We start from the raw sequence: 144,179 nt of genomic DNA on the forward strand, positions 1-144,179 counted from the left end.
AGCCGTTGAAACCGGATCCCAGATCCTAATTGTATAGTCGTGCCGAGATTTTTGGTCTGGAAAGTCCTACAAACTTGCGGAAGTCGCATCGTGGGTGGCGAAAGTCTGAACACACAGATTGGCTGGGACTATTGCGACCATGGTGGAGACGGCGCGACCCAGAAAATGCTTTAAAAATTTTGCTTATAAAATATCTTGGAACCTGAGTAGTACTTGAGAATGTATTTGATCAGCAAATATGCTGGTATAGCTATCTACACATTAAAAACACTTTTTTAGTTTTTCTTACTTTTTGGTTCTTTTTTACAGTTTTTTAGTACAAGTTTTTCAGTTCAATACAAGTTATGTTATGAATTTTTTTCTGAAAAAAGTACCGCATCCAAATCTAAACTTTGATTGCATAGTCGCGCTGAGAGATCGTGTCCCAAAAATCCGGACTTGAAGTCCAAATCTGAAGCTCTGGATCTCCAACGTAGCGATGTGGTTCGCTAAGGTCGCGCCGCATCCCTCGCAATGAGGTTTCGTGGATAACTATCAGTTTCGATGAATTTTTATGAGTTGTTTTTGTATTTTTCAAAAATGATTGATTATATTGTATTAATAACTAATTATAAGTCAAACAAATTAGAAATCACTTGAATCGAATTAAGTATTTTTCTTAAGCAACAGCCTGGATTCTCAAAAAAAATTCATCGTGTATATTGAAAACGTGAACCTTGCTATTGTCAAACTTAGGTTTCTTTATATTGGTTTTAATTTTTAAAAAATGATTTTTTTTCTGGTTGGTTTCTTACCCGACACTCACTCTAACCCTTCTTACTTTATTCATTTATCACCCACCCAGGCTCACACCCAGCATAATAGTGCGGGAGGTAAGTAGGGGGAGGTGGGTGCGAATGCAGATAGCGTAAGTTTGAGGGAAGTGGATGGCAAGTGTCTGGGGAGTGCCAAAAGTTTTTGTTTTTGGGGGGTGGGGGGATGAAGACCCCCATATATTAACATAGGCTATAGAGTATCCGGTCTTCACCCTATGTATTAACATAGGCTATAGATTTCCCAATGTATTAAGATAGGGAATAGGTTTCCCAATGTATTAAGATACGAGGTTTCAGATGGTAAGTTTCAGATGGTAAGTTTTTTTTCGGCGCCCGAATTTCCCATGTATAGATTTCCCTATGTATAAGAAATTCATTGTAGGGAATGAAGAACTCATTATGGAATAGGATTCCTAATGTATTACGATGGTAGGTTTCCTATGTATTAAGATGGTAAGGTTTCAGATGGTAAGTTTCAAAAAATTTTTGGTACCCGAGATTTTTGGAGCTCCAATTTGCCAATTTTCCAGATTGTAAATGTTTTCTTAATCAAAAAACAACATACAGTTAACCCAAACGTAGCATTTAAGAAGAGTTTTTTCAAAAAAAAGGATTAAATACAGAGAAAATGTAATAATTCACAGCCTCGTATTCAATTTTACTACATAATCTCTTACAAATTCAGAGGTTTAGTATGTATTCCATCACATTCAACTTCCCGTTTAGGGTAAAAATAGCTCAGTCCTTTTTTAGTTTGTTCATAAGTTGCGACTGCATGGTTAATCGTTTTAAATCCTCTGTTCGTTGACTTCAAATTCACTACCTCATCCAGTACTTGTCGATACTTCGCCATCGGTCCATCTCCAGAGTCTTCTAATGCACGTTTATTCAGACCTTTACTGCTATACTTATACTTTTGACTTTTACTATCGTAACAGCAATAGGTTTTACTACACAGGCATAACATTTCGGTGCATCTGAACTCCTCCTTGAACAATCCTGGTTCTCTCTTGTCATGTTTCTTATGTTTAGATGTTTAGAACAGCAAGTACGGAGAGAAAAGTTGTTTTTTGCATCTGCTCTGAAGTCGTCTCGACAGTCCTTGCTTCGCCTTTCAGTCCATTCTGCTCGCTTGCTGGGAAGGATACAATAATGTAAATCTTCTTCTGCCAAAGCCAAATAGAGGGAATCTGTATCCATTTCGAGTTCTTCGAATTTGTTGACATCGCAAAATTTATCGAAAAAGTTTACTACTATAATTGGTTCACGATGCTCTATAGTAGATTTAACAAGTTCCACTTCATACAAATCTTTAGCTACGATATTAAGTCTCTTGAAGAATTGGTTTTTGATAGCTTTGTGGGTTTTTTTGTCTCCAAGATATTTTGTCATTGTATGTTTCGATCTGTCCATTATTTGATAGCCGTAGGAACTGTTTCCTAGGAGTTTCATCGTTTCGGCTACTACGCCAGATAATGAATTTTCATCGCCGGCTCGCCTAGCATCAACAACAGACGGAACAAAACTGTTGAATACTTTACGCGGTGTGTATTGTACAAATCGATGAATTTTTGTCCACTGTAGTCCAAGATCCAAGTAAAAATTGAAAAGTGGTGTGATAAGTGTTCCGTTGGTTAACTTGAAGCTCGATATCAACATTCTTTGCGGTTGTTTTAACAAATCGTTTTCTACCGCATATGTCTTCATATATTCACCAATATCGTTTCTGGAAACATCAATATTTTTGCAAATAGGTGGGAAACTGGAAAATTTTGCTTTAAGCTCATCTGGAACACTCAGATCGCATTGCACATAGCCGAACATTGTTTCATTTCTAATGTTTTGCACTAGTGAATTGGCAGAAAGAAGTCTTTTGAAGGGAAAGTGAGTTCTAACGTGATTTTTCACGTCTACCTTGTTTTTAAATTCATCCCACCAGCTACACTCCCACATTTCTTCTATAGAGTATCCTTTTTCTCGGTTGTAATCTTTTCAAAGCTCATCCATTTCTCTTTTCTTGGTTCCTCGTTTGATACCATCATCAGTTAGACTTGGTCTAGCTTCTTGCCAAGGACAAAAATGGAAATAACATCCCATTGCTTCAAAGACAGTCTTACAATGGTTGCAATAACCATCAACACTAAAGCAATCAAGTTTTTTCTGTTTTCCTGTAGTGTTGTAACTCTCAATTTTACATTCAGGTCTGGTTGCTTGAAAGTATGATATGACCATATTTTCAAATGTTCGAACTCGATTTTGCCTTGCCTTGAATTTTTGTGTTTCTTCATCGTAGTCCCATCTCGTATACAATCCTGTGGGCATACCCTGACATATAGAATAAGGATAGAGTTGACTAGCATCAATCCCAACGATTGATTTCCACAAATTGTTTGATTTTTGAATAAAGGTTTCATTTGTTACTGCTTTCCTTGTGAAAACAAATAAGGGACCACCGGTCATATCTTCCCGTATTTTTTCAAGCAAGTCACTATCACTCGAAAAGAATGGGTAAAACTTATAGTCGGTTGATTTGTGTAGACAGATATTGGCTAGATTCGGTAGTGTGCAGCCGAGCTTTAACATATCTATCCCTTTGTCATGATAAAATTCAATCATTTTCTGCATAGCATCAAGGGTAGGAACAACATCCTTGTTGTTATACCACCGTAGAAAATTGCGAAATGTTTTCATCTTTTCCTGTTCCCAGATAGATTTAAGGTAGTTGTAGTTTTCCAATCCCGTAGGTGGTTTGGTCTTGAGACCGAGTTTTTTCAAGGCTTGCTCTTCAGTTATCCCAATTTTGAGAAGCTTCTGAAAATCGTCATACTCTTTATCGAGAGGGTTACTATTCTTCAGTTTGCTGTAGAAGTCATCATACGAGGGTAATTGTTGTTCATCAAGCTTGTTTGGAGTATCAAACCACTCGTATGGAAAGTATCCTTTCATCTCACTGGCTTTGTAGGCTTTTAGAAAAGAGTCTAAAGTAGTAGCCCCACCCAAAAACTTCATAATGTCCAGTAGCTGAACATCTCCAAATTTGAAGGAAACAAAGTCGTTTGCTTTCTTGATAACTGAAGGTTCAATTTCTTTTTCGTTGATAAGACAAGGAAGGAGGTATGATTTAATGAGGTTTATATCATACCGACCACTGTTGAATCCGAATACTGGCAAAGTATTGTTGTATCTCTCGAGATGTTGCATCAAATCAATCAATTGATTTTTTTGAATCCTAAGAAAGTGAGTGGATGCGTCTGTTTCTTCCTCATTCTCGATACATTCGTCTTCGTACTCTATTTCTTCACTCTTATTGAAACTAGCTTGCTCAGTAAGTATGCTGAAAATTGTGAGGAGTCGCTTTTTGATGTTATTTTCAATTTCCAGAAAATTTTATCGCATTTCGGTTTTATTTTTTTCCGCTAACAACTCCAAGTTTGCCACTATTGAGGGATTGTGGATCTTTGTCACACAAAAATATGGGTTTGTCAAGCAAATTGGATGAAATTGACACTGATATGGGTTCATGCTTCCCGATCCAAGTTTTTGTTTTGGTTGGTTTTAGTTCTTCGGATGGCACGCAAATTGATTCAAAGTCAAAAATAGCGACATTTTTGAATAAGGTTTGTTCTTTTGTGTACTCAATATTGAACCCCTCCAATTTTTCAAATAACCTCTCTCGTAGAGTATAAACATTTTTTGGGTAAATGTTTTTGATTCGATCTTTGCATCGTAGGAGATGCTTGTTGAAGTGGTCTACTTTGTAGAAAAATGTATCGCAAGTTGGGCATCGGAAGCGTTTGAAGAAGTTGTCGATGTTATTGACGTAAATAATGTGGTTGTTGTATCGTAGAAGTTTCCCTGTGTTCTCGTATTTACCGATAATTCTCCGAACTAGTTCTCCCACAAAGTCTCCATCTTCAATGTCGATATCGTCGATAAAGATGTTTTTCTCTACTACATCTTCAACTACTGGTAGATTATCCATCGAAACTCCGCGAAACTGTTTTGGATCACAACCCGATTTTTCCAAAAAAACGTTAAAGATCTTGGAAGTGGATGTTTCAAGATTAGTTGTTCCATGTAAATGAACTGCAAGCGCTCAAAACAAACACAAATTTTCGTTGTATGGTTGTTTTTGTGTTTTCATCCGAAACCAAACAATTAACATGGTTATTCCTCAGAATTGGTTCGGGAATCACTGAATCTGGACATCCCATGGGTACGTTTTTCAGTAAGGCTGGAAAAATGGTCACATTAGTGATCAGCTTGAATCTCCATTTCGTATTTTGTCTCTCTTGTGTACAAATTTCAATGATATCCTGCTTATTGACCTTGTTCTGTATAGTTGTCAAGTCTGCTTTAGTACAAAGTAGTATAGATTTATCAAAGAGTGTGTTATTTTCATGAGCGCAGGAATAACGATATTCGCTTGTTTCTATATTACGTAACACAAATCCCTAGGCAATGTTGATTTTTGCTGCACAATCAAGTTTTTCAAAGACTTGATCCAGTTTTTCATTAACTAGATTAGAATCTAGTTTTGAAAGTTGAAAATTGAATACTTTGTGGCGTCCATTTTCCATCTCAGTATCTGTCAAGAAGTGTTGACAGGAATTCAACTCATTTCGTAGCTGATCACTATCCTCCTCGTTTTCCAAGATTTTATTCAAATCAGCAACAGAATCACTCGTTTTTCTCGCTTTCATTCCGTGATCCTTCTTGCGATGCTGTTGAAGTGAATAATAGCTTGGAAATTCTTTCTCACACGATACACACTTTGTTGACTTTGAGTTTGACTTTACGCGCTTCTTGCTCGTATGGAAATTCAATTCTTGCTGGTTGTATGTACAATAACTACATTCCGGACAAGAAATAACTCCTCGCACACAACTCTTGCGATGTCGCGCAGCATTTAAACGAACATACATCTTACTACACTCCTCGCAATTCACTTTTTCATTCCCGTTGAGTGCTGGCATCTGAAAAAAAAGTGGGAGATTTAGCTTGTATCAAAATTAATTAAAAGTACGTGGTACCTACAAAATTGGGAGATTTAAATTGTTCCAAAAAATTTTAAAAAAATTTTTTTACTTACTTTGAGCTATTAAAAGTATTTGAAATTCATTTCAAGTAGTTATACAAAGTATACAGCAGTTGCTTTTAACGTAGAAGAAAATCAGAGGGAAAAAAATTTTTTTTTTGCTTTTAATTAGAGAAAATCAACCAATCAGAATTGAGTATTTTTTTTAGTAACACTGTTTGTTGGAAATCAACCAATCAGAATCGAGCATTTCCTAAAAGTGAACTGTTTATTATTCAAAAAACAAAGTTTAATCATTATTTGAAAAATGTCTATCAAAAAACATTTGAGCTTCCTCGAGTTACTTTACAAGAAAAAGGAAAAATTCCAATTGATTTTCTTATTGATGAAATAGATGTTGACTCTTACTTTTTTCATAATTTTTTGGACGTCTTTATTGTACAAAATAGAGTTATCCGACTAAGTAAAGGTCTCTTTAGAGAAACTTACTCAATCAAAGAGTTTACTTTTGATCCACAAATTGCGTATCAATGTTTTAAACTTACGGCTGAATTACACCTCACAAGGAAAGAAATTTTGTTTATTCTCGAGAATTTGAAATTAATCAAAAAGTCGTACGATAATAAATCAAAAACTCTTTTTATCCCCTATCCAAAAACCAAATTTGTAAAAACACCTCAGCAAAGTTCTTTATTCCTTCATTTCTTTAAGGATTTTCAAAGTTCAAAATCCTGCTTGATTCGGTTTGGAATCAGGTTTCCAGAAGTTTGCTTTGAAAAATTCGTCAACTTTGAGTTATCCTCCCAAATTTACATAAAAATTAAAAAACTTTACTATCTACTCAAAAATCAGCAATTTTTAATTGATTACATACAAAAAATTCAATTAACTTGATGAAAAAAGTTGCAGAGATGTTACTTTTATTAATTTTCTTTCTTTTGTTACTTATATCAGCAATATTTCTTATTTTTACTGCAAGAAACTTTTGGTCATTTATTTTTGCAATTGCTTCTGTGTATATTTTTACTTATTTGGAAGATTTAAGTCCCTAAACATTTCTCTGATTGAATACGACAACTAGAACAAAAATGAACATTTTTGTGAGTGGAAACGACAATATCCGAAATGGAGCTTTGTTTCCGATTGGACACGACTTTTATCCAAGAACGCCATAAAAGGAAGCTGAAATCTGATTGGACACGACTACAATCCAAATAAGGAAAATCAATTCTGATTGGTCAAACCCACACATTCGAGTTGAAGGTACCCCTAACTCCTAACTAAAAATCATTTTATTTTCAACTTAACTACCGTCACCTACCTCCTCTCTCAATTCTAAATACCTGATTTTCAACTTATCTTCCGTCAGCCACCCTTCTATCAGCTCTTTCTTGTTCTCACTCTTTAACTCAGTTTATTGCTCAAAATGATCTTCTCAGTGCAAAACAGCAACCTCAAGTACTCTGTAGAATGTTCGCCTGATCTAGTACAAATTCATGTGCGAGAAACTTTCTCTGGAGTTTTTCTGGCACGAATGGACATCCCAATCCAAGTCTGGCACATGGTGGAAATGATGCGAAGGGATTTCACCGAACATCATATGATGCAAGTTCCCATCACAGAGAACCAACTTGGAACAACGCAAATGATGGGGGAAGTTTCTGATCGTGTGGGAATGAACTATCCCGAGATTCCGAATTCAAGATTTGTGGCTCAACCAGTCGACGACTTCCTCTTTCCTTGGGAGGAGGAAGGATCAGTCGAAAACCCCATCACAATAGATGAAGATGAGGGTTTCTCAGAAACAATGACGCCTCAAAACACTCCTCCACAACAACCACCAGCAATGGAACCTCGTCCAGCTCTGCGTTCTATAGAGAACCTCCAGAACTCTTCTGCTGCTCGACAGCTCTTTGATTAAATGTTTTTAAAAATAAAAGTTGTTTGGTATTGACTTCGTTTTCTGTAATTAATTATTTTCTTCAATTTCAGTTTAATTATGAGAATAGATGAGAGGTTCAAGGTAAACCACTGAAAAACAATTAGAACTTAATTTAGAGCTCCGAACTAATTTTTGCACACATATTCGGAAAAACACTAAGAAAATTGTACACAAGTAAAAAGTTACCTGATCGATATTGCATCTTGTACACACTTTTAGCACTTTGTAGAAAAAAAATGAAACACTTTTCGCATTTTATCGAAAAAAAGTAAAACACTTTTCGCATTTTGTCAAAAAAAGTGAAACACTTTTCGCATCTTGTCAAAAAAATTGAAACACTTTTCGCATTTTATCGAAAAAGGTGAAACACTTTTCACAGCTTGTCAAAAAAATTGAAACAGTTTTCGCATTTTGTCGAAAAAAGTGAAACACTTTTTGCATCTTGTTGAAAAAATTAAAAAACTTTTCGCGTCTTTCAAAAAAAATTGAAACAGTTTTCGCATTTTGTCAAAAAATTGATACAATTTTCGCATTTTGTCAAAAAAATTCAAGGCTTTTTACATTTTGTTAAAGAAATTGAAACGTTCTTGCAACTTCTTGAAAATCAAAAGAAATATTACATCTTTCTTACTTGTTTGAAAAACTTCTTGCAATTTTTTTGACAACGGTGAGCTTTTTTTTCGGTGATTTTTGGTAATTTCGTAAACATATGAGAGCAATAGATGGATTATCAAAAAATTTTTGTTAAAAAATTGACATGATCACTATTTACAAATCCATAATCATCCTAAGGTTAAATTTTTGCTTATCACAAGTGAGGTTTTAAGCGGAGATTTTATTAGAGGTTCCAGATTGTATTGATAATTTGTTTTTGGTGTTTTTAACATGTTGCTGTTTGCAAAACTTATAGTTTAAGACCTACGCAGCATGTGGGTCGATAAATTTCTGAAAAAAAAAATCTTTTTTTTTGAAAGATTTATGAAACTTTCAAAAGTATTCTCTTTTTAACAAAACCTAAAAAGCAGTCAGAACATTCAAGCCTTTGATTTGATTCGACCAGACTTGTTTTTTTTTTCATTTAAATTTAAAAATAAAGACTGATTGTTCACGATCTGTCTATTGAGGTCATCTTCCGACAAGCTGGCTGAGTTTTTGACCTCGAACGCTTCTGAAATTGCCATAACTGAAAATTTTTTAATTGGTATTCTTCCTAACTCTTTTTTGGATGTAAAATCTGCAAACGGCACTGGGTCATTATCTGTTATTTCGTTTTCAGTTTCTATTTTTATTTCTATTTCATCTTGTTGTTCGTTATTCCGATCCTCCAAGTAATTGACTTTCGTATATCTACTTACTTTCGCAAATTGGCCCCGTTTGGCGCATTTTGAGCAAAATTTGTATTTTGCTGGGCGCGATTGTAAATGGTTTGGACCGAATTGTCTGCCGCACTGAAAACATTGCTTCTGTGTAATATAGTTGATATGTGATTGTTGACCTCTTGCATTCTGTGTCCCACGCGTATATGGTCTACCGCGTAATCCGTCTCGACCTCTTTGTGAGCGCTGATTATTTGTGTAGTTACCTCGAACACGTGGGTTGATGTAGTGTATTGGTTCTTGCTTTGTTGTTGTTGTTGTTATTTGTCCTCCGAACGGGTTTGTTTTCATTGTTCGACTATGTTCGATACCTATTTGTCAGCGGATTGCATAGTCTTATGCATCTTGAGAGCTTCGCGTTTCGGCCAATAATAATTCAACAATTTTATTGTTGTGAATGTGAGCAGTAAACATGTCTCTCACCCACTCGTCCTCTCGATCTCCGCAGTCGCCTCTTGAAGTCAGTTCAACTAGATTTGTGTGGAATTGTACGACACTTTCTGATTTCAATTGTTTTCCACAGATAAAGTTGCATCGTTCGAATGCTAGAATCCTTGTGGTCACAAAAGGTCTTCTAAAATTGTCATAAGGTCTTTTGTGGACACGCTGTGCAAGTCGATGTTGGGCATCTGTTTTGATGAACCTGTCGCTGTCCCTCCGTGCCGAGGCTTAGTAAAAGATAAAAAGCAGTCAGAACATTCAGGTCTTTGATTTGATTCAATCAGACTTGTTTTTTAATTTAGATTTAAAACAAAATGACTGATCGTTCACGATTTGCCCGTTGAGGTCATCTTCCGACAAGCTGGCTGAGTTTTTGACCTCGAACGCTTCTGAAATTGTCATAACTGAAAATTTTTCAATTGGTATTCTTCCCAACCATTTTTGGGTGTAAGATCTGCAAACGCCACTGGGTCCTTATCTGTTATTTCGTTTTCAGTTTCAATTTCTATTTCCTCTTGTTGTTCATCATTCCGATCCTACAAATAATTGATTCTCGTAGGTCCAAATACTTTTGCAAATTGGTCACGTTTGGCGAATTTTGAGCAAATTTTGTGTTTTGCTGGGCGCGATTGTAAAGGGTTTAGACCGAATTTTCTGCCGCACTTGAAATATTGCTTCTGTGTAATGTAGTTGTTATGTGCTTGATGACCTTCTGCGTTCTGCGTCTCACGCGTATATGGTCTACCGCGTAATCCATCTCGACCTCTTTGTGAGTTCTGATTATTTGTGTAGTTACCTCGAACACGTGGGTTGATGTAGTGTATTGGTTCTTGCTTTGTTGTTGTTGTTGTTATTTGTCCTCCGAACGAGTTTCTTTTCATTGTTTGATAACTATTTGTCAGCGGATTGCATATTCTTATGCATCTTGAGAGCTTCGCGTTTCGGCTCATAATAATTCAGCAATTTTATCGTTGTTAATGTGAGCAGTAAACATGTCTCTCACCCACTCGTCCTCTCGATCTCCGCAGTCGCCTCTTGAAGTCAGTTTAACCAGATTTGCGTGGAATTGTACGAAACTTTCGGATTTCATTTGTTTTCTCTAGATAAAGTTGCATCGTTCGAACGCTATAATTCTTGTGGTCACAAAAACGTCTTCTAAAATCGTCATAAGGTGTTTTGTTGACACGCTGTGCAAGTCGAGGTTGGTCCTCTGTTTTGTTGAACTTGTCGCTGTCCCTCCGTGTCGAGGCACAGTAAAAGATAACTGCGAACTTTTGTGAGCTTCTCGTCCCAAGGAAACGAGTTATACAAAAATCCTTTTTCTCTGGCTTTTTGCACGCGGTTTTCCCAACCGACTCGCTTCTCTTGGTTTCTTACGTCACGAATTGTCTTTTGCGCCTCTGTCTCACCCGTTATTTTGATTTCGAAAATAGGTTCTGCGGGTTCGATTAGTGGTGGTTTATTACTTAACAAGTTTCGTACCTCGATGAGTAGTATGAGGGGCCGCCAGGGATCTTTAGGGGGTGGGGCGGCCAAAATCACCGAAAATAAGACGTGGGCGCCTAAGATCCGACACCTAAGGGGTACAAAATTATCTTGTAGTCAGCCGGCATTTTGCTGGTGGATTACAAGATCCTCACTTGAGGATTCAAATTTTTGGGTGGCCTCCCCCCTGAGGATTTTACTAAGAGTCATATACCCATGTAGCAAATTTCTAGATCCCTGGCGGATAATTAAAGTAGGATCCTTAATTTTTTACATTCATTTTCTCAGTCTTTTTACATTCATGTTTCTTTTCCTTCTTTCAATCCTTCAGAATGCATGATATTTTGACGCCGTCATTGACCGCTAACAGTTCCCTTTAGTTTTGCTGGAACATTTCTTTCCAGCTTCGAATTCTATTTTGGTGTTTGGAATTACTCTGCTTGGCTAAATCAAATTTCTCCCGTTGCGTTTGTTTATTGAATTTATAGCGGCGAGTAGAACTTAATTGGAAACAAAGACGAGTGGTATTTGCTCAAATGAGACCGGACAAATTTTAGAAACAAATTGTCTATTACTGAGTGTGGTAAGTATGCAAAATAAAATGAGCTTATTTTACAAATGAAATATAAAATTGGGTATGGTTTTTTTTTGCAAATTAAGCTTTACAAATATCACAAGCAAAATATTAATCAGAGTGGGGTAAATGAAATGTAGAAAGTTATTTTAGTTAATTAATCATTGTCTAATTGGGAGCGGTTTAAAACCCTTTTACTTTTCTTGGCAATTACTGGAGAGTTATTTGCACTCTCCGAACTCGTGTTATCTAATTCACTGCTATTTCCGTCAGCCGCCATAGTATTGTCACGTTCTTCTTGAGCCTCGAACGCAATGTAAGGATTGTTTGGGTAAGGTTTATCTACAGTTTTAGAACTGTCAGCCAAATCTTCACGCAATTCTTTCATAGTGTATTTCCTTCTGTTATACAGTCCTGGGTCTGGCGGTGACCAGTCCGAGTCATCAATATTTTTTTCCCTTTGAAATGGCTGTGTATTAAAGTTATCGAAAATGGTGTTCGAAGAAGAACAAGGGTTATTTTCTAAACTACCATCCCAGTCGTCGAGTAAAATTTGGTTATTAAATTCATCTTCGCGGGTCAAAAAGTGACCAAAAGAAAAACAGGTTACCAGGTCACCGAGGAGGAATCTCTTTGTGTCCAAAGCTGTTAACGCTAATTTATTTATGTTGACAGTTTGTAGCTCGTGTTTTTTTGATCTGATACTCGTGTTTTTAACTCGAAATTTTCTGTGGTTGAATAGGGCGTCCTTAAAGCGATCATGTGTCAGCTGTTTTTGTGCATACCAAGAGATTCCTTTCGCTGAGACTTTGTTGCTCCTATCTAAAACAAAAAAAAACAGAAATTGTGAAAGGTATGAAAGGTGCCAACCAAATTTATTTATTTTTTCTGTCATTGGGTTTTTGGAATTTGATTAACTTTTACCACTTACTTTTGAGTTTAAGAGAATATAATTTCGGTTTGAGTGCTACAAATTCTTCTATCAAGTCTCCACCCATCTCGTTTTTGAACATTAGCACCTGTTTCTTGTGGGTTTCATTATACAGTGGTGATTGTTTGGGATAGTTCGAGAAGTCAAACAAGTGTCCCATTTCTTTTAGTTCCTCTTATATATCGTCACATTTTATCATATAAATAAAGCTATCAGTATCGGAGTATAATAGCTCGAGATTGAAGTTTGGCTTCATTTGCACGTAGTGGGTTTCGAACATGTATTTTTTTGCAATGTCTAGTATTACTGCGCCAACGATCGTTGGCTTATCCCACCGGATTGAGCTCGGATTGAATGTTATTGTAGCAAGGTCTTCGTGTATGATTTGGAATGACTTCAATGAGCACTGGCACAATTTTTGCAGTAGCTCGGTTTCGTTACGCACTATACTCATTTTTGTTCTGATTAGTTTACTTTCCATCTTCTTGCCGAAAGATGAGTTTATTATGAGCTTATAAAAATTTTCCTCAAAAATGTTCCTAGCCTTCTTTCTTAGCTCAGTGTTCATCTGTACAAAAGGGGCCATCCATTTACACTATCGAAAGTGCAGCACTCTATGAAGGTGAGTCACCTTCACACCTAATTCTATGTAAAGCTGAAGGGTCAGATAATGCAAAATATTTCCTGACTTTTTTTGTAGGGACTGTATAAGCGTAGGCACTTTGGGTAGACTGGTGATACCTAATTTTCCATCAATTTCCACTTGATCGGTACTGAAGTCAGTTATCTGTACACTTTCTTTTGATGGCACGGGAGGATAGTCTTTGAAGTAGTCATGGAGCTCGTCGGGGAACTCGATATCTACCTCCGCTAGGTAACCCCACTCACTATCCTCTTCCGTCAGTAGTAGTTTAGGTATATCCACCGAGTCGTCCGCCCATTTGAAATCGTTTAAGGGCAACGAGTAATTTTGCATGATACATCCGTAGAGATTATTTGCGTCGATGTTTACGATGAACGAATTTTCCTCATTTTTATCGTGGTCGTCAAGATACTGGTTGTTGGCTTTCCAGTATTTTCGGGCATATACAGACGACATACCACCACGAATCATCCCCTCTACAAAAAGAAGGTGGTCGCGCTCGGTTAGCAATCGAAGATCTGCTCGGCAGATTTTAAGGAACACATCCCCCGCCAAGTTACTTGCGGTATAATAGTGCGCGCAATCGCCTCCATATTTTTCATAGCACACCGATCGAAAAGCTTCGAACACAGAAGCAAGTAACAGCACATCGGCAGAGAGGTACAGGCCGTGGTGGTCAGCAATTGAATTACAGCCGAATTTAGTGAATACCATGATTGCATGGTTGAACTCTGATTGATCTAAACTGACCTCACCGCCGGCTAGGCTATTCGTCCACAGTCTTCGGGCGGGTAATTGCGGTTCATTGAATTTCTTGAAGCTATCAATGTAGGTGTAGGGGTAGAACTCTTTTCGTTTCAAAAGATCGATTTTCTCCATTGAATGTCCTTTTGCTTTGAAGAAATTCTCCAATAGACTGAAATTATCAGGTGGCAAATTATTAACGAGTGTTGATAAGGAAGATTGCAAGAACTTGTAGCAGTCAATAAATCTCAGATTCTCATACACATTTCATTTCTAATTTTTCCACTTTTATCGTAGAACGTTTTGATCCATACCGATATGGTTATTGAGATGAATTTTTCTTCGGTGCTCGGTATGACAGAGAAGACATTGTGTGGGTTGCTTTTATTCAATGCTCGAATGATATAATGTAGGTCATAGTTTGCTAGACTGTGGGCAACTACAGGAATGAAATTAGTTGTCTTGCGGTTGATGTTGCATGTATTATGTGCCCACCCGAGAAACTTGTTGGTATAGTGACAGTGGTCTAATACCTTTTCCTCATCCCATGCAAAAGGCAATTCGCATATCCAGCACTCGGATGTATCTTCTTTTCTTGTTTCTCTTTGCCCCGTGAACGCGTAATGTCTTCTTTTTTCAATGTAAACTTCCTTTGCAAGCGTTTCCAAGCTCAGTAACAGATGTTCGATACTGTCAAGTCCCCTTTTCAACTCGAACTTGACCACCTCGGGGTTTCCAAATTCTACAGCTGCGAATGCATACCCACAGTTCTGGTGTTTTTCGATAAGGTGAGTGTTCGATTTTTCGTTGTCAGGCTCTGGGCTAGCTACGGGTACAATTAATGACTCCAAGTCGAAGTATACTATACGTGGTACAAACGATCGTGCACCAAAGTTTTCAAACACATGTCGATCGTTGTCGGGCCCGGGCATCGTGATTTCAATGCCATCTTGTCGATAACAAATTTCTTGATGTCGACGTTGAATGTCGTTGGAAGTGCAAGTGTGGAAGCAATTTCGGCAGATTTCATTTCTGTCGCGTGGTGCTCTTTTGCGAATAAAGTTGACCAGCTTTGTCAGGTCGTTGATTAGCACATAGTGATATGCAGAACCGTCGGAAAGACGCAGCAAGTCCATCACAAATGTACAATTTAGCTCTTTTGAAATCCGGATTGGTATCAGCTCTTCTGACTGGTACCTAAATAAGAGAAGAAAAAAAGTTTACTTTATTTGAAATGGAATAAACTTCTAGGTCATGGTTGATTTTTTTTAATAGAAAAAATTTCTGGAAGAAATTTGAAGTGTCAAATAAACTTACCGAAATACGTTGATTTGAACATTGTTCAATCTTTCAAATCTTCCTATTTCCAGAATGCTCATTGGCATCTCAAAATCTCCTTGAATCTTCACTATCTATTTCATCTCTCGCTGACTTGCATCTGGTTGCCTTTGTGGGGGTTCCTCCGCGTTCCCTTCATCTTGTTTGTCGTTGACGGCAACGACGACAATATCCTTATCAGGCTCTCCTTTTACTTCATCATCATCGCTGTCTTCGTCCTCGCTGTCTTCTTCTTTATACGTTGCACATTTGGTCTTCTTTCGGTGCGTATGGACCATGTTTGAGGTGATAGGCTGCAATGAAGCAATACAGAAAGCATTTATCGTTCGTCTTTTGTTTCTATATATACAAGGTTGAAGTTCTGTTTTTTGAGACCAAGGGGTAGCGGCAAGTAGCTTCCTGCGCGCATTGGAGACAGTTTAGCGAAATTGATAGTTACTTTCGAAACTCTTTCAGTTATCCACCCAATTCCATGAGAAGCGAAGCAGTTGATGGAGTTGAGCATATATTCAATCATCTCAATGTACTGCCCCTGTTCCAGACCACCATAATTGACACGTACCATCTCGGTGTTCAAGAAAAGTGTGATTTTCTCAACATTGGGTTCTTCGTCGTTTTCCACGGTAGGGTGTTTCATCAAGCTCACTTCAACTGAGAATTGCACCTTAATTGATCCGTTTTGCGAGTGCTCGAATATAAAGTCATCAATGAATTCTTTGTTTCGCATCATGGAATCGAGCAGGTCGATTTCATTCTCGTCGAAATTTAGTTGATATTTCTTCAAATTGCCATTGAAAGCGGTTTGACTCTCAGTCAAAATTGACCGAGTGCTTTGAGGTACTCGCCGCGTTGTTGATGAACCTTCGATGGCGATAGTCTCATTGCTACCACCACCACCACCACCACCACCACCGGTTGAAGTAGAGCCAGCATCCGAATCCCAGACTGGAAAACCATGGCGGTTGTTCATGTGACTCTGATATTTTTCCAAGCTCATAAACACTGTTCTGCAAATTGCACAGTGCTTGTTTGCTGATTTACCGTGATCTATTTCAATGTGCTGAATAGTTTCAGCCACGGAACTGAACTCCTCAAGGCAGTCATCGCATTTGACTCTGACGGCTGCAATCGGCGCATGAAGGTTGTGGACTGTCTTCTTATGACGTCGTAGGTTTTTAGCAGAGCCCAGAACCGCATCACACAGATGACATGCGAGATTGGTTTTAGCTTTAGAAGAATTAGGCATTGTTTTGTTGATTTTCTTTCGAAAGTTTATGATTTGAGAAAAATTCAAACTGGTCTGATTAATCAGAAGAAAGTTTTTGAATAAAGATTTTTTGTTTCAATCAAGAACTGCTGAAATTCAGTAAGCAAAAGACAAAAGTGAATTTTTAGTTTGGGGTTAAAATCTTAATTGTTTTCCAACCACAAGCGTAGGTGAATTATAGTTGTTGATTAGCGGTTTTATTTTCCTTTTCGTTTATATTAGTCAGTCCTGTTAAGGAAATAATCATTACTGAGACCTGGTGGTTTGACTAATTCCTTTCAAGTATATAGATTTAACTTCAAGTCTTGCTTAAACACCTATCCCCTAGTACACTTAGTTTGATGTGACTAATATTTCTGTAGGCAGGTATATAAAAGGAATTAGAGCTAACCACCACGGTAAAAGAAGGAATTGCAGGGGATTCTATCAGGGTTGCTTGGAATTGGCTGATTACAGTTCTGAACCCGATAACTTTTGATCTGAATAAGATAGACAGTTCACCATGGCGATCTTTTCTGTTGTCCTGTGACAGGTTAAACCAGTAGCCTAGCAATTTTTTAATTGTAGTCATTAAACGAGATAAAAAACTTATAATTGCCAAGTACAAAAAATGGAAAAATTTGAAAAAATCAAAAAAACTAAAAATGAAAAATTTTCTGTTTCTAGCTTGAAATTGCTCAATTTTGCAGGCAATCGACCAGGAAAGAGTGTACACACGCTGCATTATGTTCAGATAGCCGATCAGAACAATTTTGAGAAAAGTTTCTGTTCCTCTATGGTAGGGCAACAAGGTGGTATAGCAAATTTTTGCTAAAAGCTATAATTTATAATTGAGACGAAAAAACTCTGCTGAAAATTAATGTAAATATTTGAAAAAATTTGAAAAATCGAACAAAATTGAAATTAAAAAAAATTGTTTTTTTTTATTATTCTCTAATGTTTAATCATGGTTCCCACCGATCAGGAAAGGTTAACGACGCATTTAAACACTTTCTAAAGTTCACTAGAAGCGACATTCGAAAAAGAAAAATTTTCAACTGGGTGTCTAGAACGTGAACCGAGATGAAATTCGAATGTTTTTTGTATCTATCAGCATCCCTTTTTGTATCCATCAGAATATTTTTGCTTAAAAACAACTCCTTCACGGTGAATTTTCAATTTTTCGATTTTCGGAATTTTGAACTACATTAAAAATAAAATTTTTTAACTTAACAAAAGCGAACCAATTGATTTGCGTAGAACCATAGGTTCAGAGCGTCAAGTTTTCTAGTTCGGAAAAAAAAGATTTTGCTGATTTCTTTTTCAAAAAATTGTTATTTTTGAAATTTTCGTATTTTTCTAAAAATAGGATTTTGACTAATTCAAGGTTCTGAAACCGATAGTTTTTGATCTGATACAGATAGACGCTTGGTTAGGTGGACCGTTTCTGCTCTCCTATAATAGGGCAAGCCTTAGGGATTATTAATTGTTCAACTAGATTATTGGTAGAGTAAGAAATAACTTGTGAATATTTTTGGGATGAAAAAGAAAAACTAAACAAAATTTCAAAATTAACATTAACCTAAAATTTTGTTTCCAATGGTTTGCTATGATTTTTTTTGTCGTACTGGGAAACAAAGGGTGTCCTACAATTAGTCGATTGTAACAAAACTTTCCTTATCTATATCAAAAATAAAATATTTTAATGGAACATTCTACCTGATACTCTATCTTTCTCTTTCTTGATTTTTCTTATCGATTGAGTTTGATTGAAAACAATAAACTCAAAGTTAATTTACTCAATTGACACAGAAATCATAAAATATATACATATATATACAAACAGAAATCAAACTGATTTGATAAAAAGCAACACAACAAACCAAAACAAGCTCACTAATTTTAATAAATCAAAACATTTTTAAAAATAGCAAATAGTTTTTAAAAGTTTTCTTAAAACGGATTGAATACAATTTGACGTTTTTTGGGCGCATAGCAAGCATTGATAGGCGGCGTCTCAGCTACTAAGTTTGGTGCCGTGGGACTTTGACTGGCGGAAGAAGAAGCAGAAGAAGTGTGCTGCTGCTGTTGTTGAGTGATTGAAAAAATGTTCGGTTTTATTGGGGTTTTGGGCGTCTGCTGGTCCTCATCTTTTTTCTCTGTTGAATCTGGTGATTCAGTCGACTCAATGTTCCAGTAGGTTTCTCGCTCTGCTAAATCTCTAATGGATCCTTCCTGATTTTCGTAGAAGGGGATCGATTGGCAATCGTAGTTAAACAAAATTTTTCTCGGTGAACGATCAAGGCAAGTAGGGTCTTGAATATCTGAGCGCTTCAGCGCAGGATACGATTCAGTCACACAACAACTCTCGTAGACCTTTTTTCTGCTTTGTATGAGGATACCAATTTGATCTAGCAAATAATTGGGTAACATCATATGGTTTTTAGTGACCCATTCATCGAATTCTCTGCTTCCTGGATCAAGATCGTTGAAAGGAGTTGCTTTTCGATGACTTATTTTCCGTTCCTGTTGAACCACTACGATAGAATCTCTGGTATAAGTTTGGTATAATATAGCTCTTTCAAGAGAATTAATTGAAATGATGTGCAGTGGAGTTGCCATCGTTGAAAATTTTGTATTGACTGATTTTGAGAGATTGAATAAAAATAGTGAGTAGATTCAGTTTGACCTACCACTTTTAATTTTTTTATTGCTGGTGGTCTAAGATTTAGCCAATTACCATAAATCTTGTTTTGTGAAATTTTAATATGTTTTCAGCGCTTTTGCAATTAAAGTAGAAATGTGAACGCTTTGAAAATCTATACTTCAAAGAAACAGCATGGCGCCTTTTTATGATACCCTAAGCACAAAATGACAGTAATTTTACACTTCAAAGAGATAACATGCATGCCGCCAGGGTAAAAACGTTGAGATTTATGAGCTAAAACGGGAATCTGCCAGACAGATGCAAGCTATTGCTATCTCTACTTCAAATAGAGTGCATGACGCCTTTTTTATGTCCCCCAGACGAGGGGCTATAAAGGTCTCCACTTCAAAGTGAGTAGATGTATGCCGACATGTAACATTAACTGAGATTTATGACCCATTCAGGAGCTTTCCAGACAAAAATTACAGATGCAATAAACACGCTTTTATCTTATACAAATCCAATTGCAAAAACTAATTAAATTCTCCCGCTATAGGCTGAAGGGGCGCCATAAAAGTAAATCCACAGATATTTGTTTATCTTCTATCCAATTCATTATTCATTTCACTCTATCATAAAACAGTTGAACCAACAAGTCACTACCGTTACCACCACCACTATGTATATCTTGAAAATGATACAGACTTTTACGATGATTTTCAAGATATATCTTCGGGAGAAAAACGCTTTATACGGGTTGGAACGAAAACTTTTGACAAAACGGGTACATATATCACAGTTAAGTTATATAAAAAGAATGAAGATGGTGTATTTAAATGTTATCAAGCAGTGACCTTAACGACAAGAGAGTTTGATTGTTTGGCAGATAATTATTCAAAGATTAAAAAATTGGTTAAAAAACAAACTGGTGAAAAGACTTCATCTTCTTCCTCATCCTCCTCAGCTGTAAATGATAAACATCATAAAAGACGATACACGTCAAAACGATCAGTCCGTCCCCAAAAAGAATGTGCTGAAAGTGGTGATGAAAACGATGCGGATGATGAATACTCGAATAATAAAAAGTGTAGAGTTGCCTGAAACAGAAAAAAAAAACGTTTGAATAATTTGATTTAACCAGCAGAATGGTTGAAGCAAGGTATGAGCAGTCGTCTGAATTTTTTGAAAAATTTCGAAAGAATTTTAAATTTTTTATTCTGAACAACGAACCCGACGCCTCACAACTCCCTCTAAACACAAATTTAGCATTTGCAACCCACTCAATTCAGAACGAGTCTTGCGCCCAATTGCTCGACAATGACCCTCCCCACATCCATGTTCTCATCGAAGTAACCAAGGAGTGTGTCGACGTAGTGAACAAGATGACCTCAACCACTTTCGTTGTACCTTGTCTACTCTCATCTTTCAAGCATCTAATATTGGGTTGCAGTAAACTTCACCTATCGGGACTCCTGATGGAAAAATTAAAAATTACTGTCAACTAGAACAATTCTATTAACAACTCAACTGACATTGGTAGTGCTCTTCTACGAAGAAGATTGCCACAAGTTTGCTTTGCTTCACAAACTCGATCCATTCAAACTCAAACTGATTTAATCACAAATGTAACAATTGAACGTTTCATTAACATTTTGAATGGTGACAATGCCGCCGAGTTTTCTAAAATTATTGATATTATTCTGAGTGGGTATCGTCGTTTAGAAATTGATTCACAAACTTTGTTTGTTAAATTTATTTTGTTAAAGAAATTCAAATTTTAATAATCTGTTTTCCTTTTGTTTTTTTAATCAAACCCTAAAAAAACTGACTACACCAGCGAAAGGCGTTTCCGAGGAGCGTAGCGATCCATGCCTCAATATTTTTTTTGGGACTCGATAGAAAAAATTTCCAGGAGACTTTTGAATTTTGATTGTTTTTTTTTGTTAACAAGATTGCTCTAGAACCCCCTGACTTAGATATTGGAATAAAAAAAGTTTATAAAAGTTATATAAATTAAATCACTTCATAACATCAAATCAATTATATCAGCATATGTTTTGCAAATCCTATCATATCATGATCATTCACTTTAAGTCCTAGAGGAAATCTAGATGTTATTATCAAATGGGCAACGTAAACACAATAAAGTCCACATAAAACTGAGTTTGCTGATTGAATAGGTCTGTTCATCAGTATTTGATTAGTTTCACCGTCATGTAAACTCATGAAGCGTCTCGCATATTTGTATAAGTTCGGATACGTTGTTAGTTTTTATCCAAGGGGATCAGCGAAGAAAACTTGTCCATCAGCTCGAGCAAACAGTAACCAATGAGTACCCGGTTGATCAGAGTTTGATGCGTTCACAATTAAAAATGTTTTGTCTTTTTTCAACGCCAATGGACAATTAGCTGGTCCAATACCTTCAAATCGATACTTTAAATGTTTGCATCGATTGATGAGCTCAAATATCTGAACATTGTCCATTTTTTCCCGTTTTTTACTCTTTCTCTCTCCCTCTCTCTCTATCTCTCTCTCTCTCTTTCTCTCTCTCTCTCTCTCTCTGTCTCTCTCTCTCTCTCTCTCTCTCTCTCTTCTAGGTCATGAGAGTATTTTTGGCAATTTTTCTGTCAGAACGGACGTATACTGTTGATGCGCGCTCTCCCATGAAAAGTAACTCAATATTCCCAGCAAGTGGAGCGTCGAATTTAAGCTCCACGGATATTGTGCAATTGGTCAATTCAGGATTAATAAAGTCATGTGAAGCCTCCTGAGTAGATGTGAGATCAAATGCCAAAATATAATGATTGCTATAATTAGCCAGACTGATTCCATGACTATTGTTGAAAACACAATCCAGAGCTTCCAATGTGTTATATTAAATTCTTTTGTTATCAGTCGTAGATATTGGAGTACCTGCAATAGGTAGCCCGTTCCTGTACACAATGATTTCATTCAATCTGAATTTTTGGTAATGTAAAGGATTTGATCTATTTGTGCCCAAGTAAGCCTCATTTGTACTCATTGCCACAATCATTCTTCGTACTGGCTCTTTCGCGAAAACATCCTCTTGACGCCAGCTTTGTATTCCGGTAGTGGCCAAAAATGTTCGTGGTAGGACTTCAATATAAATATAAATTGCTGGGCTTTTCAGCAGCGTTTTTTCTATCGATGACAACACAAAGTCTGTCACTGTCATTTTTCGCACATATAAGTTAGCTTCAGTGATTTGAACTTGGTAATGTTTACCATTGTCCTCTGACATAACAACAAAGTCGTAAGGAGAACGTCACAGAGAAAGACGGGCAGTGACACCACTAATTAAATGCTTGTCACAAGACAAGAAGTCACATGCTATTTTACCAAACAACCTCAACTCGGCCGAAGCTGCTACAAGACGTTTACGTTCTGCAACATCAACAGCTCTCCCAGCCGTACCATCCACATTTGCGGGATTATCCTCATAGTAATAGCCTTGGCAAGCAAGCCAGGTTTTTTTTGCGTCAAAACCGTGAGAAAATTCAGTTTCAAAAAAACTTTTATGTGCAAAATCAGCATTGGTTGTTGAGATTTTTTCGCCATTTAAAGACAGCGTGCATTCGGAAAACAAAGATGAAAGTGGATTATTAACCAAATATGGTGTGTCTCTTAGTCCTGCATCGATAACATGAGTTCGTAAAACATTTCCGTTGTTTTGTAAAACTCTCAGCACTATTTCAAGACAAGTGCGCTGAAGATCAATGAAGTTGTTTCGATCTCCCAAAACTTCAAACTCAAGCATAGGACCATCAGGCGAGTAGGATGGTCCAATTTTTTGGGTAAAAGCATTTTCAAAGGTTACAAGTAGAGGAGGTTTTTCAAACAAATCTAGAGAACTGTGGGTCGCTTCAGTTGGTATCAAATTAGAAATCATTTCGCACTCTGGTGAAGAAATTAGAGCGATTTCTTGATAGAGTTCGTTTCTTTGAAATGGTACCGCTGGTTTTTCTTCCGAGTCTCTTCACTGAAGTCTTCCTCTTCTTGATCTTGCGAGCAGATTTTTTTCCGCTTCCAACTTGTTTTTTAATCGTATTCTTGACTGTACTTTTCAAAGCTTGCTTGGGCGTTTTTTTCTTAGTGGCTATATTAATAAGCTCCGGAGCAGCTTGGACAAGCAACTCTTTTCCGATTCGTTTTGCAGCAGGTATTATAAATTTTCGAGCTAAAGGAAGCGCAACTCTTCCAATTCCCATTGCCAAGGCACCAAAGCCACTGCCTCGTTGTCTGTAGTGCCCTGAGAAGTGCGGCATAGTAGCTATATTATGGTAATACGCATCCATATTTAATACCAGCTCTAAAATTTTTGAAATTTTAAAGTTAGAACAACTTTTCCTCCTCCACCCGCAAATGGGACAAGACGACCAGTTTCGGTTCGCAAGTTAACTCCAATGCTTTGAATATTATTTACTAGAAGTTTCTTGTAATCTAAATTGCTAAAAACTTTGCGATGATTAGGTTACCGTTTTTCACTCGCCGATTAGTATCAATGACTCTTAATAGCGGAGCTTTGGTATCCCCCACAATTTGGTAGTGAATGATATCCAAGTATATAAAAATTAATTGAGTACCGGCAGTCATGTCAACGGGATAGTCAGAGATCAAATTTTGAGTTGTTAATATGCTATGTACTTGGCTGGAACGTTTGTAACCTATGTGGTATCCTGTTCCATCCCTTATGCCTTTGAAACCCAAAATACTGAGAATCTGAGGACTCTCAAACGTAATTTCTTCCCCGTAATGCATCCATAGCGTGAGGTGTCTGGTAGTCGGATCGATATCATAACTGAAGTTTTCAAGCTCCGTCTTCAAGTTGATTTCGTTAATTATTTTCTTAACATCATCATATAAACCCCTTGTAATTTCAACTCGTTCACCATCATATGGCCTGGAAATTTTATCTTTATTAGTTTTTTGACTTGCTCTGACTTTGTCTTTTTTGTAGTATATGAGCTTTGTGTCTGTTACATTGTTTATATGAGTGGGGAATGTTATTTCTGTCAGTGCTACTTTCCATTCACCTTGGAGATTGATCTCTTCGCTTAAAAGATTTTTAAAGTTGGCCAATGAGTTTTCACTGAAAATGTTCATAGACGCTTATGGCACCAAAGTAACCGTAAAGGAATCATTGATAGCGTCATCAAAATTGTTAGTCATGGCTGGTTTTCTTGTTCTTGTTCTTGTGCCTCCTCCTTCTCCTTCTCTTCCTGCTCTACTTTTTCTACTACTCTGATTAGTTCAGGCTCATAGAATTTTCCCTCAATTGGTTCTCTATCAGCGTCGATAAGATTATAAGTCGGGGGGTTCCTTGTTGTTATGTCAAATATTTCAAAAACTTCATCAGTGAAGGATTGTTTACAACCTTTTCAAAAAGGGATGTCAATTTTTGCTATTCTAACAAAATCAGCAACGTAGAGCTTTGGTCGGCAAAATAGTGTCAACGATTGTTCCGCTCTTAATGAAATTAGACGTGGAACTTCCTTTTTTGTCATTTTATTGGGGGCTAATTTGATGACGCGGTTTGTTCTCGAATTTATTGTGTTGACAAAGTCTTGAAGGTTATCGATGTAAGAGTAGGTCCATTTGTCCTCCAAATACTTATAAATCAAAATTTTTAGTGAGTGAATGTTCCTCTCGGCGAAAGCGGACTTCTTTTCACTCTCTGTTGTGTATGTTTTGATGCCCTTTTTCTCACATAAAGTTTTGAATGACCCCTTGAACTCTGTGCCTTTATCTACCCAGACTTTTTTCGGTTTCTTTGTCTTTACCATTTGATTGAACGCTTCTGCAGTTGTTGTGGCATACTTTGATTTCAGTGGCTGCACGCGAAGATAACGGGACATGCAATCTACTGCAACTAAAAGATATTTGATATCTTTGTTGTATTTTGCTAGTTTATCAACATATGCCAAATCGATTGACCATATTTCGTTTATGTCATAAACTATCACTTTAAGCCGAGGTATTTTGCGGCGAACTGTTCGGTATTTTGTATAGGCTGGTTCTGTATGTAAAAAATGTTTAACTTTTCGTCTTGGTATGCCCGTTGTAGCCTTCAAAGTTTTAACACTGCCGAACAAGGCTGGTCCTTTATCTGTGTAACTCTTTTTCAAAATTTTTTCCTCAGTTGGTGTAGGTTTCCCATCTTTTACTTTTCGTCTCCGTCTTTTCTGACGTTGAAGAATCTGAATCGTTACAGGGCGTACCGTACGATTCAGTGTCGTCTTCGTCTTTCTCTCTTTCTTTGACTCTTTCCGTGGTGGCTTTCTTTCTTGTTTTGAGTCATTTGGTTTGTTTTGAATTTGATGATGGCCTACTACTGTCGGGGGTTTTTATTTTGCCCGAGGTTGACGAAGATTTGGTTGGACTTTTGGTTCTTCGTTGAGCCTGTTCTTTAATCTTTGACTGAACCGCGTGTTTGGCATACTTGTTAATAACAGACTCTTCGCTAAGTTCGAGAGCGGATAAAATCATTATGTAAGCAGGATTGTGTAGTATTTTAGTTTGCTGTTGTATATCGTACAAAAACGATGCTGCTTTGAGACCGGTTGGTACATTGTCAACATAAATTGTTTCATCCATGGCGTTTATTGAGACTCGATTAGAGCTTTTGATAACCTCCAGGATATTTTTAGCTCTCGTGAATTTTTTATCCTCCATTATTTGCAATTGTAATAGAATGCGTTCATAGTTTAATTTATTATCCTTTCGCTCCTTCTCATCCACAATCCACTTCTCCTCTTCCTCCCCACCTTCCCGATCTTGATTAGTCTCATCTTCTGTAAGAAGCCCTGTTGATTGTTCCTCAGGGTCAACAAGAGGCGTTGAGGGAGGTGTTGGTGGAAGGGGCAGTGGAAGAGTTTCAGTCGATACTGAGTTTTGCTTCGGGGGTATTAGAGGTCTCATGCGGTTCAAGTAAGATAACTGGGGTTTTTTGTGTTTAATTGAGCTGTTAAGTAGCACTTGTGATGCATGCGTCTGCTCACGGATATATTTATGTTTTGGAATTAAAACAAACTCTTCTGCTGCCATATTTTATGCTGATGATAAGTATCTGTAGCAGAAGTAAAGTTTCAGTCTGATCAAGTTGAAACCTTGTTTCGTTAGAATAATTGCTCGTTTTCGTTCAATTTTTGTTTTTGGGCTGATTAAAAGTTTGTATACCAGTTCGAAATTTTCAATGTTTGGAATATTAACAGATACATTGCCATTGACTACATTGAGCAAACATTCACATATAACTTATCTCCAAATTCAGTTCTTTGTGCTTGGATGACACCAGAGAGTAACATAAAGATTTCATTGACCAGGATTGAACGCATTGGTTGTAGAGGCCAAGTAGTTCAACGAAAAGAACAAGTTACACTTTTTGAAGAAGAGTTGTGCACCTTGAGGAGGTTCTTCCCCGTGATTGTCCAATTCATCTACTTTCAACGAGTCAAATACATCAGTAATGTTACCCAGCAAGCGCGGTCTTTGTCTTCCCAAGCTAGTCTTAGTGCCCAAACGTCAACCAGGAATTCATATGGATCTAACCAGCAGTGTACTACCCAATGAGATTCAAAAAATAATCAGAGAAGATTCTGTGAAGAAAATTGTGTATCATGCCAAAACTGATCATGTCCCAGCCAATTATGTTTTGGAAATGCGCTATGATTTTGATGATGATAAAAAACCGAGTGTCTATACAGGTTATACACGATATGAAATATGTTTTTGTTCAGATGCTTAATTAATTTTTTTTTTAAATATATATATATATATATTTTTATTCTGCAAGCTCGAGAGTGAGAGAAAGCGGTAGGGAAATTGAAATGAATGACACAGTAGTTGACGAGACTGATGGAACTATAGTTACCGATTTTGTGTATGAAGAAAATAATACGGAGAAAAAATCATGGAAATTTTGCAATAATGTGACTGTACCACGGTCTGAAGTAGTTTTCATGTCACAAATGGTGTTAATTCTGATTTTATTGGCTTTTTGTATCTTTAAACTTTCATTAACGCAGTTAACTTGTGGAGAAACCTCAGTTTGGTTCTCAATATTATCGGGTTTAGTTGGTTATGTATTACCAAATCCAAGAATATGAATAAAGTTATTGATACATCTACGAGACTTTTTTGGCCATCGTGGGTCCCTCGGGATCTGGAAAAACGGAGCCGATATTCAAGTTGTTGAAAGGAAAAACATTTTATCCCAAATTTCAAAGAGCCATATACGTTTACAAAGAGATTCAGCCTATTTACAGTGAAAAATCCAATACCCACAGCATTGATCTTACTTTCATAAAATTCAATAGCTTTGACAGTTTGCGAAACCTTGAAAACATTCTTCTAGTTTTTGATGATTCATGCGAAGAAATCTATAACGATAAAGACTTTGTCAAACTCGCAACAGCAGGAAGACACCGAAGACTAGATGTAATATATGTTAAACACAATTTGTTCCAACAAAGCAGATGGTCTCGAACAATTTATTTAAACACATCACAAATCATTCTGTTCAAATCACCTCGTGATATTCAGCAACTTGATCATCTTGGAAGACAATTGAACAACACTAAGTTTTTGAGAAACTGTTATCAGCTCGCTACAAAAGACACATACGGTCATCTTTTAATCGAGGTGGATCCGCGTACATCCGATTGTTTGAGATATTGTTCAAACATTACACCACCTGGTCCCTCAAATTTCTACTTGCCAATAAATCAGGCAGAGGTTACACCTCTCACAAATGAACGCGAAAAAATTATCTATTCTGCAGCACATAGTACAATTGAATCCCAGCCAGCTCCGAAGCTTCATTAGAAAAACAACAAATCCTCGAGTTATTTCAGTTACAACTTTGCGGTCTAAGTATTTGGATAAAAAATCAGCTTTTTCTTTTCCTTTGGCGTAGAATATAGCATTGGGGTTTCTTAAGACAAAACTTTGAATGATTTGGTTCAAATTCAGGTATAAATAATCACCGCTATCCCAATGAAGTCCGTGCAAATAATTAGTCAGCAGGTGTTGTAGGCTTTTTGTTCAGATTTTGGAAGGGAATTGAAGTTAACTGGAGGTAGAAAAATTAGGGAATCACTGTAGTCGGAAGTGGTTATAGCTAATTTTTTTTACTATAAATGTGTTTTTCTGGTGTCGAAATCCCTCAAAATCCAACACAACTGAACTTTCCTTCAGCATTCTAATAAATGGTAGAGTTTCGGTTTCCTCAGTTTGATATACAAACAAAACGTAATTCCACTCAAATGACCAATCAGACTACTGTTGCAGTTCCATGGTAAACATAGCAGTATGTGGGACCAGTGTTATAAACTTCGCGGACAAAACCGGCGGCATCGTGTAAAATAGCATGCATTCGTAAAATTTTTGAATCACTTAAATATTTGTCTAACGAAGAATTTTCTATCCCGATTAGTCCACCATAAGGTCTCAGCTTGATAGCAACTACGTAGTTTATATCGTTAGTAGTCGAGAAGAAGAATAAGGAACATGCAGCTAAAAAATAATTCCGACGGTTGGTGTTTTCTGGATACGTTTTTTTCAAAGTAATAAATATCTCATGGATAGTTTCCAAGTCCGTTGAAGTTACAGTTCGTTTTTCCAATTTCATTTTTAATTTTTGCTAACACTTCTCCGACCTGCTTAATTTCAAGCCAATGGAAATGAAAGTAACCTTCCAGATACCACTTACTTAGACCTATATCTCGATGGTATCTATTTAGATAAACTACCGGAAGTTTTTGATACTTTGAAAGTTTATTAAAACAAAGTCGTATTTTTCGCTCCAGCTCTTTCTCAATCATCATTGAGTTGAAATCAAATGAATAATCAAAGATATTTTCATAGGTAGCAAAGGTCAAATCAGTTGCTTTTCCATATTTCTGTTTTGCATAAATACACCACGTTATTTGTAAAAGCTCATCCAGATAAAACTGTTCTTTACAACTTTCTGCATATTCTCTATTTGCAATTTCTTTGGCTCTCGACACGAAAACTATATGACGATTGTGAATGTATTCGTTTTTTATTTGACACCCAGTTGAAAAAACAGTGAAAGATAAATGCTCCGAATCAATGTCACTTGTATGCCAACTTCCCATTAAGTTCATTTTTCGCAATTCATTATTCCACAATTTTACCATTAATTATTATTACGTTATCGTCTAGACGTAACAGCGACGACTGCAACGGGATTGCAACCTTGGTGAGTAATTATGTTTTACATACGTTTCAGTGTTAATACATTTAAATCATGGAAACACTCTACAGCATTCAATAGACCGTTAAAACTATGCTGGCCAAAGCTATACTTGCTTTGTTTTATTACCCACTCCAAAAGTATGGCAGCATTCCAAGTCGAACGTACCAAAGGACGAAAGAATGCTGATTTATGCTTTTTTCTAAACATAAATCGGGTGAAAAATTTTTTAAGGATCCTACTTTGATTATCCGCCAGGGATCTAGAAATTTGCTACATGGGTATATGACTCTTAGTAAAATCCTCAGGGGGCAGGCCACCCAAAAATTTGAATCCTCAAGTGAGGATCTTGTAATCCACCAGCAAAATGCCGGCTGACTACAAGATAATTTTGTACCCCTTAGGTGTCGGATCTTAGGCGCCCACGTCTTATTTTAGGTGATTTTGGCCGCCCCCACCGCCTAAGGATCCCTGGCGGCCCCTCATACTACTTCGATGCCATCTTTTGCAAACACTGCCATCTCAAGTATTTCTGCTCATTTTTTGACGTCTGAGCTACTGCTCATAGAGATGACTGGCTTGACGCCTTTACAAGTTCAATCGTGAGTTAACGCCTTTACATGTTGAGTTAAGTACACATAAATGCATCCGTGCCAGATGACAATGGGGTTCTCAGCCTTCTCTTTTTTGATCAACTCCAGCACATGCAAAAAAAACTATTGCATTGCTGCCTTTCAACATAGCCAACAGACAGTTGGAAAAAGTCACGAGCAAAAAAAAACAAAATAAACCCGATTTTTAACTATCGAACTTCAAAGTAGAAATTTCTTGGCCTGAAACCTCTTTTAGGTAACTAGAAAACTTAGAATGGACTAATTTTGCATAAAACTAGCCGAATTTGATAACACTGATCAATAGGTAAATTTTTAGTTCCACAGGGAAATCTGAAAATTAAACGTGTTTTCAAGGTAATCGCTGTTCGATGGTGGAGTCTGCCTTCCTTTCAACAAAAGAAATGAAATGAATTTAAAAAGAAATCAAAAAACAACCGTTGAAAAATCAAGTTTTAGCGTGAACGAAATATAAAACAAAATCACCAACACCGACAAAAAGCTGTCACTATGTTCATTATTCTTAATAGGTTCTAGTGTCGGACAACTGTTCATGGACAAAATTAGAACTTCTGAACATTAGCTTGCTTGGAAGTGTTCATACATTGAAAGAAGCTACTCTGAGCTGCTATGTTCTTGTTGTTATTCTAGCCTCGTTGACTCTTGACGACAATGGGTTCTTATATCTCTTATAACCTATATGAACGCAAAATTGAACAAAAAAATTCAAATTTTGCTTTTTTAATGAAATGCCTCGTCTCGTAATTTATCAAGATCCGACAGTAATTCATTCACTGAAACACCGAAAAAGGATGATCTTTCATCGCTCGGAATTCAGAGAAAAAACATATCAAGTTAGCTTTTTAAAAAAATGGTCTAGTAATTCAACAAGATCTGACAGTAATTCAAGAACACTCACAGTTGAAAAAAGCCAATTAACTCACAGAGCTGATTAGTTCCGAAAATCGGCGGAAAACAATTGATGTTATTTCAAATATGTTTTTAAAAACTGGTCTTGTAATTTAACAAGATCCGACAGTAATTCAAGAACACTTTCACTCAACAAAGCCAATAAACTCAAAAGATCATCCTTTTTCGTTTTTTTAAATTACTTGACTTTTTTCAAGTGTAATAAGTGTTCTTGAATTATTGTCGGATCATGTTCAATTATGAGACCATTTTTGTATTAGAAAAAGCTAACATGATATGTTTCTCGCCGAAAATTGGAAGTGAAAGGATCATCCTTTTTCGGTTTTTTGATTTAGATGGCCATTTTTTAAATCTTAGTATTTTTGGATTACTTTCAGATTTTTTTAAACTAAGAGACCAATTGTTAAGAAAAAGGCCAGCGTGATCTGTTTTTCTCCGAATTTCGAAAGTTCAATTATCATCATTTTTCCGGTTTTTCAATTTTCGAAATTCGCTTCAAACATAAATCAAAAAATAAATTTGTTGAATCGTCTATGATTGACACTTTTTAAATAAACATAGCCAACAGACAGTTGTTTGGAAACGAGTCAATGCACGCAATTAAACAGAAAAAAAACTAACTTATGTGAAAAAATTTTTAGCTTTTAAATTAAAATAAAAATTATTTATTTTGAGCTCTTTGAACTTCGCAAGCAAATTACGATTGGCACTTTTTTGATAGCAATTTAACCCAATTTGAGAAACACTGGATCAATAGGTAAATTTTTTATACCGCTGGAAAATCTGAAAATTAAAATCTATTTTCCAAAGTAGAAGTCACGTGCTGTGAAAATTCCAATGCTACAGATCGTGATTATACTAAAAGTGCCACCAATAAGTGAACATTTAATGAAACACTTTTGTTTGCGAGTTAGGTTAGCAAAAAAGAAGATTCGTACTAATACACTAACACGTTAGAGTGAATATAACCGATAATGGATATATAAAAAGCTTATTTTCGTTCTATCAATATTTACGCCCTGTATCTTATATTAGTTATAGAAAACACGCGCAGCGAAAAAAATCTTCGTTCGTTCAATTGGTAGCATCTCCTGTGCCTATATATCCGAAGATACGCGACCTACACTGGCTGTATCATTTTAAGCGATTACGGCAATCACCTGCCACATAATTATAAGATTTTGCAGCTGTTTCTTCATCATTGGCCAAGAAAATTCGCCGAGAAGTCGAACACTGAAAGGTTTAGGAAGCATCGAAACAAAACTTACCAAGCGGTAGCAAAGCCGAAAAACATTTTTAAAATTATTTTATATAATGCGACTTTAAGGCGAAACTAATTAAGCAGAATAAAGAGAAAATGAAAAGAAAAAAATGATACACTGAAATCGGAGTTGGTGAATTCCATTGAAATTTGTATAAGTTCACACTGAAGCCACTTCGAATGTTAGTTCCACTTGAACTTTCGTGACTGGAGAGCTCAATTTGCCTTCTGTTAGGCAAATGCATATTAAGTAACAAGGAAGGTAAATCTGACGTTTTTCATGACCTTTACACTTTTGCTGTTCGATAGTAGAGTTTACCTTCTTTTCAATCAATGGAATGAATTGAACTAAAACAGAAACCAAAAGTCAAACTGCAAAAAAGTAAGTTTGAGCGTGAACAAATTTCAAGACTTTTCCTGAAAAAAGAAAATTGTGTTAATAGGGTTCATTTGTATCCGCTGGGAATTCTGAAAACTAAAGACCACTTTTGTCATTCGCATTTAAATTTGAATTGATCTTTCAAAAGAATTCCAAAATGAAATCGCGAAAAACAAAATTTGAGCATGAACAATTTTAAGACGATCTTGAAAAAACACCAGAGAAACCAGCCGACTTGAATAAAAAAGACGTCACTTCTCGTTAAATAACACTTGAACATAACAAAAATTCCACGATTGTGCATATCTGACGTTTTTGACCTCTTACTAAAAAATGAAGAGATTTATACTTATTCTAAATTGATATTACATCAAAAAATAATAATTGAACTGAATCAATAACTTGCAAAGTTATTTGGAAGTTACTTAACTGACATAAACTGCACAGTGATTTATCAATTTAACTAAAACGAAAAGAGAGAGTTGAAGACGTCTTCTATATCTCTTCAAAGCCCCCACACAGTTTGCACCACTTTCAGCTTTATTTATTTACTTTCTTATTCATAAACGCTTTAGAAGACAAGAAACTCTTTGTGAGGAAATTCCATTTTATATACATTTTACAAGTTACAAAAATAAATGGCAATGAAGATACAAATTAGCACCATGTGAAGAAACGAAAAAGTCAGTGAGCTTTAACGAGTTTGACTTTCTTTTTGAACACTGAGACCAAATAACCAGCCTCTTATGTAACAGAAAACTCCCAATTATCAAGATAAATCTCGAGTTTTTAATTGATTCTATTCACGGTAATATTTGACAAGTTGGTATTGTAATTGCATTGTCCGCAACTGCAACAAGTGGAAGGCAACAGTAAAACTTGTGAGACTAGATCAATTTTCATGGACATATATAATTCCATGACATGGCTTCGGCACTATCCCATGATTTCATGATACTTCGACAAGTTGTTTCAGTGTGAGCAAATTCCTTGGAGTCGTGAACTCATTTTCAGCCATGTCTATTAAGGTCTGTCCCATGAAGGAATACAACTGCGTTGCTAGCCTCTGAGCTGCTTGTCTCAAGTTGGTTCCAGAGCCCGCCACTGCACCTGACCCGGAGATGTTGCCGACTAGTTGCCAGAGAACAGGTATGACTTGTCTGATTACCATCTGTGGCTTGCGAGGGTACATGTGCGTGACAAGAGCTACAAAAGAAGTCAAATTTTTCATCTCCTATTGTTAACAACTATAATCAAAACCATATATGTTATCGAAAACATGAGCTGAAATGTGAAGCGCCAATGATATCAAATGAGACTTCTCGGAGCTATTAGCATACAAAATCCGCAACTACGCAAACGTTGATATACTTAAGCTTTAACAAAAAAACGTTGATACGAATTTTCTTCCCGATGGGAGCTTGTTTTAAACGCTGCTTCAAAAAGGTGAAATTAAAATATTTATACGAAAATCAGTTTCATTTTTTTTATCAACGCATGATCTCTTTGACGTCGTGGACAGATTTGTTTAAACAAAATTCGATTGTTTGAAATAGATTAATATATTTTGTGTGCAATGCTCACTGGCTAGTTTGAAGACGATGTCTGGACGGACTCTGCTGTTGCCATATCTGGCTAGGGTGGACAACGGCTGAAGCAGACTCGCCTGGTCTAAACAGGAGGGCAAATGAAAAACATCGAATATAGTCACATCGAATTCTAGTCGGTCAAATATAAACGCGTGAAAATAAACGAACAGGTTTGTTAATAATGCGCCAAATCCCGACCACAATTGACTATTCTTCAACAGACCTCATAGGACCTACTGATAGCTCCTCTATGTCGTGTTTCGAAGGAATCAAAATCAATTTAAATGTAAAAAAAATTAATGTCAGGTCTCAAAATTGTAGCGTTAAAAATAAAAACCCTTTAAATTGTGAGCCAAAGCGTGTTTAGGTGAGGTCCAAGCCTCTTCCTCAATTTGGGTTACCACATTTGTCCTTTGAGAGGTTGGGGAACGGGTAAAAAACACTAAACAATCTATAACTTCGACATTTTGCTCCAAATTTAATTCAAATACGTGCCATACAATTACTCAATTACTGACATGAGCAAACACAGCCAACTAACAGTTGGAAAGAGAAATGAACGCAAGGAAACTGAAAAAAAAAACACTTTGTTCAAAAAACTTCGAATTTCAACGAAAAAAATAGATGCCCTTTAAGCTTTTTGAATTTCTAGAACTCTTTATAATTGGCGCTTTTTTGATAACATGAACCCAACTATTGAAAACTGGATCTATAGGTAAAGTTTTTATTCCGCTGGGAAATCTTAAAAACAAATTCCACTTTCGAAACTAGAAATAGTTCATGTTTTTTGCGCCAATTCCGCGTTCGTATTGGAAATGAATTTCAATTGAATTTAAAAAGTGCATATATACCTAAGTGCATTCATAAAAGCATTAATATTCTAGCCTTTTTCTTGACAAAAAAAACAAAAAGTCACCAAGTATTCTTCACTACGTAAGAGTCTTCACTACGTTCATTACACTTAAAAACCGACAATTTGCCTCTTACAACGCAATGCGGTTCATCTTGAACATTTTTTTTTGAATTGCAACTTTATTTATTTTTTTCTGGTAACATATACAAATAGGGTCATTTTGACTCACCAATATGGTCAATCATGGCATCAATTATGTCCAAACTGAGATTCCTCATTTCCGTTCTATTAGATGCCATGTTCTGAGCCACAGCTGGTACGACCATATTGGCCACAATTGAGAAGTAGTCTCTTAGCAGGGGTACTAGTTTCAACATACTCTGCAGAGCGAGGAGGTTCACTTTGCTGTTGGAGTCATTAAGACGCTGCACGAACACGTCGAAGATCTGAAAAGTAAACAACAGTTATCAGTATCACAGACAAAACCTCTTTCACAGATAACGCACTCTTAGCATCTACCAATCAAAAAATCATCATCAAAATCACTGGGTTGTCGAAAAAATCGTCATCAAAAACTATAAGTTTGTTGAGGCTATAATATTCTTGATAATTAGGATCACGACCCAAAGGCACCTCCTTTGGTACAACTTCAAGGCATCCATTTCGATCGACAAACTTGAAAATTAAGTTATTATAAATTATCCAATATAAATTAACCAATATAAATTAATTTCGAAGGCGTGTGCCAACTAAACGAATTTTAAATCAAAACAAAAAAGGCCGAAAACTGCATATTGACACGTTCCCTTAAAAGCACGCGGACAGTTTGTGGCCAAGAATTTCATCTTGAAAACTAAACACAGTAACATACAGCTGGAAAAGAGTCAATGAATGCAAGAAAAAAGAAAAAAAAACTTTCGATTTTACGAGACAAAAAAAGAAGGCTTAAAGCTCTTTGAATTTCTAGAACAACTTATGATTGATACTTTTGCTGATAAAATTAACCCAACTTGAAAAAACTGCATCTATAGGTAGTTTTTATTCCCGAAAAAAAATAATCGACTGCGTTCATCGACTCTTCAAAAACCTGTATAATTTTCAGTGTTTTAAGAGTTTGTATATCTATTTCCAGAAAGAACTTTCACTTTGGCGTTTAATTGACGTGTAAAAAGATCCGTGCTTGTTGCTTGAGGGTGAGGCAGCATTACCCAGCTCAGGAAAAATTAATGTAATTCTAAAGCAGGGGCACAACAGCCGCTCACAATGAAGAGCTGTTGTGGATACATTGTCTTAACAATATGGGAAGGGAGTTACAAGAGGGGGGGGGGGGGGCGTTACAAGAGTAACACATTTGCCACTAAATAATGAAGGGGGGTTACAAGAGTAACACAATTGCCACAAAACAATGGAGGGGGATTACAAGAGTAACACAATTGCCACAAAAGTAGCCCAATAACTGACGGACCCCGTTTATATTTGAGCCCACCAAGTCCGGTCTATCTCCAGACAACTCCACTAGAGTATGTATCCCTCCCTCCCTCTCCCTGAAGTCATTGGCCTTCAGATTAGCACACAGGGACCTCACACACTCCTTGTCGTCATCGTTCAGTCTCGGACCCCTCGTCTGTTTGGGGGGATGTCTCGCCTCAGGAGCGTTGCTGTTGTTATTGTTGGTCTTTTGAGAGGGGGGAGGGTAGGTTCCATTTTGGATGGGTTCGTTTTCAGCAGCGACCGACTCCAGCCTGGAGTAAAGACAATTTTTGAAATTTACATTGAAACATGGTAAAATCACGGCACCAAGAAGTTGCAAAAAGAAAACATAGCCAACAGACAGTTGGAAAAGAGTCAAGGAACGCAAGTAAACAGAAAAAACACTGACTTGTTTTTTCGAAAAAGTCTAAGCTTTGGAATTTCAAAGAAAGAAAAAATGGATGCCGTTAAAGCTCTTTGAATTTCTAGAACAATTTATGATTGAGTTTTTTTTATAAAATTAACCCAATTTGAGAAAGCTGGATCAAAAAAAAAGAAAATTTCTATTTCGCTTGAGGGGGTAGATTATGGTACTGATAATATATGAATATTAAATTCATTTTCGTAACTAGAAGTCGATCACGTTTTTCGTGACCTTTATACTTTTGCTATTTGATAGTGGAGTTTGCCTTCCTTTAAACAAAAGAGAAGTCCTGAACTTGAAAATAAATCAAAATTCAAGCCGCGAAAAAAAATTTGAGCCTGAAAAAAAAACAATTAAAAATAATCGCGACCATTATAAGAGTCTGAACTACGTTCATCGACTCTCTTCAAAAACCTGTATAATTTTCTATGTTTGTAAAGCAATTTCCGAAAAAAAAATTACTTTGACATTTCATTGACGTTTCAAATGGATCCGCGCTTGTTGCTTGAGGGTGAGGCAGCATTAGCCAGCTCAGGAAAAATTAATGTAATTCTAAATCAAACTTGAGCCTGAACAAATTTTAAGACTTTTTCCTGGAAAAGAAACAAACAAAACATCAAACGTTCGTGACTCTTTAAGCAAAAAGAATATAATTTCTCCAACATAAATAAACACAATCAAAGCATCATACTTTGCAACTTGCACCATTGTTTTCAACGAATGAAATGAATGGATATTTTCGCCACGTTTTTGACATGGACTGAATAAAAGGCTTCAATTTTGACAGACGACTGATTACACCATCTCAATTCAAAAACTCTGTGCTCTTCAACAGAATTTTTTGAAAACAAAACACCTCAGCAATGAGTTATGATTGAAAGGCTACATGGATCCATCAAAACTATTTTTTTTTGTTTCAATCTGGACAGATTGCTTCAAATTGTTTCATCCCTATTGTATGAACGTTTCCGCTGTGTATCCTACAAAAGTAGCAAAAAAAAACATTCGTCCACTTCATGATTGCAACTTTTTTCTCCTATGACTGTATATCCGAACATACATGAACTACTCTAGTTGTACCATTTTAAAAGTATCTCAGCAACTACAGAGCTGATTCAAATTATCCGGACAAAACACAAAAAATTGAAATTTAAAATGCCTTTTTCTGAAATTGTGTTAAATTTCGGTGAAAACGATGAAGTCAAAACTTTCTTAAAAATCTAGCAGAATTGATAAAGAGCAAATTGTTTTGCAAAATTCGGGCCTTAAATTTCACCCCAAAATGGACCATTTGGCGTTTTTAGTCAATCAAGAACAATGCTTAAACTACAGAGTCGATTGCTAAAAACAATGTGTCAAAGTTAGCCTCTTACATAGCTTAACATTTAAGTAAGGTACAATCTTTAAAAAAAAAATTGCGCAAAAAGTTTTAAAATTGTTTTTAAACATAAAAGGGTGTGTTATATAGCAGGGGCGGATTTAGGGGGGGGGGCGGACGCCTCCCCTCAGGGATTCGACGCCCTGCCGACCCAAAGGGTCCCCCTTTGGTACTTTTTAAGAAATCCATTTTTTGCCGACCGACCCTAAAATTTTTCTAAAGGCGCCTTGGGCGCCAATATATACTAACTAAGGGGAGCAGTGGTAAAGTGGTTACGTCTCCGCCTCTCATCGAAAGGTCGGATGTTCGAGGCCCACCATGATCCGTGCTCGTTGCTTGAGGGTGAGGCAACATTACCCAGCCCAGAAAATTAACCAAAAAAATTGCATGTAGTTCTTAAGTAGGGGCACAACAGCTGTTCGCCGTGATGAGCTGTACAGCTCGTATGTTGGTCCCATCCCGCGTGGATAAATGATCTTAACTTTGAGGAGGAGCGATTTTTTGTCAAAATTTTTCAAAAAGTGCCTAAAAACGGATTTTTTTCAAATGTCGTTAAATTTTTCGAAAATTTTTTGAAAATCCGCCCCCCCGCGAAAAAAATCCTAGATCCGCCCCTGTTACATAGTAAAAACGACCTTTTTTGCCTATCAAACAAAAATAAAATGATTCATACAATGTTTTGAATATTATACCCTTCTTAAAGTTTGTTGAGCTATGTAAGAAGGTCACTTTGATATCATTATGTATGTCACTGATCGATTAGGTAGTTGTGATGTAATTTTTGATTGACTCAAAAGCCAAAAAAAAATCTATTTTTGGGAAAAAATTTTGGGACCGAATTTTGCTAAATATGAATTCTGTTAAAGTTCTGAGGAAAATTTGTCTTAATCAATTTGTCCGAGGTCGACCTAATTTATGAAAAAGCATTTTATATTTCAAGTTCTGTGCATTTTGTCAGAATAATCTAAACACAGGGGCGAAGCTACGCTTCGCAAACACTTGCGAGAACACGACTAAAAAGCAGCTATACCAAGTGAAATAAGCAAAAGTAGAAATAAGCATCGAATTAGCAAAAACTCAGTAGGGTTCGAATCTGCGACCTACTGCAATCAAGAGATTCTGAGTCTCACGCACTATCCACTCAGTCATGCAAGCTTAACATCCGACAAACAATAGCCACGAACAAAGCAGCTACATGCAATTCAGCAAAAGTGGCACCAAATACAAATAGACTCAATTTTGCAAGTCATAATTTGGAATATAACAAACTGAAGGCATCGGCACTAACTTTGCATGTAAAAAATCGCAAAACATAAAGCCACATTAGATATAAATTATGCATTTGAAAAAAATGCGAGAAATATTAAGCTAGAAAATTTCTGAAATCGAGTTTTCATTATTGTTATGTTGTTTGAAACAAATATCTTTCTTCGGGTCAATTGATGAATTAAAAATGCATCAACTGTGTTAACTTATTACTATTCTGATGTCAAAGCAAATGCTATGAAAAAGCTGTAAAGGGTGCCCAAAAGTTTGCGACTTAGGTTGAAAAAAAAAAGAATCGTACCAATACACTCGCTTCGTTAGTGTAATCAGCCCTGTATATACAAGTTAATAGTTGTTACAGAAAATAAATGCAGTTTAAATATTAACTTAACTAAACGACAACTCACTTAATTTGGTTTTGACAATGTAGTTTCGATGACGGTCAAAATCATCATATTGAAATTGTGCTTTAAAATTACAAGGCTAGGACATAGAGACGCTAAAATCAAATTCTAGGACACTGAATTTGCTCAAATTCTTTTAGGGCGAAAAAAAATTTTGTTTTCGCTGCATTTGTTTCCACTACGGTATATTTTGAATTAATTTCGTATGCGAAACACTATATACATAAAAATTCATATAATTTACTTGTTGATCAATATTTTTGTAAATGCAGTTCAATTAATATTTGACAGACAGCTAATCTCACCTCACTGAGCCACCACTGAAGGTCCTGTTATTATAACTGGGCTTCCTCGCCAACTTCGCACTCGGCGTCTCATTCGGGTGTTCCCCCGGACCCCCGTTGTTCCTGAGATTGTCCAGCAGTTTCTTCATCGGATGCACATTGGATGGTTGCACACATTTCTGCAGCAGAGTGTCCAGGTACTGGTGATCTTCCTGCATTAGCATCCACAGCATTTTCTTCCCGTAGAACCTAAATCAAATTCATCTAATTTCAGTGAACTTTGATCATGTAGACCTGCATAAATTAATCCATCCATTACATTAAGGCGAAGCACTTCGCAAACCAAGCAAAATGTCAACAGTTGGGCTTTAAACTGCAAAAAAAATAAGTAAATAAGCCTTGAAGAATGGAACTGGAAAAATGAATGCACAACATATATGCAATTAGGGTGTTCTCACATAAAGAGCAAAACGCAAATACTTAACTTAATTCAGAACGGATAAAAAATCGTATCTCTCCATCATCAACTACTTGTGTCTTCAAATTTAGTTTGGAAGCTCATTACTTTGAAGAGGGTTAGGCAACATTTCTCAACACAGAAACGGCAGAAATTGTTGAACTTTTGAATAAAAGAGACTACAAGTTTATTTTTATAACCCGGTTAATTGAGTCTCAAATAGACGGCTTTACAACCAACCTAGCCTCTGGTGCACTATCCAATGCGAAAGCTGCAATAGGAGCTATGGCTTGATTGATGCAGTCTCTTCCCTGTCTTCCAAGGCCTCTAGAGGGATCCAACACTCTCTCCACTATTATACACAGGATGTATGAAGACGTCTTCCTCACCTCTTTGCTCTTGTGTCTGAAATCAGGAAAACGTATTCAAAGTCTGTTGAGAGAAAACTTTTCTAAAAGCTGAAACCCATAATTTAAAAGTTATCACGTTAAAACCCACAATTTCGGCCATCCCGAGAAAAATAGTTTCTTGTTCTGTTTAGCCAGCATCATTTTTCTTCCTTCAGTCGATGCAGGAACATGATAGGGTGGGTGATAACCTACCACCTATAACCTTAGTGAACTATAACCTGCCACCTATTGTAATATATCACCCATCATTATAGTTGCCATGTGGATATTCAATCCAGACCAAAGCATCGATTTATTCGAAAAACAAGCTGCAAATCACAGTTCAATTTTGGTGATGTTTCTTCTCAATATAATATCACTTTACTTACATCAGATAAACCTTGATTTTTATTTAGATCACTTAACAGAGAGAACAGATTTTGTACTTACTGTTAAATAAAAAAAGTTATTTAGAATCAACCATCTAGACCGAACTCAGGTAAACAGCTCAATTTAGCTGCCAATAACCAACCACTCACCAGGTTACCACTCGATCACAAAACTTGGCAACGCTACATACATTTTTCTGATTCTCAGATGAAACCGAACTCATAGTATAAAAAGCATCAACCACAAATATCATCGCATGACATAGCTATCAGACAGCAGTAGTAAATAAATGAAAATTCTGAAAACGATTGAGTTTGAAAAAAAAACTTGCACACTTCGAATATCAGAAAAAACCTGTATCACATAACTGCTCCTAGAAGTTAGAAAAAATTTCAAGATGGTCGCTTTTTTTTTACAAAAAACCAAAGCGGATTCTCCGCCGAAATTGGGAAAATTCGCTTATACAAGGGACAACCCTGAGGCTCATTTTCTTTTGAAATCAACTCTTGGTCCCAGATTTGGCACCGCGGTTTCCTATAAATTCTATAAATAAAAAAAAATCATAGAGTGGACTTTTGCTCTATCCAATAATTTTTCTGCAGAACAAAACACAGCCAAAAGAATGAGAAAAAAGTCAATTAACTCAAAATAAGATTGATTTTTCATTAAAAAACAGCTTGCCTTTTGCCAAGTGAATTTGAACTGAACTTCGAAAGAAATCAGTCAAACCGCAAAAAAAATTAAATTTGAACTTGATCAAATTATAGCCTTTTCTTCTGTAACATCGTTCATTTTCCTGAAAAATAACAAAAGCCACACGACCTCCATAGTGTGCTTAATTTTAGCTCTATTAAGGTTTTAAACAATATTAGTGGCTCTAATTAATGCGCTTGATACCATACAATCTGTTTTTTGCCGCGGTATGCTCGGACAAAAAATTCAACAATATTTTACCAAAACGGCGATTTTTAGATAATGCTTTGGAAAAACAAAAAAAAATTATATATTGATCGACCATATCTGAGATTTATTCGTTGTACCCTAAGTTGCGTTAAAAATACCAGAAAACAAAATTCCACATGATCTTCCTGGTCGGACGAAAACACAATTCTTCTACACTTTTCAGTAGTTAATTTCTTAGTCTGATTGGACCACATAGCGAACAGACACTTGGCAAAGTAAAAAATGAACAAAAAAGCTAAAACAGACTGATTTACTTTCAAGAGTTAGAAAATTTGAACGTAAACGGCCACTTTTAAAACTCCAAGTCGAGCTAAATTTTACGCTTGATTTGCACTTGTTATCGGAGAGCGTGATTTGTCTTCAAATTCTCAAATGAACTAAAATTTCAATTAGACAAGACAAGCTACAAAAAATAGATTTGAGAGTTAAAAGATTTTCCTCGAAAGGACTTAAACTATACGACTTGGATAAATGAAAATCCAACTCGATTATTCTTTGATATTTTTATTAATAATTGGCCAATTGGTGCTGATAAAAAAAACCTAAAAACCAAAACCTTAGTATGATTGGAATCAGGACTAATACGGAGCTAATATTCTACCCCAGTCTATCCTAACGCACGCTGATGTCTTTCTTGACGTTGCGTGGGAAAAAGCCACAACATTCTTACCTGCCAAAATTGGTTGTTGGCTTATAAATTGTCGAATTTAATTATCTTTTCTTTTCCTGCTAATTTAAAGATTGATTCAAGTTTTCAACACATTCGATACAAACATGATACATAGAACTTCAAATACATACTGTGCGTTTGGTGCTAATGCGGCTATGGCCCTGTGTGGAGATGTTTTCTCTGCCATGGTTGTCAATGCCTTCTCCACATCATCTCGGATGAAGCCAGATGACTCACTGGTTTTGGTCAGCAGACAGCCAACTGTCAGTTCAAGGTCCTGAAAACAAAAGGTTAAATTAAAGGACAGAGTAAACTGGTGCCGAGCCGACTCAGCACACAACTTAAGTCGCCGTAAAAGACACCTTCACCACTTTCTTCCACAAATGGACGCTGACTTTGCGTACACTAACAAGAAAACGGCAAAAGCAAAAAAAAGGGAAAGAAAAAGCAAAAAGAAGTCTTAAAAATTAAATATTTATATGCGCCGGACTCGAACAACAGACCTAGAGATTGCGAGGCTTAAGTCCTTCCAACTACGCAATGTGGTCTTGCAGATACTTAAATACTAGTGTCCCAGCTCAAACTGGAGGAAACTGTTTGACTTTGTTTAGGATATGTTCTACTAATGTGGAAGGAAATAACCAAAACAATAGTAGCTTCTCTGGTAAGAAAAGTGATTTCCCACATATAAGGGGGATTCCCAAACACTCGTTCTCTGAATTGAATTCTCGCTGGGTAGTTTTTGAGAAAATCCAAAAACATGGGTCCAACCTTCAACCTTCGAAGGCTATGGAAAGTGGATAAAGTTAGGAATTTGAAAAGGTATTTTTTAGAGAAAAAAAAAGTTTCACAAAAACTGTCAGAATGTCAAAAAAACAAAACAACACCCTTTTTTAAGACCATTAATTATTTCAACAGAAATAAAGGTATAGCCGTTTATGCAGGGAAAATTCCGAAACATCTTCAGAACTTCAAAATTTGGACTCTTTATAACGCTATAAGTTTTTCGGCTAATATTTGGGCAAAACTGATTTTGCAGAGAGATCCCTATGAAATGCTCTATCGAAGTATAAGTCAGCCACCAAATAAACAGTCGAAAATACGCAAGTTATAGCATTTGCGTATAGACAAAAAGCTACAGCTTCGCAAATAAAGCGAGAAGGCAGCAAAAAAACTAGATAGCTTTCAAAACACAAACATAGCCAACAGAGAGTTGGAAAATAATCAATGAACTCAAGCAAACCAGAAAAAAAACATAGCCAACAGAGAGTTGCAAAAGAGCCAATGAACGGAAGTAAACAGAAAAAAAATAATGATAATATTGAATTAATTTTTTGGAAGTCTCAATTTTCAAACTTCAAAAAAATGCTCTTAAAGCGCTTCGAACTTCTAGCAAAAATTATGATTGATAATTTTTTGATTAAATTATCCCAAATTGAGAAACACTGGATCAATAGGTAAACTTTTTATACCGCTAGGAAATCTGAAAATTAAATTCCATTTTCGAAAGTAGAAGTCACGTTTTTCGTGACATTTACACTTATGCTGTTTGATGGCGGAGTTTGCCTTCCTTTTACACAGAAGCTAAGCTGCGCTTCGCAAACACAAGCGAGAAAAAGCTGCTCTATAAAGTGCAAGAAAAACTAGAATTAAGCCTAAAATTTGTGGAAAATCTATTATGAGTCGGATTCGATCCTGTGACCTAGAGACTATACGTCTCATGCACAAACCACTCAGCTACGGACGCTTAATAATTCACAACACTAGCTACAAATAAAGCAGAGAACAGATGCTATGAAATTTCCAATGCTACAGATCGTGATTATAGTAAAAAAAAAGCCACGAAATAAAGGAACACTTTTATTTTCGAGTTAGGTTAGAAAAAAGGTTGGTACTAAAACACTACGCTGCTCGCTAACTTAAGCAACGGAAATGACGGAACTTCAAAAGAAATCAAAATCAAACGGCCCAACAGTAAAATTGATCACAATCATCACAAGACCTAACTTTTCAGCTGGCTTATATACTCTGTGCATTTTGGTTGGTTTATACTTCGGCTGGTTTATTTGGAATCATCGCATACATCAACAGCATAAGTGAACACTTTTAATGAACTTTTATTTGCGACTTAGCTTGGAAAAAGTAGACATTGTGGAATGACACGACGCTTCGATGGTGTGTAATCAGTCGTGAGTTTCACTCAACATACAAAAAATACAATAATTCAAAACAAAACAGGTCATTACTCATGAATTTTCAATTCTAATACAAAACTTAATGCTGCTAGTCTTATCTGTAGTTTAATTCAATAAGTACAACATTTGCTCCTCGCATGCGAGTTGAGAGAGAAAGAGGTAACACGAGAGGGCGAATTGATAAACAACTTATCAAAACCATCTTTCCAGCTTTCGCACAATTACAGGGCCATAAACTGAAACATAACCTCAATTGATGAATCTAAAAAAAAACAAATAAACTCGCCAAATCCATCCTCCTGTCTAGATTTTTGAACAGAGTGCGCATCAACTTAATGGCCTCTTTAGCCACTTGACTCCTCAGATTCTTCACTTCTGCCACCACGGCTAGGTTCACATCGTGCATCTGGGCCCCCAACACTTCGGGGTACTTCTCGGATAGGACAGAGAGAAGGGCTATGCCTTCACACTTAGAACCCCTGCAACATTCAAAACCATGTAAGAGTCTTGTCACTTATTCCGCACAAAATAAACAAACATCGCATCATTTACTAAACTAGCGAGCTGTTCAAACTCTATTTTGAAGACGCATTTAGTTTCATCAATCACCCAATGAGAAAAAATTTCTATTTATTTGTAACTTATCCGGATAACTTGAGCAACATAACAGGTAATTTTCAATTGACCTATTTGAGAAAAATTCTTTTGTATTGATCATGACTTTGACATTTCGTCTAAATTTCGCGCGCGATTAAGGGATGAAGTATACACGTCTAATGATGCCCTTTTTTCCATGATTACCGCACATTCTAGATTGAACATTTTTGTGTATCAAAGTCACTGCTTTCCCAGCTAAATTTTGTTGTTAAAGCTCCGATATTGACAAAAATATCAAACAAATTCACAAAATGGGGTCGTTTTAGTCACGGAAAAATATGCGAGGACGACAAATAATTTATTATACCTGCTACTTAGTTGTATCATTTAGAAATGGTATCACGCGTTATAACTTTTAAACCACTATGCAAATTCACATCATTTCGAATTTTGTGACATTTTGATGCGGAAAACATATGTACTTGGAGACCAGCTTGTTTCTGTCCAGAATGTAATAACAAACACAAAATGAAAATTGAACAAAAACGGTTTCGGTAAGTTATTCGCATGGGTGCTCGCCTTGAGCTCTTTGTCATTTTTGTTCCGACTATTGAAAATGGGGAGGAACTTTTGTCTTCGAGTGGTTTAGTTTTCTCTCTTTTGCTTTGGTTTTTTTTCCAGCGAATTCAGACACGAAAAATAATCGTCGGAATGGGTGTAGTCTATCAGTCATGACTTGTACGACATTGAAAAAATTCTCAAAATACTCTAAGTTGAGAAAAACCAGTTTGAAATTTTCAAATTTTGGTCGATTTTGAACAAAAAAAGCGAAGGACAGGCCTATTATAAATGAAAAACTCGTGAAATTCTTACTCAATACTTAAACCAAGCCATCTTCTGAATAAAAAATTTCATAAAAATATCTGATGTCTTATTTTTTTAGAACTGTTGTTCAATATGCCTATTTTACTATGATTATCAAATATCCCCAAGTTCTATGCTTTCGTTCAGATCCTTTTATCACACATCGCACAAAAAACGACACTAATTTTTGGTTTTTTAAAAATCAGTAACTTTTTTGGTTCTTTGGTATTCTGCGCTAGATGCGGAATATTCTGTGCTACATGTTCTTGTTACTATTATAACTAAAATAAAATTTCTCTTACCAGTCCTGATTTTGGACGAGTGCCATCGCCCTTCTTAGCTCCACGTCAGGGGAACTTCTTAACTGAGGCGTCTGCTGTTGCGATGAAGAGGGGGTTGAGGAGGACGAGGCTGATGACGAGTGGGGTTGGGCAGAGGGGGATGATTTGTTGTTGTTGTTGCTCGGGGCACTAAACAATTTACATTTTTCAGATATGCCATGACTGTCTTTTTAAAGAAACAATCAGCCAAAAAATCAGAAAAAAAAGGATTTTGCTCATCGCCAACTTCCATTAAAATATTTACCAGCTTCGATCTCATTTGTGGGGATGTGAACTTTGTCTGTGCGTTTTAATGCGAAATCACACTATAAATTGCAAAAGCACGATAGAAAAGCCACAAATTCATAAAGGTGAAGCCAATAAACGCGCGATGAGTTAAATCGCGGATTATTTAACAGTACCTGTTAGGCCAATAGTCAGGCCTGAAATTTAAAAAGTAAAAATATATTTGAAAAACAAGAATTCAAAAGTTTTATACGATTTTGTGGGACCTTACAAAGATCTTTTTGCTCCTGAAAAAATAACATGTAAATATCAAAATATCAGAGTTTTTGCAAAAGCGTTTTAGAATTGGAATATTTTCAGCTGAAAAGCTCTATTGATTCGTCAAGGTTCGAAACCTTTTTTCAGCTACATAATTGCAAGATTCTTTCAAACACGTTTCGTTGCTCATTACACCATAGAAAAGATTACAGCAGATTCGCATGCCTCATAACAAATTTGGCACCAAGTCACCTGGGATTAATTTTTTATTTATCTACAGAGGTTATTTACTTGGTTATATAAGATTATAACTTGGTTAAATTTATAAGTTATCAACTAACAAGCTGGACTTGTGTTTTGGACCCTGTTGTGATTGCGTCTGCTGTGGTGGTTGACTGTTATAGCTGGACTGACTGTTGTTGTTGTGTTTGAGCCCTGGAGTGGGGGCGGAGTTGAGAGATGCACGGGTTTCAACTGTGGGATCCACCCATGCTGTAAGAAAAGAAAATACTAACTTAAAAACAGCATGTGTAGTTCTTGTTTTTAAGCACGGGTACAGTTGCCGTTCTCGGATAAGAAATAGTATCTCGAATGTTGGTATTTTCCCTTGTTGATAATTCATCTTACTTAGGATAGGAATTAAGAAATTCCCATGAGATGAACGAGCTATACATCATCGGAAAGCACATCAATAATAAAGAAAACTTGAACTCATTGATGTCTTTCAGTAAAACTTAAAACGTCATTTTTCTGACTTGGCTAAATAGGGTTTAAAATCGATATTATAACTCGAATTACCCAAAGAAATTGAGTGTTTGATCGCCGGAGTGTTTGGATTGTTTTTTGGACATTATTTGATTACCTCAAAGAAAGCGTGCACGGAATCAAAAGTGGTATCATTTTAAAGCATAAATATTGGTCAAGACTCGAATTCGAAAAAAAATCGAAAAACTTGTCCATGTCGTGAAAAACGGGTCTGAATATTTTCAGACTACATAAGACTAAAATTGATGGGTGGCTGAATTTTCCACTTGAGGTTACTTTTGTGATTATTAGCTCTCATTCTTGCAATATGTCAAGTAAACAGTCACACTTTTTAATTTTTTCGATCAACTTGAGATTGTATAAAAATAATTTTAAAAAATGAACGTTTCTTTTCTAAAATGAACCTCTCTTTTCGAAAGGTCGGATGTGTGAGGCCCACCATGATCCGTGCTCGTTGCTTGAAGATGGGGCAACATTACCCAGCCCAGTAAATTAACCAAAAAACATTGCATGTAGTTGTTAAGCAGGGGCACAACAGCGCTTCGCCGTGATGAGCTGTACAGCTCGAATGTTGGTCCTTCCCTCGTGGATAAATGGCGTTAATCTATTTCTTAGCAGTTCTCACCTTCCTCCCTGCTCTTCTGCAGCTTCTGCTGCTGCTCCCTCTTCTTCTTCTCCGCCTTCTCCCTCCTCTGCTTCTCCTTGATGTCCTCTATCTTTCTTCTAGTTGAGTCACTCACTCCGTCTGCCCCACTCTTGCTGTCACTTATCCCCCCACCTGAGGGGGTGCCATTTAGTGTTGCGGTCTGGTGGGTGGAGTCACCCGCACCCATCACTGCCACCGCCGCCAAATTCTCATCATCACCTGAAACGCCAAGTGAAATTAAAACGTAGCATGCTTTGGATGCCAAGTTCAATTAAAATAAAACAATGTCATGACCAGCAGCATGAGAATAAAATTAAGTTGTTCGATCCTCTCTTGCACAAAAACTGAGCATCATTTAAGTACTTACTTTTACATCAAAACTCAATACGTGACCTTGACCTAGGTAATAGAAAAGGACATTGAACCAGATAAAATTTCATTGAGCACTGATTTTAATTGAGCACTTACCGTTGTAAGCGTTGTTGTTTCCGTTGTGTGAAGGATATTTGTTTCCTTCAAAGTAGTTTCCAATCGGTGCCGACTTGTATTTTAGGTCATCATCCTCATCTAGGGGGTCTAGAAAAATCATATAACTAAATCTTCATTTTTCAACCGTCAGAAACTGGCGTGGATTTTCCGAATTTTGATTCAATTCATTAATTTAATAGAGATAAATTTGGAAAATTTTGCACACGAAAAACGTTTCAACGTTTTCACATGAAATTTGAAAATAATCTGAAATTCCTTCGAAACCAGTTAAAATTTCATTCCATTCGATCTAAATTACTTGTTAAATTAAACTGTGCTCACCTTTGTACAGTTGAGGGTTGTAGCTTTTCCTGACAGCAGTGTACCTAGAATATAAATCTCAAAATGTAAAATCTCGATAATCAAAAATATGTTTCAGGTGACTCAAAAATCACAATAAAAGATGCTATAATTAATTTTTTTAAAATGAAGGTATTTGTGTGTGTGTGTGTGTGTTCCAACAAAATACAGCAATATCTACTGTTTTCAACCAAGTATAAATTACAACGCTAAATTGGCTATATATTTGCAAAATATAAACTCAATTATTTTTCGAAGGCAAAGCGCACAAATAATATCGGTACAGCTACACAGCTAAAAAACGATTTCTTCTTTGTTTACTGCGTCATCAATTAAATAAAACGAGCAAAAACACAAGATCAATGAAAATTCTGAAAAAAGAAAACGAATTATATAAACAAAAGCTTGTTGAATTAAGCAAACAATAGCTAACTTCAAAACTTTGAGGCGAGACATCATTTTATTAGGTCAAAGGAGCTCGAAAAAAAATATAGCCAATCAAAGATTGGAAAAGAGATTGCGTAATGAACGCAAGTAAACATATAAAACACACTTTCTTGGAAAAATCTCAACTTTCGAATTTCAAAAAAAAATAGATGCCCTTTAAACTCTAGAACTATTTATAATTGGCGCTTTTTTGATAACATAAACCCAACTTGACAAAAATGGATCAATAGGTAAAGTTTTTATTCCGCTGGGAAATCTTGAAAATAAATTCCACTTTCGGAACTAGAAAAACCGTTCACGTTTTTTCGCGCCATTTCCAAGTATCCAACAGCTGGAAAATTGTTCATGAACTCGAGGTAACCCGGAAAAATGAATCAATAGGTGATTTATAAATTCCGTTGCGAATTTTAATCCACTATTAAAACTGAGAGTAAAACATGGCCATCAGAAAGTTTAAAGTTTTTTTAGACTTTTTCATAGTTTCAACCATGTTCAAAAAAAAAAAAATAATTCAAAGAATCACGTGAAAGCTTCAAGAATTTCAAGAAACTTTTAATATTGGCACTTTTTTCATCAAGACTAACCCAATTAGGGAAGCTGGGCCAGAGGGTTATTTTTTCATTCCGTTGGGTAAACTAACACAGACGTCGAAGCTGCACTTCACGAACACAAGCGAGAAAATGGCAAAAGGAAGGCCGAAAAAATTAAGTAAAATAAAAGTTAAAATTGAATCAGCTTTCAAAGAATTTGTTAATAGATTGTTAATGGTATGCAGCAAAAATGCCATCAAAATGAGCCCTAGTTTATGCAAATTGGGTTGGAAAATGAGGATCCCTAATATAACAATACGGTCGATGGCTCGCTTGGGTAAAATAATAATCGACTTTCGCAATTGAAGTCATTCACATTTTTTTTCCATAATTAGAGAGCGTAATTTGCCTTCAGATAAACCAAAGTCAAAAACAAAAGTCAAACCGCGAAAAAATCAAACTTGAGCGCAATCAAACCTTTTCTTGAAAAAAAGTTTAAAAATAAATACTTCGTACATATGTTTTTACACTTGCCATTTCATTTTTGGAGCTGAAATGAAACGACATTGATTTAAATCCATACTTTTTCTCCTAAAAATTCGTCGATGTCGCTTCAACACAGAAGATTCCCTTCAACTTTTTGAGCGCAATTTGAACGCAATTTTGAACGCAACTTCAACTTTTTGAACGTAAATTATTAAGGAACTAGGGGGTAGTTAAGAAACTCCGAGAATCACAGCTTATCAAGTAGAAAAAATATGCAGGGCTTTTTAAGCAGAAGAGATTCACACAACCTGTAATTCCAGTGAATCCAAAACTCAGATTTGTGAGTATAATTTTTCAGAAAAGTCCAATGGCTTCAAAAAACGATAAATAAAATTGACATTTATGAGATTGATAGATTGTTGTGCAACAAGCTTTTGGGAGTAGCCGCTTATGAAGAAGAGAATCGCGCAACATCTAGTTTTTGTGACCACGAAAAAAAAAAACTTAAAAAAGGGTCAAATCTTCTCCCGCATATTTGCGACGGATGTAGACAGAGGGTTTAAGTGAAAATAGACTAGGGGAGTATGCAGGCACACATTTGCATTGACACCCTTTCTAAAATTCGTAGAAAAAAATGAGAAACCTTAAATTTTTGCAAAAACATCCAGAGCGTCTCAAAAAAAATAAAAAAACAGTTCCATACATTTTCATAATACCTTTTCTTATCAAACAGGAACATTAGGCAAACAGGCCAAGCGAAACATTTGACTTCTATATTATCGACGGAAGAAAACTCACAAAGCGAAAACAAAGCCGACAAACTTTCAGCAGACACCAGTTGAGCCGAAATAAATGATTTTAAAAAACCTTTTAAAAGTTTCAAGTCTCCCTGCAACTGCAAAAAATAACACTTGCCAATCCATAATATTTACTTAAAGCAGAAGAAAAATCCGTCATGTTGCAACTAAGCCGACAAAACTTGAGCAGACAAACGAAAGTCCAGCAAAACCAAACTTTATCAGAAAGAATTTCAATTGCACACTGAAAATTGATAAGATTCAATGATAAATCTAAAAGAAAAGTTGAAAATGGGTAAGAAAAGTTGTTTACGGAAAACAAGTGTAGTAACCGATTACAAGAAACTTACTTTCATAAGAGTAAAAATCTGAGAAAATCAAAAACTTTTTAACATTCAAATTACGGAGAAAACAATATATCACGTTCAGCTCTTTTGAATTTCAAAACATGATTACTACTAATGCGTTTATTGTCCGTTTACCCTATGTGGCGGGGTTGGACATTCCGAAAGCGCTTAAGCTATGGTATATCTGGATAGCTTGACAAATTCCAGCATTCAGATGATGGTACTCTGAAAACATAGGCGCTACGCGCAATACACCGAAGGCATAGAAACTGAAGCAAAAACCAAACAACTTGAACAACTAATAATTGAAGAATAACAGTTCTAGAACAAAAAATCGTACTAATACATGTATACACCAAAATTTTGCTATATCGAGAAAGAGCCTGAAATAACAGTTCTAGAACTAAAAATCGTACTAACACATGTATAGGTTAAATTTTTGAAATATCAACGAAGATCATAAAATAACACTTCTAGAACTAAAAATCGTACTAACACATGTATACACCAAAATTTTACTATATTGACAAAGAGCCTGAAATAACAGTTCGTGAGCTAAAAATCGTACGAACACATGTATACACCAAAATTTTGCTATATTGGCAAAGATCATGAAATAACAGTTCGAGAGCTAAAAATCGTACTAACACATGTATACGTCAAATTTTTGCTATATTGACAAAGATCATGGAATAACAGTTCTAGAGCTAAAAATCGTACTAACACATGTATACACCAAAATTTTGCTATATTGACAAAGATCATGGAATAACAGTTCGAGAACTAAAAATGGTACTAACACATGTATACAATAAAATTTTGATATATTGACAAAGATCATGAAATAACAGTTCGAGAACTAAAAATCGTAATAACACATGTATACACTAAAGCGAAAACAAAGCCGACAAACTTTCAGCAGACACCAGTTGAGCCGAAATAAATGATTTTAAAAAACCTTTTAAAAGTTTCAAGTCTCCCTGCAACTGCAAAAAATAACACTTGCCAATCCATAATATTTACTTAAAGCAGAAGAAAAATCCGTCATGTTGCAACTAAGCCGACAAAACTTGAGCAGACAAACGAAAGTCCAGCAAAACCAAACTTTATCAGAAAGAATTTCAATTGCACACTGAAAATTGATAAGATTCAATGATAAATCTAAAAGAAAAGTTGAAAATGGGTAAGAAAAGTTGTTTACGGAAAACAAGTGTAGTAACCGATTACAAGAAACTTACTTTCATAAGAGTAAAAATCTGAGAAAATCAAAAACTTTTTAACATTCAAATTACGGAGAAAACAATATATCACGTTCAGCTCTTTTGAATTTCAAAACATGATTACTACTAATGCGTTTATTGTCCGTTTACCCTATGTGGCGGGGTTGGACATTCCGAAAGCGCTTAAGCTATGGTATATCTGGATAGCTTGACAAATTCCAGCATTCAGATGATGGTACTCTGAAAACATAGGCGCTACGCGCAATACACCGAAGGCATAGAAACTGAAGCAAAAACCAAACAACTTGAACAACTAATAATTGAAGAATAACAGTTCTAGAACAAAAAATCGTACTAATACATGTATACACCAAAATTTTGGTATATCGAGAAAGAGCCTGAAATAACAGTTCTAGAACTAAAAATCGTACTAACACATGTATAGGTTAAATTTTTGAAATATCAACGAAGATCATAAAATAACACTTCTAGAACTAAAAATCGTACTAACACATGTATACACCAAAATTTTACTATATTGACAAAGAGCCTGAAATAACAGTTCGTGAGCTAAAAATCGTACGAACACATGTATACACCAAAATTTTGCTATATTGGCAAAGATCATGAAATAACAGTTCGAGAGCTAAAAATCGTACTAACACATGTATACGTCAAATTTTTGCTATATTGACAAAGATCATGGAATAACAGTTCTAGAGCTAAAAATCGTACTAACACATGTATACACCAAAATTTTGCTATATTGACAAAGATCATGGAATAACAGTTCGAGAACTAAAAATGGTACTAACACATGTATACAATAAAATTTTGATATATTGACAAAGATCATGAAATAACAGTTCGAGAACTAAAAATCGTAATAACACATGTATACACTAAAATTTTGATATATTGACATAGATCATAAAATAACAGTTCGAGAACTAAAAATGGTACTAACACATGTATACGCTAAAATATTGCTATATTGACGAAGAGCCTGAAATAACAATTCTAGAGCTAAAATCGTATTAACACATGTATACACCAATATTTTGCTATATCGACAAAGAGCCTGAATAAACGTTGTAGAACTAAAAATCTTACTAACACATATATACACCAAAATTTTGCTATATTGACAAAGAGCCTGAAATATTGACAAAGAACCTGAAATAACAATCGTAGAACTAAATGTCGTACTTACGCATTGTAGATCAATTTCTATAGCTATAATAAAATACAAAAGATTGTGTTTGTATGTGTAGCAAAACGCCTCCTGTTTTACACCTAATACAAGTATACACAGACCAGTTAATTGAAACTACAGTGTACCTATTACAAGTATACACAGATCAGTTAAACTAAAGAAACTGTGTACCTAATACAAGTATACACGATCAGTTGATTAAACTACAGTGTACCTAATACAAGTATACACAGCAGTTGAAATAGAAAAACTGTGTACCTAATACAAGTATACACAGACCAGTTGATTGAAACTACAGTGTACCTAATACAAGTATACACAGCAGTTGAAAAAAAACTGTGTACCTAATACAAGTATACACAGACCAGTTGATTGAAACTACAGTGTACCTAATACAAGTATACACAGCTGTTGAAATAGAAAAACTGTGTACCTAATACAAGTATACATAGATCAGTTGATTGAAACTACAGTGTACCTAATACAAGTATACACAGCAGTTGAAAAAAAACTGTGTACCTAAAACAAGTATACACATACCAGTTGATTGAAACTACAGTGTACCTAATACAAGTATACACAAAAGTTGAAATAGAATAACTGTGTACCTAATACAAGTATACACAGATCAGTTGATTGAAACTACAGTGTACCTAATACAAGTATACACAGCAGTTGAAAAAAAACTGTGTACCTAATACAAGTATACACAGACCAGTTGAGCTGCTGGCAGAAAATCATACAGTGACTAGCTAAAACTTTGTAACCACCTGTTCAGAATGGCAAGGGAAGAATTGAAAATGTTTTTTTTAAGAATTAAGGTGTAAAATTTATTGGTCGTACATTAAAACAGATTGTAAATTCTTAAAACACGTAGTCCAAAATGCTCGTACTGTTCGACGTGACCTGCATTGTCAACTGTGACCCTCTAAGAGAATGAATAAAATGCAGTAATGGTAAATTTCAAAAAAGATTCAGAGAAAATTATCACAAAGAACTCATCTACTGCTAGTCAATCAAAAATATAACAAGGTACATTTGAACGATTTGAGAGACATAACAAAAACTTGTCTACAACTAGACATCCAGAAAGTGTAAAGCAGTCTTAAGCGTACTACTAATAGGCGGTGTGTAAACGTGATACAACGCCTTGGGTGAACTCGAGCGTAATGGACGGGTTCTCGAGAAAGAACTCAGACAGGCTTACTTCGTTTGTGCATGGAGCGGGAAAAAGATTTAAATCTATCAGAAACCGGCGTTTGTCACTAATAACAACGTGTGCAACATCTTTTGGCGTTGGTGCCCGACTGACAAGTCCACATGCCGGATTCTTGCACTTCAGAACTTTTCCCTGCAACCGAAAATGATTTCAGTTTTTATTCAACAACGATACAATAGTTTTCAATGCAATACAAAAGCATTGTCTGAATTACACACCTTGCTAAGTTCAATGACTTCAACATTTTTGATGTTGCACGAGGAGCAGGTGTCGTGGTTCGATTGTTGAATGCCCTACGACACAACTTGGACAACTTCGGTAACACAAGAGACCGCATCATCGGCAAGTGTTTCTTTCACCTTTTCGAATTCGCCATTGGAGTCCATTGTTGGGACAATCGAAAGAGCCTGAATTGAATATCAGAAAACATATGCAAAATATATAAAAAGTTGAAATAGAAATAATTAAATAGACATGAAAAAATATATATGAACAAATAACCAAACAAACAGACCCATAATATAAATAAATGAAAATAAATAAATTAAATAAATACACACGCAGAAATAATAAAAGCAAAACTAAAAGAAAGAAAGAATAATTAAATAAATAAACAAAACACGTGATAAAAATAAACAAAAATAAATATGTACATACATAAATTATAAATAAATATAAGCAAACTAAACATAATTAAATAAATAGAAGAACAGATAATTAAATAAATAAAGATGAACAAATAAAGAAACAAACATACGCAATCACGTGACATAGCGCGATATAGTCCAGCCCACATGATAATTGATAACTGTGGACGTTATTTGTCGACACTTGACAACAGACAACATTTAAAAAAAAAAACCGTTACACGATACCATAACACCTTGACTAAAGTCTTCGGTGTAAAAATTCAAGCTATTTAATGGAAAAAAAATACGTTTTTTCATGCCATTCGATCAAGGCAGTCTGTGGGTTTGAGGCTTCATTTTCTCAGGTTTCGTTTAACACAATCAATCTGGGATTTTCAGGTCTCCCGTCTCCCAGCAGGTCTTTTACCAGGGACTGAAACACAGTCTGCTGATTTTAGTGCATAATCATTTTCTCGCCGGTTAACATGGCCAAACCATCGTAGCCGTAATTGTAGCTTGTCCAGATCAACAAACCCTGTCATTTCAAAACTCCTTTGTTGGTTTCTGTCTTTATTTGTGACTCCTCTGATCCTATAGAGAGCTTTCATATCAGCACTCATAGGAGAGCTGGATATTGCCTTGGTATGCGCTCAGAGTTCAGGGCAACATCAGAACTGGCCGGAGACAAGCTCCGTAGATATGACTCCTTACAATCAAGTCACTATTTTTCAGCAGCAGAGGCGCAATTTGCCGCCATTTCAACGAGCATGGTGCTATTCTGATAAATGATGCTCGCATTGCGTCATTTGACAGGAAATCATGTCACTCAGAATAAAATAAATCAGGTTAAATTGAATCAGGTAAATTTCTTCTAGTTTTTGACAATGCTACTTTAGCAAACAAAAATTTCAGACTGCGCTTATTCGACATCAATCTTTCGTGCTTTGTTACAATTTAAGAGGCGAATGAGCATCAATCTTAGTATATGTGAAATCGAACTGATGCACAAAACAAAAACATTTTTTATTAACAAAAACATTGCTGAAAATTATTTGCCATACAAAACAAGAAAGCCGCTAGGTCGGAAAAAAATCGAAACAGTCGAAACGAGATCTATCAAAATGAATTAGGCCAGTATTGAAAAAAACCTCTGAGACAACAGAATGCGAAATTAGCATCAGAAAGAATTGCCAAGCGCTAACAAAGCCGAGAACACATTAGCAGAAACCCTTTTTTTAACCCATGACTGTTTTATGCACTTTCCCACACTAAGGAATAGCTTCGCTCTGGAATCTGGAGGCGCGGTCGACAAAAAGCTAGAAGTCATTCGCCAGTGTGTCCTCGCTTAACACAAATGCCTGGACAAAAAATCTTAGAGCGAAGTTTTACCATTAAACAGGACAAGAAGCCCTTCCTGTCCTGTTTAATGGTAAAACTTCGCTCTAAGATCTTTTGTCCAGGCATTTATGTTATGCGATGACACACTGGCGAATGACTGCTAGCTTTTGGTCGACCGCGCCTCCAGATTCCAGAGCGAAGCTATTTCTGATTGTGGGAAAGCGCATAAAAACTCTAAGCTAACAAAGTCAACTAAAAAAAAACATTTTCTTCAAAATGTCAAGAGAAATTAAGGTTCAAGATGACTTACTGAAAAAAACCTGACGTGATTGAAAGCTTGTTAAGACATCTACTAAAAAATCACCTATGCTGCACCTTGAAAAACTCTAACTCACATTTCAACTTTCTGCTGAAGAGTCTCCACTGGTAGATTCTCCAAATCCAATTTATCCGACACATGTGAGGACTGGTTCGGCCTCAAGTGTCCATTGTAATATCCATTATTGCCATTAGAGGTACCTCTTTGATCTCTCGTGTACCTATTGTCATGTTGTGGACCACCTGCAAACAATTTTTTTCGTTAGATGGCAAAATTAGCCCAGACAATTCTCACCTAATACAGCCTGAAAAAGAATAGTTACCAACACACTATGAAGCAAAAATAATAACAAAAATTAAATCATTCGAAAGTTCTGAACCATTTCAACCGTAGTTTACAATGTCAAAAAATCAGTAAGACAAAAAATGGTCATCTTTACTTCATGCATTTCAAGTTTTCTAAAACGAATGATTCAATAAACTAAACTTTAATTTGTACCATTGCTAACATTCACATAGTACAGACCTGCTATTGTGTAGTTTATATCTGGTATGTTGTTCCCACTGGAGTAGGGAGACTCGGTCGAGTCAGTTCGCTTCTCAGCCTTCTTCTTAGCCGCCGAATTACGCACAGAGCTGAGAGCTTTCTAAATCAGGTATTTATAATAGCTTCATTATAACTTTAATATAACTTAATTTGGGTAATGATTAGCAGTCAAATATTGCTATAAAACATTAACTATAGTATTAATGGCATGAGAATTGATCTGAATCTTTTAGTTAATCAACGGCCGATCTTATGTTTCAAACTCTCTCATTATAATTTATAACATAAAAACCCCTCTGTTGGTTTGTAATGCGTTCATTTGAGAAATTGTGCCTACGAATCTTACAGGTGGTAAATGGCCTTTGACAAACCAAAATGGCCCAGGTAATGAATCGTTTTGAAATATCGTGGTTCATCAAAGCGATACCTTCGTCAAACTTGATATTAGGTCGTAACGTACAACAAATAACAGTCTACAGAAGCTAGCTACACGAACTTTTTATTTCAGTTTCTGGTTAGCTCATTTGAAGACCGCTACTAAGCATGAATATAACACGATTTCTGTTACATTTTCGGGTGATACATTACATTAGGTGGTAAGATCAATTTGGATAGCTGGATCGCTTTTTGTGATACTTCGCACATTGTTTATAATTTGTTTCAAAAGCCAAATTTTTTGGCAAAAGAAGTGTATATTTTGAATTTTTAAATAGTATTTCATCTGGCATAGTAATGTATTTACAAAAACTATCTTAGTAGTAGTATAATTGATTGAAAATGAAATGCCTATATTATGCATTATAGTTCTCATATTCAATACATGCACTGCACTCAAAATTACCAACTATTGTAACATATCACCCATTTTCGTTATCATGAAATTTGATTTCACTTCAAAATTAAGAGATATCTCTACGGCTCACTGCAGACCAAATCGGTGATTTACGACGAAATACAGCCTACTCTGAACTGAAAGAATATCAAATGCTAAAAAATGTATAAGCACATGATTCATGGTACGGTTAGGTTATGTAAAATGACACATCTAGTCAACAAGCCAATCATGATTTATGACAATTACATCATCCTCGCATTACCTGCATTTCAATCTGTCATCAACGCACAATTGCTCAATTAATTGATACATTACATTTCAAACCCCACACGAAACCTTAACAAAACCTATTTTCTTTTCATATCAACACTCAATTATTAGTGCATCAGCTATTTATTACAATAAACCAAAGCATCGTATCGATCAAACCGAAAAAAAACGAGCTGAAACTAGAGTGTATAAATAGGACAGCCAAACGAATACTCGTTGGCTTATTTCGTTCCGATCACTTCATGGGTATAAAAGAAAAACATACCAGCCCTTAGGGAGATGGAAAACAATGGCGTGAAGTGGGCTTTTTCAGCTCGATTTTGGATAGCATAAAGAAAACTTGCAGCTAGTTAAGATTGATATCATAATAATAGGCCGTGATTCAGATTCCAAAATAAATTCAAAAAGTAATCTATGTCGCAAAAACTGGTCTGATTTTATTTCGTTTTCGACTTTTTGAACCGGAAAGCCTGAAATTACAATCGAGTTTTTCTTTTATTTTACATTATTTAGCTATCACAACCTAACTCTTGCAGCTTAATACATTAATTCAAAAAAATACTTCAATCCCTCTAAAAAACTGGAGCGGATGAAAAAAAAAACATGGTTTTTTCAGTATTTAAAATATTTTAGTTAGTATTTTTTTAAGCTTTTGTTTTTAATTTTTTTTTGTTTTTCAAGCAAGTAGCTACCACCAATAAGAATCGGACTGGATTGAGTGATATATCATAATAAGTCATTTGATAATGATTCGAACGACAAAATAAGTTTCGTAAAATTGATCCAGTATCGAGAAAAACAGATTTAAACGTGTTGACCTTTATCTATATTCGTGCAAATAAAGCGAGCGAGTAGGCTTATTTATGCAATATTAATTACAATAGCTTATTTATGCTTAATTCAGGCCTTGAAAATTCAAATTTATTCGAATATAATTTTTTAAAATAGATTTTTAGAATAGAAATTAAAAATTTGATGTTTTTAATGTTTGTTTTTTTGTTATTGTCAATTTTCTAAAAAAAAATAGTACATTTTGCCTATTATACTTTCACTGTCGAATATGCCTAAATTCTGGTGAAGTCGGAGCGGTGGTGAAGTGGTTAGGTCTCCGCCTCTCAATCGAAAGGTCGGATGTTCGAGGCCCACCATGATCCGTGCTCGTTGCTTGAGGGTGAAGCAACATTACCCAGCCCAGAAAAATAACCAAAAAAATTGCATGTAGTTCTTAAACAGGGGCGCAACAGCGGTTCGCCGTGATGAGTTGTACAGCTCTTGTGTTGGTCCTTTCTTCCGTGGATAAATGTTCTTAATCGTAATCGAATTCGTATAGATCCTTTTATGACACCAAGCAAAAAAATGCAACTCGAATTGAAAAACTTTTTTTTTGTATTTTTAGAGATTATGGTCGGAACACCATGTGCTACTTGTACAGCAACCGGCTAGTTGGGTTCAATTATATCTCTTTTGATTATAATTATTAAGCAGCCTCATTTAGATCGTTTTCTCTGTTCTATTGTTTTTTATTGGATGATTGTCTAGTTTGTACATCGGCTAATTTCATGCGACCATAAGCAGGCCAAGAAAAAAATTTGAAACCATAGAGCCACATTAATCCAAGAGACGGCTTAGAATTAGCCGGTACTTTTTATTTTTCCCTTCTCTGATTTCCAAATCACCTGTCGTTTTATTGACAAAATAGGAGTAAAATTGAAATTTTACTCCCATTTGGTACATTCCAAAATTAAATATTTGTTTTGAATGCGGCTCCAGGTGAATGTTTTTAAAGCAAATTACAGCGGTCAGTTCAATTCAAATTGAATGCATGAACATACTAAAGCTAGGGAAATTGAATTTTATAAGTACATATTTACATCTAGGATCCTAATGCTGTTTAACTTAACGCAGAACAGGAAAAAAAAGTTTTCATCAAGTAATTTTCTGACCAGAAAAAGGTTTATAGATTTCGCCAATCAAAGAGCGTGATTAAGAGTTAAAACGCTACCTGTGAATTGAAATTTTGCACCAAAATATCCAATTATCGAACCAAGTAGTTGTTTAGTAGTACCACAAATGGTCTCTCATTCGACTAAATTATCAAAATTCGCTAACTTTCAGTAACAAAAATAAACTAACATCATCAATTGGCAAGTCTTCCCCGCCCACTCCATCGCCTCCACTATTCACCCCCTGGCTGTTATTCTTCAGTGCCTTCTGGTCACGTGATGTTGCCGATCTGGCCAATTGAGGTTTAGTCGGGAACCCTTCCATACCTCCGAGCCCAGAGGAAACTCCTCCGGTTTCGAATCCAGAGTCCAACCCACTCGAACTGTGGTTGCTGTTTTGGTCTGCGAAGGCCTTGGCTTGCGAAATCTTGGCTGAAAATTGATACTCTCACTAAGATTTTCAGTATTAAATAACAATAGAATCAATGTCGAGATTAAATGTTTCTCATTTAAATCTACTAAAAAGCGCGCAATCAACTCGCAAAGACTAATTTGAACGAGCTAAGTAACTACGGATGTCTGGAGTAAACATAGATGAGTGAAACGCATCTATATTTCTCTTTCTTTCTAATTATAACTGAAAATAATCGTATCTACCTGATGACCTACCATTCTTTTCATCATCTAAAAACATCATGTTTCGAGAAAGAGACCGAAGAGTAAGATAGGCTTCGTTTTAAACAAGTGTTTCAAAAAACTATCCAAAAAATGGGATAAACTGTTTTGTATATTCTGTTCTGTCGCTTTTATTAGCATTTTTTTTTTAAACTAATGCACGTCGTTGTTCAGCCAGGGAATAAATATCAAACACATCTTATCGGAGCATACAAAATTACTGGGTCGAATTCCGATGAGGGCCTAAAACTTGACGTCCAAGAAATAATAACGGCGATTCGCGTTTAATATATTTTTGTATTACCACTGAAATATTTTCAGCAACGCATAAAAATGCAATTTAAGAAAAAAAGTAAAGAGCAAGGACAGAAATAAGACGAAAATAATCCGACGTTCATCATCGAGGATTGAATCTTCGATCCAATTTCTTACCCTTCCCTTGGACCAACGTAGGACTACTATTCACTCCTTGCCACATCTGATAATTCTGATCATGATGTTGACTAGTGCTATTGTTACTGTAATTATTGTTGTCATTAGTGTTAATATAATTGTTGTATGGGTGTCCCCCTTTGACTCCAGCTACTCCCATAGAAACCCCCCGCCCTACTGGGCCTCTTCTCTTTCGCATGGGGGCCAGATCGAAAGAGGAGCATGATGAGTAAGAACACAGAGATGTCGAGGTTGACGTGGTTGAGATTTTGCTACTGGGCACTAGATCTTTAAGCAGCAACAATTTTTACTCGGTTAGTTACGAGGCAACCATTGGTTTGCTCCTAATAAGAGGGCGAGGCAACAAAAACCAATCCAGTAAAATAACGGAGAAACTGAATTTAAGAGTTTTAAGAAAAGACAATATGGTCTTACGTTTTTTAAATACAATTGAGTTTACTGTTTTGTTTCGGGAATATTAAAAAACGGACCATAAAACTTCTTGATAATTTATTGGTGCCCAGGGAATAGCTTTTATATTTTCTATGTCAGCCCGGAACAATTTAATAATTATATGATAGGAAAACATAAGTATTGGCGCTGACCTGATGTGTCCGAGTGTGGCCTGGCTGTATGCCTCATCGATACGTAGCCTGAAGACAGATTGGAAGACTCCAGCTCCTCCGAGTCTAAACCAGACACAATTCTATTAGAATTACAAAATATCATTAAGTTCATCAGAATTGCCAATTGCCAACGTAGAATTGGAAAAACCTAAGTCAAGGAAAACTCGAAAGACTCAAATTAAATCCTTAACAATTTTCATCATTAACATCAATGTCATAACATCATCAATCAATTTAATCAGAAATAAAATACGATCTATACAAAAAAAATGAACTCGAAATGAACTCAGATACAAAAAATCTGTTAATACTATTTGCTTCGAACTAAATTACCACAGAAACTATTTTGGTCATATTATAGAAGAAAAAAAATCTTATCATTGGAAGTACTGTTCATAGTCATTTCAATGTTTAAGTCAAAATCGCGATGTAAATATGCTCTAAAACCAATTTTTGATCAGTAAAGTAGTTTTAAAAAGTCAAAAATTACCATAAACGCAAAGTGTACATGAAAAAGTTATTCTCGGACACATGATCATTATATTTCAAATCAGGAGCCAATTTGCATCAAAAGAGCGTCAATATTTTCTCGCTAAGTCAGACATTTTAGTCGAATTCATCTACTTGAAATTAATTAAATAATCAATTTAAGTGTACGTCGTAAATTATACCTGTTCTACTAGCTGAAAATGACCAAATTATTCAAACGTTTTCATGCAGTTAGTTGATTGTGTCACTTAGAACACAACAAAAACCCCTTTTGCTTTCTCCAAATTTACAAAACTAAGGCAAGGAAGATTAAAGCTCTACCACTTTAGGCTTTCTCATTTAATGAGCTCTTCAAAAACCAATTAGACGAAGAAAAAAAAACAGACAACAGACATTAGAAAATAAAATCAAGGGAACCGAAAAAAGTCTGCAATTGGTTTAAAAAATTTTCTAAATCTTCGCAGCAATATGAACATATCACCTAAAAGCTCTTGAATATCAAAAAACCCTGGAGCCAGACAACTTTCTTTTCACCCAAAGGCGAAGGAGAGCTTCACACCACTTGCGATACAAAAATGAACGACTATCGCTAATTGCATAAGACCCGCAAATCAAAAAATTAAAAACAACTTCAAATTAATCTACCAAGCCAATCTACGAGGCTTCTAAGCCAATTTTTTTACTTGCCATAATTCGGTTTTTCTTAAACGATGAAGGGACCCATCTTTCGCAGTAGTTTTACAGGGACCCAAGTATTATACTTGTACAATAATTGCTGTTTCTGAAGGAAAAGACCAAAATAAACAGTCGATCACATCCGATTTAAAACTTTCGGCTCCGCTTGTACTTGTTTTACAAATATACATGGTTACAGAGCTTCTCCGTCCAAAATTGTTTTCAACAACCATAACACATTCAAGAAAATTCTCCAAGTCGGACAATTGAAGGTTAAATAATCATCGAAACAAAACTTACCAAGCGGTAGCAAAGCCGATAAATCTTGAGCAGACACGCGCAGCGCCGAAAAACAATCATTCCCCTCAAACCATTTCAATTAAACGTTTCTGCTCCTCAAACGACTCAAAAGAGGCTTCTAAGCCAAAAAATAATTTATATATGTTGCGACAACTTATACGGCAAAGCCATTTAAGCAGAATAAAAAGAAAATGAAAACGAAAAAAAACGATACACTGAAATCGAAGCTGGTAAATTTACAACCAACGTAAAATTTTTTTGAATAGAACGGGAAATTAAAGAGCAGATATGCTTAAAAACTGTCCGTTCCGTTGACGAAAGAACAGATCGAGATGATCACCAATTTGATTTATTCAGTTAACATATCTATTTAATGGGGGAAAACAATCTAATACCCGATTGCAACACCCCTACTTATCGCAAGGGTTAAAAACAAAATTGTGAAAACTACATCGAAATGTGATTTTTCCTCATTCCATTGAAACTTCTTTAATTCACACTAAAGCCACTTTGAATGTTAGTTCCACTTGAACTTTTGTGACTTGAGAGCTCAATTTGTCTTCCGTTTGTCAAATGCATATAAAGTAACAATGAAGGGAAATCTGACGTTTTTCGTGACCTTTACACTTTTGCTGTTCGATAGTAGAGTTTGCCTTTCTTTCAAAAATAAATGAAGGGAACTTGAAAAAATCAGAAGTCAAGCCTCGAAAAAATAAATTTGAGCCTGGACAAATTTTAGGTTTTTTCTTGAAAAAAATCACCACGATCTATATATGAGTCTCTCTGATCTACGTTCATCGACTCTTAAAAAGGAAAATCTCTATTTGTTGATGCTTTTAAAAATAAAAAGATATGGCTTAATAGCATTTGTTCAATTTAAACCTAGAAATTTTGCTTTGCACTCACTGTAAGCTCTGGTTCTTCCGGCAAAATTGTTTCGATTCTTCGACGGAGGAATGAGAGGTTTCTGAAACACAAACATACACAAGATCACAACTAGATAACGCTGCTTCTACTCTATTGAAACCGAGAAGGTACAAGTATGATAGTTTTGACCCCGAATGCGTATTTTTTTACTTGCCATAATTCGGTTTTTCTTAAACGATGAAGGGACCCATCTTTCGCAGTAGTTTTACAGGGACCCAAGTATTATACTTGTACAATAATTGCTGTTTCTGAAGGAAAAGACCAAAATAAACAGTCGATCACATCCGATTTAAAACTTTCGGCTCCGCTTGTACTTGTTTTACAAATATACATGGTTACAGAGCTTCTCCGTCCAAAATTGTTTTCAACAACCATAACACATTATCAACCGTTTTTATTGAACCCCTTCTTATTTATAATTTAAAATCAAATTCTGGAAACTACATAATTACTCCTCGAAGTCTAAAACTGAAAAACAGGATTGTGCATGATCATATACGATCACGTCTTTGATAAGCGTATTTTTTTGCAAAGCATGTCTGCAAGCCAAAAATTTAAGCGTCAAATCAAACATTCTTTTCTTATCAAAGCTACCGTTTGAAAACATCCCAGCTTTTCCTACCATAAATCTCTTACGTTACTTATCCGGCAAATACCACTCAGATGCATATATATTTTCCTCAAACAGCAAAATAAAAAGCAGTTTTATAGCAGCAAAATCAAATTGAGCATCGTATGAATTTTGAATTTGATTATTTTTGTTCAAACAGCGAGGAAACGATAAAAACATAGCTGTGTAAATATGATTTCTAGTTTGCTGATTAAATATTATTTAAGAGAAAGGATAGAAAAATGTGGAAAAATTCTGTTCAAGTTCGATTCGAAACAAAAACTAACAGATGAAAATATTTTAAACGTGCTAAATGTTTCAGTTTATTGCCTTTGAATAATTGATTATCTACCAATATGAACAAAAACGACATTAAAAAATCAAATTGGTACAGAAAATGGAATTAACAGAAACCAAACAACTAAAGGCTTTAATTTAGTACTGAAAGCGTGAAAGGTACAGCCAAAAATAAAAAAATTAGACCAGACCAAAAAACAAAATCAATAGAAAAAGATTTAATTCAGATCAAGTTTATTTTGTCGAAGAAACAATACTTTTTCAGAAATTAGCAGGAAAAAAAACTGATTAGCAAAACCTTGAAGATTCATGAACTAACGATAATGCAAATACCATTAAAAAAATAATGCATTAACTATTAAAGGCTTGGGTCAATTAATCTGCATGTGCAATGACCTCTTATTTAAAACAATCGATTGAAAAACAACCAGAGATAATCCAGCTTCAAGTTACACTACCAAAGGTATAATATATTAAAATGCCTCTTGTTTATGTGGATACTATTCAACACACAAACATAAATATTACAAATAATATCTAAAAGAAGACATCTTTCTGACGCTTTTCTCTCCAATACTCACTTTACCAAAAATTTTCACAAAAAACTTGTACTCATGATTATAGATTTAAAAAATATTGCATATTGATCTAGTTGGTCACGTTCTGAAAACCTCTCAGATTTACCTACAAAAACTTAAACCAGACAGTCTTTGCAATTGAACAATAGACAAAAGTAAAAGCTACCGAGTCTTAATCTATAATCTCCGACTTAAAGCACAACTTCATTTGAAATTCGAGACAGTTACCACATTAGACCTAGACGCCCTTGTCAGTGACATGATTAAGTTGACCATTGACGTAAGATACGTAAGTCTGAATGATATCAATTTTTGTAACAAGGCACTAGATTATCCAGGGGTCCTATCTTACATTATCTTGACGATAGGTGAGGGAGAAAGGCAGTCGATCTTCGGCTTATAAAACACAATTAAAGAAGAGTCAATCAGTGCGCAATTAGCCCAGAATGTTCCGACAACAGTTATTTCTGTATTGAACGAAACCAAGGAAAAAATTGCTCGATTTGTTTTTCAAACTTCAGCCAATTCTTTATGCTTAAAAATATTAAAATATTTAAACAAAATAGGTTACTTGACGTAAAAAAAAACATAGCCAACATACAGCTCAGAAGAAGTCAACGAACTCAAAAACCGGGGTCCAAATTAATTTATGAAGTAACCAGGATATCAAATCTCAAGGGATACATGAGGGCTCACAAGGACATCGAAACGGCATTCGAATGAAATTATACTCAAAAAATGAACAAGGATAGCCTAGTAGCACAGAATGTTCCTACCACAGTAGTTTAAGTAGAAAAATGAAAAATACAGAGAAAAATCTTTACTTTGAATAAGTCCTAAAATAAATTTAAAAAATTTTTACAGCTCATTGTATTTTAGGGTGACTGATTTAATTTTAAAAAAAAGATGAAGTGATAATAGGTAAAATGTTGTTGAAATTGTAGTCGAAATAATTTAGAAGGTCAGGTAATCAATTTGAAAGTGTGAGAGTGATCGAAACATCAAAGAAAAACTTGAACATAAAACGAAAAAACATATTTTCAGTAGCTTCTCGAAAAAAAAAATGCGTCTAATTCAGGTAACCAGACAACGCATACACAAGATATTTTTCAGCCGAACACAAAAAGGAATAATTTGATACACAGAGGCGAAGCGGAGCTTCACACCACCACTACGACATAAAAATAGCATTACAAACTAGCAGACGGGAAAGAAAAAGATGACCACTATGTCCAAAACTAATAGAAACAAATTCGATTAAAAAAACTACTAAAAACTTCAAAATTGTCTGGACTGAAGTTCTGAAAGGGGAGAACAATTGATGGCGTTTAATAAAGATCCAAAAAAAATGCCATCCAAAAAAAATGCTTTTTTGAGCGATCCAGAGGGGAATGACTCTTGAAATGACCAAAAATAGGCAATTAAGCCATGAAACATAGGCCGATATCTTTTTGGCAGCACAAAACTTTAAAACGAAAAATAAAATAAAATATACGAAGTCAAGGCTAGTAAAATTACAAACAGCAGAAATAAAGCAAAACAATAAACGCAAGTACAATGTAAACTGCGTAAAACAAAAAAAATCTAAGATGTGGCAACTAAGCCGAAAAAACATAAGCAGACAAATAATACGCCGACAATTTGTTTGAAACGGAATATTTCCCGTTTAAAAAACATGTACTGTCAGATTGAAAAACGCTGAGAAAATTTAATTCACTGCCAGCTGAAAATAGAACCATTTCTAGTTTTGACTATTCTGTGAACCAATTTATTTAAGGGAAAAATAAAGTCTAGTACCCGATTGCAATACCCAAGCTGATCGCAAGGGTAACACAGAGGTGAAGCGGAACTTCGCAACACTTGCGATTCAATTAAAACATTGCTTTACAAGAAGTTGAAAAAGGAGGCCAAGTTTTTATGAATAATTAAGGTTAAAAAAGTTCATAAAAACATCTACAAAACTTCATACTTTTGTCTCACATAAATTCATAAGCAAGCCTTGAGCATCAATGACCGGTCGGCAAACATGCCAAAAAACTTCAGTCAAACCTCGTTAAGCCGAAAACAAAACTGTTATCATTAAAAAAAATTCAAGCTATAAGTTTTCAAAATCAATTTTTTTGCGTCCCATCCCTTCTGAAACTGGCAAAAGCAATTTAAACATTCGCCTGTGAACCTACGCAATATAAGTTGACTGAGCCAGTATAACAGCCCGAACTCACTTGAACGAAAACAAAATATTCAGAATCAGAGCTGGTGAATTTTTATTTACAATTTCAATGATAAAAAAAATTGCTTGTATCAAAAATAAAAGAAACCCAAGCTTAAAAGAAACCCAAAAATTAAATACTACTTCAGATGAGTATTTTTCTTCGAATTTTCAAGAAATTGAGTATGGCTGAGGGCTGAGGAGTGAAAATCGGTAGTTTGAGAGCAAAAAATTTTTGCAAAAAAAAAGTGAAAAAATTCCAAAGCGTCTAAAAACAATTAAATACATTTGAATAAATTCCATAAATTTTTATTATACCGGTTTTAATTTTATACAAAGTCTAGGAAAAAATGCTGAACAAAACTGTTTAACTTTAAATTAGCAACGGAACAAAACTTACGAAGCGGAAAGAAAGCCCTATCTTTGAGCAGAAACCAGTTGAGCCAAAAAAAATTGTATTTATAAAAAGCTTTTTAAAGTTTCAACTACCCCTGAAACTACAGTACACATCATTTTCAACCACCATGATACTAGCTTACAGCACAAGAAGAATCCGTGATAAGGAACCATGCAGGCAAAATTTGAGGCATCCCATTCAATTTCTGCCGGAAAATAAAATTTTAATTTGATACACACTGAAAAAAACGGCAAAAAAAACAGCTCTAATGGGGACAAAAAAAGCTCTAAAACAGCTCTAAAAGACAAGACTAATAAAAAATTCTGATGTGCTGGAATTGAAACTCGACCTCAATAATTACCAGTCACACAACCTAGCATCTTGCGCTATAGTCGCTTAACGATCTTCAATTATTACCCACATATTAACCAGATACAAAAGTATAATGCTAATGCAGCAAAAGTATACTAAGATATAATGATCCTTTATTTAAGATTTGAGTTTTAAAAAAATAGGTATTAAGACTTCTTAATAATACACTATGCTCCACTTGTATAAATAGTTTTCCAGTTTTGAATGTCGAATAAAAATATATCACGTTTCAGTTTTTGAAGTTCATAAAACTTACCCTACTGACAAAACTGATTGAGGAAGTATTTTTCCGCAGGGAAAACTTAAAAACCAACTTTGCAACAATCAATAATTAACAATCAATCAGTGCGTTCAGTATTTGCTTTCCAATCAGCAATTGATTTTCCAAAAAAAGTTTTACAAAAACCTCAAGTCTTACCGCAAACAAAAAATTGAGCGTGATTTAATTCCAAGACCTTTAGCCAAAAACATGAGTCAATTTTTGAAAACAGAAAGTTATTCAAATTTTTCGTTAAGTTTACTTTTTTGCTGTTTGACTTCCTTTTACTAAACAAAATGAACTGAAAATCACTTCGTTCTTGTACTTTTAAAAAACCAACAAACAATTTTCCAGCAAACATTTTAAAACAGCTAAGAAGCACCGGTGCTCATCACAGAAACCAAATGAACTTCATTTGAACAGGCAAAAGACGGCAAAAAAATGATTCTAAGCACTGATTCAAACGTTTCCTTTAACTACTCAAATTGAGAAAACTTGATCAATAGTTAATTGTTAGTTTTTTTTGCTGGGATATCTGAAAATTAATTTCCATTTTATATACGGAAAGTCGATAACGTTTTTTTGCTACCTTTACACTTTTGCTCTTCGATTGTGGAGTTTGCTTTTCTTTTAACAGAGGAAATGAAATGAATTTAAAAAATCATGAGTCAAACGTCGAAAAAGTACATTTGAGCCTGGACAAAATTTCAGACCATTACTGAAAAACATAACCAACTAAAGTTGGCAAAGAGTAATGAACGCAAGTAAACGAAAAAAAAGACTTTGTTGAAAAAATCTCAACTTTCGAATTTCAGAGAAAAAAATAGATGCCCTTTAAGATCTTCGAATTTCTATAACAATTTATGGCGCTTTTTTGATAACATGAACCCAACTAGAGAAAATTAGATCAATGGGTAAAGATTTTATTCCGCTGCAAATCTAAAAACTAAATTCCACTTTCGAAACTAGAAATTGTTCACGCTTTTTCGCGCCATTTCCAAGTTAGTTTTTGGAGAGTCCTATTTACGTCACTTTCAGCAGATGAATTTCAATTGAACTCAAAAAAAGGCATAAATACCTACGTGCATTCATAGATGCATTAGTATGTATGAATGCACATCGGTAGTAATTAAAGTATTTTAAGACTTTTTCTGAAGAAGAAAACAAAAAATCAGCAAGACCTATATAAGAGTCTTCACTAACTCTTAATAATGGTTGTATTTACCAAATATAAGATACATGGTACAAAGTTAAGCGACTTGGTTTAGAAGAAAAATTTGATTCGTAGGGTCTTTCCAATAACAGCAACCCCCCCCCCTCCCGTAATTAAATCAGATGAAACAAGAAAAAATTTTTGCCTATAAACCTTACATATATGCAGCATAACAAAATATGGATGCATGCACTTTTGTGTGAATGCTTTTTTGATTTAAAATAAAACGATTGTTCTAGAGTAAATTAAAAAAACAGAGGGCGTCTATAACGGGAAGAACCGATTTGCAGTTTTTGCTTGTGTGCATATGAGACTAATATTAGGTCAGGGTCGTATATTAGATCGCAAGCGTAAAAACTTCTAAGATCTGTTTTACCGACAAGTGTTCGTGTGCTTTACATAGAAACTCTTACATAGAATGTGCTTTACATAGAAAACGTCCTTTTAATGCGGATAAAAATCCCAGAACCAAAACTATGCAAAATAAGAAACGTTTTATGAAAAGGCCTTACTACTATAACACAAGCTCCACTGACTAACTAAACAGAAAATTCGAACCGCTATCGATGGTTTCTAGAGATCCTTTTCTGCTACTTTTAGTGACCTTAAAAATTATATTCCTGTGATGCATAAAAAAGAGACACCAAGAACATCCAATTTTAAGCTTTTTGAGATCCAATTTTAAGCTTTTTCAGGCCGGTTTTAAACTTTTTTCCAATTTATAGGACGGTTTTCAGAATAAATTTCATTGCTTTTGAAAACTCCACATACAAAATTGAGATAGATTTATTAACCTTGAACCCATTGGGTAGATGATCCATGTTTGCGTCGTTAATGTTACCATTCCCTCCTCCCTCTCCTGTATTATTCTGCGCCCCTCCTGAGCTCCCGTTATTATGATTACTACTGAAGGTGTTCACCTCTCCCCACGGTAGTTTTTTACTCGCACTGTTAAGCACCACTGCTCTTCTCTCTGTAGCACTACTTGGCGTACTGTCACTTGCTACACTTTCGCTGTTGTTCAGCAGTGACGAGTTTGGGTCGCCTGAACAGAATGGAGAGCATGTGAAGAAATTTTATATATAGTTAAAGCCAAATTTTAGGTTTAAGTAAAATTTAAATTACCTAAATTTGTCCAAATCTGTTTCTTTTGACGTCAGTGACTAATTTTTACTCGTTTCATGATGTAAAATGAGCAAGAGCGGATTTAGATGGGGGGGGGGGGCTCGCCTTCAGGGACTCGACCTTCTTACCAACCAAACAGGGTCTTTAAAATGTTCTGGCAGCGCTCGAAAAATCAATTTGCTCGACTTGAAAAAAAAGGTCAAAAAAATTTCTCAAACTTTTTGAAAACCCCTCCCCCTCCTGAAAAAGCGTGCCAAAAAATTTGATGAAACTTGAACTATTTTCGATTCGGCCACTCATGAATTGGCTGAAAACATTAATTAAAAATTGATGAGCTTAATTTATTAGAAACAAACTTATGGATTCCTGATTTTTTACAGAATATACGCAGTCTGTTTGAAAATTGCTATAATGAAAACTTACCTAAGTTTTGTTAAAATCATTCAAATATTCAATTATTTACAAGTGTAATCAAGGTAAAATATAATTGCTAGAGGTTGAAAATGTTTTCAAACAGGTTAATAAAATTGCCATCTTCAGTAAACGCCATTTCCCTCCTAAAATCATAAACTTTGAGCTCCACTGAAGTTTCAACTACGTCAGCTAAAAGCCACAAATGACCGGTTAAATCATTTATCATAATTCAAAATCAGACAGGTTATTTTAAAACTTTTATGAAGTAAAATTTTGCTGGTCAAATATCTTATTGAAGTAAAAGGACATATCTTATTAAATAAAGAGGCGAAGCTAAGCTTCGCACCACTTGCGATACAACACAAACATAGAAAAACATAGGTCGGAAAAAATGATAACGTTGAAAAATTCAGACGACCTAAAATTGCCACATCTCTCGATAAAAGAAAACTAGGGGCCCAACTGAGAGGTACCTGTTTGATATCTTGAATTTATATTGATGCGGGAGGAAATGATTAATTTCAAAAAAAAACTACCCAAAACCTTAGTTGTTTCTGTACTAAAATAAGTTCAGAATTTTCCCAAGGACATTTTTTAAATAAAAAACTAACGTATTGCCGCTTCTGCAGGGAAAATTGTCGCAATCGATTCTTTCGATAAAACGCGTCAGCTCAGATTTGATAGGTTAACTTTTAAGAAAAGTCATTTTTGAAGCCCATAACATTTTCCTAAAAGAAAATGGAAGTGGCCGCTTATGCAGATAGGATTTTAAAAACATGTTGTTTCGATTAAATCCTCCTTCATATCAGATTTGGCAGGATAGTTAGTTTTCGTGAAAACTGGAAGATTTTCTAAAAACTCATTAAATCAAAAAAGTTGCCTTCTTCCGAGAATCATAGATTTTTCAGCTGAAAAAAATGGGCATCTCGAATTTTGGAGGGTCAAATAGAAAGATCAAATAGTTTCAAAAAACGAAAAAAAAAGAAACGTTTCCGAGAGCCATAACTTTCATAACTATTTCTATTTAACCGAAATCTCAGATTTTGGAGAGCAGTTCTTGAGAAAAGCCAAAAAGTTTCAAAAAACGAAAACTGACTTTTCCGTGGGCCATTACTCTTTGTATAAAAAATTAGGGATATCCGCTCACACAGGAGAGCTTCGGTTCTATACATTAGACTCAAAATTTCAAACAAAGGAGAGAAGGCAGTCTTTCCAAGGATAACCGTTTTTTTTTCAAAATGGGCAAAGTAGTTTTCAAGCGAAACAATTTTTGCAAAAAGTGAAAAAAATTTTCAAAGCGTCTCAAAACAATAAAGAAACAAATAACCCAATTCCATTCAATTTTATTATACCTGTTTTTATCATACAGGAAGTGTAGAAAATTATGCCAAGCATGACTATTGCATCGGGACAAAACGTATTTTAAATTAGCAACGGGACAAAACGTACGAAGCGGAAACAAAGCCTTAACTATGAGCAAAACCCAGTTGAGCCGGAAAAAAAATGGTTTCATAAAAACTTTAAAAAGTTTCAATTCCTCAAAAACTACAATGCACAATACTTGCAACCACCAGAAAACTAACATCACAAGCAAAATCCATGATGGGAAACCTAAGCGGACAAAACTTGAGCAGACAAACGAGTTCTACAAAAAATTTCAATTTCATAGACTGAAAAAAATGTCCTGCCGGGACTCAATCCCCAGGCTTAAGGATTCAAAGCGACCGCGTTACTTCCAGGCGAAGTGGGAAACAATCTGGAAGTTGTTAAGGTTCAATAGTAAAGCAAGCTCAATTTCTTGTAAGAAAGGTTGTTTACAGGAAAAAGTCTAGTTCCCGATTATAAGACACTTGATTTGGCAAGTGTAATAATCAAAACTCCGAAATTATGGGTCAGCATTTCACCATTAACTTACGTAACACAAATTTTATTTATCCAAGTACTTACAGATATGTCATCATATATAAACCATTAAAACAAACCACAAGGAAAAAAAGATCTTTGGTTAGGACAAGTAACTGGGTCAAAAGAGCCAAAAAAATAAACAATCGTTAACTAAATTTCTCTAGCTTTTGACCAACATTTTACCTCATCCAAAATCTTGACCCGGACCCAAACCAACCTGGCAAATTTCCTCCTCTCGAAGACCCAGACGCTCTTAGGATCCAGTCTATATCCGCTCCGTACTGCGAGGAAGTAGATGCTGATGATCCCGCACTCTGAGGCACTGCATTTGCTGCCGATGATTGGGGAGATCCCCTGTTCGAGGACTGGCGACTCTTGCCCGCCGAGGATGCTGCGGATGATGTGACGATAGAAGTTGCGTAATCTACCATGCCGTTCTCTTTGATCATCGGTAGTTGGCGTCTAAGCAAACAAACGAAATCTAGAGACTACACAAGAGATCGAACCCCGGCAGAACCTATGAGTACTGCCACATTAGTTCAATAAATCACATTGATTTTGCGTTTTCCAAAACATCAATCAATATACCCCGAAAATAAAGTATCACATATATATGGCTAAATAGGAATATCTATTGATCCTAATAGTGAAAACTTTCGAAAAACACTCTAACACAGAGGCGAAGCTGAGCTCCGCACAACTCACGATACAAAAATGACTGACCGTAATTAAAATTAAACGAAAAGAAAAATATTTAAAAAGTTACAGGGAAAAACATTCAAAAAACCATTGGTCTTAAAAATCGCATGTACATGCACCATCAAAAACTAACATGGAGCTTTCGGAATGCTGATCAATTAGAAAGAAGCCGATCATTTAAAGAAAGTCCTTTCTGCGGTAGCTAAGCCGGCAAAAATAAGCAGACAGACAAAAAACTAAATTCGCCGAAGATTTTCCGTTTGCAAAAAAAAGTCCTGAGAGGAGTCGAATTGCCGGCTCCCGGGGTCTTTGGTCAATCACGGGTGTTACAACAACTTAGAAGAAAGCTGTTTTTTTTTCAGGCGATTCAGAAGCATGTCAAGCAGATATAAAATCATCGGATACTTAAACTTGATTGAGTTTCGCACCAATGCATTCCTCTTTTGCATTTGGACAAGAATATTCAGAAACAGTGAAAGCCATCTGAATTTTGAAGGAAAGGAAATTCGAATAGCTTCATAAATTATTTTGATGAGAGGCTTTCTGAAAAGATTATTTAGAATGAGTCAAAGGCAATCTTCTAAAAAAACCTGCCATCAGAATACTTTAAGAAGCTATTCGAATTTACTTTCCTTCAAAAATTAAAACAGATGACCGTGAAGAAAAATACGCTCATAAAATCCATGAATAAAATCTATTTAAATCCACCATTTGATAGTAGCAAACGCCCATAAAACTATATATTTTATACGCGAGGAAATTGTTGTCTATAATTGCAGAAATAAACATCTGATTTTCTGTTTTAGATTATTGTCTTGTCAGGCCAATTAATTCCAGTCAATACATTTTTAGATAATCATTTCGCAATTTAAGCAAAAAATGTTCATTGTTTAGATTTTTAAAGCCACGAAAAAAAACAATTTTAAAACCACCAAGTAATTCGAATCTGCATGAAAATCACCAAAATTGAGACCATAACAAACAAACAAAGTACGGTTCAGTAAATGTAGAATTTACCATTCAAAAACACTCCACCTACAGACAAGACGAATAAGTATTTAATAGAGCTCAGCTAATTGAACTGACAAGTTGTATGCCACCTCCTGATAAATAATACAAGGCCGCAGATCAAAGATGTGCCTTTAAGCGCAATTTATTTTTTAAAAGTTTCATTGATCAAAACCTTAAAAATAGACATGGTCTAACAATTTAAAAAATTGTAAAAATCAAGTAATTTGAACCAGCAACCTCAGATTTTCCAAGCCGAGAACTAGTCACTTTACCTAAAGTTAACTTACCTTGCTACTCTAGCTTTGATTGCATTCATAGGGCCCTCTCCGAACTCGGGTTCTAGCATCTCGATGGCTCGGATCAGAGGCTTCAGGTTATTCACACCCATCAGTTGAGCCAGAACCGCAAATACTTCTAGCGACGCCTGGAGATTAAAAAAATATGCGATACAACTTCTTTGTGTTAATTAGTAATTTCACTTAAATAGTAATCATTGATAGTTGAAAAGGAGATGATTGAGTAAAATCCCAAAAGTTACCTCAATTTTTTTTTTTGAAACTTAAAGCAAAAAAAAAACGCTAAGAAAAAAAAACAATTAATGATTCAAAGCTCAAGAAAGTCATCTTCGGAGAATTTCAAATGTTTTAAATTGGGTTTAGTGTAATATTTTTTTAAATTCTATTAACCTCTTTATAGCTACATTACAAAATTCTATAAATTCATCATTACCTGGCGAACTCTTCGCTTCGGGTCTGCCAAACACGGTGCTATCGTATCACAAAGCGTCGTGAAATCAAAATCAGTTGTCGGAAATGTCAACAACGCCGATATGATAACATTCACTGTTTCTTCTCTCACTCGCGAATTTCTATGCTTCAAACAGGGTAAAATCTGTTCCAAAACAGGCATCGGAGTCGCCGTGTACATTAGTTCACGGAACGCTCTTGAATTTAGCTGGCGAATTACAATTTTGGAGTCGCCCAATCGATGCGACAACGCTGCTGCTAAGGGCTCGACATATTCGTGTGAATTAGTTCCCAGTTTCTTAATTAGAACTACAAATATTTCTAGCGTCGACATTGTAATTTTGAAGTTAACTTCATCAGTTAGAAATCTAGAGAGAAATCCGACGAATTCGACCATGTCTGGCTTTAATTTGGAAATGTCGTTCAGTTGTGTGACGTCAGTTTTTAGGTCTTCAATTCCGTGTAACCGTAATTGCCAGTCATCTCTGTTTGTTAACTTGATCATGACATCTGGTTTCACGATTCCGAACTCGAGCCAGCGACCTAAATTTTGGTTTACATTTGATTGATTTCACTCCAATTCGACAACATTTTTCCATTCAGTAAAGATAAGTTTCAGAAAAAATTTGACCATTTTTCCATTCAGTAAAGATAAGTTTCAGAAAAAATGATCACTCCAGCAATCCAAAAAACAAACAATCCAGCCAATAATTATTTTGTAAGCTCAATAAATAATTCAACTTTATACACAAAATTAGACAACTAACACTTAAAAACGCATTAAAGAAGCCACAGCGCAAAAATCAACGGTTAAATTACAACAGCTAAAAAGACGAACTGCAATGAAATGAGTTCTTATGAAATACCTGAATTCTTCCCTGATCCAAACAACTGCCCTTCCATCGCGTCACTTTTACTCGCAGCCGTCAACTTGGCGGCCAACTCCCTTGCAGTCAGGGTGGAGTGGGGGGTCTGTACAGCAGGGGTATCAGTCGGGGTGTTCTGAGAGGCCGTGGATCCCGGAGTTGCGTATAGTTTCTGGTTGTAAATTGTTTGGATGTCTCGGTTCATGTGGGACACGTAACTGTCGAACCTGTCTTCGCCTTAATATAATTAATCAAATAAATAGACGCAATTCAAGCTGCCAACTGAAGTTTCGCATTTAAATAAACCCGTATTCAACTGTAATTGACTTGATCATACCAACTTGATGCAAAAATCTGACAACCAATTTAGTGTAAATAACAGCTGTAAATGCCTCCGTACTAAACGCTATTTTGTGAATAATTTTTCGTCAATAAGGTCTTTTATATTTAAACATGCGATTAACCTGCTTAGTGACTTACCGACAAGATTCTTCAGTCTGTCTATGCACCTCCAGATGGACCTGGGCTCCTCGTAGGAGGGGATCTTACCCAGCAGCGTCTGTGAAATCTCGAACAGGTCCTCGTTGCTGAACTCGGCCGACATCAGCACAGGCAGATTGATGATGGATTCCTATTGGAGGAAGTATATGGTAATATGAGAAAAACAACTATAAACACTGCGTTTTCGACTGCGTAAACGCAATCGGTTTTCAAGTGACCAGCAAACTTAAAACTTAATTAGTTTTTTTTGAATATTACCATTTGAGGGCGCCAAACCATCACGTGATACAAACCACTGTACAGCTGTTGCAATGGAAAAGTATTTTTATCAATTTTTTTAAGACCATTTATTCGCGAATCCAAACCACCCAAATGCGAACTGCTCAGCTATAAAACTGACCGGTAAAGCCACTTCACCACCCCCCCCCCCCCAAAAAAAAACATCTACTCCCAAAAATAGATCACAACAGAAAAAAGGTGTCCGTTTGATTACAAATAATTTAGATGGAGATGGAATTCAAATTCAAATATCATTCGATCACCTTCTGTACTTTGTCGTCTTCGCTTTGCAGTCCGAATTCGAGGTACAGTTGAAGTAGGAATCCAACATTGAGCGAATTCTTCATGTAGGTGTGCAGTGTCTGCACAACGTCTTTGCGGATTTCAACCTACAAAAAAAACACATTCGATAATACAGAGGCGAATGCAACAAGTACATAAAAATACAAGTCGAAATTAAGTTAACAAAAAAAATCGAAAAAATTTTTATATTTAAGATCATTTATCCACGAGGGATAGGACCAACATACGAGCTGTACAGCCCATCACGGCGAACCGCTGTTGTGCCCCTCCTTAAGAACTACATGCTATTTTTTTGGTTATTTTTCTGGGCTGGGTAATGTTGCCTCACCCTCAAGCAACGAGCACGGATCATGGTGGGCCTCGAACATCCGACCTTTCGATTGAGAGGCGGAGACGTAACCACTTCACCACTGCTCCCCTCTGTTTCGACAGTAATTCATTCCAGGCAGAAATCCCAAAAATTTGAACATTGAATTAGCAACGGAAAAAAGTTTCAAAGAGTCAACAAAGTCGACAGTCTTTGAGCAGACAAGTTGATACGAAAAAGTATGATAATATCAAAAATCTTTAAGTTTTAAGTACCACTTGAAACTACAATGAACAACACTTACACTTGCAATTTAAATGACAGTTGCTTACAGACAAGAAAAATCAATGATATAGCAACTAAGCCGACAGTCTTTGAGCAGACACCAGGTGAGGTGAAAAAAGTGATTTTACGAGAAAAAAAAATATTTCAATTTCTGATACTAGAACGAACCCCTGATACTAGAATGAACAACACTTGCACTTGCAATGAAAATAGCTTTACAGCACTAGCAAAATCCGTGAAAAAAAAACTTGAGCAGACAAATGAAAGTCCGACAATTCAATTTTTACCGAACATTTTTTTCAATTGCATGCAAACTGAAAAAACACAAGGTCCGGCCGAGACGCCAACCCCAAACCTTATAGTGCAAAGGCGATTGCATTACTCCTAGGCCAATTGGGAAGGAAACTAAAATATATTAAGGTTTAATAGTAAAGACACAGGCGAAGCGATACCACAAAATTAGCATTTCAAACTAGCAGACATGAAAGGAAAGCCATTAAGTTCAGAGAACACAGAAAATTTTACGGAGAAATCACAGCTACAAAACTTTAATCTATTTTCTGGAATGATGTCCTAACTGCGGAAAACATGTCCAGAAACATATTCGACGGCGTTAATTGAAAATTCACAAACATTCGAGCGACAAAATTTGTTGCCATGAAAAACTTTGAACTTCAAATTCTATTTAGATTTTGAGCTATCCGGAGGAAAGCATACAAACTATGGCTCCCTCGAACAACCCAAAATTAGGTAAGCAAGCCGATAAAAAGTTAGCCGAAAAAATTCCGGCCGAAAAGTTTTAGAAGTAAAAAAAAATTAAAAATGGAAAACATACGATGTCAAAGTTACTAGAATTACAAATTGCAAGGGCAAAAAAAAAACAAAAAAAAACAACTACAATGATAACTGCATAAAGCAAAATTCTAAGATGTGACACCTAAGTCAACAATACATAAGCAGACAAATAATTAGCCGACAATTTTTTGAAACGGAATATTTCCCAATTGAAAAAAAAAGGTCCTGCTAAGATTCGATTCCAGGACCTTCGCTGTCCAGTCGCATTCTTTACCTCCAGACTAAGTTCCCCAGAGACGCTTAGAAATTTGAATTCATTATGACCCAAGATAACAAGTTATTCAAAAGATTGTTAAACAAATTGTTGAACCAAAAAAAGTGTATTCCGAAAAAAGGATAAAAATTGAATCCCCCAAAAAATGATGAGGAACATAAAAATTTGTAATTTTGCTCGGTAAAAAAATCCCGTATACTTCGGTTAGGACTGGTCTTATAACACAACCGTTACTTTTTTCAGGTACTAGCCAATAATACTTTTGTGTTTCAAACCGTACTTTCCAAATTCATTTTTCATTCCAAATTTTTACACAAGCAAGAAAACCGAACAAAAACTTGCTCTAAAAAGGTGAAAAGAAAGAGTAAAAAGTCTTATATATTGAATTTTTGCTTGGTCCCGAAAAGCATCAAATATTAGCCATCAATAAAGCATAAAAAGCCTGAGCTCTTAAAATGCTATGCAGCAAAATGGCCATTAATTGAGCACTTTTACTTGCGAGTTGGGTTAGAAAAAATTGATTCGTAATATAACTCTACACTTGCTGGTGTAAACAAATCCACCAGATCGCTGCACAATAGTAAATATTTATGGAATAAGAGAACTGGTGTTTAAATTTTTAAAAATATATATTTACCCGTAATTCATTCATGGCTGACAAAAATTGAGAAACCTTTACACCTTCCGAACAGAGCCAACAGACAGTTGGAAAAGAGCCATAAACGCATGGAAAAAATAAAAAAAACTGACTTGTTTTTTGAAAACTTTCGAACTTCGAAGCTAAAAATAGATGGATCTATAGCTCTTTGAGTTTCTGAAAAAACTTATGACCGACACTTTTTTATTTTAAAAAAAAACATAATTCGAGAACGCTGGATAAATAAGTAAACTTTTAATTCTGCTGGAAAATCTGATAATTAAATCCACTTCTAAAACTAGAAGTCGAAAAACAAGTACAGGAACGAGAATCTTACCTTATTATCTCCAATGTTTTCAATTAATTGTGGTAACATAGGAGCGTATAAGTCATCTAACTCATCGCCAAACTTCGAAATCATATCTCGTAGCAACTCAATTGTCAAATGTCTAATCTTCCAACTCGTATCTTCCAAACTTAACGAAAGTCCTTTGAAAACGGACTCTTTGTCCTTGAATTTGAGGATGCCATTGTTGCGTTTTAGATGTTCACGCAGTAATTCCAGACCTTCGATTCTAGAACTGGACGTCCGTTCGCTAAGTCTGGACACTATGAGAGAATGCTCTACCTCTGACGATTCCATAATGAAGTATTGATACCTTTACGTAACGTACATTGTAAAATTGCTAGGAGAGTAAGTTCTGTAAAACACTGTTTTTGAATGAAAATCACTGATAATCATCTGTTAAAGCCATTGTTTTTAAACTGTGGTTCCAGTACGCACAATAATACATATATACATCAATTTCTGAAAAAAAAGTCTGTGAGTAAAACCATGAATAATCAAAAACAATGGTGAAAGTTCATGCTTTAATAACCAGATTTAAAAACTGATATGATTTTAAACAGCTTATTGTCGTTTTTATAATAGTTCAGTCAAATAGATCGGCGCACAACTGAAGACAAAGCCAAAATGAATAAAAAACTACAGGTATCGGCAGTTGCAATGCAAACCTCGCCGCATGGTTGAAAGACCACTATACCAACAATCTTCAAATTTTGAACGTGCGTCACATCAACAAAAAGCGTTCACTGCGCATACTGCTGTAACAGAAGAAATAAACAGCAAAAAAATTACATTTTTTTGAATTATCTCATGAAGCGTCAGAAAGTTTAAGATTAAACGCTACATTCGCAGAAATGAACTGAAAAATATCAACTTTCATTAACCATTGTCAAACAGTCAAAAGCAAAAAAAATTACCTGCGAATTTTTCGAGGTTAAAAATTTCCTAGAAAACAAATAGACATACAGCGCAGTGGTACTGCTTTCACTTTAAGACAGCAAGATCGTGTATTCGAGCCCCTGTCATCGAAATGAAAGTGTGTGAGAAAAAGCTCTCTCTTGACCTCTAGCTTCAGGTCAACCACAGCCTCACAGGCTCCGGCTGCAATAGTGGCACCACGTGAACGTTCTGGAAGCAAAAACCAGTCTGGAAGCAAAAACCAGCAAAAACTAGTCGCAAAAATGAGCTTCACTCAATAAAATAACTCCGTCTGAAATGTTGGGAAATTTATACCAAAAAAACTATGTTTAGAGAGGCCTGATAGCCGTTCTTATATACTCTGCGAAACGCAGAAGCCGCGATTATTATTCGGGAACTGTTGAATTTTTTTGGCTTAGTTGTATGTCTGGGATTGACAAAATTCATGAAGTCACTTTATGGCTTTATGAAAAATAAGTTCATTGAGCAACAAATAAGACTCGATTTCATAAACGCAAGTTATGTGGAACCGCATGTCAGTAAAACTTAACAGATGATTGCAAACCACCCGTGCCTGACAATGCGGCTCTTGCTTAGATGTCCTCATGTTTTAAGGTTGTCATTCTTAAATCTCAGGTATCATTAAAATTATATCTAGATAACATTTTAAAATTGAATTTGCTTCTTCACTGATTAACAAAAAAAGTTGGAAAAAAATTCATGATAAGGCAACAAAGCCCTGGTGTGTCATTCTGCGTGAAATGGTCTTGTTCTCACAAAATTACAGATTTTGTAAACCGAAATTGAGCAAAAAATTGAAGATGATTAGGTTATATTGTATTGAAATGTTTTTTTTTTCATATCTCCAAATTGTCCAGATATGTCAAGTTGCCTTTTCTCAGAAAATATTTTAATTTTGAACCAACAAATGAAAAGGAGAAAAACCGAATCACGAGCAGAAAATGAGAAAATTGCAAAAAAAAACAAATCAAAACAAAATTTTACCACTACAAAATTTCGTATGGAAAGATAATTTACACATAGTCGAAGGACAGAGAAAAAGCGGGAGAACGAATGCTTCTCACGATCGCGAGAATCTTCTTTTTAAAATACTTTAGGCAACTAGGAAGGTTCACGTTAATGTTTTTAAAATTATACTTAGTTATTTTAAAAATCATTTTGCGAAAACCCGAGGAGTTTTGGCATAGAAAAAATTATTTTTAAATACACAGAGGGAAAGCTGCACTTTCCAAACACAAGCGAATACAGTATCTCTATAAGGGTCTAAAAATGGATAAAAAAGAAGTAAAATTCTGATATGTACCAGATTTAAACTCCCGACCTCAGGGCTCAACGTAACACGCCCTATGCATATGCGCCAACGACGCTTCACAAAAGTTAAACGATAGGGGCTCAGCTAAAGCTCGAGGAACCTGCTTGATAAAGTTTTCCAAAGAGAGCCACAGTTTTCCTACCACTTGCAATACCACAAATATACCATTCGAGATCGTGTATTCGAGCCCCTGCCATCCAAATGAAAGCTCTCACTTGACCTCTAGCTTCAGGTCAACCACAGCCCCATAGGCTTCGGCTGCAATAGTGGACACCGATTACAGCCACAAATTTAGCATTGCAAGCTGGCAGAAAGGAAAAAAAGGATAGTGACATAATATCTGTATGAATGTATTATGGATTCGGCCCTATGGGCCCGAGAATATTCCCTTCAACAAGATTAAGTTTGCTGTTCAAATTCTCCAAGCACTGGAGATAAGTTCGTAAGTTTCTCCATAGAAAGACAAGACTTCGTTATTTCAGCCCTAATCTGTCTCTGAATTTAACGCTGAATGCTCTGAAAAATTCTGCCCGCATTTGAATAATCGTGGTTTCTTGTGTTTGAAGACGATATCATTATCTGATCTCAAATCACGCCCTGGGTCTTTCAAATTCACATAATCGCTACCATCGAAATCGTACGCGCTATTAATACATTTGTCCAGTAGCAGAAGATCTTGTAACTGTAACTGTAAGGAAATGGGCAGAATATCGGTCGCAAGAACAAGATCTTTGTGGCTTTCGTTCACATAGCAAGAATTCTTGTATAATTCAGGAAGGTCATTGATGAGCATGATTTGATCCTTGGGGCACACCACTTGTCATGTGAAACTTTGAAGTATAGTGTCTATTCTAAGACTTTAGCACTTTGTGCTGGGTCGGTTTCCCTTAAAACGACTCAAAAATTGGTCACTAAGCGGATAAAACAAATCAATCGAAACAATTAGCAAAGAATAAAGTTTTTGCGAAGTCAAGAGAAATTGTTCTTGACTAACATATACCTACAAATCAAACGGGTATCAAAGTACGGAGCAAAATTCGAGATAAATATGGGTCTCAAGCAAGGCAATAGCTTCATACTTATACTTTTCTCAGTGTTTTAATGAAGCCTTCAAAGACATAGTTCTAAAGGACATTAGATAAAAACCAGAGCAGGGAGCGGCTGGGTAAATTTAGTCAGGAGTAAACATTCCATGTCTGCATTTGAAGATCAACGTGATGAAGTTAGGGTAGTGAACGTTGAAGCGGCGGCATGTCACGGAGCCGAATACCCGAAAAATAGATTCGTTCCGGGATAGCCGAAAAACAAATTTTTTCCGGATAGCCGAAAAAAAATTCGTTCCCGGATAGCCGAAAAATAAATTCTTTCCCGGATGGGCCCTTCCGTCATGCGACGGTACGTGCACAGGTTGGATAGGGCCATACAACCGCTATATGAATTTTTAAAATTTTGAAGTAATGATGTGTGTGACACTTTTTATGATCTTTGATCATTTTGTACAGATAGTTTAGAATTTTTAAAACCTGAACATGCACAAAATGTGCGAAAACGTTTGTTTGAATTTACAATTTTAACGCATTCTCAAGCTATATAAATACATCGACAAAATTTTATGAATAAATCAAGTCTATTTTAATGCATCAAGAGAATTGTCAAGTCTACCCTCCTCGATTACAGCACAGATAGAATTGTCTATGTTGGATGTATTTTTAAGTTTTTTTTGCACCCCCTAAAGCAGAGGATTGCACTCCTCAGACGCACAAAACTTATTTTTGTACTTATATAGTTAATTGTGTCCGAGTATGATTCGTTCCGTTTTTCGCTTAGTTTCTCTGCTAGATTCTGGACGGTTTTTGTAGAGCCCGGTGCTGCTCCTCCGGTACACGCAAAAATTAGTGTAACAAAGCTGCTGTGTTCAACAGACAGAATTCTTTGTTGGTATTTTAATGTTTTGACACTCTCATGATATTTAAAGGCGTCAGATATAGTTTTAGGGCAGGATTTAGCATGGGGGTTGAAAATTTTTACACCGAAAAAGGTTCGGCTGAATCGGCCTCCCCAGAGTCCATATGCCTTGATGTCAAGTCGAGCGTCATCTTCAGTAGTGGTTCTTTTGTTGTGAAAGCTTTCGCCTTCCAACGATTGAAGTTTCGGCTCTATTTCAAATCATGGCATACTTCGTCCAGGAGTATCGCAAAGGTATCGCGAATTTTATTATATCTTAGGTGAGTGTATCCAACTTTGCGACAGTTTAGGGAGTGGGTTAGTGTGAACGGTTGTCCACACGGGCATGCATGTGGGGTGTTTAGTAGTTCCCATCATATCTCAGATGTAATCCATCTTTAAACTCTGATTTGTTGAGGGAGAATTAGTATTTTTTAGGGGGAGCACGCTTAGCCAGTTCAATGCTCCTTTCTGTGACGCTATTTTTATTGTCAGTTTTTTCTCTGATGAGCAATTTCCATAATTTTAGCCGTTTTTTGAGAGTGTGATGTTCTGTTTCTCAGTTTTCATGTTTCTATTTATCAGACTTTGTTCCGTTTCAGCTATTTCTGTATCACTGTTTTGTAACTGATCACAAATGGCTCTGTAGTTTTTGTAAAAGTCATAGTTTTTGGAAAAGTCCGTGTTACTGAGGAGGTCTAATCCTCCCATTCTTAGTGGTTGCGATCTTCATCGGTTATATGGTTTTTACCAGTAACACTAGGAAGTAGCTGCTGCCTTACTTTTTTCTCAATTTCAACCATTTTCTTAAAAGTTTCGGGAGTTTTTCTGGTTAGAAAGCTTAATTTATTTTGAACTGCCTTTGTGTACTCATTTTGTGGTGATGTTTTAGCTATTTTGGAAAACTGTTCAGTTAGAGTAGCTGTCTTTTCAATTTTGCTTTCGATGTACTTATCGCATGCTGATGGTGTTCCTATGACCGATCCAAGGATTCTAAAACCGTCTACCATTGTAATATTTGTTCCGTCGAATACTTTTATGGCTCTTTCACGACAGTTTTCCTTTCCTATGAAATGACACTTGGAAGGCTTCACATTGTACCTGAAAGCTTTTCCGTGCACATCTAGGTTGTCCATGCACATCTAGGTACGCCCCACCCCCTCCCGCCTATTCGGGATAGGCGAACTTTTGGATCGACTCAACAATTACCCCCCTTACCCATTTTTTAAAACGGTGGAAGGGGCGAGACTCGTTACTAGGTACCTTAAGAGGAATAGTTAAAGAGATCATGCAAACTTACTTGAAAACATTGTTTTCTTACTTAGGGTACTCTTTCTGTACCACCCCACACACACACACACGTTTAGTCCCATCACACACACGTTTGACCCACCACGCCCCCCCCCCTCCTGGCAAAGATTTTTTTTTAATTTTGACCAAAATTGCGTTTTTTAGAGCGCGCTCCCCTTCAAAATTTGCATTTATTGAAAAATTTTATGGTTTGTCGGCCAAAAATGGATATCATAAAACATACCAAAGAGAGAACCTTTGGTTGGCGAGGGGGTCGGATCCCTTTCGAGGTCGGACTTTTGTTGTTAATTAATTCAATGAGAGTAAAAAAAATTAGCCAACCAAATCTCTTAAAATTTCTTGGAATTTTTTTAACTAACAGGCTGCAAAGTTTTGAGGCATTTTTTGTCCAATTAAAACTTGTCTCAATTTATTGAGAGGTTAAGGATTTAATTTAAATAAAATGGGAGCTAATTAGTTTTTTGGGCTATCCCGGAATGCAGCTCCGTGGGTACGCACCGTTGAAGCATCTCCTCAATTGCATCCTGTGGAATGAAATTCTTGAACTGTTGATGACTTTGCTGGCAATGCATCGGTGGAAATTGCACAAAAATGTGCCAGATGGTCATATTTGGAAGTTTGTTAAATTGCTATCTGCAGTTTTACCATAATAATCCAGCACGAGTAGAGTTATCTTGTTCCCGATAGAGAATCAAGAGTTACGAAAGATGGATCGAGAAGACAATCAATTGGACCAGATTGACCCTTGAGTGGAAAGGTGGACAGCTGAAGCTGCCCAATGGTTCAGATGAAAACTTACTCTTGATTTCAAACTTGTATATTCAAAACTACTTGAGTTAACCTTACTTGCCTTAAATCAGTTCTAGAGTTGCTCCACAATTTAGTTATTCATTTTTAGAGGTCGTGACGGTAAGTGAGTACCCAATTTAAATTTCATGACTGTGTTTTATGTGGTTATGTTGAGTTAAGGAGAGTTTTTAGATTGATCCATCTGAAATGGATCGAAGGTCGAGTGTCCAATGAAAACTAACGGTATAATTAAGGTTCCGACCGCATGAGGTACACAAACACAAGAGATAGTATCCCTGACTCTTGAGCCAATGGTTATAGTGCCTATTTCTCTTAGCCTCATATGTGATTTAAGTAGACGACTATTACATAGTGTTTTCATGGCATCAAGACTGCGGGATTGAAACCATTTGACGCAGCTCCGGGCTACATGCCCATTCTAGAGTACCGGTGGTGCTGTTTAACGGGAACGTGTTCACCTTCTGTTTGAACTGTGATAGCTTTTTATAAAAAATCGAGAAAAATTCCCAGTGTGCTTTCGAAAACGAGGCCTAACTAACCGAGTAAGAGCGACCACTAGAGGGACAAAAAACGGGTAAAAGACAAAGAGCGAAACAAAAAACGAAAAAGATTAGAAATAGGAACAAAAACGATAAAAATTTAAAAAGGACAGTGGCTTTGATTTCCAGATTAGGTGGATCAATTTTTTATAATAATTAACTCAGTATACCCATACTGATTTCAAATAAGACCGATCGATTTGACCAAATCAGGAACGTTAAACAGGTGCCCGAGTTCGGGGCTTCGAATGGTTTTCAGATAGCCTTGCGACCTCAGTGGACTAATAGGAGACTTGATTGGGACAGGTGACCAGGCAAGCGGCCAACTGATTCTCAGGACGGGGAGCAGGAGACACGTGACTGGGAAGAGACTACCAGCAGCGTGACCAGAGCAGTACAGAAGAAAGTGCGAAGGGATCACAAAGTGGTTCTGTTTGGTCAAACGGGTATCGTTAAAATCTACTTTATAATTTACGAGATAAGTGTAAAAATGAATATGCGAGTCACCACTGTTTTGAGGAAATTTTCTTGCTTGAGCAGAGCTTGGAAGCAGGTTCATCGGAATTTCTCTCGAGAGCCTTAGCACCAATTGCGCTTAGGGTATTTTTCTGCTTGAGTGGTGGGCTAGATAGGGGGGAGGCTAGAAGGGGGGCTGGTTAAGATAGAGGTTGGTGGTTGGAAATTTTTTAAAAAAGGGGGGCTTCCTTGCAGTAACTATACAATCGATATTGTCGATATAGTTACCATAGATTGACTAGAGTCTAGAACAATCTGGTTACAGACCCAGAACAAGATTTGCAACGCGAAGCTACCCGATAAAAAAACTCGAATTAAGGTAGGTAACCTTGCCGGATCGGGTGGGGGATCGGAAATAGACGTTTGAGAACCCCATGAGAAGGTTAGTAGGGGAGGAAAAACCTGTGACAGTCAGGTACCAGACAAATTTATTTCTTCTCAAAAAACGGCTTTTGTTGCTTTTGCATTTTGAGTACTTTTATTTTTTCCTGTTTTTAATTTTTTTAGCTGTTTTTTTTTGTTTCCGGTTTTCGTTATTTCAGGCAGTATTGGTGCATCGGCAACCATAAAAACTTTTTAAAACAAGTTGTATTTCGACTTGCAATGTGTTTAACTAGGAAAGGGAATTTCACCGAAACTCAATAGAATTTGGTTGACAGAATTGGGTTTTGGTGAAATTTTTACACAAGCTCTAAAGGTGGTACTGGGATAGAGGATTGATCAGCCCAACACCCGAGTTAAGTACTGCAAAATTCAATACGAATTCCGGAGGTGGTACTGGGATAGTAGATAAAGTGCCCAGACACTTGAGCTACGGCAGTGGAGGAAGATACGAAAGTCTGGAATCGTGATCTAAGGGTCCCAACACTTGAGTCCTGGGTTAGAGATCTAAGGGTCCCAACACTTTACCGAAGGGTTTCAACACTTTACCGAAGGGTTTCAACACTGTATCAAAGGGTCCCAACACTTGCGCGAAGGGTCCCAACACTTTGCCGAAGGGTCCCATTACTTTGGCGAAGGCTCCCAACACTTTACCGACGGGTCCCAGCACTTTGTCGAAGGATACCAACACTTTATCGAAGGATCGGAACACTTGAGCGAAGGGTCGCAACACTTTACCGAAAGGTCCCAACACTTCGTTGAAGAGTCCTAACACTTTACTGACGGATCCCAACACTTTGGCGAAGGGTCCCATCACTTTACCTAAGGGCCCCAATGCTTTGGCGTAGGGTTCCAACACTTTAGCGAAGGGTCCTAACACTTGAGCGAAGGGTCCCAACACTTTAGCGAAGGGTCCGAACACTTTACCGAAGGGTCCCAATACTTTGGCGAAGGGTTCCAACACTTCAGAGTAGGGTCCCAACACTTGAGCGAAGGGTTTCAAGACTTTGACGAAGGGTCCCAACACTTTGGCGAAGGGTCCCAACACTTTAGCGAAGGGTCATAACACTTACCGAAGGGTCCAAACACTTTGGCGAAGGGTCCCAACACTTTAGCGAAGGGTCCCAAGATATAATTGAAAGGTCCCTACACTTGAGCGAAGGGTCCCACTACTTTAGCGAAGGGTACCAGCACTTGAGCAAAGGGTCCCAACACTTTAACGAAGAATTCCCACACATTATCAAAGGGTCCTAGCACTTTATTGAAAGTTCCCAACACTTGAGCAAAAGGTCCCAACACTGTCTCGAAGGGTCCCAACACTTTAGCGAAGGATCCCCACACTATAGCGAAGGATACAAACGCTTGACTTAGGGTTTCAAAATTTCTGGTGCGACGATTTTGACCAGTTTTTTGAACAATTTAGGGGTTTTTCTTATATTTTGATTAGATTTTACAATAGGAACTTGTAAATATTAGAGTTGGAAAAAAAACTGTAGATATAAAAGATGAAGAGAACGAGAGTGCCGCTAGTGGAAAGGAAAGGAATAGGAAAAACCAATCCTCAGCGCTGCGGAAATAAACAGCAAAAACCCGAGAGTAACGAGAAAATTTTTTTCAGTGATAATGGTTAACACAAGAAGCAACAAGGAGCAGAAGACCGATGACAAACTGAAGGAAAAACCGAATGTGACAATCAAGGAAATTGATCTTGAGACGCCAGATCAAAGCATAGATGGAACGGAACGGAAAACAATGGAGTCGATACCTATGCATAATGTAGAAGAGCCAGTAACAAAGACATTATACTTCTCGCAAATAGGCAATGGGGACGAAACTACCACCAAAATACTGGAAACGATGAAGGATGACTCACAAACGAAGAGAACGTCGGTCACGGAGAAGTTGGCAGCGATGGTTGGGATGAGACCCAAAGAAAAAGAGGAGGTGACAACGGTATCTGAAAAAATCAGAGCTTTTGGCACGGTTTCCACGATAGCAATGGAAAAAACCCGTAGAAGGAGCAAGTCACAGAGAGAATAGCGGGTAACCGGGATAGGCGGTCAATAGTGTCGGAAGCACTTTTAGTTAAGCTGGGGGACTTGATGTCAGAGTAGGATCAGATAGACAAAAAACTGGTGTGCAGAGAAGAGGACCGCCATGAATTGAAAAAAGAATTTTGACACAATAAGAATGAGAATCTTGACAACTATTTCAATTTAGCAAGAGCCATTGAGGAAAACTTGCAACAGATAGCGAGCAAGGTCGAGACGATCGACCAGGAACGAGAGAAACGTTTCAAAAAAACCATGCAGAAAATGAAGAAACGTTCTGAGACCATGAATGACAAATTGTGTAATCTAGAGACGAGAACAGACACAATGAGCAGGGGTCAAGCAGAAAGTTTTTGTGCCATACAATCAAAATGGGATGCTCTTTTGAGGAATTCTATTCCAGGAAAAAAACAATAGCAGATAGAACTGAAAAGCAACCTTGAACAAAAGTTGATTTTGTGGAACCGCAACGCAAAAAACATGAGTCTACACAATTACCCCGGATCGACAATAGCATAGAATCAGGGATGACCAAAACTGCCATGAAAGGAAGAGCCTCAAATTTGATGAGGATACCAGGAGATTCAAGTGCACACACGAGTATAACACTTGATGCCATAACATGGGCGAGTACCTGGGAAATGATGAACAGGACACTTGATGCATTCGCCTCAAAGAATACAGACTCCAGAAAGACCTTCAAGAAATCGAAGAAATTCACAGACGATTCAGGTGCTTGCGTAAAAACCTGGGTTGAGAAAATGAGACTAACACTTGAGCAAGACAACATGAATGATGAGAAACAGGCTTGCACCGCAATTTTGAGCAATCTAGAGGGCAGAGCACTAAAGTGCGTGGTAGCCAAGAAGGAGAAGGAGCGTGACGCCGCACAAAAAATTCTTTGAAATACTGTTGAATTGATCTGGATCAGGAATGAAGGGACGACAAGCGATGATGCGATTTTAAAAAAGAAGACAAAGAGATGACGAATCGATTGATCGATTTTTGAATGATCCCGAGAGCTTGAGAAGAAGAAGTGATCCAGAGGAATTGACTAGAAGGAGAAACTTTAGCCTCACTTCAAAGTTTATCGACGGGGCGAAAAGTGACGACTTGAGAACGATGCTGGCAACGTATTATACGCTATCGAAAGATAATGCACAAACCCCGGAGGAGATTAGACAGAAGTCTAGAAAGTATATGTTAATGAAACCGAAGAAATACTCTTTTTCGGAGAGCAGAAACATGCAAGGAGGGGCAACAACAAAAGTCAACATGGTACAACCCTTGGGATGTTATGGACAAACGAAAATCGTGTGCGAATTATGGCTCGGCAAAAGATGAATGAGATACTCTCGATGACGAGATCAGAACCAGAGACCGGAGACAACTTGACAGGCAGGAGTAATTGCAAGGCTTTGAAACTGGTGACCGGGAAACCTTTTGGTATCACGATGATTGGGGCGAGAGATATGTCAAAAATCATGCTGGGCGGCCATGAACTAACGAGGAACCTGAGTGAACCGAGTGACCAAACATTAATGCTCAGTGATGTGTATGCGGATTAGACACCATAAGCCCGCAAACCCATTCTAGAGCACTCAGTTCATTACTCACGAGAGGTGCTGGTAAATTCATAAGGATAGACAGCAGATCTACACAAAAACTATAATAACATGTGACGAAGATCTAGCCGATCAAATCTTTCTAGGTCGAGAAGAACTAAAAGATAGATCGATCGGGCACTGCGCCATGCTGGAAGAAGATGGCAAGCATCTGGGAAGTGAAGCACACGTATCAGCACATATACTGGACATAAGTGGGAAGAAGACCCCACTACGAGGACTGTTGAACACAGGGGCCGTCTTGAGTTTAATACCATTTGAAACATGGAAAAAAATGGAATTCGACAAAGATGACCTGGTAGATACATGAATACGGCTGTCAGCGGCAAATAAGAGGGCGTTGCGGGTTTTAGGCAAGACACCGATAATATCCCTAAATCTGGGGGAGCGCTATAAGTCTGATCATTTCATTTTAGGCAGAGATTTCATCAGGAATTTCGAGATAGCAGTTGATCTTAACAATGCGATGTTCAGGATTCGAAACCCGGAAATGAAGTACGCAATTAAACCGGTAAACTTGATAATGTTGAGTGAGAATAAGGCCCTAGCTTTCTTGAGTAGGAGGGTGAGGTTGAAAGCGAACGAGGCTGCAATAGTAATTTGAGGATGAAGAAGTTTAATGAACAAAATTGCAAAAAACAAGTATGTTTAGTACCAAATCCGAATAGTCAGAGTGCTGCTATTTCAGGAAGATCCTTCTCGATAACCAAAATCCTTCTCGATGGCCTCTGCGTCAATGTTTTGTTGAATACTGTTTATATACCGGTCACAATCCAGTGGGGGAGGAAACTGGGATATTCATTTCCCGTGAAAACTAGATATGAAATTAATGAAAATGGGGGAAAATTACGTTCTTGATTTTCCAAATCACCAGCACAAGATTTGTATTTTAAGCAGATTGAAGAAAAAAAGTATTCATCAAGTCTTGTGAAGTTGCTTAAGTCAGAAACAGACGATGGACTTTCGAGGTCTTCAAATTTTCCAGAAAGACACACACCAGAAGAAATGGAAGTGAATAAACCGGGTTTACCAGAAATTAAACACCCAAGGGGAAAGTAGCAGAGAAACAGCTCGAAGACATCAAGGATGTGCTAGATAGGAATCAGGATGTTTTTTTTTCGAAATATAAAGCAAACATTGGGTGCTGTAATTTCGTTGAACAGAAATAGAGCTTGAGGAATTGGCGGTACCGCATAGGGAAAAGGCGAGTTGTATGACCCCAAACAAATCAGATGAATATAGAAAAAATAGAAAGAGACCTTACTAGTGTATGACATGTACCGTCCAAATCATCGTGGGCGTGTGGAGTAGTGATAGCCAAAAAAAAGGGGAACAACTTAGATTTTGTTGTTACTTTCGATATCTGAACTCCGTCACGGTGAAGGATGCCTATCCCATACCTAGAAAAGATGAGAATCTTTCGAAATTGTGAGATTCAAAGTTTTCTACAACTCTTGATCTACGGTCGGCTTTTTGGCAGGTATTACTCAGGAATCAAGACAGGGACAAAACGGGTTTTGCTTGCGAGCTGGGATTGTTCCAGTGGAAAAGGATACCTTTCGGTTTTTGCAACGCGACAGCCACGTTCCAGCGACTGATGGCAAAAGCAATGACAAGCGTGACAAAGAATTATGGCAACTTAGTTATGTGCTACGTAGATGACGTGGTGATTGCAACACCTACCCTGGAGGACCGCATCGAACGACTGGATGAGGTACTCGCATGCATGAAGAGGGCAAGATTGAAATGCAAGCCCTCGAAATGTGAGATTATGAAGGACTCAATTTAAATAAAATAAGAGAAATTATAAAACACCTCGGAAGGATGGTATTTAAACATGGCATCCTACCAGACCAAGATGCGGTAGAGGCAGTAATGACCTGAAAATCACCAAAAACTGAGCACCAGCTGATGCTTTTAGGGTTTTGACAATTACTACAAGGAGTTCATCAGGGGCTATGCGGACAAGATATATACGATGCAACAACTCATGAGGCACAAAGGCAAGAAATTCACGTGGAATAACGCGGCAGAAGAGTCATTTCAAAGAAAAAAAAGGAACTGTGTGAGGCACCTGTGCTAGGCATGCCAACAGAGAAAGGAACAAACTTACTGGACACTGATGCATCGGTGGTCGCGTACTCCATCAAGAACAGGAATGGAACGGGAAGACAGTCTTGAGACAAATAGCCTACGAGAGTAAAGTCTTGAGCGACACGGAAATGAAGTTCTAACTAAAGCGGAGATGTTCGCGGTTAACACCTTAGTGGAAAAGTACAGGGCAAATCCGGGTAAGGTTCCCATCAAGCTACGGGTCGACAACAGGGCACTCAGTTGGTTGAAGACGTACTCAATGAATCAGAGCTACATCGGGAGATGGATAGTCCGGTTGGATGGTTACAACATGATCATTGATCTTAGAACGAGGTACAAGCATCAAAACCCCGACAGCTTCAGCAAGGAGACTGAATTTTACGAAAGGCAGGAGCAGAGCAAGGCTGATAAAGTAAAAATCAAATATGGTTTTTCATTTATGGACAAGGAAACGTTTGATAACCTACCGTTCACGAAATGGCCCGAGAAGACAGGCCAACCGATCGAAGACTATCCCGATTACCCACTGAGCATCAAGAAAAAGCAATTCTCAAGAGAAATCCTGGGATGCCAATGGAAGTGATGCTCAAGTCAAAGATAGTAAGGCAGACGCTGGAGCAAAAGGTTACGACCTCGACGAAGTAGAGACAGGAAAAGTGACAGTAGGGCAGGATTTGATGAGATTGCTTTAAAAACTGGCTGACGACAGACCCGTGATCTCGAGCAATGGAAATGACGAACTGGAAGTCACCATAGTAAAAAGCGGAGAAGTCACACGTGACGAGGACTCAATGAAAGCCGGGGAATCAGAGAACAAAGAGGTTGTGCGAACACTATTCGATAAAATCCGGAAGACATACTCAAGCGAACACCGCTACGAAGGAAGAGAGTGACATTTAAGGAGGAAGCTGAGTATCTCGGACTAGATCAAAAGTCCGGGGAGTGGCCGACACCAGAGCTGGATGGCGAAGAGGAAAATTTGTCTGTGGAGTCAGAACAATGGGACGAAGGTTCGGAGAAGAGTAATGATGAACAAGCTAGTCTCTGCATGATACTAGCTGAAGGAAAAAGGAGTTATCGCGACAGGGAATTGCAAACCCTTGATCGTGGTATACAACCTGGAGCATCATGATGTGAACGGAGGGGAAGAGCTTGAGATAATTGCAGTGTCAGGAAAACCTTTCCGGTAACTATCATGCAGTTCAAACATCAGGAGGAATATGGAACTGGAAGTCGACAGGGAAGTCTCGAGAGGGATAGTATGTGCTAAGCTTAAAGGCGAAATCCACAATCCAGAAGAACTGAACGGAAAAATGATTGAACTGAAGGAGTACATCAAAGCGAGGTACAGGCTATCTGATACGAGCCCAGAAGAACGAAAAAATGACAAGCAACCTCTCCAAATGGATTCGGACGGGAGTGAAAGAAAAAAGAGACCTGGAGGAGGGTAGCTATAAGATCTTGAGCCAGTTCTACAAAGAACCGAGGGATATACTCTACAACACAGCTGATGATACTACACCAGCATAACGCTTCATATTACCACAGCTATATCAAACGGAAGGAGTGTTCAAATTGCACGACCAGACGGGACATCAGGGGATAGATAAAGTGCAGCAAAGAATATTACACGGGTTTGACTGGCCAGAGTTGAGGAAGGCTTGTGAAAGATGGGTGAACGCATGTTTGTCGTGTTTGCAAGTGAAAGACCCAAGGAAAATGAAATTCCCCACTCAAATCCGTGGAAAGCTCAGAATTCAACGAGGTTGTGCAGATAGACTATCAAAAGATCTGCATGACAGATTCAGTGTATAACCAGATACTGGTAATTAATGATTTTGTAAACGAAATTGGCGGAAGCAGTACCATGTCAGACAGCCTCGGCGGGGGAAACTTGCGATCACTTGATAACCCACTGAATATCACAGTATGGTTGTCCGCATACCTTCCAATCTGATAAGGGGAAAGCCTTCCTTGGGGACCTGACAAAAGAACTCGTGAGAAAATCGCACATTGCACAGGCACATTCGTCGACCTACCATCCACAAACGAATGGACTCATGAAGAGGAAAAATGGAACGCTAGTGAATATGCTCAGGATGAATCTAGCGACGGCATTTGGATTCTTTCCGAGGATGTCTAGTCAAAAGCACATCAGGGGATCGAAAATCGGTCTCGATGCAGAGATGGGATTGCCCGTGAGCGAGGCTTACAGTCTACCAATGAATGCGAAGTCTCTGGTGGGATCAGTCATGGCTAACCTGTGCAGGAGTCATTATCCGTTACACATGGCGATGGTGGAAGCATCTAGTCAGACGGCGCTGATTTCATATCATTCACATCGGTTGTTGCGAAAGATGCTGGGAATGGTGCCTGGAGATCCAAGAGTGGACTTGAGTGAGATCTGGTGGGAGGAGCTCTTGAGATTGGAAAAAAAACACCAGTGACTTTGAGAGGCAAAGCACGATTGGGAAGACGACGAATAGTGCTCAGGCTGTGGATGAGAATGACGTGACGCATGCGAAGATGTTGGAGTTTGAACCTTTTCTTGAAGCTTCAGGAGAGCGCAACCTCCGAAGCATCAACTTGACGCACGGATAATGCGCTTATCATTGTCTGGCACAGACATTGTGGCACCAGGAGCACTCAAACCTCTGCTTGATATAGGATGTTGAGAAAATTTGGTCGATAGGGCTAACCGATCACCAACAAAAAGTCACCCTCTTAGGAGTGAGCTCGATGCTGGAGCTGCGATGGATCAAAGAGAACGTAACAAAAGATCGGGAGCCGAGGCACCAACGATACATGCCATTGACTATAGCCGGAGACTTGAGTTGTTTGAGACTGCGTGCAAAGTTTTCGCTGTACCCATGGAAGTGAGGCACGTGTGGGGTCGCATACGATTCTTCTCATTGTTTCGAGAGACACTGACGTCTTGGCTGTACACGTTGACGAAAGATCACATGAAGAAACATCAAAAGGAATATCGTCAGTTCCTGGCCGAGATCGGGCCCGAGGCCTTCAAGAGACCCTTGCTCACACATCGCAATGCAAAAACCACGGGCTGGAAAAGGGCTCGTAAGGTGTCTAGATTAAAACCAAAGCAAGGGAATCGATACTGGATAGGGATCTGGCAAAGAGAGAGCAATGCCCCTGGCGTTCTTTTAACCGGAATATGAAGGACAGAAGACATAGTCTCGGGCATATGTGAAGGAAGCAGTTAGGAGACAGCAAGAGTTGAATGAGCTGTGTAGAAGAAAAACAGCTCAATAACAGATGAGGCAACGAAGGAAGAACGATGAGAATATACTTCAGGCGAGGCCATATGCTTTTGGACAATATGTTTGGGTGTTTCAGAATGTCATACCTCCAAAAGGGACAAAAAAGCTACAAAAGAAATGGAAAGGCCCGTTCATGATAATGAAATTGCACCAATAGGGTCGGTTCTATCGCTTGAGCACAGGGTGCGCGGCGCACTTGTGAAAATTTGAAACCTCACGTGTCATCACCGCAGAACATGGGAGGACTCGAGTGTCTACTGGTGGAGCCAGCAAGCGAGGTAATTGAGAAAGCCACCAGGGAAAAAAATGATGGCAACGAGAACATGGGTATGGACGACAACGAAAAAATTAGAGATAGATTCGGACGAAGGATCTTTCGCAGAAGAGGATTGGAAAGAACCAGAGCAAAACGAGGTGCCAAAGTGGACAGAATCAGATATGCTCATGACGGCGGAAACCAGAAAAAGCGCGCGCAAGAGGACAGGCATGAGGTACAACAGGTATGGCGATGACTTTTATGATTGACAAAATACGGCCGGAAAAACTAGGTGAGGAGATGCTGAAATTGGCCGATCTGGTAGCAGATGACGAGTGACAGATCATCAACGACAGTGAGCACTCGTGGCAGGAAGACTACATCTCACCAGAGAAAAAAGTAGACCTAGAACAGAGCTAGATAGAAAGAAGGGAGAACACAAACCTAAGGATACTAGAGTGGATGCATGATCTGGAGATTGACGAGAGGGAAGCGCAAAGTATGCAACAAGTCGACATATCAGCAGCGAAGCGCGTAAAGGCAGGGAACCCGTTGTTTGGTTGGACGACGACAGATGGCCACTGGTGATATCACCTGACAACTTGAGCCCAGCACCATCGGCAGGGACGTCGATAAATGTTTTTGTCCGGAGAGTGGGGGTAGGACTTACCCGCACGGAAAGTTTTTTGATCAAGAAACTCAGGGAGATGATAGAGACTAATGAACTAGAGCTAGATCAGGAGGAAGCCGAGCCTACCAGTGGAAGAAATTTCCAGACCAATTTCGAGATACCGAATGGGTATTCGGAAAACATCCTGATCACAGACAGCGACTTCATCTTGTCAGATAGGACAAGCGCAATCTGCATAACAGCGAATATGAGCTTCAACTCTAGATTGGAAGCTGAATTTAAGAGAGAATACCAGAAGTGGAACTTATATTCAGGCAGAGGCCAGGATTGGGCGGAATGGCCGTACTTCCACCTTCAGTTTCACAAGTTCCTGGTAAATACCTGTGCTTTTTGGTGACAAGAATCAGCGAGAGAAACGTGATAGAGCCTGAGCATGTGATGTTGGCATAAACACGTTTGAGCGACTTTCTGGTCGAAAGAGGGATAGGAGAGGTTTGAATGCCGGTCTACAATCCGAACAGGGGCAAATTGATCCCTAGAAAATTATACGCCATCCTGCACATGGTCTTCGCAGAAACGGAAATAAAAGTACATCAACACAAGAAGTCCTACTTGAGCATCGCATGAGCTTCGGCTGGACACGAGGGTCTTGAGCCAGGAGGCACGACGGTCTTGAGTTAGTTAGAGGGGGGGGGGGGCACGCGTCAGGAATATGGGTTTTAGTATGATTGACACGCCATTGGAAACAGAATTTTCATTAGGGACTGTATGGTGCTAAAACATAAGATAAGTTTGCATGTTTTTAATCTCCAATTGATTCATTATAACAGAAATAGTTAGAATTATGTTTTAAAGGTAGTAAGGCGATGGAATGGAGAGTCTCAACCGTCATCCTGAATGTGTACCAGATTAGTGGGACTGCTAAGGGAGATGGGTACTTTTTCTGTCTCTGGAGAACCAAGAAAAACTTGGTGAAACATGAGGTTCTCCAACAAAAAAATCGGCAATAGTCATGACATGAATCGTAGCCTGGCCCTGGCAGAAGATTATTCAAAGCCCACGAAACGGGGAGAGTATCAATACATGTCCGGTGTGATGGAGATATCCTACAAGCCTTTCTTGGAATCGGAAACGGGAGCTGCCTGTATGAGTTTTGAGGTTGTGGAGCTGTTGAAGTTCTGGACGAAGAAACAAGTCGAGATTGATCAGACTGAAACGGAGAGACCGAGGATAGGTTTGCGCTTGAGAAGATGCCAGAAGTCATCAGTGTGCCGCGTTCTGATAAGAAGGTGGAGCTGAGGCTGGGAGGCAAAGACAACACAATGTTTATGAACCTGGAGAGTATTTGGAAGCTGCTGAGCCCATCTTGGTGCCTACATCCCCATGCGAGCCTGAACGAAGAAGTAACGGAGCTGGCCAGACGGATGAGGATCTGGGGAACTTGAACCTGCCTCATCGAGGGGAAACAGAGAAAGTTACGAGCAAGACGGATGAGCCAGTAAAGAAGATGGAGCCGGGCAGTTGTCTTGACCTAGCGGGTGGAGGTGGAGAGAATTCATGTGACAGGCGGTCTTGTGTCAGGATACGATCCTTTCAAAGGAAGGGTCTGGCCACTTGATTTGGCGACATCACTGAAAAGAAGAAGAGCGAGGTGCAAATAGTGGCTGAGTGTTAGAAATTTTATTTTACAAAATTTTGTTATTTTTATATTATATTTACAAAGAAATCAAAATGCTGCATGACAATTTTCTGATTGGATAGGACAAAAGAAATTTGATGAATAGCTCATAAAAGTGGAATTCAGGATCCAGTTTAATGCAGATTTTGATTGCTGTTAAGCGATAATGTGACTATTTTGCTTGACTGTGAATTTTGAGGTGTAGATAAAGTTAAGCCTGCTGCAAACTTCTGTAAATGACCACTGGCACTAGATCTTGAGACGCACCTAATTTAGTGGAGGCTCATTTACAGATGACGACACGCGATGAGGACATCGATCTTGAGTCAGGGGAGTAAGTGCCAGTCGGTCATATTTGGAAGTTTGACCATGAGCTAAGCGCTTAATCTTGATTTTTTGGGGAAAAGTAATTGTTCAAAAACTCGAATTGAGTCGATCATGCTCAAGTTTCTCGCGAGAACTGAAAATAAGAAAAGAAAGCAATCAGAATATTCGATTTATAATCGCGGGAAAATTTTTAAGAAAAAAAGTTTGTTAAATTGCTATTCGCCATTTTACGATAATAATCCAGCACGAGTAGATCCATCTTGTTACCGATAGAGAATCAAGAGTTAAGGAAGACCGATAAAGAAGACGATCACTTGGACTAGGTTGACCCTTGAGTGGAAAGGAGGACACCTGAGGGTGCCCAATGGTCCAGATAGAAATACTTGTTCTTGAGTTCAAACTTGTTTATTCAAAACTTCTTGAACCAGCCTTACTTAACTTGAATCAGTTCTAGAGTTGCTTTGCAATTTATTTATTCATTTTTAGAGTTCGAGTCGGTATGTGAGCACCTAATATAAAATTCTTGAGTGTGTTTTATGTGATTATGTTGAGTTAAGAAGAGTTTTTATGTTGATCCATCTGAAATGGATCAAAGTTCCACTGTTCAAAAAACTAACGGTATATTTAACGTTCCGACCCTGTTTTTGATGGCGTTAGCTTGTTTTAGGTATTTCAAGACCTGGTCATGGCGGCGTTCTAATTTCTAGAGCGTGTGGGGGGTATTCTGGTAGTAGCGCTTAAGCTGGAACACGGTTTGTAGTCTCATGTCGACAGTGAACCGAATTGGCTCCGACTGCATGAGGTAGAAAAACGCAAGAGATAGTGTACTTGACTATTGAGCCAAGGATCATAGGACCTATTTCTTTTAGCCTCATATGTGACTGAAGTAGGCGACTGTTACAAAAAAATGTTCACATAAAGATTATAAGTTTAACCAAGAAAAGTTGTGTGACTTACACTTGCTTAATAATAATAATTATCATTTTGCAATTAAGTGATCAATTTTTTTCTTCAATTTTTCGTATTGACGAATATCTAGTACATGTCTTCTAGTAATTCTCAAACAAAGTTTGCTAATTTGTTTTGAGGCTTATATCAGCTCCATCTTCAAAAACTTCTCTAATTTTTTGATTCCTTTTTATCAGAGTCCTTTGCAGATACCTTTTTTGACTTGCTGCCGAGCAAACAAAATTTTTTAGGACCTAAAAAACTTTGAGAATGCGTTCAAATTGTAAATTCAAACAAAGATTTTTGCACATTTTGTAACTCTTCAACTTTTAAAAATCTAAACCATCTGACAAAACTATCAAAGATCAGAAAAATGACATACACATCATTAAATCAAATTTAAAAAATCAACCAGTCGTAACTTCACAAAAAGTACTGAAATTATGAAACAACTATTATGCAACAGTTTTAGTCATTTAGTACAAACTTCTGAGAATTTTCACTTTTTGTTTTTACAATGTTTTTTGCCGCTAATTTTATGCTAACATGTACGTTATTTCAAAAAATTTTTGTTTTAGCCAAAAATTGCGGAAAAAAAATCAATAGCCAAAGGATTTTGTTTTCTTTTATAAAAAGTTGATTTCCTAACAAATAAACTTTATACGTGTTACGTTTCTTCAATAAGAACACGAAACTCGACACGAGAAAAAAGAATATACAAATATAATTCTTTTACAATGAAAAAATTACGTTGAGTAATCTTTTTGTCATTCCTGTTCCGAGTAAGCAAGCGGTGTTCGCAATATGTAACATTCGACCGGAATAACAAACAGCAAAAATAAAATTAGGTTATGAAACGACTGGCTAAGCTTCTAAAAAGAGCTTTACATGCTTTTAACCGTCTGTACCAAAGACAGTTCAAGATAAGGACCATTAACATCGCGTCGACAAAGTCGTTACAATCTAAGGCTATCGGCCAGATTGCGCAAATTAACTTAGTTTCTTGCTTCAAGCAAAAAAGTGACCCCAGACCACTAAGTCACTCTCAAAAACAGGGCTCCTTTTTAATTATCTTATTACTAATGCTTTTGTTCAAAAGTCATCATTATAATCAGTAGATTAAAGAGAGGTCTTTTCGCGTTCTGGGAAGGAGAGTAAATTCTCCCGATACGCTTCCGAATTTTCAGGAATTTTCCTGTAACAAATGTAGCTGCACAACCGTTACAATTCGGAATGCTCTTCCAACAATAATTTCGATCGTAATTCCATTCTGTTACCGCTCGTATCGTAGGTCTCTACTTGCAAAAGTCTTTCTTCCAATTTTCGCGGTTTTCAGTGTTCACAAAAATTGAAGTTGTTACGTGAGAGCACGCCTAAATTGAAGTTTTTAAAACTATTTTGTCACTCCAAATTGATCTCTCTCAATTCGTTAAATTGCACAATTAACACTGTTATTTCATCGAAACTGCCACTTTTCCCACTCGGCTGCTATCAGTAAATTTTCGATATTGTCATGCATTTTGACCGCCGTTCCGGAGTAGGTTGAATAAATTCAACTCAAATAAATGAACACTTCCGGAAGCTAAAAACTGTTAAAACTGATTTCTCAGTCGCTTCCCGAGAACCTTCTGGAAGGGTAGTAAAATCCTTCCACAACACCTCCAAATTCTCGGGAACTGCTCCAAAACGATTGTAGCTGCACAATCGTTACAATTCGGATAATCTCGGTTTTTTCAAATTTCTTCCGAATATTTCGTACGCTTATTCTTCACTGTCGAGAATCCTTGTTGTTGTTTTTCGCGAAATTTGGTGATATTGTTCTTCAGCGAAAATCGGTATTCTGTTTTTGCGCTTTTTTAGTAACAGCGAATTTTCAGTGTCTTGACGTGTCTTTAATTTCCAACGATTTGAAAAAACTTTTCGTCACCCTTCCAAATTGACCCTTCCTAGTTCTTTTAATTTGCAAATTCAGCCTTCCTAGTTCGTTTAATTAAACAATTAACACCGTTATTTCTTCGAAACTACCAATTTATAACTCAGCTGCTGCCAATAAAAATTCGTTGTTCCCATGTTTTTTGGCCTGTCGTATTTTTGTTATAATTGTAAGTTTCAATTTTTTGCTCTTCCGCTTCAGCGGCAGTTTACCATAGTTACAAACAGACCCGGCATTAATCCTACTAAAGGTTATGGAGTCTACTACCATTACACGAGAAGGAGTTATAGGTCAGAATCTATGTCTTTCAAGGCTTCATCTAAAATAACTGCGAAAAGCTTATGTAAAAAGCAATAGCCTTACTTGACACCCATGATTGTCTTGAATTTTTCTCCGTACTCATGAGAAAATGAAGGAAAGTAATCTATTCAACATCTCTCAAAAATAAGGCTTTCCAGCATTTCTCAACATTCATGAGTTTCTCTTACAGTTTCTCAGAAATTAAGATTTTTGTTTGTTTTTCTTGGTTTACACCACAGAAAACAAAAAAATTTCTGGAATATCTAACATTCGACCAAAAACGACTTGAAATGCATGTCATTTACGACTTTTTATTTGGAACAGTTTGATGGCAAAAAATTGGCTGTTTTGAACAATTAATGGTGTTAATTGCGCAATTGAACGTATACGAAGGGGTAAATTTGGGTAAAATATGTCAAAGGAAGGATCTGGCCACTTGGTTTGGGGACATCACTGAAAAAGAGAAGAGCGAGGTGCAAATAGTGGCTGAAAGTTACGCGAGCACCACCGTGAATCTAGCGACGGCGTTTGGATTCTTTCCGAGGAAGTTTAGTCAAAAGGAAGCCGATCAGGGGATGAAAAATCGGTTGTTGCGGAAGATGCTGGGAATGGTGCCTGGAGATCGAAGGGAGGACATGAGTGAGATCTGGGGGGAGGAGCTCTTGAGTTTGGAAAAAAACCACTAGTGACTTTGAGAGGCAAAACACGATCGGGAAGACGACAAATAGTGCCCAAGCCTTGGATGAGAATTGTTCAAAAATTCGGATTCAGCCATCATGCTCAAGTTTCTCGCGAGAACGGAAAATAAGAGAAGAAAACAATCAGAATATTCGATTTATAATCGCGGGAAAATTTTTAGAAAAAAAGTTTGTTAAATTGCTATTCGCCATTTTACGATAATAATCCAGCACGAGTAGATCCATCTTGTTACCGATAGAGAATCAAGAGTTAAGGAAGACCGATAAAGAAGACGATCACTTGGTCTAGATTGAACCTTGAGTGGAAAGGAGGACACCTGAAGGTGCCCAATGGTCCAGATAGAAATACTTGTTCTTGAGTTCAAACTTGTTTATTCAAAACTTCTTGAACCAGCCTTACTTAACTTGAATCAGTTCTAGAGCTGCTTTGCAATTTATTTATTCATTTTTAGAGTTCGAGTCGGTATGTGAGCACCTAATATAAAATTCTTGAGTGTGTTTCATGTGATTATGTTGAGTTAAGAAGAGTTTTTATGTTGATCCATCTGAAATGGATCAAAGTTCCACTGTTCAAAAAACTAACGGTATATTTAACGTTCCGACCCTGTTTTTGATGGCGTTAGCTTGTTTTAGGTATTTCAAGACCTGGCCATGGCGGCGTTCGAATTTCTAGAGCGTGTGGGGGGTATTCTGGTAGTAGCGCTTAAGCTGGAACACGGTTTGTAGTCTCATGTCGACAGTGAACCAAATTGGCTCCGACTGCATGAGGTAGAAAAACGCAAGAGATAGTGTACTTGACTATTGAGCCAAGGATCATAGGACCTATTTCTTTTAGCCTCATGTGTGACTGAAGTAGGCGACTGTTACAAAAAAACGTTCACGTAAAGATTATAAGTTTAACCAAGAAAAGTTGTGTGACTTACACTTGCTTAATAATAATAATTATCATTTTGCAATTAAGTGATCATTTTTTTTCTTCAGTTTTTCGTATTGACGAATTTCTAGTACATGTCTTCTAGTAATTCTCAAACAAAGTTTGCCAACTTTTTTTGAGGCGTATATCAGCTCCATCTTCAAAAACTTCTCTAATTTTTTGATTCCTTTTTATCAGAGTTCTTCGCAGATACGTTTTTTGACTTGCTGCCGAGCAAAAAAAATTTTTTAGGACCTAAAAAACTTTGAGAATGCGTTCAAATTGTAAATTCAAACAAAGCTTTTTGCACATTTTGTAACTCTTCAGCTTTTAAAAATCTAAACTATCTGACAAAACTATCAAAGATCAGAAAAATGACATACACATCATTAAATCAAATTTAAAAAATCAACCAGTCGTAACTTCACAAAAAGTACTGAAATTATGAAACAACTATAATGCAACAGTTTTAGTCATTTAGTACAAACTTCTGAGAATTTTCACTTTTTGTTTTTACGATGTTTTTTGCTGCTAATTTTATGCTAACATGTACGTTATTTCAAAATTTTTTTGTTTTAGCCAAAAATTGCGGAAAAAAAAATCAATAGCCAAAGGATTTTGTTTTCTTTTATAAAAAGTTGATGTCCTAACAAATAAACTTTATACGTGTTACGTTTCTTCAATAAGAACACGAAACTCGACACGAGAAAAAAGAATATACAAATATAATTCTTTTACAATGAAAAAATTACGTTGAGTAATCTTTTTGTCATTCCTGTTCCGAGTACGCAAGCGGTGTTCGCAATCTGTAACATTCGACCGGAATAACAAACCGCGAAAATAAAGCTAGGTTATGAAACGACTGGCTAGCTTCTAAAAAGAGCTTTACATGCTTTTAACCGTCTGTACCAAAGACAGTTCAAGATAAGGACCATTAACATCGCGTCGACAAAGTCGTTACAATCTAAGGCTATAGTAATTAATTAATTAAATCGTAATTAAAGAGAGGTCTTGTCGCGTTCTGGGAAGGAGAGTAAATCCTCCCGATACGCTTCCGAATTTTCAGGAATTTTCCTGTAACAAATGTAGCTGCACAACCGTTACAATTCGGAATGCTCTTCCAACAATAATTTCGATCGTAATTCCATTCTGTTACCGCTCGTATCGTAGGTCTCTACTTGCAAAAGTCTTTCTTCCAATTTTCGCGGTTTTCAGTGTTCACAAAAATTGAAGTTGTTACGTGAGAGCACGCCTAAATTGAAGTTTTTAAAACTATTTTGTCACTCCAAATTGATCTCTCTCAATTCGTTAAATTGCACAATTAACACTGTTATTTCATCGAAACTGCCACTTTTCCCACTCGGCTGCTATCAGTAAATTTTCGATATTGTCATGCATTTTGACCGCCGTTCCGGAGTAGGTTGAATAAATTCAACTCAAATAAATGAACACTTCCGAAAGCTAAAAACTGTTAAAACTGATTTCTCAGTCGCTTCCCGAGAACCTTCTGGAAGGGTAGTAAAATCCTTCCACAACACCTCCAAATTCTCGGGAACTGCTCCAAAACGATTGTAGCTGCACAATCGTTACAATTCGGATAATCTCGGTTTTTTCAAATTTCTTCCGAATATTTCGTACGCTTATTCTTCACTGTCGAGAATCCTTGTTGTTGTTTTTCGCGAAATTTGGTGATATTGTTCTTCAGCGAAAATCGGTATTCTGTTTTTGCGCTTTTTAAGTAACAGCGAATTTTCAGTGTCTTGACGTGTCTTTAATTTCCAACGATTTGAAAAAACTTTTCGTCACCCTTCCAAATTGACCCTTCCTAGTTCTTTTAATTTGCAAATTCAGCCTTCCTAGTTCGTTTAATTAAACAATTAACACCGTTATTTCTTCAAAACTACCAATTTATAACTCAGCTGCTGCCAATAAAAATTCGTTGTTCCCATGTTTTTTGGCCTGTCGTATTTTTGTTATAATTGTAAGTTTCAATTTTTTGCTCTTCCGCTTCAGCGGCAGTTTACCATAGTTACAAACAGACCCGGCATTAATCCTACTAAAGGTTATGGAGTCTACTACCATTACACGAGAAGGAGTTATAGGTCAGAATCTATGTCTTTCAAGGCTTCATCTAAAATAACTGCGAAAAGCTTATGTAAAAAGCAATAGCCTTACTTGACACCCATGATTGTCTTGAATTTTTCTCCGTACTCATGAGAAAATGAAGGAAAGTAATCTATTCAACATCTCTCAAAAATAAAGCTCTCCAGCATTTCTCAACATTCATGAGAGTCTCTTACAGTTTCTCAGAATTTAAGATTTTTGTTTGTTTTTCTTGGTTTACACCACAGAAAACAAAAAATTTTCTGGAATATCTGACATTCGACCAAAAATGACCTGAAATGCATGTCATTTACGACTTTTTATTTGGAACAGTTTGATGGCAAAAAATTGGCTGTTTTGAACAATTAATGGTGTTAATTGCGCAATTGAACGTATACGAAGGGGTAAATTTGGGTAAAATATGTCAAAGGAAGGATCTGGCCACTTGGTTTGGGGACATCACTGAAAAAGAGAAGAGCGAGGTGCAAATAGTGGCTGAAAGTTACGCGAGCACCACCGTGAATCTAGCGACGGCGTTTGGATTCTTTCCGAGGAAGTTTAGTCAAAAGGAAGCCGATCAGGGGATGAAAAATCGGTTGTTGCGGAAGATGCTGGGAATGGTGCCTGGAGATCGAAGGGAGGACATGAGTGAGATCTGGGGGGAGAAGCTCTTGAATTTGGAAAAAAATCACTAGTGACTTTGAGAGGCAAAACACGATCGGGAAGACGGCAAATAGTGCCCAAGCCGTGGATGAGAATGACATGACGCATGCAAAGATGTTGGAGTTTGAACCTTTGCTTGAAGCTTCAGGAGAGCGCAACCTCCACAGCCTCAACTTGAAGCACAGAGAATGCCCATATCATTGTCTGGCACAGACATTGTGGCACCAGGAACACTCAAACCTCTGCTTGATATAGGATGTTGAGAAAACTTGGTCGATAGGACTAACCGATCATCAACAAAAAGTCACCCTCTTAGTAGTGAGCTCGATGCTGGCGCTGCGATGGATCAAAGAGAACGTAACAAAAGATCGGGAGTAGAAGCACCAACGATACATGACATTGACTATAGCCGGAGACCTGGGTTGTTTGAGACTGCGTTTAAAGTATTCGCTGTACCCATGGAAGTGAGGCACGTGTGGGGTCGCATACGATTCTTCTCATTGTTTCAAGGGACACTGACGTCCTGGCTGAACACGTTGACGAAAGATCACATGAAGAAACATCAAAAGAAATATCGTCAGTTCCTGGCCGAGATTGGGCCGGAGGCATTCAAGAGGCCCTTACTCACACATCGCAATGCAAAAACCACGGGCTGGTAAGGTGTCTATAGATAAAACCAAAGCAAGGGAATCGATACTGGAGAGGGATCTGGCAAAGAAAGTGTGCTTAAGCTTGCACAACTCCTTCTGCTTGAACAGGGAATCCAAAGTGAAGAGTCTACCGAACCAGACAAAGAGAGATTGCAAGAGCAAAGCGAATGGATGCGAGCCTACGAACAACTGAAGGATATCGTTATCAGCTCCGACAATAAAGAAGAATTATCGAGGCAAATTACTGTGTCGAGTGCATCTGGACCCAGTACCTCGAAAATGGGGGCGCGAACTGAGCAGGGTGCTCAGGCGTTGGTTCTTGAGTCCTGAGCGTGGAAGGCAAAAGGGGCTTGAGTGTGAACTTAGATGAAACCTGAGGGCACGGAAAAGAAATTTTAGTATACAAAATATTGTTATTAATGTATTATATTTACTATACAAATCAAAATGCTGCATGACAATTTTTTGATTGGATAGGACAAAAAAAATTTGATGAAATGCTCAGAAAAGCGGAATTCAGAGTGCAGGTTAATGCAGTTTTTGATTGCTGTTAAGCGATAATGTGACAATTTTGCTTGACTGTTAGTTTTGGGGTGTAGATAAAATTACATCTGCTGCAAACTTCTGTAAATGACCACTGGCACTGTATCTTGATGAGATTCACCCAAAAATCTGGAGGATCGTTGACAGACGACGACACGCGATGAGGACATCGATCTTGAGTCAGGGGAGTAAGTGCCTTTCGGTCATATTTGGAAGATTGACCATGAGCTGAACGTTTAATCTTGATTTTGGGGGAAAAAATAATTGTTAAAAACGTTGGATTGAGCCTATCATGCTCAAGTTTCTCGCGAGAACTGAAAATACGAGAAGAAAGCAATCAGAAGATTCTGAGTTATAATTGCGGGAAAATTGTTAGAAAAAAGTTGTGTAAAATTGCTATCCGCCGTTTTACTATAATAATCCAGCACGAGTAGCGCCATCTTGTTACCGATAGAGAATCAAGAGTTACGGAAGACCGATAAAAAAGACGATCACTTGGACTCGGTTGACCCTTGAGTGGAAAGGAGGACACCTGAAGCTGCCCAATGGTTCAGATAGAAATATTTGTTCTTGAGTTCAAACTTGTTTATTCAAAACTTCTTGAGGTAGCCTTAATTAACTTGAATCAGTTCTAGAGTTGCTTTACAATTTAGTTATTCAATTTTAGAATTTGTGTCGGTATGTGAGTACCTAATAAAAATTTCCTGAGTGTGTTTTATGTGATTATGTTGAGTTAAGGAGAGTTTTTATGTTGATCCATCTGAAATAGATCAAAGGTCCACTGTCCAAAAAACTAACGGTATACTTAAAGTTCCGACCCTGTTTTTGATGGCGTTAGCGTGTTTTAGGTATTTTAACACCTGAACATGGGAGCGTTCTAATTTCTAAAGCGTGTGGGGGTATTCTGGCAGTAGCGCTTAAGCTGGAACACGGTTTGTAGTCTCAAGTCGCAAAAGTGAACCGAATTGGCTCCGACTGCATGAGGTAGAAAAACGCAGGAGATAGTATACTTGACTCTTGAGCCAAGAATTATAGGGCTTGTTTCTCTTAGCCTCATATGTGACTTAAGTAGGCGACTGTTACAAAAAAATTGTTCACGTAAAGATTATAAGTTTAACCAAGAAAATTGTGTGACTTACACTTGCTTAATAATATTAATTATCATTTTGCAATTAAAGTGATCGTTTTTTCTTCAATTTTTCGAATTGCTGAGTTGCTAGTACATGTCTTCTAGTAATTCTCAAACAAAGTTTTGAGGCGTATATCAGCTCCATCTTCAAAATCTTCTCTAATTTTTTTATTTCTTTTTATCAGATTTCTTCGCAGATACCTGTTTTTGAAATAATGCCAAGCAAAAAAATTTTTTTAGGATCTAAAGAACTTTGACAATGCGTTCAAATTGTAAATTCAAACAAAGGTTTTTGCACATTTTGTAACTCTTCAGCTTTTAAAAATCTAAACTCTGACAAAACTATCAAAGATCAGAAAAAAGACATACACATCGTTAAATCAAAATTTAAAAAATCAACCAGTCATAACTTCACTACGTCATAACTATTATGCAACAGTTTTATTCACTTAGTCACAAGAAAAGATAAGCAATAGCCAAAGGACTTTGTTATCTTCTATAAAGTGTGAATGTCCTACCAAATAAACTCGATAGGTGTTACGTTTCTTCAATAAGAACACGAAACTCGACGCGAGAAAAAAGAATATACAAATATAATTCTTTTACAATGAAAAAATTACGTTGAGTAATCTTTTTGTCATTCCTGTTCCGAGTACGCAAGCGGTGTTCGCAATCTGTAACATTCGACCGGAATTACAAACCGCGAAAATAAAGCTAGGTTATGAAACGACTGGCTAGCTTCTAAAAAGAGATTTACATGCTTTCAACCGTCTCTACCAAAGACAGTTCAAGGTGTGGCCAATAACATCGCGTCGACAAAGTCGTTACAATCTAAGGCTATCGGCCAGATTGCGCAAATTAACTTATTTTCATGCTTCTAGCAAAAAAGTGAGCTCATGGCTGGGTCTCACTATCCTCACACCACGAGGTCACTCCTGAAACAGGGCTACTCTTCAATTATCATTTTACGGTTGCTTTTGTTCAGAAGTCACCATTATAATCAGTAGATTAAAGAGAGGTCTTGTCGCGGTCAGGGAAGGGTAGTAAAATCCTCCCGATACCCTTCCGAATTCTCGGGAATTACTCTGTAACAAATGTAGCTGCACAATCGTTACAATTCGGAATGCTCTTCCAACTAAAATTTCGATCGTAATTCCATTGTTTTACCGCTCGTATCATAGGCCTCTACTTGCAAAAGTTGTTCCTCCAATTTTCGCGGTTTTCAGTGTTCGCAAAAATTAAAATTGTTACGTGTGACGCACGCCTAAATCGAAGTTTTTAAAACTATTTTGTCACTTCAAATTGATCCCTCTCAATTCGTTAAATTGCACGATTAACAATGTTATTTAATGGAAACTGCCACTTTTCCCACTCGGCTGCTATCAATAAACTTTCGATGTCATCATGCAGTTTGACCGCCGTTCCGGAGTATATTAAATAAATTCAACTCAAATAAATAAAGATTTCCGGAAGCTAAAAATTGTTAAAATGAATTTCTCAGTCTCTTCCCGAGAACTTTCCGGAAGGGTAGTAAAATCCTTCCACTACACCTCCAAATTCTCGGGAACTGCTCTAAAATGATTGTAGCTGCACAATCGTTACAATTCGGATGGTCTCGGTTATTTCAAACTTCTTCACTATAGCTCGTACGCTTATTCTTCACTGTCAAGAATCATTGTTGTTGTTTTTAGCGAAGTTTGGTGATATTGTTTTTCAGCGAAAATCGGTAATCTGAGTTTCGCGCTTTTTTAGTAACAGCGAAATTTCAGTGTCTTGACGTGTCTTTAATTTCCAACGATTTGAAAAAAATTTTCGTCACCCTTCCAAATTGACCCTTCCTAGTTCGTTTAATTTGCAAATTGATCCTTCCTAGTTCGTTTAATTAAACAACTAACACCGTTATATCTTCGAAACTACCAATTTTATAACTCAGTTGCTGCCAATAAAAATTCGTTGTTCCCATGTTTTTTGGCCTGTCGTATTTTTGTTATAATTGTAAATTTCAATTTTTTGCTCCTCCGCTTCAGCGGCAGTGTACCATAGTTACATGCAGATCCGGCATTAATCCTACTAAGGGTTATGGAGTCTACTACCATTACACGAGAAGGACTTATAGGTCAGAATATATGTCTTTCAAGGCTTCATCTAAAATAACTGCGAAAAGCTTATGTAAAAAGCCATAGCTTGACTTGACACCCATGATTGTCTTGAATTTTCTCCTTACTCATGAGAAATTGAAGGAAAATATTCTATTCAATATTTCTCAAAAATAAGGCTTCCCAGCAATTCTCAACATTCATGGAAATCCTTAGAGTTTCTCAGAAATTAATATTTTTGTTTGTTTTTCTTGGTTTACACCATAAAAAACAAAAAATTTTCTGGAATATGTGACATTCGACCAGAATGACTTGAAAAGCATGTCATTAACGACATTTTATTTGGAACAGTTCGATGGCCGAAAATTGGCCGTTTTGAACAATTAATTGTGTTAATTGCGCAGTTGAACGTTTATGGAGGGTTAAATTTGGGTTGACAAAATATGTTTTAAATTTATGATTTGGATATGCATGACATGTAAAAATTGAATTTTTCACAACTACTGAAACCGCGAAAATCAGAACGACAATTTTCGCTGATATAAACAAGACGGAGAACAAATAATGCGAGCGACAGAATTAAAATCGACGATATTCACCAATGAAATTTCCGAGTTGTAACAATTGTACAGCTACAACCGTTACGGACCGATTCCCGAGAACAAGAAGAGCTATTAAGAGGAACTTGCTACCCTTCCTGAACGACAACAAGACAACTCTTCATCGAGAATCCAGAAAAGTCTTGGTGAAAAATGTAGACATTGGGTTTAACAACTTTTAGCTTCCTGGATTGTCCTGAATTGGTTTAATTCAACATCTAATTCAATTTCAGATTATGAGAAGCTAGGGTTTGAGGGAAAATTTGATCCATTTCCGATGGATATAATGAATTTTATCTAATGAACAGAAATATTAGTAATATGACAATTAAGTAGCAGCCATGATTTTATGAGTGTTCGCGTCGTCTAGGAATACTGAGAGTCAGCCATGAGCTCACTTTTTTGCATGTAGCTAAGTTAATTTGCGCGATGTTGTCGATAGTCTTACATGGTAACGACTTTGCTTGTCAACCCGATGTGAATGGACCACACACAGAATTGACTTTGGTAGAGACGGTTAAAAGCATGTGAGGATGTGTTTAGACGCTAGCCAGTCTTATTATAACTTATCTTTAATTTCTGTCGGTATGTACTTCCGGGAGAATGTTACACATCTCCGATGAATATGATGATTTTCATCTAGTGAACAAAAACAATAGTGATATGATGATAAATAGTAGCCCTGTTTTAGGAGTGACTTCGTGGTCTGAGGATAGTGAGACCCAGCCATGAGCTCACAGTTTTGTAAAAAAAAAAATTCAATAATAAAATTCAAAAACAATGAGCTGAGAACACCCCAACTGACTAATTTTTCAATAATCATTTTGTTACTTGTTGAACCTAAGTGGGAACGTTGAAACTAATCCAGGCCATTTCGCAATTATTATTTGCAATTTTGAATCTAGAAATGTGCTGAAAATGGAATGATTCAGGGTGCATAGAAATGTTTAAAAATAAACACGAATCATTTTTAGCTGATCGAAATTAAAACATCATGTGATAATTGGCAAAACTAGCATCTTTGCCGTGAACAACTGGGCAGCATAATTAAAGAAAATCAAAATTTTTCGCTAAGTGTCTACTCATTCCTGAACACAATTCAGCAAAAATGGAATCCTATCAATCAGATTCGAGGTTCGACCAGATTCGAGGTTGGATGCAACGAGTTATCGCCCCATTTCAAAAACATGTGTTTTTTCCAAAAATTTTGAAAAAAAAACTTTCATGGTCAATTAACAGAACTATTGAACAAATGTCAAAGAATGACACCCTTTCAGTTTCCATTTCTCAAAAACTTGTCAGCATAAGAGGCATTGATTTAGAGTACAGAGAGTATCCGAAATGAATATTCTAAAAAATGGTGCATGCAGCTTTATTGGATCTTCCAAAGGCTTTTGACTCTTTTTCAAATAATATTTTAGAAAAAAAAACACTGTACAGGATAACAAATGGAAACAAATGCATTAGTTAAAGGTTATCTTATTGAACGTTTTTAAACGATAATTGTGAAAGGAGTTTTTTTTGACTGGACTGAATTTAAAAGGGGTGGTAGGTCCCTTGTTCTTCAACTTATTTAACAATGTAGACGAAAACGAATAACTCATGAAACTACTTTGGTGCAATATGCAGACGGCTGTATGATTGCATCATTTCTAACTTGAATCAGTAATGAAGTTCCCGGCTTGAACTCACTATTTTTTGCCAAAAATCTGTTGAATTTGTATGCACCAAAATCTGAGTTTATAACTTTATCGTCACAAAAGATAATAAACCGAATGTGAAAACTGACCGACTTAATTTGCGAACAATTAAAAGCGAAGAAATTTGATTGCAATTAATTAGGTCTGATTCTTGATTCTTATCTTTCATTTCATTCTCAAACAAAAAAATATTGCAAAGAATAGCCCTAGGAAATAAAACGATAGATATTAATGGACCACCACTTCCCATTTTGTTTTTGATTGTTTTGCTTCTTTGTTTAGTCTTGATTCCTTTATATTATGCGGCAACTTTCTTGGATCAAGTTAATGCAACTTCACTGATGTCCTTAGAAAAACAGTTGGGCTTCGAAACGCACTTTTTAGGAAAAAAAACAGCAGAAACATAAACCTTACTAACAAAAGGCAAGCTTTTACAAATGCATTGAGGCTACCGACAGCCACTTATAGAATAATGTTGAACTGAAACTCTTTTTTCTGTCATCTGAAATGGAATTCAGATGACAGAAAAAAAATGGAATTGGTTGCCCAGTAAATTACGAAACTGTGGTATCACCACCTCAGTGATCGTGTCTTACGTGTTTCACGTGCTAAGGTTAAGGGTGGCTAGTCAGGTTAAAAATTGCACCTCATGCACACGTGAGTGGGGTTATAGTCGATTCCCATCCGTATCTTAAGTAAACGACATCTCTGAATTCTGATTTAATCAGGTCGAAGTTGTATCTGCTTAACGGTAGAGCATTGGTATATATAGAAACTCCCTTTTCAGAGGCCAAATGGATTGCGTCTTTATTATTAGCAGCTTAGGAATTGATAAGTCGTCGTTTTTTTCCGACTTGTTCTATCAGTTTTTAATTTTTTGATTTTCGCACGAATTGTTTTGTGCTGCGTTTTTGCTGTAATAAGATTGTGAGTTTCCAGTACTAAAGGAGGATGTTTTTTAGCCACTCTGGATAGTTTTTATGGTCAGATGGTAGCTTGATGTTGCGGCCGCCCATTCTAAGTGGCAAGGAAGATTTCTCACGGTACTGGTGGTTAAATAGGTCTTTACTAACCAGGTTAGCTATTAGATGTTTTTTGATAATCTTTACACATGTTTCCGAGGTTTATATATTATTACGCCTTGTCTTGGTTAAAAATGAAAGCTTTCATTGGAAGCCTTTAGTACAGCAGACATAAAAGTTTTTTGAATTGCTGGTTCTGTTGATGAATTATTATCAGAATCTATTCCTATAACAAGATCGAGCACTTGAGCGCCTGCCTGTATAGTGGTTCCTACATTTTCGAGGATTTTCTTGGCTATACCGAGTTTTTTATCTTTGACTATGAGCTGGATTTTGAATGCCTTAATGTGGTAGCCAAAGAAAACATCCAGTGATACAATTTTTGTCTAAGACGGTTCGTAGGTTGCTTAGTTTACTGACTGGGTTGCCGTAGACGGCGTACCAGTACTTGAAAATTTTGATGGGCGTTATTCACATGTCCTTTGCTAGCGGATTTGCTTGAATGTCTCTTTGTGAGAGTAGATGGTTGGTTCTTATCGAACAGTTCAGATGGATTGCAGTGCGAGTTCTCAAAAGCTGCTTAGAAAGATGGGCTATCTAATTATTGAGTTGAAAGCGCTTTTGGCAATCATCAGTAAAAACGCGATGTCGAAGATTTTCTTGTATTGATCTTTTAGCGTGTGGATTGTATATTCAATGCCAGATTTTTATCCTAGATAGTGTTAGTATGTTGAACCTAGCTATTTGAGTTCGTTTTTTACGCAGTTGGTTTTTGTTAGTCCCATATGTTCTCTGATGCCTATGGGTCTTAATCCTGTGATCTTACTAAGTGTATTAGTGTACATACGTTATATGGTTCCGTTAGTTCTGGATTTAGTTCTTCGGTAGCCAATTTTTGTGGAAAATTTAGTTATTGTTTTTAAGATCTCAAATGATTGTTGTCCGAAGTGTGTTGAATTATGCCTCTGTTCATCTGCATCACAGTCAGATGGTTCATGAGTTCCGTGCGTTCTCATGGTAGCTTTCTTGATCTGTTTAGAGTGTATCTGATCAAATATCGATGGATGGAAGGAATTGTTTCATTTGAGAATGGTGAAATATAGTTAACATCAATTGGTTTAGATTGTGGTTGCTTCTCAATAAGATTCTTTTCCACTGTTCTACCTTTGACGATCTTGTCGAGCACAAGAACGCCTTTAGATGTGTCCGTTAGTTTTGCTAATCCGCTTGATTTTTCTGTTGGTATTCATTAGTTTATTAAACTCCTGTGCTTCGGTTTCAAATTTTTGTCACTTTCGTTTTGCCCAGTGCATTTGCAGAGCTTTTCCCTCGTGTTATATAGCATCGAGTCCCCAGCATGCTATTGCTTAAATCGCCTGGCGTTTATTTTATTGAAGGATCCGTCGTTCTTGGACTTTGTTTTGCACAGAAGTAAGTGTGGAAAATTTTTTGTTGTGTGCATTACCCAGGTAGTTTTGCTGTTTTCTATTAGGCTGCTCAGAGGTCTCTTGAGTGTTTCAATTAACTTTAAGCCAGCTTTGTTTTTTTTTGTTAAGATTATAAAGACCGGTTTTCACTACAAAAACTTCGGTGTATATTTCCCTTGGACTTTCAATGAGTTCTCGACAGGCGTTTGACCATAGATCTTGTGTTGTTACAGGTTCAATATGTGAGATTTTTCCGGAGTTTTGTGAGAGCAGAGCAGAGGAAGTGTGAGGGTGGAGTTCGGAGAGCTTTATTGTAGCTAGGGTTGGGGGATCGCAATAATGTAATTTGTATATATTCTAAATGTTCTGTGAAGATTTTCGGGAATTCTATATCTATGTCATCTGTTTGTATTTGATGTATTGCTTGGTTTGATTGAGGTAGTAGGATTTTGATAGTGAATATGCTGTAATAGTGAATATGCTGATAGTGAATATGCACCATAATATGCTGTGGTAACATTAAGTTAGTGATCAGAAAACTGTCGTTTTATTCTTACTTCGAGAAATTCCTGTTTGCATGGACTATATCCTTTTTCGAATAAATTTACAATTAAGTTGTGACAAAATTGTACTTGTTACAGAAGTGAAAATTAATTTTGGTTTTCTATCGCGTTGTTTTTGTTTAATGAATCTTTTAGGTCGTGAAATTCTGGTATTGTAGTTGGGTCTGATTCTGAAACTGCGTTACGTCTCTTTTTGAAAACCTTCTTTTGATAATTTGTTTTTTGTTTTGCTAATTCTTTCTTTGTTGTGTTTGTCTTTCTGATCTGATCTGATCTGATATATACTATTGTTTGTCTGTGCGGTGTGATAACAAGCTCATATCTTTCGCTTTTAATTAAACAATTGTGTAATATGATTGTTGGTTTACTGCCCATTTTATCTCTTGACGTAAGGTTTAGGATAATGGGTACAATACACGGGGCTAAAAGTTTCTTTTTCCTAAACTAATAATTTTTACTTTTTTTGCGTGATTGTCTTAATTTGGGGAGTCGTGGTTGACAGGTTGGAGAGAGAGTATATCAATTCGTGAGAATGATTTCTTACTTTCTTGTTACTAGATTTTAATATATGATGAACTTAACTATTCTTACCTAGGGGTTTGATTTGTAATCGAGGAATAGAGAATAAAAAATTAATCCACAAGGTTCAGGTATAGATAGAACACAAGTAGATTGTTAGATAATATTTTAAAACTTACTAATATTGTTAAGGGCTTGAACCTGGGTCATCTATGAGGAAGGGCTCAAGTGAAGGATGAATAACAGAAGTTCTTCACTTTCTATCGTAATTAGAATGGTTAGCTTTTCAAAAATTTTTATTATTCCTGGGTATTTATAGGGGTTAGAGAGCGATTCGACGATTGAGGTCCTTGGACACTTTAAATTATGGGATGGGAAGAACAAAGTTGTTCTCCTTGATCCAAGGGACGCCTTGATGATCAAATAATTTAAGTGAAAGGAAATTTAATTCAAGTGAAATCAAGGGTCCAACGAAAGCCTTGATAATTTTTTGTTAGACGTGATTTATTAATAAGTAAGGATAAGCCTTGGTAATTTTTACAATAAGTTTAAAGTTACAATTTTAAAAAAGATAATGTTTGAATAAATTTGGTTATGTTTTAGTTGATAAAAATAGAATGAAGAAAAGATGTTTTCCATTGAGTTTAATAAAACTAACGTCAAAATTTTACACTAACAAACGTTTTTATTATTTTTCAATAAAACATTTACTGAAAAGTTTTATCAAAATTTTTATTGCAGGTTTTGAAAAGAACGACTTGTGTACTTTTTATCAGTCGTTATCATTTATACAATAGGTTATTGTAGTATACAATAGGTTTTTGCTGAGTTTGTTTGTGCTACTAAAACTTCGCTAGTGAAAATACCATAATATGATGTGATAACATTAAGATAGTGATCAAGAAGTTGTCGTTTCATTCTTACTTTGGGAAACTCCTGTTTGCTTGGACTATATCCTTCTCTGAAAAATTTTACAATTAAATTGCGACAAAACTGTACTTGTCCTCTAGCGGAATAACTTGGTGGATGGATAATAAAGGGAAGTAATGAGTTATCTTCGAATTTTTCGTTGTGTTCGATCATTTTTTGTACCTTAAAACTGTTAGGGTGTAACTTTCAATTTGTCCTGTTGGCTGATTCCAATTATACAGTCTTATTGTTTTTTTACTGGTGGACTTTTTAATTCTACATTCTCTTTTAAATGATGACGATAAAATAGATTCTGAGTCAAAAAAACAATTTTGGTTTTCTATCGGGTTGTTTTGTTTATTAAATATTTAAGGTCGTGAAATTTTTGTATTGTTGTTGTGTCTGATTCTGAATCTGCATTACGTCTTTTTTTGAAAATCTTCTTTTGATAATTTGTTTTTGTTTTGCTATTTCCGTCTTTTTTGTGTTTGTCTTTCTGATCTGATATGATCTATAGCTTGTCTGTGCTATGTGATTACAAGCTCATATCTTTCGCTTTTAATTAAACAATTGTGTAATATGATTGTTGGTTTACTGCCCATTTTATCTCTTGACGTAAGGTTTAGGATGATGGGTACAATACACGGGGCTAGAAGTTTCTTTTTCCTAAACTAATAATTTTTACTTTTTTTTGCGTGATTGTCTTAATTTGGGGAGTCGTGGTTGACAGGTTGGAGAGAGAGTATATCAATTCGTGAGAATGATTTCTTACTTTCTTGTGACTAGATTTTAATATATGATGAACTTAACTATTCTTACCTAGGGGTTTGATTTGTAATCGAGGAATAGAGAATAAAAAATTAATCCACAAGGTTCAGGTATAGATAGAACACAAGTAGATTGTTAGATAATATTTTAAAACTTACTAATATTGTTAAGGGTTTGAGCCTGGGTCATCTATGAGGAAGGGCTCAAGTGAAGGATGAATAACAGAAGTTCTTCACTTTCTATCGTAATTAGAATGGTTAGCTTTTCAAAAATTTTTATTATTCCTGGGTATTTATAGGGGTTGGAGAGCGACTCGACGATTGAGGTCCTTGGACACTTTAAATTATGGGGTGGGAAGAACAAAGTTGTTCTCCTTGATCCAAGGGACGCCTTGATGATCAAATAATTTAAATGAAAGGAAATTTAATTCAAGTGAAATCAAGGGTCCAACGAAAGCCTTGATGATTTTTTGTTAGACGTGATTTATTAATAAGTAAGGATAAGCCTTGGTAATTTTTACAATAAGTTTAAAGTTACAGTTTTAAATAAAGATAATGTTTGAATAAATTTAGTTATGTTTTAGTTGATAAAAATGGAATGAAGAAAAGATGTTTTCCATTGAGTTTAATAAAACTAACGTCAAAATTTTATACTAACAAACGTTTTTATTATTTTTCAATAAAACATTTACTGAAAAGTTTTATCAAAATTTTTATTGCAGGTTTTGAAAAGAACGACTTGTGTACTTTTTATCAGTCGTTATCATTTATACAATAGGTTATTGTAGTATACAATAGGTTTTTGCTGAGTTTGTTTGTGCTACTAAGACTTCGCTAGTGAAAATACCAAAATATGATGTGATAACATTAAGATAGTGATCAAGAAGTTGTCGTTTCATTCTTACTTTGGGAAACTCCTGTTTGCTTGGACTATATCCTTTTCTGAAAAATTTTACAATTAAATTGCGACAAAACTGTACTTGTCCTCTAGCGGAATAACTTGGTGGATGGATAATAAAGGGAAGTAATGAGTTATCTTCGAATTTTTTGTTGTGTTCGATCATTTTTTGTACCTTAAAACTGTTAGGGTGTAACTTTCAATTTGTCCTGTTGGCTGATTCCAATTATACAGTCTTACTGTTTTTTTACTGGTGGACTTTTTAATTCTACATTCTCTTTTAAATGATGACGATAAAATAGATTCTGAGTCAAAAAAACAATTTTGGTTTTCTATCGGGTTGTTTTGTTTATTAAATATTTAAGGTCGTGAAGTTTTTGTATTGTTGTTGTGTCTGATTCTGAATCTGAATTACGTCTTTTTTTGAAAATCTTCTTTTGATAATTTGTTTTTGTTTTGCTATTTCTGTCTTTTTTGTGTTTGTCTTTCTGATCTGTTATATTCTATAGCTTGTCTGTGCTGTGTGATTACAAGCTCATATCTTTCGCTTTTAATTAACCAATTGTGTAATATGATTGTTGGTTTACTGCCCATTTTATCTCTTGACGTAAGGTTTAGGATGATGGGTACAATACACGGGGGTATAAGTTTCTTTTTCCTAAAATTTTAATTTTTACGTTTCATGCGTGATTGATTGTCTTTTGCATGATTGTTTTTTGCGTGATTGGGGCATGGATTATCGTGGTTGACAGGTTGGAGAGGGAGTATATCAATTCGTGAGAATAATTTATTTTTTTCTTGTGACTAGATTTTTCATATACGATGAACTTATTTAATCTTAACTAGGGGTTTGATTTGTAGTCAAAGGTTGGAGAATAGTAAAATAATCCACAAGGTTCAGGTATAATTAGAGCACAAGTAGGTCTTTAGATACTATTTTAAAACTTACTGACCTTTTTAAGGATTTGAGCCTGGGTCATCTGTGAGGAAGGGCTCACGTGAAGGATGAGTAATCGAAGTTCTTCACTGTCTATCCTAATTAGAATGAATTAGAATGGTTAGCTTTTCTAATATTTCTATTAATCCTTGGTGTTTGTCAGCGTTGGAGAGTGAATAGACATTTGAAGTCCTTAGACATTTTAAATTATGGGGTGGGAAGAACAAAATAGCTCTCCTTGATCCAAGCGAGGCCTTGATAATCAGATAATTTAATTGAATTGAATTTTAATTCAAGTGAAATCAAAGGTCCAACAAAAGCCTTGATGATTTTTACAATAAGCTCAGAGTTACAGTTTTAAATGGAATGAAGAAAAGATGATTTCTATTGAGTTTATTAAAACTAACGTCAAAATTTTGTGCTAAAAAATTTTGAAATTTTTTTATTCAATGAATTATTTACTGAAAAATTTTCATTTGCAGGATTTGGAAAGAACGACTTGTGTACTTTTTATCAGTCCCGTTATTTTTTATACAATAGGTTTTAAAGCACCAATAGGTTCTTGAGGAAGTATTCCTCAAATAATTTTCTTTTTATTAAAAAAAATTTACGTTTTTTGCATAAAAGATACTGAATACAAAAAGTTGTTCCGGTTTTTGTCGTACTATCTCGTAGAAGATCGTTCAGATAATTTTAAGAAGGTTTGAAAAGCTGGCGTAGATTTTTTGAGACGTAGAGAATTTTTTATTAAATTGTCTATTCCATCTAATATTTTGCAATTTTGCAATCGTCTAATTCCACATCGAACTGTCTAATTCTATGTTAGCTTATGTCTTGTTCGAGATTTTTGGTCAAACGAGATGAGTTGCGAACTAGATTCTATACTCATAGAGTAATTTCAGATAAGGCACCCCGTCAGTTCGTCACGCTATCTGATTTTCGGCCGGATAGGATCGCGCAACTTCTTATTCTTATACAAAAATTAATCTTACTCTGATATCTCTTAGTCTCAATAGATCTGGTGTAAACTGGTATTTGCGATTTAGTTCTTGGAGTATATCTAGAAGGATGACAACTGTAACCTAGGATTTATTCAAATTGTTCTGGTGCTGAAACTACAAGTAGTTTCAGCACTTACAAATAAATGTCAAAGTTAATGATGGAATATGACTGGTTATTTGGTAATATTTTATAGAGATTTTATCAATTATAAAAATGGATATGAAAACTAGTTTAGAACTGGTTTCACGGTTTTCGAATTTCACCGACTTTCTGGAAATATTTTATTGATTTTGAGTGCAAGTAAAATTATCTGATTATAATTGTTCATATCTATAATCAGTTTTCTTTACTTGCTCTCAATGTTGATAGAAAAAACTTCAGAAGTTTTGTGAAGTTTGAAAACCGTGTTATCATTAACTAAAAATATGAAAAAAATAAGATTTTTTAAAAAATGAAAAAAAGTTAGGATTTTTGAGGTCTAAAAGGTTATCAATATAATCGATTATTAGTTGCCTTCGGACAACAAAATGGAATAAGAAAGATTATAATCCGTTGTCTTATCAAATTTATAACTAATTAAAATCCATTTTTTTCCTTTCATTTTTGATTTGCGTCGTGCAAAAGTTTGCAAGAATTTTTGCCTTTATCTAATCATCAATGGACAAAAGGCAAAATAAGAGTACGTCCATACGTACAACTTGGTTTCCAAACCTAAGTAAGCTTTCTCAATTTGCAAAACTATTACCACCCGCATCCAAGTTTAGTGTAAGTAATCGATTAAAACGGATTATACTGATGATTTTTTTGACAATTATAATCGATCTTAATTACCAAAATTAGGTCTTTAAGGGTTTATATTTGATTCTAATATATATATATATTGATATTTTCCACGAGATTATAATCTCTTATAATCGATTATAATTGATTATAGTTCTTAATGAAAAACCCCTAAAATCAAATATAATCGTTTATAATCGATTATAATCGACTATAATCCTTTTTTGCCGAAATTTTTTCTACATTCGAATTATATCTTATGAGCTATTATTTTTGTGTGAATAAAAAAATCTCTAAGAGAGAGATCTCTTGAACACTTTGTTTCATCTGAACACAAATTTTTACCACGAAAGAAAAGTTTCATAGAGATCCTTTCATATGAGTGGATAGGTTCTCGCGGTAGATGAAAAACAAATTTTCCGAATCAATCATGAAACTAAATTAATTTGCTGATGATTTGGTGCGTAGAAAGTATTCAAATATGCATTACAAAACAACTCTAATGGAGAAGAAATGAAAAAAAAAACTTATAAATTTGAATTAATTGGAAAACTTTTAAAATATGTTTCTCATTTTTCTTAAGAACCGACGTCCACATTAAGCATAAAATATAAGTAATTTAGATGCAACTTTGAAGACAAAAATGGACAAACAAAAGCGATTGTAATCAGTTACAATCGATTATAACGGGTTTTTGTGAAAAACTAATGAAATAGAATATTGAATAAAAATAAGGGATTATAATCAATTATAATCGATAAAAATTCTATCGAAAAATATACAAATAAAAAATCGATCATATTTGATTATGATTGATTAGATTTAACTATAAGTTGATTTTAAAAAGAGAGATTAAAATCGATTATTAATTGATTAAAATCGGTTGTTTCTCAATTTTCTGAGACTGGTACTAAAATCGTAATATAATTGATTATTAACCCTTGAAACTGGATGCGGGCACCTTTTGCCGTTTTAACTCCAACAAGCCCCCCCCCCCTTCAACCGTATCCAAACCCTATTTCCCGCCTTTTAGTTCTATCTCCCAAACCTTTCAATTTTATGAAATAGCAAGACAATTACAACCCCCTGAAACCACCGTTACCACCAACACCATTCTTACCCTTTGCCCCTAGTCGAATTTTTTGAGAGGAAATGTCAAAATTGCCCTTTTACAAAGATCAAACAACAAAAAAACTGAAATTTTCTGGCGCACAATCCCTGTCCAAATTCAAATTTGTTCGATTTTTTTTATTGATACAACTTTTTTTTAGTTGCGCGGGAGGGAAATAATTTCGAACAAATATTAATATCGCGGAGGGACTGGATTTCACAAACCTGGTAACTTTATTGACTGAGGACGACACTCACTAAAAGTGAGAAAAATTACAAGCACTTTTATTATATTGCAATCAATAAGCGTCTTGTTAAGCGAAAACAAAGACAACAAAAATCAATTTAAACAACTTTTCATCAGTTTTTTTTATTGTATTGTTTTCTGTATTGTTTCGCGGCGTTTTGTTTTCTGAATTGCGAGAGAGATTGGATTGTCTGTTTAGAAAGCTGCATGCCCTGGGTTCATCCGTGCATAAATTTAAGTACTTTTAAAGGTTGCTCAAAAAAAATTCGTTCTGGGGCCGGCCGCAACCTGAATCTCAAATACTAGCGGTTGAAAAAAATATACATCATCTATTTAGTCTTTATACTTGTCATTATGTCTCTCACTGCTGTTTTTAAATCGACCGCAATAACCTTACTGGGGGCTAGGGAGTAGATTACTGTTAGATCCAGTAAGAGCTGCTTAACAGTAGACGATGATACGAGCGTCAAATGGTCTAGTCGCTTTTGATAGGTCCTGTCACTAAAACAGAAGGAACGTGAATTAGGGCAAAATTTCGCTTAATAGGGGCGTTCAAGTTTGAATATCTAGAGAATCTACTTGCAAGCTTCACTAAGAGGCTGTGCAATTTTGTGTCTGTATGTTCCTGGATTCCTGGGACAAATTTTTAAACGTGATTCAAAATGTAAGTGGATGCCAACCAAAATATTTCTGTGGATTCTGCATACAAATACATGAGTTTTTTAACGTACATTTTGTCGGCAGATTAGTTTTGTCATGTATTTCGCAACAAGATAAAATAGCTAGTTGTACTGGAATCCGCAATTGTCAGCGGATTTCGCAAATGTAAATGGATTCAGCAATTTCATGCGGATTCAGCTTGCAATTTGCGGCTTCCGCTTACAATTTGCGTAATCCACTTACAATTTGCGGATTCCACTTATAACTTGCAGATTCCGCTTACTATTTGAGGATTCCACTTGCAGTTGCTGATTCCTTAAACCTACTAAACACATTTATTATGATTTGTTCTTGGATTCCACAAACTGTTCCGGATTCCACAAACTTTGTTGCGGATTCCACAAAATTTTATGGATTCCACAAAATTGCCTGTCCTAGGAGCAATTTTATGCAATACAGCGTTCTAGCTATTTGTTGTGAAATCCAAAACAGCAAAGAAGATCAAAGAAAAGTAACAGGGTTGTGGATTCCGCGATAAATCTGATTTTTGGTTTTTCCTGAAAACGCTTAAACGCACAAAATGCACAATTTGGCCTCTTAATGTTCAAGCAAAACTCGCCATCTCATCCACTTTTTGTTACATTTTTCCGCAAACATTTTTTTGTTGTTTATAAAAACTAATCAGATTTATCCCAGCAGTTTTGAGTCAAAAAAATCCGTGCCAACTATCTTCAGCATCATCTTTTTAGCACACGCAACTATGGTGCTGGCACATTTGAATGCCTAATCGAAGTCCTATATGATTCTGAGTTCATGGTTCAATAGTTTCAATCTTTGATTTTTCAGGGGTGACATCCAACCATTGAGATCCGAATTTATCAATAACAGTTCCAACCTCAGGCTCCAAACCAATATTTTTGCTTAGGGAAATTCCTATTCCTACTACTGATAATAAGAAACGGGTAACGCTAGCGGGAAATCGGAAAAAAACATAAGTTACTTTTGGATGCCGCAAAAACTCCTTTGAGAACTGGTTATCATTTATATTTTCTCTAGTGATCTTGCCTAATGTGTTTTTCATCTTTGCGTAGCATTACAAGGAGTCATTTGGCAACAATAAAAGCCTCGTACGCAAAAATTTATATGAAAATGGGCAAGTTGAAACAGTTGTTCAGAAGGCAAAAACCATAATCAGTATCTTTTTTGTCATTGATATCTGAAGTTTTTTCAAACTCTTTATTTTTTCTTCGACCCATTCGATTCAAACGGCAAGTTCGTTGATTGGCAATCCTAGTATAACAAATTCTTCTTCTTTTATTTTTCTTTAAGGGCATATTTCGCTATTTGGTCAAACGAGATGAGTTGCGAACTAGAGTTGCGATCTAGTTCGAGACTTTTGGTCAAACGAGATGAGTTGCGAACTAGTTCGAGACTTTTGGTCAAACGAGATGAGTTGCGAACTAGATTCTATGCTCATAGAGTAATTTCAGATAAGGCAACCCGTCAGTTCGTCACGCTATCTGATTTTCGGCCGGATAGGATCGCGCAACTTCTTATTCTTATACCGAAACTAATCTTACTCTTATATCTCTTAGTCTCAATAGATCTGGTGTAAACTGGTATTTGCGATTTAGTTCTTGGAGTATATCTAGAAGGATGACAACTGTAACCTAGGATTTCCTCAAATTGTTCTGGTGCTGAAACTACAAATAGTTTCAGCACTTACAAATAAATGTCAAAGTTAATGATGAAATATGACTGGTTATTTGTTAATGTTTTATAGAGATTTCATCAATATTAAAAATGGATATGAAAACTAGTTTAAAACTGGTTTCACGGTTTTCGAATTTCACCGACTTTCTGAAAATATTTTATTGATATTGAGTGCAAGTAAAGATATCTGAATGTAATTGTTCATATCTATGATCAGTTTTCTTTACTTGCACTCAATGTTGATAAAAAAAATTCAGAAGTTTTGTGAAGTTCGAAAACCGTGTTGTCATTCACTAAAAAATATGAAAAAAATTAACATTTTTAAAAAAAATGAGAAGTTAGGATTTTTGAGGTCTAAAAGGTTATCAATATAATCGATTACTTAGTTGCCTTCAGACAACAAAATGGAATAAGAAAGATTATAATCCATTGTCTTATCAAATTTATAACTAATTAAGATCCATTTTTTCCTTTCATTTTTGATTTGCGTCGTGCAAATTTTGCAAGAATTTTTGCCTTTATCTAATCATCAATGGACAAATTGCAAAATGAGAGTACGTCCTTACGTACAACTTGGTTTCCAAACCTGAGTAAGCTTTCTCAATTTGCAAAACTATTACCACCCGCATCCAAGTTTAGTGTAAGTAATCGATTAAAACGGATTATTCTGATAATTTTTTGACAATTATAATCGATCTTAATTACCAAAATTAGGTCTTTAAGGGTTAATATTTGATTATAATCGTGATATTTTCCACGAGATTATAATCTCTTATAATCGATTATAATTGATTATAGTTCTTAATGAAAAACCCTTAAAATCAAATATAATCGTTTATAATCGATTATAATCCTTTTTTGCCGAATTTTTTTCTACATTCGAATTATATCTTATGAGCTATTTTTTTTGTGTGAATAAAAAATCTCCCAGAGAGAGATCTCTTGAACACTTTGTTTCATCTGAACACAAATTTTTACCACGAAAGAAAAGTTTCATAGAGATCCTTTCATATGAGTGGATAGGTTCTCGCGGTAGATGAAAAACAAATTTTCCGAATCAATCATGAAACTACATTAATTTGCTGATGATTTGGTGCGTAGAAAGTATTCAAATATGCATTACAAAACAACTCTAATGGAGAAGAAATGAAAAAAAAAAACTTATAAATTTGAATTAATTGGAAAACTTTTAAAATATGTTTCTCATTTTTCTTAAGAACCGACATTAAGCATAAAATATAAGTAATTTAGATGCAACTTTGAAGACAAAAATGGACAAACAAAAGCGATTGTAATCAGTTACAATCGATTATAACGGACTTTTGTGAAAAACTAATGAAATAGAATATTGAATAAAAATAAGGGATCATAATCAATTATAATCGATTAAAATTCTATCGAAAAATATACAAATTAAAAATCGATCATATTCGATTATGATTGATTAGATTTAGTTATAAGTTGATTTTAAAAAGAGAGATTAAAATCGATTATTAATTGATTAAAATCGGTTGTTTCTCAATTTTGTGAGACTGGTACTAAAATCGTAATATAATTGATTATTAACCCTTGAAACTGGATGCGGGCACCTTTTACCGTTTTAACTCCAACAAGCCCCCCCCCCCCCTCCAACCATATCCAAACCCTATTTCCCGCCTTGTAGTTCTATCTCCCAAACCTTTCGATTTTATGAAATAGCAAGACAATTACACCCCCCGGATATCACAAACCTGGTAACTTTATTGACTGAGGACAACACTCACTAAGAGTGAGAAAAATTACATGCACTTTTACTATATTGCAATCAATAAGCGTCTTGTTAAGCGAAAACAAAGACAACAAAAATCAATTAAAACAAATTTTCATCAGTTTTTTTATTGTATTGTTTTCTATATTGTTTCGCGACGTTTTGTTTTCTGTATTGCGAGAGAGATTGTCTGTTTAGAAAACTGCATGCCCTGGGTTCCTCCGTGCATAAACTTAAGTACTTACAAAGGTTGCTCAAAAAAAATTCGTTCTGGGGCCGGCCGCAACCTGAATCTCAAATACTAGCGGTTGAAAAAAAATATCCATCATCTATTTAGTCTTTATACTTGTCATTATGTCTCTCTCCGCTGTTTTCAAATCGACCCGCAATAACCCTACTGGGGGCTAGGGAGTAGACTATTGTTAGATCCAGCAACAGCTGCTTAACAATAGACGATGATATGAGCGTCAAATGGTCTAGTCGCTTTTGATAGGTCCTGTCACTAAAACAGAAGGAACGTGAATTATGGCGAAATTTCGCTTAATAGGGGCGTTCAGTTTTGAATATTTAGAGAATCTTCTTGCAAGCTTCACTAAGAGGCTGTGCAATTTTGTGTCTGTATGTTCCTGGATTCCTGGGACAAATTTTTAAACGTGATCCAGAATGTAAGTGGATACCAACTAAAATATTTCTGTGGATTCCGCATACAAATACATGAGTTTTTTTGACGTAAATTTTGACGGCAGATTAGTTTTGTCACGGATTTCGCAACAGGAGAAAATAGCTAGTTGTACTGGAATCCGCAATTGTCAGCGGATTTCGCAAATGTAAATGGATTCAGCAATTTCATGCGGATTCAGCTTGCAATTTGCGGCTTCCGCTTACAATTTGCGTAATCCACTTACAATTTGCGGATTCCACTTATAATTTGCAGATTCCGCTTACTATTTGAGGATTCCACTTGCAGTTGTTGATTCCTTAAACCTACTAAACACATTTATTATGATTTGTTCTTGGATTCCACAAACTGTTCCGGATTCCACAAACTTTGTTGCGGAGCAATTTTATGCAATACAGTGTTCTAGCTATTTGTTGTGAAATCCAAAATAGCAAAGAAGATCAAAGAAAACTAACAAGGTTGCGGATTCCGCGATAAATCTTTGGTTTTTCCGGAAAACGCTTAAATGCACAAAATGCACAGTTTGGCCCCCTAATGTTCAAGCAAAACTCGCCATCTCATCCACTTTTTGTTACATTTTTCCGCAAACCATTTTTTGTTGTTTATAAAAACTAATCAGATTTATCCCAGCAGTTTTGAGTCAAAAAAATCCGTGCCAACTATCTTCAGCATCATCTTTTTAGCACACGCAACTATGGCGCTGGTACATTTGAATGCCTAATCGAAGTCCTATATGATTCTGAGTTCATGGTTCAATAGTTTCAATCTTTGATTTTTCAAGGGTGATATCCAACCATTGAGATCCGAATTTATCAATAACAGTTCCAACCTCAGGCTCCAAACCAATATTTTTGCTTAGGGAAATTCCTATTCCTACTACTGATAATAAGAAACGGGTAACGCTAGCGGGAAATCGGAAAAAAAAACCTAAGTTACTTTTGGCTGCCGCAAAAACTCCTTTGAGAACTGGTTATCATTTATATTTTCTCTAGTGATCTTGCCTAATGTGTTTTTTATTATCCTTGCGTAGCGATCCAATAAGTCATTTTGCAACAATAAAAGCCCTGTATGCAAAATTTATATGAAATTCGGCAAGTTGTTCAGAAGGCAAAAACCATAATCAGTATCTTTTTTGTCATTGATATCTGAAGTTTTTTCAAACTCTTTATTTTTTCTTCGACCCATTCGATTCAAACGGCAAGTTCGTTGATTGGCGATCCTAGTATAACAAATTCTTCTTCTGTTATTTTTCTTTAAGGGCATATTTCGCTATTTTGCGTGAAAATTGATTGTATCGCGTACTCGTGGTCGGTCCTTGGGCACAATGTTCTCGTTTCTCAATGATCAAGCCAAGACTTTAAAGGTGTTCTGATTTCATAGTATTTTTTTTCCCGGAGTTTTACCCTATAGTCGTCGACCAATCGTTCATCATCTTGCAACCACATGTTCCTTTTCAGCACTAGCTCCTTCACTGGCGTCTGAATCATTTCCGCAAAAATTGTGGCGCTTCATGATTGCAATGTTGACTTCTTCCTTCTGACATTATGATTGAGTAGCTTCCATAAAAAAGGTAACTAGGTCTACTGTAGGCGCATTTTCTCACATTATTTAATAAAAGACATTCTTAAAAATTAGTTTAAAAAACAGAGCATTTATGATTTTCATTGCGCTCAATTAGGTTTCAAAAGGACTGTCACACATGACTTCTAGATTTTTGTCAGATGGAAGAAGTCAACATTGCAATCATAAAGCGCCACGTTTTTTGCGGAAATAACTCTAGTAAAGGAGCTACTGTTGAAAAGGAACATATGATTCCAAGATGATGAACGATTGGTCGACGACTATAAGGTAGTACTCCAAGAAGAAAAACACTATGAAATTAGAACATATTTAAAGCCTTGGCATGATCGTTGAGAAACGAGAACATTGTGCCTTAGGACCGACTACGAGTACAAGTTACAACTCAATTTTCACGCAAAATTGCGAAATATGCCCTAAACGAAAAATAAAAGAAGAAGAATCTGTTATACTAGGATCTCCAATCGACAAACTTGCCGTTTGAATCAAATGTGTCGACGAAAAAATAAAGAGTTTGAAAAAATTTCGGATATCAATGCCAAACTAGATACTGATGATGGTTTTTACCTTCTGAAAAACTGTTTCAACTTGCCAAATTACCTATAATTTTTGCGTACGAGGCTTTTATTGTTGCCAAATGACTCCTTGTAATGCTACGCAAAGATGAAAAACTCATTAGGCAAGACCACTAAAGAAAGCATAAATGATAACCAGTTCTCAAAATAGTTTTTGCGGCATCCAAAGGTGACTTAGGTTTTTTTAGGATTTCCCTTTAGCGTTACGTTCTTATTATCAGTAGTAGGAATAGGAATTTCCCTAAGCAGAAATATTGGTTTGGAGCATGATGTTGGAACTTTTATTGATAATTTTGGATCTCAATGGTAGGATGTCACACCTGAAAAATCGAAGATTGAAACTATTGAACCAAGAACTCAGAATCAATATAGGACTTCGATTAGGCATTCAAATGTGCCAGCTCCATAGTTGCGTGTGCTAAAAAGAGGGTGCTGAAGATAGTTGGCATGGATTTTTTTTACTCAAAAGTGCTGGGATAAATATGGTTAGTTTTTATAAACAACAAAAAATTGTTTGCGGAAGAATGTAACAAAAAAATGGATGAAATTACCAGTTTTGCTTGAACATTACGAGACCAAAGTGTGCATTTTTTGCATTTAAGCGGTTTCCGGAACAGGTCAAAATCAGATTTATCGCGGAATCCACAACATTTTTTTCTTTGATCTTCTTTGCTGTTTTCGATTCCACAACAAATAGCTAAAACACTGTACTGCTTAAAGTCGCAATAAAGTGTTTTCAAAAACAATCCAACAACAGAGAATATTAATTGTGTTTAGTAAGTGTAAGCTGTCCGGGAATCCGCAACTGCAAGTGGAATCCGCAAATTGTAAGCAGAATCCACAAATTGTAAGTGGGATTCGCAAATTGTAAGTGGATTACGCAAATTGTAAGTGGATTACGCAAATTGTAAGCGGAAGCCGCAAATTGCAAGTAGAATCCGCAAACATTTGCGGAATCCACTTACTTTTACGAAATCCAGAACTACTAGCTATATTCTCCTGTTGCGGAATCCGCGACAAAACAAATCTGCCGACAAAATTTAAGTTAGAATATTTATGTGTTTGTACGCGGAATCCACAGAAATTTTGTAGTTGGCATCCACTTACATTTTGGAACATATCTGAAAATTTGACCCTGGAATCCAGGAACATACAGACACAAAATTGTTTGCCTATCCAGTGCACAGTTTGACCTCTCAGTGAAAGTTGCAATGAGGTTCTCTAGATGTTCAAACCTGAACGCCCTTATAAAGCAAATTTTTTTTCCTCATTCACATTCCTTCTGTTTAAAACAGGACCTTTCAAAAGCGACTAGAGCATTTGACGCTCGTATCATCGTCTGCTGTTAAGCAAAACTTGCTGGATCTAACAGTAATCTACTCCCTAGCCCCCAGTAGGGTTAAGGCGGGTCGATTTGAAAACAGCGGAGAGAGACATAATGACAAGTATAAAGACTAAATAGATGATGGATACTTTTTTCAACCGCTAGTGTTTGAGATTCAGGTTGCGGCCGGCCCCAGAACGAATTTTTTTTGAGCAAGTTTTGTAAGTACCTAAGTTTATGCATGGAGGAACCCAGGGCATGCAGTTTTCTAAACAGATAATCTCTCGCGCAATACAGAAATCAAAACGCCGCGTTCGTACTCGGCGCAATACTTGAAGAAATAGTTTTTACGGAATTATTTTATTTGTAAAACAAGAATTATTGTTTTTTCCTCATAACCGTCTATGTGTTGTTTTTTGAAATAACGTAACCCGTATGGAGTTTAATTTTAATCACATCAACTTTAATAATTTCTTTTATCATTTTTACTTCCATAACTAGAAAGTTCCTAAGATTTTGACTGGAGTATCTAATGAAGGGAATTCTGACTGTAAGACTGTGATAATTTCAGTCAATTTTACATTTCAACATAAGCGAACATTTCAAACTGTTCTCTGAAATTGGCCATTGCACTAATATTCACCATTTGATTAGTTTTAACTTTCAAGCCCGTCGCCAAAATTTACACCATTTGACTATTTGCCATTCCATTGAGTATGGGACTTGTTATAGTAGAGGTTTTTTTATGTGTCGTAACCCGTTAAAGTAGGATCTTTTCGAAATTACATCTTTCACTGCGCACAAAACAACATTAAATTTGAACCGAAAATGATGATTTTTATCCTTCAGAAAAAAACTTTGGTTTTCCAGCATGTTATGATTGAGCAACTTGGTTGATTCTCAAGTGATTTAATTCATCTTTTTTGATGAAGTTTAACTACACAAAATTGATGAATATTCGCTTTAATTGATTTTTGTTGTCTTTGTTTTCGCTTAACAAGAAGAGGCTTTTTGATTACAATATAATAATACTGAGTGTAATTTTTCTCACTCTTAGTGAGTGTTTTCCTCTCAGTCAATAGAATTACCAGCTTTATGAATTCCAGTCTCTCCGCAATAATAAAATTTGTTTGAAATGATTTCCCTCCCGCACTAGAGTTCTATGAATAATAATCAATCAAATTTGACAAGGATCGGGCGCCAAAAAATTGCAGTTTTTTTTGTTGTTTGAGCTTCGTAAAAGGGCAATTTTGACCTTTCTTTCAAAAAATTGACTAGGGGCAATGGCAAACAGTGGTGGTGGTTGGGGGGGGGGAGAGGGGTTGTAATCGAAACATTTGGGGGTCTAGAAATACAAGGCGGTAGAGGGGGGGTTTCGATCTGGTTGGAGGGGGAGGGGGCTTGTTGGAGTAAAAAGGGTAAGAAGGTTGTAATAGTTTTGCAAACTGAGATAGCTTAGGTTTGGCGACCGAGTTGGCCGTACACTCGTTTTGCAATTTGTCCATCACTGATTAGATAAAGGCAAAAATTCGACAAAAATTTTGCACGAGGCGAATCAAAAGTTGTGTGGAAAAAAGGATTATAATTAATTTTAATTTTGATAAAACAATGGATTGTAGTCTATTTTTTATTCCATTGTTGTCTGAAGGCAACTATGAAATCGAATATTTTGAAAAAATTTTAGACCTCAAGAATCCTAATTTCTTTTCATCTTTTTAGATCCGGGTTGTTCACAACTATAATCAACTATCTTTACTTGCACTCAATATCAATAAAATATTTTCAGAAATTCTGTGAAAATCGGAAATCGTGTTAACTTCGACTAAAAGTTTGAACTAAGTTTCATTTTCAATTGAAGCAAAGTAACAATGGAGTTTTGCCCAACTCTTTATTGACTAATTGATTGTGGAATTAGATCAATTGTATACAGATTAAAATTAGGAGCCCATAAAAAACAGACTCTGCAAAGATCGTATCGTTGTAACAAGAATATTCACTCGGACTTTTTGTTTGGAATTTTTGTTTTTGTTGAGTTAACTACAAGGCTGCCATTCATATCTATAGCGCAAAACGTAGTCGGTTCCACTTTCTCTCGTGTTCTTTATGATTTATGGAGTTTTTTTGAAATTATATTTTCGATATGAAGTAGGGAATTGATTTTCGAAATGACACCTACGAAACAAATTTGTAATCTCTTAGGGATTCTACCCCAGCCGACTCAAAGGGTCCCCCCTTTGTACTATTTTGAGGCATCCATTTTAGGCTGACTGACCTTCGGTGCCAAACATATACTAATTTTGAGGTGGGAGCGCGCGCTAAAAAAAGTTTTGTGGCCTGTTTTTCAAAAAAAATGCTTACAAAAATAAGAACAAGGGGAGCATCCTTCTTGCATCGTTACAATTCACAATATAAACAGTTTGGCCTCGTAATGTCGACCTAAAATAAAAAAAAACTCGATAAAATTTTCGAATTTTTTTTTGAAAATCCACCCCACTATAGAAAAGCCTAGATCCGCACCTGGGTGACTTATATTGGTCTGAGCTTCGCTGAATCCCATCCGCCTTTTCTTTTTTTTGTAGGAGTAACTATCGCCATCTTCAGATTTGAAAGGCGCTGTTTTTTTCAATGATCGATTGATAAGAAAAATGAGGAGTTATTATAACCCGTGGTTATGCATTATTGACCCCATTGCTTAGAATAAATTGTGATATTGAAGTCAGGGGTGGATCTAGAATTTTCTGGTGGGCGGCTTTTCAAAAAAATTTCTTCAAGTTTTGTCGGCTTTTTTCGGGTCGACCAAATTGATTTTCCGAGCTCTTCCAAAGCAGTACAAAGACCCTGTTTTTGCGGCGCGTGCTTCCCCCTCAAAATTAGTATATATTGGCGCCAAAATTTTTGGGTCCGTCAGCTAAAATTGGATATCTCAAAAAAGTACAAAGGGGGACGGGACCCTTTGGGTCGGTCGGCAGGGGGAATGCCTGAAGGAGGGGCGTCCGCCTCTCACCCCAATTCCTCCCCTGATTAAAATTTTTTCAATTTTTCTTATTACTTTTAGCTCGATGCTTTTTTACGCACTGCCAGTTTGGTAAATATGACATGGAATAATTTAATCAATTTTCAGTAGTTCTGTTTTTTTTGATAAAGCCTCCAGTATATTCCAAAAATTTTCAAGGAAACAACTTATATTTCCGCTGAAACAAAAAAAGGAGATGCAAAGAATCCTATTCGTAATGACCCTTTGATGAAATGAAGTCTGACTTTTAACGACCCCAGTAGCAAAAACTACGTCAAATAAGTTTGAAAAGCAAAGATAGAGAAATCATAACTTGCGCTCATTCGGTTAATTTCTTGGTTTAAAATTTAGTGACGTTTTTTTACTAGGTCATCTGAAAAAACATAATTGCGAGCTTGCTGATAGTCATATTTGCTGGCTGCTGCAAATCAGCTCAACTCGCGCAGACAAGCTTCAGCTTTGAGTCGCTCAAGCGGCAACCAAAAATCAAACAGACCAGATGAATAAAAATGGTGAAGAAACTAAAATGAGCTGACAAAACAAAAATCAACGATCAACGCAAAAAACCGCAACTGCAAAACAAAGTGAAACAAACAATAACCAAATTTGGCCTTTCTCTAGGTGCATTTGATTGCATCAGACTGCATAATACTTCTTGTTCACTTTTCACGATATTCACTTTTCACGATATTCACTTTTCAGTTTTCTCTTCTACTAAGAAGAAACTGTTTATAACTTGTGAATTAACAAAATGAGTTCTTCCTGCTTTTCTTGTGATCCAAGTGAAGCTAGTGAGCCGGACGACAGCGAAGTTGCAAACAGCGATATCAGCGGCGAATCACTGCACCTAAGCGAACTGGATATGGAACTCAGCCCTAATTTGTCGAATTCAAGCTCAGATCGAGCGCCAGTCATGCTATCAGAAGTATCGCAGAAGACACATCCAGACAATGCAATTGCGTTTTCTATTCCTATAATCGATTTCAGCCAACAACAAGCTTCAGCTTTGAGTCGCTCAAGCGGCAACCAAGATATCACAACTTTAGCTTTTCAACTGAGAAATGCGATTGAAGCGAGGAGTAACATTGGAATTGATGAATTAAGGCTCTTAGACGCTGAATTGCAAGCGTGTTACGATTTGATGTCAAATCATCGAACAAGTAATGAAACTCGATTTCAGTCAAAAGTCGATAAGGGCGGAATTCAAACAACTTCATCTCAAAGACGATGACAAGAAGAGTTTCTTTATGTTATAAATTAGAATAGCAAAGTAGAAGTTTATCTTTTGAATAGTTGACTAAACTAGAAGTTATTATTGGATATTATTCTGATATTTTATCTCTATAAAATATTGAATACTAACCAATCATACTCCATCAAACTAACAACCCACCTATTTGTAAGTGCTGAAACTACTTGTTGTTTCAGCACCAGAGCTTTTTGAATTACACTTAGAATACAGTTGTTCTCATTCTGGAAACTAACTCGCATAAATCGGTGTACACTAGATCTATTGAGACTAGGAGATATAAGAGTAAGATTAAGGTTGGTATCAGACTAAGAAGTTGCACGAATCTATCCGGCCGAAAATAAGATAGCGTGACGAGCAGACGGTGTACCTTATCTGAAATTACTCTATGAGTTTACCAAATAACATATAAACTCATCTGGTGCGACCAAAAGTCTCGACAAGACCTTAACTAATCTAGATTAGAAACCTTAACCAGAACATTAGATTAGACTTAGACAAATACAACTTTTTAAAAATGTTGTATGACAAAAATTTAGTAGAAATGTCTCTACGACTCAATAGATCAGAGCTAATTTTTCGAACAATACGAAAACTACCCGGTATTGGAAGAAGACCTCGGACAAGAGACGACGTACGACTAGGAAGAAATCTACCAATCGATTTCATGATTGTACGACAAAAACCAGATCAAACTTTTATATTTAGAATAATTCCAGCAGTAAATTAAATTTTTCATTTACTGACATAAAACTTTAGAGAAACATCTTCAATAACCTTTCTTGGCGCTAAACCTTAAAAATAAAAAGACAACTTCTTCACCACTATCTCATAGGCATATGTAGTCTCACATCACAGTAAGGACTCTACACATTAGAAATCAGTTCAACAAACGCATTTCATGACAAATAACTTATTCAAACTGATGACGTAGATATTGAATTTTCAAAAGTTTTTACAGAATTCATAAAAATTATACAACTTCAAAACTCACAAAGAGCAAATTCAATATTCACAAACGATGTATTTTCACTTGGCTATAGGTATTTATCCATATTAGAATTGAAAGAACCTCAAGGTGATTCACCAACTCAAAAATCTCGACATACAACCGTCTGCCAAGATATACATATATTTCCAAAATTTTTAAATAAAATCAGTGAAAATCTAACTAGTAACGAAATAACACAACACGTTAAACACGACTTACAAATATTTTTAGCATGGTTAATTATCGATTATTTTGCTCATAATATTGCTCTTATCGTACTAGCCAGGAAACGGTTAAGACCACAAATTACAGATGACGAAACCATATAAGCGGAGCAGACAGATTATGTTTGGGACCCTAAATGGTCTCATGAATCCTTTATTGATATACCAACAGATTATAAAGCCAAGCAAAAACACAATCACTATACACAATGATTATGTTAAAGTATACCAAGTTACAATAGACGCAACACCTTCAAACTATAATTCATTCTTTCCTGAAAGAGGAGGAAATAATAGTCTAGACTCTATTTTCATAGATCAAGACACCTTAAACGGAACAAGAAACGTGTACAAGCCTCATCACGTTTCGTAAATGAAGAGATAGTTGAAACAATAACAACAAAAGAAGCACAACAAAGCATTTCACCTATTCAACCTAATTTTAGAGGACTCCTGAACCAAAAAACCCAACGTTACAACAAACAATCACACAATCCACGGTAGAACCCTCTGTGGCTCAAAAAAATTTACAATTGGAATACCAATCGACTAGTAGCAAACCATCATATAAACAAAAAACAGCACATAGAAACAATTTCACAGAACATAATTATAATTATGTAAATAGATCAAAAACAACACCAAATACTCAGAACTACTCATATTCACAAACTCAAAATATACCCCAACCAACTTCAAACTCAGTAAATTTGAATGATCAACCACGATCTTCACAAGATCAAAGTGAAAATTACAACTTTTTTCAACAAAAAAAATCATACAAATAGATACCATACAGGAAATCAACCTCCTTATTATACAGCTAATTGTTTTCCATCAGATGTTGAGGAATATTATAATCAAAATCATCAACGGTTTTATTGAAGCCAAGGACTTCGTTCTTACAGTATTGATCAACCAGATATTTTCGAACCATACACACGAGATGAAAAAACACGACAACCTAGAAATAATCCAAAATCATACAATAATATTTTTCAACCAAAAAACCCAGTCAAAACACAATCTTACCAACCAACTCAAATGCATAACGAAATTCCACTGCCATATTATTTACAACAACATGAAATAACAAAAAGTCATTTTACAAACTTTTCTCAAATACCAGATGCCACAGAATCACTACAAATGAATATGAATCCATACCGAATGGGTGGATCATCAATATCATCGAAAAAGCCACTTACAGGCACAGATCCTGAATACTCTGTAGAAGATTACCTAAGTGCAGTCTCTGCAAATTTAATTTCAAATATAGGACCTGAACCAGTAAACACGTCACTTCATCAAAATTGGATACAAAGACGCACAGCTTTAGACCAAACCACACTTGACGGTGCAGCCCAAAAATAGTTTTCAGTTTTACCTATAGAAATAAAATCAGATTGGAAAGGACTCACACAAAATTTCTCAAAAATGTTTGTGTCTGAAGCAAACAAACATTATCAAAGAGTTTTATGCAATGAAATTCGTAGACTACCAAATGAAACAATTAAACAACTTGCAGTAAAAACTGAAACATCAGTCCGAAAAGCATATTCACTCAATACCCTTAATTGTAAAAATACAAAGATGACAGAATTCCAAATGATGACTCTAACACCACAGTTACGCAAAAAAGCAATAAAAAAGAGAGCATCACATCCTTCCTCAATCCGAGAACCAGATTTAGACTTTAGGAATTTAGTAGATAAATTAGAACTAGCAGAAACCACTATGTAATTAGAGGAAACAGAAAACCTAAAGCTACAATATGTCAACAACATGCAAACCTTTACTTCACAAGTAAACCATATTCATGCCTCCGATACATAATCACTGAAATCTTAAACATCTACGAGAAAAACCCAAATTTTAAAGATGAACCATCGTTCAAAAAATGGTGCAATTCTTGCCGAAGACACGGACACAACAATGCCGAGTGCAGACAAAAACAACAAGATAAACAAAATAAACCACAAAATAAACCACAAAATAAACCACAGAGAACCAAACAAATCATTTCATCAGTACATGAAAAAAAAGGATCAAAATTTACCGAACAAAAACATTCATAGTAATAGTAGTTCAGGAAAAACACTTTCAATTAACGCAAATTACTCTAGACAACAATCACCTTATAATCCGCATTATCGAGGACGATCACCAAACCAAAGAAATTCACGAAATTTCTAACAAAACAGATATAGTCGATCAAACAGTCGAAATAATCAGTATAGAAATAACTATTCAAGAACAAATTCAAACCGACCTGCATTTTCGTTTGATAACAGTTTCCATTCAAATTCTAGAAATAGATATTATTCAAATGATCGATCTAGAAACTCTTCATACAACAAAAATAGATAACGCGATTATTCTAACAACAGATCAAACTATCAAAGATCAAAATCTAATAACTATCATAATAGATCACGCGACATTTAACAGAACAAAATTCAAATTATAACAAGAGACAAAGGAACTATTCTGAACCACCACATAGGAATAACACACGTTATCAAAGCTCACAACAAAATTATAGAAGTTGTACACCTGAACATCAAATGCAAATCAATCAACTCAACCAGACCCCCGGTATTGATAATACCGAAAGCACAGAATTGCAAATAAATCACATAAATTGCGAATCCACAGACAGTGAAAGTGAGACAGACAATGCAATTTCAATTAACATGATACATGTTGAAAATGACTACGAACCTGTTATATACTAACAACCAATACACTCCCATATCTATCAAAATCATGACCACTTCCTCTTAAATTATTTTACAAGACCTATAAGCAGTAACAAGACAGTTGAAAAAATAGTAGAAGAAATAACCGAACAAAAACCCACAGAATGTTCAAGCACAAATAACATTTATCAAAATATACCTAAAGAAACCCAATTACCAAAAGAAAAAATTTGGACAATCCCACTCTTTTTGGAAAGTCCAAAATGCAAAAAACTTCAAACACCAGATCTTGAAATTGATTTTAATAGGTACCGGAGCGGAATCAAACATCATTAACATCCACACTCGGAATGAAATAAAAATTTAACATCGAAAAATAATACCCTTCGAAACAACAAGCAGGCTAGCAACAGCACAAGTATCAACCTTAACGAATTATTGAAAAATCCAACTTTTCCTTGTTCCCACTCGCACAATGGAACAGAATAAACTTTTGAGCAAACCAATTAAGCAAACCTTCCATATCACAGATAAAAAACATAATATCATTGGAATTTCGTTTATGATTAATTACATACCATCCATATAAAAGATAAATACACAAGAATGAAAAACACAGCTTTAACATTTTTTCAAAGAATAAACAAACAAGCACACTTTTTCTCCGAAATTTACCCCATAACAATCCAGAACGGAAATACCTGAAACCAAGAGCAGGTTATGTTTATAATTTCTCTATCAAACAAGTTCACCATTACGATAAAGAACAAAATTAACAACATCTCTATATGTCTGACCTTTAATTCAGACCAATTAATAAATTTTTCCGAGTAACAATTTCATCTATCAAATACCTGAAAAATTCAAACTCAGACATGATTTCCTCACTTGTATCAAACAATTCTCCATATAAAATAACCCTACCTCTGGAACTCTTAGGTTATTGTGAAACTAACGCAACAATTTATCCCACAAAGGAAGTAGC

The 144,179-nt window shown here is 36.3% G+C and overlaps 2 protein-coding genes across 3 annotated transcripts; both read right to left on the reverse strand.

Annotated features, from left to right (window-relative positions):
• Nucleotides 1–32,980: 32,980 nt before the first annotated feature.
• LOC134853392 (TOG array regulator of axonemal microtubules protein 1-like) lies at nt 32,981–83,263 on the reverse strand. Of its 2 annotated transcripts, XM_063869383.1 has the most exons (27): nt 82,580–83,263; nt 79,905–80,030; nt 79,342–79,492; nt 78,862–79,098; nt 77,979–78,538; nt 77,537–77,673; nt 75,757–76,001; nt 72,890–73,140; nt 66,140–66,200; nt 63,749–63,832; nt 62,706–62,720; nt 62,227–62,468; nt 58,968–59,088; nt 58,519–58,684; nt 49,877–49,920; nt 49,535–49,642; nt 49,046–49,285; nt 47,997–48,147; nt 47,134–47,301; nt 45,657–45,849; nt 43,307–43,452; nt 41,004–41,168; nt 40,328–40,555; nt 36,546–36,822; nt 35,310–35,526; nt 34,223–34,309; nt 32,981–33,844 (listed from the first exon to the last, which is right to left on the reverse strand). In XM_063869383.1, exons 1-27 carry the CDS (start codon nt 82,883–82,885, stop codon nt 33,588–33,590), a joined length of 4,983 nt encoding a protein of 1,660 aa, XP_063725453.1. In that variant the 5' UTR covers nt 82,886–83,263; the 3' UTR covers nt 32,981–33,587. The 2 variants fall into 2 exon arrangements, with proteins under 2 accessions (XP_063725453.1, XP_063725454.1); XM_063869384.1 differs by lacking the exon at nt 62,706–62,720 and having other exon boundaries at nt 82,580–83,262.
• A 7,576-nt stretch (nt 83,264–90,839) lies between these two features.
• On the reverse strand, nt 90,840–91,578 carry LOC134853649 (uncharacterized). Its single transcript, XM_063869655.1, has 2 exons — nt 91,554–91,578; nt 90,840–91,387 (listed from the first exon to the last, which is right to left on the reverse strand). The coding sequence occupies exons 1-2, from the start codon at nt 91,576–91,578 to the stop codon at nt 90,840–90,842; spliced, it is 573 nt and encodes a 190-aa protein (XP_063725725.1).
• Nucleotides 91,579–144,179: the final 52,601 nt, after the last annotated feature.

Source organism: Symsagittifera roscoffensis, chromosome 8, assembly GCF_963678635.1.
Source record: "Symsagittifera roscoffensis chromosome 8, txSymRosc1.1, whole genome shotgun sequence".
Taxonomy (NCBI): domain Eukaryota; kingdom Metazoa; phylum Xenacoelomorpha; order Acoela; family Convolutidae; genus Symsagittifera; species Symsagittifera roscoffensis.

Excerpts from the sequence above, each read along its gene's own strand:
- LOC134853392 (XM_063869383.1), bottom strand. The coding sequence starts at position 82,885 with ATGGAATCGTCAGAGGTAGAGCATTCTCTCATAGTGTCCAGACTTAGC. Across the intron at positions 78,539-78,861 it reads TGGATCAGGGAAGAATTCAG|GTCGCTGGCTCGAGTTCGGA; the intron begins GTATTTCATAAG and ends ACCAAAATTTAG. Across the intron at positions 66,201-72,889 it reads ATCTACCCAATGGGTTCAAG|AAACCTCTCATTCCTCCGTC; the intron begins GTTAATAAATCT and ends TTTGTGTTTCAG.
- LOC134853649 (XM_063869655.1), bottom strand. The coding sequence starts at position 91,578 with ATGTGTGGGAATTCTTCGTTAAAGT. Across the intron at positions 91,388-91,553 it reads TGGGAATTCTTCGTTAAAGT|TGTTGGGACCCTTCGCCAAA; the intron begins GTTGGGACCCTT and ends CCTTCGCTAAAG.